This window comes from Enhydra lutris, unplaced genomic scaffold (genome assembly GCF_002288905.1).
Source record: "Enhydra lutris kenyoni isolate GAN:26980312 unplaced genomic scaffold, ASM228890v2 scaffoldscaffold57, whole genome shotgun sequence".
Lineage (NCBI taxonomy): Eukaryota > Metazoa > Chordata > Mammalia > Carnivora > Mustelidae > Enhydra > Enhydra lutris.
The window spans coordinates 11,344,062-11,483,121 of NW_019154141.1; the positions used below are offsets into that span (position 1 = coordinate 11,344,062).

At 52.7% G+C, this 139,060-nt stretch overlaps 5 protein-coding genes across 8 annotated transcripts in view; 3 read left to right on the plus strand and 2 right to left on the minus strand.

The window, feature by feature from the left end:
- The first annotated feature begins 19,716 nt into the window (after positions 1–19,716).
- On the plus strand, positions 19,717–62,713 carry LOC111158123 (mitogen-activated protein kinase kinase kinase 14). 2 transcript variants are annotated; one of them, XM_022519990.1, is made up of 17 exons: positions 38,003–38,024; positions 40,265–40,336; positions 42,839–43,114; positions 44,232–44,301; positions 46,104–46,314; positions 46,447–47,061; positions 48,027–48,164; positions 53,956–54,085; positions 54,322–54,453; positions 54,919–55,023; positions 56,649–56,812; positions 57,215–57,365; positions 58,866–59,249; positions 59,417–59,523; positions 59,659–59,803; positions 60,628–60,728; positions 61,039–61,203. In XM_022519990.1, exons 3-17 carry the CDS (start codon positions 42,859–42,861, stop codon positions 61,201–61,203), a joined length of 2,874 nt encoding a protein of 957 aa, XP_022375698.1. In that variant the 5' UTR covers positions 38,003–38,024; positions 40,265–40,336; positions 42,839–42,858. The 2 variants fall into 2 exon arrangements, with proteins under 2 accessions (XP_022375696.1, XP_022375698.1); XM_022519988.1 differs by lacking the exons at positions 38,003–38,024; positions 40,265–40,336 and adding an exon at positions 19,717–19,808 and having other exon boundaries at positions 61,039–62,713.
- Positions 62,714–63,715: 1,002 nt separating this feature from the next.
- LOC111158058 (spermatogenesis associated 32) lies at positions 63,716–74,922 on the plus strand. Its single transcript, XM_022519852.1, has 5 exons — positions 63,716–63,728; positions 72,037–72,091; positions 72,918–72,966; positions 73,256–74,226; positions 74,838–74,922. The coding sequence occupies exons 1-5, from the start codon at positions 63,716–63,718 to the stop codon at positions 74,920–74,922; spliced, it is 1,173 nt and encodes a 390-aa protein (XP_022375560.1).
- Positions 74,923–76,666: 1,744 nt separating this feature from the next.
- On the plus strand, positions 76,667–80,131 carry LOC111158059 (EF-hand calcium-binding domain-containing protein 3-like). Its single transcript, XM_022519853.1, has 10 exons — positions 76,667–76,712; positions 76,931–76,985; positions 77,190–77,408; positions 77,528–77,574; positions 78,300–78,443; positions 78,813–78,884; positions 78,975–79,095; positions 79,300–79,478; positions 79,586–79,744; positions 80,004–80,131. The coding sequence occupies exons 1-10, from the start codon at positions 76,667–76,669 to the stop codon at positions 80,129–80,131; spliced, it is 1,170 nt and encodes a 389-aa protein (XP_022375561.1).
- Positions 80,132–80,189: 58 nt separating this feature from the next.
- LOC111158063 (formin like 1) lies at positions 80,190–105,064 on the minus strand. Of its 3 annotated transcripts, none has more exons than XM_022519865.1 (26): positions 104,783–105,063; positions 96,372–96,455; positions 94,764–94,847; positions 94,046–94,119; positions 93,778–93,861; positions 93,273–93,410; positions 91,376–91,484; positions 90,696–90,772; positions 90,387–90,480; positions 89,395–89,469; positions 89,019–89,129; positions 87,795–87,944; positions 87,207–87,308; positions 86,786–87,041; positions 86,209–86,520; positions 85,890–86,014; positions 84,637–84,839; positions 83,895–84,129; positions 83,611–83,679; positions 82,584–82,664; positions 82,366–82,495; positions 82,045–82,208; positions 81,754–81,855; positions 81,519–81,614; positions 81,155–81,263; positions 80,190–80,643 (listed from the first exon to the last, which is right to left on the minus strand). In XM_022519865.1, exons 1-26 carry the CDS (start codon positions 104,909–104,911, stop codon positions 80,540–80,542), a joined length of 3,297 nt encoding a protein of 1,098 aa, XP_022375573.1. In that variant the 5' UTR covers positions 104,912–105,063; the 3' UTR covers positions 80,190–80,539. The 3 variants fall into 3 exon arrangements, with proteins under 3 accessions (XP_022375573.1, XP_022375572.1, XP_022375574.1); XM_022519864.1 differs by having other exon boundaries at positions 94,734–94,847; XM_022519866.1 differs by having other exon boundaries at positions 80,576–80,999; positions 81,155–81,276; positions 81,520–81,614; ... (1 more) ...; positions 94,734–94,847; positions 104,783–105,064.
- A 33,809-nt stretch (positions 105,065–138,873) lies between these two features.
- LOC111158060 (hexamethylene bisacetamide inducible 2) overlaps positions 138,874–139,060 on the minus strand; it is a gene marked incomplete at its 5' end in the record, with an annotated part of 3,539 nt that continues 3,352 nt past the window's right edge. Inside the window, one exon of the mRNA XM_022519854.1 lies at positions 138,874–139,060. This exon is cut by the window's right edge and continues 838 nt beyond it.

A 139,060-nucleotide genomic window follows, 5' to 3' on the forward strand; every position in this document is an offset into this window, starting at 1 on the left:
AGTAAATCGTTTTCCAATAAAAAGTTAAAAATGAAAGAGGAGCCTGAACTTGGATATAAAATAATAGTTGTTCCATTAAGCCACCTTCTTTCCTGGGTTCTGTATCCAGTAGGTGCCTAATCTATGTTGCCAGAAAGCAAGGAGTGGGGCTCCCTTGAGGCAGGCCCTGGGCCAGACACTTCTCACAAGATCATCTCATAAGAGCCTCAGGAGGCAGACGCCCTCATGTCCCCTTTTTACAGAGGAGGAAACAGTTTCCATGCCAGAATGAGCAGGCGATCCCCATACGATCTCTAAAAGCTCATCCCTGTGCTTCTTGGCCATGGTGGGAAGACATGGTTTCTGTGGGACAGGAAAGTGCCAGGAGCTTCCCCCATAGGGCTGATTTATCCTGTAGGCCCAGGGCCCACAATACTGTTAGGGTCCCAAGAAAATGTTTTCATTTTCATTTCTTTTAAAACCACAGAATAAGGGGTACCTGGGTGGCTCAGTGGGTTAAAGCCTCCGCTTTCGGCTCAGGTCATGATCCCAGGGTCCTGGGATCGAGCCCTACATCGGGCTCTCTGTGAGGCAGGGAGCCTGCTTCCCCCTCTCTCTCTGCCTGTCTCTCTGCCTGCTTGAGATCTCTGTCAAATAAATAAATAAAATCTTAAAAAAAAAAAAACACAGGATAAAACAATCATGAAAACATAATCATGAGTCCAGCCTGAATCATATTTATCTTTATACCAATATAGCTGTGGAATATACTTTTTAGTATTTTTTTAATAGAAGAAGGGGCTCATGAAGGCGAAAGTCACATGTGACCCCAGTGCCCTATAATTCTGTCCCCATTCAGGAGAGGAAGGCCAAGAGCTCCTGCTCCTGCCTCCCCACCTCCCCACGTCCTCTTGGCCCCTGGGGAGCTCAGCAAGGCCTGGCCAGAGCCCAGCCCATCTGTCCAGGCCCAGGCCACCCTGGCTTGGCCGGCAGAGCCCCTACCCCACACCCTGTCCTGTGACCTGACCCCAGAGCCCCCCAGCGTCCTCGCAGCCCAGGGCTGAGGAAGGGTGTGTTCTGATTCCTGGCAGAGCCCAGCTTCCTGTTTTTCTCCAAGTGAATGAGGTCAGGCTGCTGCTGGACAGGGACATGGGGACTAGTTATGGGCCAATAGATCCTAACGGCGCTGATGGGCTTGGGGGCTGAGAGAGGCGGGGGACAGCAGGCTGGTCACACTGGGCTCCTGGACGCCCTCTCTTCCTGACACCCCTCCCCCCGCAGGTCCCCAGAGACCTTCACAAGGCTTCCTTGTCCTCTCTGGCCTCCTGGGCTTCAATGTGCTCATCTTTGAAACAGACAGGGAGGTTCTGCAGTGTCTGTCCACCCACTAAGAGGATCCAACTCAGGCTGACATGGGAGCGGAAAGAGCTTTGTCTACTGCCAGGAGCTCATCAGTCATCGGCACACTAAAGCCGGCGAGAGGGTGCCGCCATGCCGGCGTCCGTTCATTGCCTCCCTGCCCCGTGTGGGGCTCTACCCCGATATGGTTTTTCGTCTTCACCTTGACATGGAGGATGGACCTATGTTCCTATTTTGTGGCTGAGGAAAGTGAGACTAACTGCCTCCCCTCGGGTGCCAGGGGTAGGAAGGGACTGATGTCAAGCTGTCCCCACACCACAGCCCTCTCCTTCCTTGCAGCTGGTGTGGACGATGCCAACCCAGAACTAGGGAATCCAGCTTCCCTCTGGCTGGTGGACAGCAGGGCCCTGACCAAGGTGGCTGAGGAGTTCCTGAAGCTTCATAACCTGTCTTGGCCTCAGCCCCATCCCCTAGAAAATGGGAATGATCATTGTACTGACCTCACAGGGCTCCTGTTCCGATGGAGGCACTCGTGCATTAATTCATGTCAGATGTCATGATCAGCACCCTCTCACACTTCCATCTTTTCAACCTCTCTTGCCTCCTGGGGCCTCGCTCCTTTCTTCCACTTGCCCTGCCCCTTGCCCTCTCTGCCTTACCCCTCCCTCATCCCTTCCAGACCCTTTCCTGACCTTCAGAGAGGCATCCAAGAAAAGGAGACACAGGCCAGGAGTACACAAGGCCATGGCCAAGGTAAGATGGAGGTGGGGAACGCAACCATGTGAGAGAGTGGGGTTCCAAGCGGCCAAGGTCCTCATCTCCCACCAAGGCTTCTTGGGTCCAGGAGGAAGGGCCATTCACGGGGTCATTCAAGTCATTCATGGTGCTCACTCTCTGCCAGCAGCTGAAGGTCCAGAATGGAGGACAAGAGGTAGTAGCTGGACCACAACGGAAGCTGGTTTTCCATTTGGGTGACTTTGAACATGAACAAGAAATGGCAGGGGACAGGGACTCCCATCTAGGCAAAAGCAAGCCCAAGGCTGCCTGCCCAATAGCTCAAACACTTGTGGGATGTGGAAGAATAAAATAAGAATTTAGTGCCTGATGCATGGGTAGCAACTAAAGAAATATTTGTCGAATGGATAAATGACTCCATGCGGGAGTGGGGGTAGGGTGTGTTGGAAAGAGGAGCCAAAGGGAGATGAGGCCCAGGAAGGGCACCAACAGCCACATCTGCCATGCTGAACGCACACCAAGATGGCAGCTCACAGGGCAATACCAACAGCTCACCCCAGAGGGGCACTTCACATATACCCCAATAGTTCTGTTATCATGATCATCATCCTACAGACAAGGGAACTGAAGCATAGAGAAATCAAGATACTGGCCTGAGGTTATGTAAACCCAGGCACTTGGGCCTCAGGGGCCATGACCTAACCACTGCCTCTCCGCCTCTCAGGTTATTCTGAAGAGGGCTTCTCTTGGGCTTCTTGAGTTCATGTGCTCTGCTGGAGACTCCCTCAGTGGTCTTCTGATTCTTTTCTTCAAATTATCACGGTTCCTCCAGCAGCTCCATGCTGTCGGCCATCTTGGTTCAAAATCAAAACAAGAGCAGCCATCAGGAGAGAGGAGGTGGTTGTTTGCACTAGGGTAGAGGTGCTGAGGATGGAGAAAGTGAACGGTTTGGGGCTCTGTTTTGGAGGTAATGATGAAAAAGCTTTCTGATAGTTTGGATGTGGGGGTGAGAAAAATAATTACAAATTACCTCACCGCAAATTAAATGATAATGATGCTTCTGCAGCGAGCGACAGAATGCATGTGAAATGATATAACGCATGCAAAAGCCACCAACTCTCCCCTAGAGCAGAGGAAACAGGTGAGGCAAGGGAAGAGAGCTGGCAATAAAGAGGTTACAGACTGAATAAGGCCTGAGCTCATGCCTCCCTGCATTGATACAGGGTTCCAGCTGAAACCCCCAGCAGGTGCTCCTACCATGGGCCCCCTGAGACAGCCTATTGCCTGGGCCTGGCTGTCATCTGTGTGCCTTCAGCAGGTCTTTGAGGCTCAAACCCAATCCTGAGTTGTTGGGAAAGTTGCCAAGAGATGCCTTCAGCTCTCAGCCCTCTTTGGGGACGGCCTCCCCCAAGGTCACACCTCCTTCCAGAGGCAACAAGTATCCAATGACAGATCAACGTGATGGTATAAAAGCCAGGCCACACACCTCAACTGGATCTGATGCCAAAGGGTCATCTGAGCTCTGAACTCCCTACGGGGTTGGCTGAAGCCTTCGCCGAGACTGTTGCACATCACAGCTTCTCCTTCTGCCCCGTCTGGCTTTGGCCCTTCCTTTCCACAGGCATTGACCCCACAGCACCTCCAATAAGCTTCCTGCACTCAAATCCCTATCTCAGAACCTGCCTCCCAAAGGATGCCACCCGCGACACTCACCTGTACTGTAGATAGTGTTCCAGGAGGGATATTAAATTACACAGTCACTCTCGCTCTGTGCAACTTCCCAGGTCCCAGCCCTTGTCACAGCTCATTGTAATTACATATTTAGTGACATTGGGCAGGCTTCCTGAAGCAGGCCATGTGTGGGGCTCATTCATTCCCAGTCATGCAGCCCAGGGCTTGTCATGGCAGGTGTTCAGTAAGTATTAGTCCAATGGATGAATGAACCACATTATCTGAGCATTTAGAGAGCAAAGCAGCTAGGGAGTTGAGGGTTGGGAGGGGAAGATTCTCCCAATCTCCAAAGGAAAAGTAACAGCAGGACACATGTACCCCACCCCCCATATGCACCCCAATCAACTGCTTTTGCATTTAGCTCCTCCCAGTGACGTTGCACCCTGACTATGGGCTTCCGTATTTGTGGTTTCACTCACTCATTCATTCACTCCCTCCTTCATTCATTCATGTAATACCTAAATGCCTACTGAGCCATCCCTGCGTGTCAGGTGCAGGGTGGGACTATGGGGTATAGAGGTGAGTACAACCCCGCCCTCCATCCTCCAGAAGCTCCCAAGTTAGAGCAAGGAACAGATGTGTGAACGATTGTGAGGCAGTGTGAGGATACAATGGTACACACCAAGGCTGCCCTTGGTTTTTATTCTAGCGAGACTTCCCCTGCACGAATGTTGGGTGGAGGGAGGAAATGGATCCCTGGGTTTGTACTCATCCTCAGGGGTGGCTCCGATCCCATCTGTACCTTTTCCTAAGAACCCACACCCCCATCCCAACCTCACTGCTCCTCCCACTCCCTCGTCCTCCCCCTCCAACCGAAATCCATCAGTCGAGCTCACAGTGCCTTTTAAGATGACAACCACTGAATCATAAAAGTGGTGGTAGAGTCAGCTGTTCCTTCCTGGATAAGGGTCGCGTTTTAAAGCAGGCCTTCTAGAGATAACAGCCTGTTTGATTGCCTGCTCCAGACCAGGTGGGCAGAGAGCTTGTCCTGGGTGGAAAGAGAACCCAACCCGTAGACTTGCCCCATCTCTTTCACAGCAGGCAGCCAGCCACCCACCTTCATGGGTGAGGTTCTCCGGAGACTCACGTTGGCCCCTGGAGGAAACCTGGAGCCCGTCGGCACAGACGGCAGTGCCCGAGCGAGCTTTCAGGCCAAGCCGCTTCTCCACCCACCCTCTTGCTTCCCAGTCCCATCTCCTGTTAGTCAGAGGGGCCTTGGCAGCTGCGGGAAGCTCACACACAAAGCAGAATTCCAGGAACACCAGGCTGGGCGATCTCCTGGCTGTTTTCTCAGTTCCTTTTTGCTTCTTAAAGGTCTCCAGGGCCGGAGCTTAGTCCCATGACCTTCCAGGCCGAATCCTGGTTGATTGTCTCTGTGCTGCCTGGCCCCTCCCCCCACATTACACTTCTCAGCGGCTTCTGAGAATCCTAGAAGGTCACCGCTGGAAAGGACCGTTATAGATAGTGAAAGAGGAAGCTGAACGGCTCCAGCCCAGGAAGATGGCTTCCATCTAACTGGCCCCACCTGCCAGGCTGCATCTCCTCAGGGTCCCCAGCTTCAGGAAGTGCAGCCATTAATCAGGCGCCAGGGGCATGGGGCACTGGAACAAGACAACTTCACTCTTGCGTGACTGACCCTTCCCGGAGGTGATGACATAAAAAGGTTTAATTGTTCTAGAGACAGGTAGGGGGGTTGCAGATGACATGCAAAACCCAGGCTATGAAGGGAAAAGGCAGAGAGTTCCCCATCCCACCCCCAGCAGCATGGGGCAGAGATGCTAAATTTTCTAGAAGAATGAAGACCATCTGGAGGGACTGCTCAGCTGAGTGTCTGAGTGCCGAGTGATAGGAAGATTGAGTAAGAATTGACTCCAGGCAGAAAGTGGGTGATCTGAACCGCTTTGGAGAATTCAGGAGGTGGCTTTTCTTAGCCTGTGGTCTGACCTGTGATTATGACGATGCCAGAAGCTTGAGTGTATAAGCAGACTACTCCCTTCCCCACTCCTCCTTCCCTTTCTCCCTGGAGCCGCAGGGCAGATCTCTGGGTAAGATGGACTGTAGCCTGCCTTCATGTGAAGTCTCAATGCATTTATTTACTCACTTCTTCCTTTAGCAGATTTTTAAGCACCTATTTCAGATCCTGATGAGACAAGGTAGGCCTGGTGTCTGCCCTCGCGGAGTATACAATCCAATGGGGACCACTACACAATGCCACAATTATGTGGGATAAAGGTTATGTGGACAGAAAAAAAAGAATGCTAAGGAAGCATAGACGAGGGACCCATGAGTAAGAGCTGAGAGTGAGGGAAAGTCAAGTCTAACCCAAACTGGGGATGACAATGGGTTATGGGTGTTAATGGAAACACCTCAGGCTCAGAGAGGCTCATTTTCCCCAAGATCACACATTCATTTAGTAACTGACAGTCACCAACTCAATCCCTTCTCTAGAAACTGACTTTGTTTGAATCCCAACTTTGCCATTTTCTTACTAAGTGCCCTCCGGTAAGTCACGTCACGTCTCTGTGCCTCAGTTTCCTGATCTGTAAAATCAGAATAATAAGAAACCTGCCTCATTGGGATGTTTGGAAAACTTAAATGCATTAGGAAAGCAATTCTCAAAGTGTGGTCCCAGGACCCCTGGAAGACCCCAAGACTCTTTCTGGGGTGGGGGTGTGGTCCAACAGACCAAAACTATTTTCAGAGCAATAGTGAGACATTATTAACCTTTATTGCTCTGCAGTGTTTTCCAGAGACCATACGATGTCTGACATCACAACAGACTGAATACAGAAAATGTATGACTCCAGCCGCCTTTGATTAAACTAGACATTAAAGGGAGTTGCAAAAATATAAAAAAGCAAGGTCACTTTTCTAAATAAAGATTTTTCTTATTTGGGAAAATCCAGCTTTTTCACAAAGAATATTATTTCTATTTGCATGTAATGGGTTTGTTATTCTTATTTTTAGTGAATTGCATATTTCAAAATTTCCTCAGTTTTCATTTCTAACACCTTAAGTAGTGATAAACGTTCTAGTCAACTAGAGTCAGTTATTCTGACTTGAGAGTCACTGTGCACACGTCTTCGCATTTCATGTTCCGTGATGTTAGGCTGGAACCTCGAAGTTGGCCTCAGCGGAAGTCTTTACACCATGGGAATTGGCAAGTGCTACCAATCAGGGTTTTTCCCCTGCAGAGAACCAGTTGTTCAACATCACACCACCGGCTATAATCCACAGAAACAAAAGCTCATTGGGGGTCCTCAAAAATTTTTAAGAGTGAGACAAAAAGTCTGGGAACCGCTGAGTTAGCACTTAGAAAATGTTTCAGTCAGGAGTCACCTCCTCTGTGGTGGGTCCCCACTAATCAATTATTAGCAGTCAAGCTCCACCAGATTCCAAATCTCAAGGATTTAACCATTAACAGATGGTCTTACTTTTCATTGTTTCTTATTTTCCAAGGTCCCAGGTGCCCCTTCCCTCCTCCCCACCCATTTACCCTCCATTAACCTTGGCCCTTCTTATCTCCCACCACAGGGATTCCCGGCCACAGGACCTTGAGGTACTGCCCACCCTCTGACCACAGCTGATAACCACTGGTAGAGACTCACTACCACCTACTTGGCATAAAGGACACATTTAAGAAATGCACTTTTGTTTACCTTCACAACCACCAAGCTAATTGCGTCTTGAGCTAACAAGCTAGTGGGTGATGACAGACCCAGTCGTGGCTGGGGACGTGTTCAGAAGGCTCTGGCTTAGAAATCTCCTCAAAGGCCTACTTGGGTTGGGTTATTTCATCGCAGTGTATTTTAAGAGACTGAGCAAGTCTCAGCCAGATTAGGAATATCTGAGTAAGTGTAGGGCATGAGCATCCCCAGCAGGGGCGTCTCCAAATACCCTGGCCCTGGGCATCTGGGGAATCCAAATGGAAGAGATTTTCTGAAGGAAGGCAAATTGCTCACAGTTCATTAAACCACATGCGCATGCACAAACACACACACAGACCTTTGTGACTGGAAACTCAGTGAAATCGAAGCAAATGATAAATGACAAATAAATAAACTGTCTGGGAAGAAAGAGACAGAGGCAAGACCCTTTCAACACCAAAAATGAGTGAGGACACAAACATAAACATCTAATACAGCCTGAAGAGCCTCACCTTCTCTCTGTGTTCTGTTTACATCAGTGATGTCCTCACGCCGTCATTTGAATATCACCTTCATGGGGTTACCCCTGAATTCCACCTGTGCTATTATTTACTTAATACTCTTCTCAAAGTTGACTCATCTTTTTTTTTTTTTAACTTAGGTTCTTTCGAAAGGTATTTGACTACTTTGAAAGGAACCTTCGTCTTTTGACTGTAGACGGAAAACCAGTATCTTCTGCGATGAAAAATAAATCCAATGAAAACCAAATATGGTTATTAAACTCTAGCTAGGCTCTGTGGTCTGCCAAAAACTCTAATCCTTGGACCACTACTCTGTCTAAAAAGACTAGCAAGTGTTAGAAAAAGGTGTTAAAGATATATTGGCATCAAAGTGAGACTTTCTTCCTGATTTAATTAGAAGGATTGACAAAAAGTGTGACCTGCTCCTGGGGATTTCATCCTATGTCTCTTCTCCGATATGGAATGGCAGCTCCCTGAGGCAAGCACAGAGGTCTTTGTGTTCACTGCTCTACCCCCAGTGTCTAGAGCTGGCCTGGTATAAAGTATGTGGTCAGTAAACATTCATTGAATGCATGGATTAATTAATACGCAAAATGAAATAGGTATAAGGCAACAATTCTTATCATAGGCGATAGTTGGAAACAGGTAAGTCCATCACTAGGGGACCAAGTAAATTACATGCTACACAATGGTATAGGATGTAGTCTTTAAAAAAAGAATAGGAGACTTTTTATGTCCTTCATGGAACTCACTGATATGTACAGTGAAATAAGCAAGGAACAGAGCAGTCATGTATTCCATTAATTTTTTTAAAAGAGGCTATACGGGGGTGGCTGGGTGGCTCAGTTGGTCAAGAGTCCAGCACTTGATTTTGGCTTGGGTTGTGATCTTGGGGTCATGGGATCGAGCCCCGAGTCAGGCTCTGAACTCAGCGTGGAGTCTGCTAGTCCCTCTCCCTCTGCTCCTCTCCCTGATCCCTATCATGGTCTCTCTCAAATAAATAAATAAAATCTTTAAAAAACAAAAGAGGCTTTATGAATTTATGTGTTTGTAGATGCGTAAAACAGGTCCAGAAAAATACCCAAGACCCTGGTAAGAATGGCTGTTTCAAAAAAGGATAACCCGTGGCCAGAGATGGGAGAAACATAGTCTTCTGAAATTTGTACGAAGTGCCCACATCACACATCAACTCTTCAAGGAATAGACAAATCAAACAAAGAATTGAAGGGCTGCTTGGGTGGCTCAGCTGGTCAAGTGTCTGCCTTTGGCCCAGGTCATGATCCCAGGGTCCTGGGATCGAGTTCCGCATCGGGCTCCTTGCTCAGCGGGGAGCCTGCTTCTCCCTCTGCTTGTGCTCTCCTCGCTCTCTCGCTCTCTCTCTCTGACAAATAAATAATTAAAATCTAAAAAAAAAAAAAAAAAAGAATTGGAAGAGAACTTTCTCAGCATGACATCAATGTTACTTAGGGCTCCGAGCCACTATACAGGGTCCCGTGCGCCACTGGGGGACCGGGTACCCCACTTTGGGAAGCTGTGGTTTATAGGAAAGCTCCATCTGGATGGCAGAGATCTGAGAAAATGGTCTCATTTCCACAGGCTGACATCTGCTCTAATCTCTGAATCTCAACGTCTGGGTTTTCCCTCCACCTTATCTGAGCATCTTTGATCTTAATTAAGTAAAACACATCTTGGTCCTGACTGGCCCATTAGCAGCAGAATCACAGAGTCCTCGACTGAAATTTCTGGCATTCTCTCCCTCTTAGCCCATCAAGTTACTTATCTCCTTGCACAGCTTTTGCCAGGAGAGGTTCCCTTTCTCAGAAAATGGGAGTGGCCCTCTCAACTGACCTGGGTTACAGACCCGTCTTCTGTATCCCGTCCGTGGTGCATGATCCCTCGTGAGCACAAGCTTATCACATAGGAGGGTTTTTGATGCTGTGATCTCATTCTCGGACCATCTTTCATGGTTGGGAGTTCTCAAGACGGCTGCATTTTATGAATCTCAGCCTGCGAGTCAGTATCGCATGTAACAGAAACTCCACCGCAGGGGCTTTACCAGGGAGCAGGAGCTAGGCGACAGCAGTCCCGAGGAGGTGGGCAGTCCTGGGTTGCACCCTGGTTCCCGGAGGCCATCGGGGACTCAACCCGTCCCCCTCTTTGCTCTGCCATCTGAGAATGAGGTTTTCATTCTTATGGGCAAACACCGGCTGCTCCAACTCCTGGCAGAGGAGCCACATTCCACACTGAAGAAGGATAATGAGCCAAAAGACAAAAAACGGCATGTGCCCACTGGATTGGCCATTTTTAGCAGGTTTCCCCAGAAGCCCCACCCAGAGACTCGAAGGTACATCTTGCCCGCCAGAGTTGTGTCGCACGGCCCCCTAGCTGCAAGGGAGCCTTTAAAAACAGGTTACCCCATGAGCAAAATTAGAATTCCAATCTTTTTTTTTAAATGATTTTATTTATTTATTTATTTATTTATTTATTTATTTAGAGAGAGCACACAAGCAAGGGGAGGGACGGGGGAGAGGGAAGAGAGAGCATCCTCAAGCTGACTCCCGAGCTGAGCACGCAGCTGGACATGGGGCTCGATCCCACCGCCCCAAGATCATGACCTGAGCCGAAATCAAGAGTCTGAGGTTTAACAGAGCCACCCAGGTGCCCCAGAATTCCAATCTTTAAAAAAAGGAGAGGCAAGATAACCTGCAAGCAAAAGATACCATTTAAAACTACAATTATAGTAACAAAGTATGCACCGCTTAGCCACCCCTGGTAGATTAGGGAAGGCAGAGAGGATGTCTTTTCGTCATTTTTGTGTTTTAATTTTTCACACTTTGAGCAGAGAATGGAAATTGAATGTGGGACATATTTTTGGGGAGCGGGGGTGGCGGAGCGAGGTTAGATCCCTAAAATGGAACCTGGGAAGTCACTAGGAGAAACAGGCTTCTGAAGGGGTTGGCAATAAGGAGCCACAGAAGGTTCTAGATCTGAGGAAAGGTTGTGAGCCAATTCGGTTCAAAATACATTTACTTATGGACATTGGGGAGGGTACGTGCTATGGTGAGTGCTGTGAAGTGTGTAAGCCTGACGATTCACAGACCTGTACCCCTGGGGCAAATAATACATTCTATGTTAATTTAAAAATTAATTAAAAAAAGAAATAAACTGAACAGATGTAATCATGGGGGGAAAAAAACACATTTACTGAATACCAACTCACCAGGTGGTGATGACATGACCAGATGCCTCAAGGCACTCGTTGTCTGTGAAGGAGGTGAGGCAGGCAATCAACTGGGAAATGCCATACTTAGAGAGGAAGCATTTCATGGGGGCCTTGAGGGATGGGTGTGATTCGACAGACAGAAACAGACAGGTACGCCTGCACCACCCATGCGGTGGTTTGGGACAACTGTAAGCAGTACAGAAGGGGCTCTGCAGGGAACTTGTGAAAAGGAAGAGCCAAAAAAGTAAGGGGGGCTGGACTCTGGGGACCTTGAGAGCCAGACAGCGAGCTTATCCTTGATCAGTAAGCAATGGGGAGGCACTGAGAGAGTTTTGAGCAAGGGAGACACAGGACAGAGGAAGAAGGATTGGAATGGAAATGACAGGAAGCAGTGAGACCTCACCAGGGCACTGGCAGAAAGGAGGGGACAGAGGAAGGCCACAGAAACAAAGGGCATTATGGAGACCAAGTCACCCTGGCTTGGGGGGAGCCGCCAAGAGGAGGCAACGGAGGCTCCTGGGGTACAAGGGGAGGTCATTAACAGAGAGAGATGGGCAGGGAGCAGGTTTGAGGCACGTCTGGATGGAGCTGGAGTTGCCAGGTGGCTAGAAGTTGAAATATTTCACGGGCCCCTGGAAATTCCAGTTGGGAGCTCAAGATCAAGGTCAGAGATGAAGGTGTTAATTGGGAAGTCAGATATCTTATGTCCAAAGCTGGCACACCTCTTCTTCCCAGAACCTCTCTCCTATGGCTCCTGAGCAACGGTGGTATCCCAGACTTGGCCCTCCCAGCCTCCAGGCACGCCCAATCATCTGATTTATTTTCTCAGTTCTGAGTCTCTCTGTATTTTGCTAATCTCTCCTGGTTCTCCATCCCCTTGCATTGCCCTAGTCCACCCCTCTCATCTCTCATCTGGTCTACCACAAGGCCCTCCAACTGGCCTTGAATCTATAGACTATCCCCCACCCCACCCCCAAACCTTTCACACTGCAGACAGAGAAATGTCTCCACAGTTTTGTCCTGGAAATGTTCTTTGTCTCTCCTCTGGCCCAGACTACTAAATCTGGCCTACAAGGCCCTCTGCAATCCAGATCACAGCCAGCAGGACTAGCCTGAGAAGCTTGCTCTCCTCGTCCTTGCATCCCACACCCAATCCCTCATTGTCTCTTGACATGTTCCTTGTCTTCATGCTTTATTCCTTTTGCCAGAATGCTCTTTCCACCTCCGTCACCTGGCTTACTGCTCCTATACTTGGTAGCAATAGGTTCAAGTATCACCTCCTCCAGGAAGCCTTCTTTGATCTCTTCTGTGTTCTTGTCTTACCAGGGCTTCCTTCCACCCTCTACATTGTATGGCAACCTTCTCTCTCCTCTAGTGTAGGCTTCATGACTTATTCAACTCTCTCTGTCGCCAGGGCCTAATCAAGGGCCTGGCACATAATAGGTACTCAATTAATGTTTGTTGAATGATTAAATGAAGTCAGGAGTGGAAGAGAACTCCCAGGGAGGAAGTTTAGAGAACTGGGGTGCTTAGGACCAAAACCTGGGGATTGCCTCAGTCTTTAAGAGTGGGAGAAGGAGGGGTGCCTGGGTGGCTCGGTTGGTTAAGCATCAGGTCATGACCTTCAGCTCAGGTCATGATCCTAGAGGCCTGGGATGGAGCCCTGAGCCCCACATCTGGCTCTGTGCTCGCTCAGCAGGGAGCCTGCTTCTCCCTCTCCCTCTCCCTCTCCCCCTCCCCACTCATGCTTTCTCTCTCTTTCTCACTCTCTCTCAAATAAATAAAATCTTTTTTTAAAAAAGAAGAAGGAGAAGAAGAGTGGGAGAAAGAGGGATGCCTGGGTGGCTCGGTCAGTCGAGTGTCCAACTCTTGATTTTAGCTCAGGTGATGATCTCAGGGTCGTGAGATGGAGCCCCCTCCCCTCCACACCATGGAGCCTGCTTGGGATTCTCTCTCTCCTTCTCCCTCTGCCCCTCCCCACCCTCTGTCTCTCCCTGTCTTTAAAAAAAAAAAAAAAAGTGGGGAGGGTGGAGTGGGGGAAGGAAAAGGAGCACGTACAGCATCTCCAAAGTCCGGCAAGAGAATTGGCCCCAAATGCCCGTTATCTCTTCAACTGTTGCCGTCATCTTATCTTGCCTTTTCCAGAACAATATGCAGTTGAAATCCCAAAGTCTGTAGCCTTTTCAGATTGGCTTCCCTCACTTAGTAAGAAGCATTTAAGTTCCCTGCATGTCTTCTCATGGCTTCATAGCTCATTTCTTTTTAGTGCTGAATAATATTTCATTGTCTGGATAGATCACAATGTATTTATTTATTACTATGGAGACGGTACAAAGATCAGTGGTTACCAGGGGCTGAGGCAGAAGGAAGGAAGGAATAGACAGAATGCAGCGGATTTTTAGGGCAGTGAAAATACTCGGTATGATACCATAGTGATAGATACTTGTCATTGCACATTTTTCAAATCCATAGACTATACAGCTACAGGAGTGAACTCTCATGTAAACGACTTACTTTGGGTGATTACAGGTCAATGTAGGTTCATTGGTTGTTTAAAAAATTCCCCTCGTGTGGGGGATGTTGATACTGTGGGAGGCTGTATATGGGGGACATCTCAGTGCCTTCTGCTTAATCTTGCTGTGAATCTAAAACAGCTCTTAAAAATGTTAAGTCTTGGGGGCACCTGCGTGGCTCCGTGGGTTAAGTGTCTGCCTTTGGCTCAGGTCACGGTCTCGGGGTCCCGGTGTCGGGAGGCCGCTTCTCCCTCTCTCTCTGCCACTTTCTTGCTCTATGTCAAATAAATAAATCTTTAAAAAAAAAAAAGGTTAAGTCTTTTTGGGGTACCTTGGTGACTTAATGGGTTAAGTGTCTGCCTTCAGCTCATGTCATGGTCTTGGGGTCCTGGGATTGAGTCCCACATCGGGCTCCCTGCTCAGCAGAGTCTGCTTCTCCTTCTCCTTCTGCCCTACCCCCCCAACACCACCCTCCCACCCCCGTTCATATGCATGTATCCTCTCTCTCTTCCTCTCTCTCAAATAAATAAATAAAATATTCTTTTAAAAATATTGTCTTTAAAAAAAAATTCCAGTGATGTCTGGAAATAGTTTCCCTTGTCACATTTCAGGTCCTAGCTTGGTTCCTCAAGGAAGCCCTCTCTGACCCTCTCTGCTCTGTCAGTAGCCCCCCCACAATTATCCTCTCTCATCCCATACCTGTTCTGGTCCTGGGCTATGTGCCCTCCCATCTGGTCCTCACCTTCTCTTCTCTGCACTGATGACTGATCCCTGCAACCTCCCAGGTTAATGAGAGGCCCTGGTAGAAGGCCATTGGGTAGAATGTGGAAGGAAAGGAGACTCTTCGTCCCTCTTGGTCTTGAGTAATGTCTACGGAAGGAGTTGTGTCTCCTCACTGGTTCCAGCTTCTTCCAAGAGACCCTGGTCCCCAGCCACTGATTACGCTGCTTCCCCCTCAAGAACCTCCAGCCCAGGAGTAGCAGTGGATTCCTGATTACCTTGCCATCTCCTCTGGGCTTCTCAGCAATTCCATCCTTTTTGTAACCAACCCCTTGCATTAATTCCTCGCATGTTTAAAAACTCAGAGTGACTTCTGCCTCTTAGTTGGGCCCTGCCAGATACACTACATCTGTCCTCCTTCTAGTTGCCTTCATCACCTGGAATGATTCAAGTCCTCATCTGGAGTCACTTGGTCAAAGTCAGTAGACCTACTAGACTGGGAAGCTCCCGAAGGGCAGGGACGGGTCTGGAGGTTTTGCACTCCCCAGAACCTGACACAGCAGGTACACAGAGCACCACATTTGTGGTGTCTGCAGGTGGGAGCTGGGACGAGGTCATCTGACCAGGGGGCAACTAGTGGGGGTCCATGGAGATAAGGGGTGGTGGGCCAGAAACCAGATAGCAAGGGGTACATGCAAGTGGGAGCTGAAGCAGACACCCAGAGTGGAAGAAGTTTGGGAGTTGGGAGGGGGAAGAAGACTGGGCCAACAGTGTAGGGGAAAGCCAGGACAGAAAGGTTTTTCAGTTATAATTTGTCTGGTTTTTGGTTGGGGAGACTTGATCGCATTTGGAGTTTGAGAGGAAGAAGCTAAAGGCAGGGAGGTCAAGGGCAGGAGAAGCTGGGACACAGTGGGACGGAACACATGACCACAGTGGTCTCTTAGGAGGATTAAAGCCACCAGAAGGGTTGAGGGTGGTACAGAGGGGAGACTGGAGGCAGGGATGGGAGTTAAGAAGGGATAACCAATTAGGAAGTAAGAAGAATTTGTGTCAAGCCTTAACCCAGGGCTCCCTAAGAGGGCTCCTAAGTTGGGAGGGGTATCAGAAGGGATGCCTGGGACCTACTCTTGGTAAGGTCATTTTTGCCCAGTGCCCCACAGAGAGCCCCCCAACCTTCCTTCCAAACTTTGCGGAGATGGGCACCTCTTCTTACCCACATCACCATGGCTCCTCCTCTTCCCCAATAACTCCATGGTTCGCCATGCCCCTTTCCAGCTCCTGTGTGTGGCAGAATTGGTGGGAGGCAGCCAGGGTCCAGGATTTGCATGCAATGGTGTGCGGATAAGTATTTAACAACCGGCTTAGGGGTGGGTAACACTGGCTTAAACCGTTTGCCAATTCCCACAGTGTAAATACTCTCTTCTCATCCAGTGTTCATCTACCAACATGAGGTCACTGAAGGCAGAGTAGGAACAGAGCTCTAGCACACCCCTGCCTGCATCCATTCCCTCTCCTGCTTCCCTAGTCCCCCATACACCTCTAGACTAGGTGTCCACAATGGTATGTCCAAGCAAGGGAGGGCTGCGATGGCACCACGCTTGTGGCCCTGGGCAGGCTCCGATCAGGAAGATAGAACTGCCCCTCCTCCGGAAACATCCACCCCTGGCCCCCAATCATCTCTGATCTCAGCCTCACATCTGAGTTCTTCTCAAGTATAGCTCCAGGATCTCACAGGAATTTGGGGCCTGAGACCCACAGATACTCAGATGATTCATTAGCCACTCTCTCACCAGACATGGCTGGACACCATGAACCGTGCTGACTAAGGCAATAAAACCCATAATATAATTTCCTTTTTTCCAAAGCAAACAGAAGAGGAGAAATGATCAAAGGAATTCCAAGCATTGTCTCTTTGAGGCACGAAAGGCAGTCTTCTACAGAACTCGTGGGCAAATGGCTGCTTGAAGCCCAAAGGCTCCTTGCTGAGTCCTGAACACAGAGGGGCAGGGCTCTGGGGCTGCACAGGTTTGAATCCCAGCTCACTCTCTCTCTCTCTTTTTTTTAAAGATGTATTTATTTATTTTAGGGAGAGAGAGAGCATGCACATCAGCAGGGAGGATGGGAGAGGAGCAGAGGGAAAAAAATCTCAAGCAGACTCCTTGCTGAGTACAGAGCCCCAAAACAGGGCTCCATCTCCCAACCCCGAGATCACAAACTGAGCCGAAAACCAAGAGTTGGATCCTTAACCAACTGAGGCACCCAGGCGCCCCCAAGCTCATCTGTTACAGCAAAGTGACCTTATGAAAGTCACAACTTTCTGAGCCTCAGTTTGCTCATCTATAAAATGGGGGTGATAATTGTACTTACTCTGTGGGGTTTGACTGTAAGTGTTCTCAACTGGGAAGGGGGCAATTTTGCTTCCTTGGTGACACTTGGCAATGTCTGGAGACATCTTTTGTTGTCTCAACAGGGTGTAGAGGGTGGTATAACTGGAGGCTAGTGAGCAGAGGTGTTCTTTAATATCCTACAACGCAGATGACAGCCCTCCACAACAAACAATTACCTAGCCCCAAACATCCATAGTGCCAGGCTGAGGAGACCCATGCTAGAGTGACTATTCAGGGAAGTCACACACACATGAAGCACTCAGAAGGGTCTGCTAACACTTTTGCAAGGTCTCAAAAAACAGACGCTGCTGTTCGTTTGAGGAAGAGCACAGGTTACCCCTTTTCTAAACCTGAACGATTGGGGCAGGATGTGGAAATCCTTGAACGCTGAGAACCTGGCTCACTGCTCCAGGTGTGAGTCACTCCACAAATGTCAAATTTCTTTTATTTAAAGCAGAGCCGGGGCTGCACAAGTGACTCAAGGCTAGAAGCCTTTCCAGGTTATCGTGACTTAACTAGCTAGACGGGGAGGAAGTAATTTTGCCCTGGAGCTCTCCTTCCAGGAGTGCAGCCATCTCAAGGCTCAGAGATTCCGCAGTGCTCACCGGGGAGTGGGAATTGTATTATTACCTCACCCCACACACATAGGGGCTTGGAAAGGCCTGAGAAAGGTAGCCGAAACCACGAAGCACCCCCTTGTCCCAAATGCCTTCCTCACCCGTAGGGATTTGTCCCTTTGCTGCAACCTGATTCGAAATTCCTTCTTGGGAGTTGCAGTTCTGGGCCAACAAGTAACTCTCTCCCACTAATACACATGAGTGTATTTAAAGATTTAAAGTCAGATCATCTACCTGTACCCTTGGGGCTAATAATACATTACATGTTCGTTTAAAAAAATTTAAAAATATAAGGTCAGATCATCTGGATGGGGTACTGGATACATGCAGGGAACCCGGACCCAAAGAAGTGTCAGGGGAATCTGGGTAAAGTACGTGGGCGTGGGGTGTCTTAAAGGAATGATGGCAAGCCAGGGAGCGTCTGCAGACTGGCTTGTGCCCACGTCTTTCCTGAGAAGTGTTGTGCCCAGAGGCGAACAGGTGGTGGGAGAGGCGAGCTGAGGATCGAGGCTTACTGATACCGACCTGTAAACCACCATCTGCCCAAGCTCCACCTCTCCCGGAGTAACTGATATCAACAACCCTGGGGCTGGAAGGAGTTTTAGGGACCCCCCAGCTTCCCTCTTGCCCACCTGCTCCAGGTCGAGACAGAGCCGGTCAGGCACCAGACACTAACCAGCTCCAAAGCCCGGGCATTTTAAGGACCACCTCAAATGCTTCAGGGGCCAGAAGGATGACATAAGCTAAGTGGTTGGGTATAAGATAACACAGGCAGAGGCTGGGAGGAATTGCAGGCTGTGCTCTAAGGCATTCAAATTAAACACACACACACACACACACACACACACACACAGAAAAAAAAAAACACACAAAAACCAACATTCAGCCAGCCAAACAAAACATATCTGTGGCCTGAGTGTGTGGGTGAGGCCCTTAGGTTGTGAGTTTTCGACCCCTGACTAAATAAATGGTCTTCCCTACCCCCCAATAACTTAGATCTCCAAAAATAAGCTTTGAGCTACCACCGACTGTCTGAAAATGAGAACTCCTAAACAGGTCTTCGCTCTAAAACTTCTAGGAATGGGATGATCCTTACTTCCCAAGACCACCTGGGAATGGGGCCTGCCTACCCCTACCCCTGGAGCCAGTTACCAGACCTACCTGCCATGGACCACCGAAGGGGACAGGGTGCCCAGGTCCCTACAAACTGTTTTTTAAAAGTTTGTAATTGTTTATTACAAATAAAACAGAAGCTCACTGTGGTACAGAGACACAAAAGTTAGAAAAGAAAAACTACCCACAGCTCGCTAACCACTCCCTTACACTACCCACCCCCCACCCGCCCCAGTCAGAAGGAACCCCTGGTGACACCCTGGAACATACTCGAACTCCAAGCCCCTTTTCTCGCATAGATTAAGTTCCAGTCTACTCTCTGGCCCTGTGACAATTAAACCCAGCTGGCAGATGCTTCGTGCTGCGCTCCCACCACGTTGCTCCTCCAGCTGTAGCAAGAGGTTGCACCAAGCCATCCGCAAGCTCTCTCATCAGATCTGGGTTTCAACATACAAATCTGACCCATCAGGCCCTAGGCTCCCCAAAGCTTCTCAGGGAAAAGCACTTGAACCTGTCTTACTCGTCCTCGGGAATTCTACAGAGCCAGGCACACAGTAAGTGCTCAATAAAAGTGTTTCTAACCTTCTAACCCCCGCCCCCCCGCTACCCACCCACCACCACCCACCCCCCTCCCGCAACGCCACACCTTCCTCAGCAGCCCAGGCTAAGTGCAGAGAGGAAGCAGAACCAGACCCAGGAGAGAGCGCCTCGCCATCTCCAAGGTAACCTGAGTCCCTAGCTTGGGGTGCCCACGCATGCGCACACTCGCCCTTCCTTCCCGTAACCTCCAGAAGCACGCAACCCGTAAAAAGACGGCCAGAAGCCCAATGCGCATGTGTGGTTCCACCAACACCCCGGCCGCCTCCGCCTCTGTCAATCCGTCCGCCTAGCAATCTCTCTGCTCTATAAACACTGTCCGGAAATAATGCCCATTTCTGGAAACGAGGCCTTCCTAGCCAATCTTTGCTAGGGGCCGTACGACGGGACCAGCCGGGACGCGCCGGTTCATTGGTCAGACTGGAGGAGTGGGCGGGGCCAAGGGTCGAGGTGAGGCCAAAGCAAGGAGGCGCGAAGAGTGGCAAATCTGCAGCCGCCGGGGGAGGCGTGGCCCCGAGGGCGGCCGGGAAGGCGGTGAGGGGGCGGGGCTCGAGACTGGGGCGGGGCGACCGTAGTCCCGGAGCCCAGCGGTCGGCGGCCGGCGGCGGGAGAAGGCGCGAGGGGAGCGCGAGACACTCGCTGGTTGGGGAGATCGGCGCTCAGCCGGTAGGTGACTGGGCGGGACCCCGGGGTCCGGAGCGGGGCGTCGAGGGAGCGGCTGGGATGAGTCGCCCCTCAGCTTGGGGCCAGGCCGCGGCCTGGCCCGCCGCCCGGAGTGGTGGGGGTCGGCGGCGCGGCCGGTCAGATCCACTGGCGCGGGGGCCCTCGGCGGCGGGCCGCGAGCGCTCGCTTGACACCACGCTGCCAGGGCCAAGGTCGCACGCCGTGCTCGCCTCGCACCCCCGCAGGCCGCACACGCGCCCAGAGCGCGCCAAGGGGCACCCTGCTTCCCCTTCCCCAGCACCCTCTTTAGCCCCGCGCTGTCCTGCCCCATCTCGAAGCCCGCCCCTCCTGCTCCTCTCCCTTGGTGCCTCCAGGGTGGGAACTCGCCTCGGTCGGGGACGGAAGGTGGCCGATGCACAAGCGCTCCTGTCGTGCGCCCTCACACCTGCCCTGGCAGTGAAACCCTCGGCCTTCCCTTGGGAAGTTCTCTGGTCACACCTCGAGGCGGGGAGAAGGAGCAGAGCCTGCCCTTGGCACCAGCGGGCCGGTGCTGGCCACTCTCAGCATCCTCTTTCTTACCCTGACCCTCTGTAATCCTCTCCGCTCCACTCAGGACTTCATCCGTGGGCTCCGGTATAATATTCCCATCTTGGAAGCCCGTGGGGCACCAGGCAGAAAGAGGCCTCTTGTCCAGTGCAGAGTCCCACCTGCCCAGAAGCCTCCCTGGTACTGGGTAACTTGGAAAAAGGAGCTTCCTTCCTAATTGGAGTTTTAAATGTTGCGTCCCGTCTTAAAAGGTGGATGGGGGAAGTACTGTGGGGAGAAGAGGATGAATGGAGAAAATGTGCAGAAATCCGTGGTGTAAATGGCAGAATTATTTTTGTCCACTGGAGACAGTGAACACCAGTGACTTGATTAAGGAATCTAAAAGCAAGTCAAATTAAATGATGAGAAGTGGGGCCCAGTACAAAATAGCAGTCTGAAGTTCATTCCAGGAAAAATGTTGAAAACCCCTTGACTAGAAACATGGTCTGTCTGAAAGATTAGAGGGAGATAATATCTTAACATTAGTGATGTGTTAGTGATGTGTTTTTTTTTTACTCTGTATCTTCCTACCTGTAACCTCCTTTTTCCTTGAGACGTCTGGGTGAAAACATAGACAGTATTGTCCTGTTTTATAGGTGAGGTACCTGAAGCAGATGGGGGGGGGTGCTTGGTATACATCATAGTTAGGACTCAGGGTGAAGAGCCTGGGCCACTGGAGTCTTACCCAGATTCCTTCCCCTGGACCAGGACCACGTGATGGGACTTAGTTGCAAGAAGAAGGGAGACGCTTGGTGTGGTGTTTTTGCCCTCACCATGAGAGGACAGCTGCTTGTCATGTCACGATGTGTTTGAATTTACTCTTGGTGTTTTTAAAGTGATGTCAAAATCGGTTCCTGGGGTGCAGTGATGCCAGACCTCTGACACCTTGAAGACATCCTCATTTATTTTGAAGGGTGTGGTGAACTTCTCAGAAGGTCTCAAAATAAAAGTTAGAGTCTCAGACTTTAATTTTAGAGATACGTACCCAGGTGTGTGTTCCAACACTTTTGTAAAATCAGACAGCAATCAGCTGCTAAGCTTTAGGTCACCTTCTGCCTGTTTCCAGATTATAAGGAGCAGTTCTGAAGGGGGTTTTTTCTGGCCCCTGGTATTGTCTGTTAGGGTTTGTGGGAGCGGCACCACAAGACAGAGACCCTGCCAAATGAGCCTTTATCTATTAAACAAAAATGTCTGGTTGGCCGTTTCGCCTCAACAGATGGAGGTTTGGTTCCTCATTTTGGTTCTCCTGTTGAACACTGACTCCTTTGTGATCTGCTTGGAGTGTTTGTATATCATTTAATGTTGAGAAGCAGGCCTGCCCTGATTGGTTGCCCAACTCTAGGCAACTGTTGTGATTTTTTTTTTTTTGGTTTATGGTAACAGTTCATCGCAGCCAAGGCCTGGTGAGAGATCTGTAGAGATGGGAAAGGCAAAGCCTCATCCAGGGCTGTTTTCTTCGTTGTTGGCACCCTCTTAAGAGCCCTCTATCACTTTGGCCCGTGAAATCACTTTGAATTTCCTATTTTTTTTCCTGTCTCAGTGGACAGTACATGAGCTTTTCTAGCAGGTCTGCCTGCCTTGATGAAGAGCTGACAGATTCATATTGGTTGGCCTGACAGATGCTCTTTCTGGGAGAATAGTTAAGAAAATGATAGAGCCAAACTCAGCCCTAAATTAAAGTATAAGTCAGCCTGATACTCGTCTAGGCAGCGTATTTGTACCGATGGCTTCCATCACCTCAAAGCTGTTTTTTTTTTTTCCTGGCAAAAGGTTAAAATGCAACTAAAATTCTGCTTTCGTGATTAATAAGTCACTACCGCAGTTGTGTCTGATGCTTCCTGTTTGCCCCATTTTAGTATTTCAGTTAAACTGGAAACATCTGAGCCTTATGGGCACTTTTGATGGCACCGGTGTGAAATTGGCGGGAAGGGAGACCATTCCATGTTGGTGGATTTGGGGAACCATATGGATAAGCCAGGCCCTCTGGCCTCTGTGCACAACGGGAGGAAGGGAAAGGAGTGGGGGCTGAGCATTTGAAGTGAGCCTTTGAAGTGATGCACGTGTGAAGGCTTTGCATGCACTTGGTGATGCTGACTGAAATGTTGAAAGCAGTAGATTAGAAATAGAAGGCTAAACTTAGGGCAGTTTGGTTAGTAGAGCATTTCAGTTGAGCTGAGACGTTCCAGTATGTTGGGTATGGAGCCTTTAGTTCTGGGCTTGTCTTATTCACCTGAGTGACACTACAGAGAAAAGTCATTTTTCCTCAGTGGCCAGTGTGCCCTTCTTAGTCTTAAAAGATCCTCTTCCTGGCTTGCTGGTTTGCGTCCTTTAACCCCTTATCATCCTGATAGAAATCCCTTAAGATTACATGGCATCAAGAGTCATGGTACTCTGTAGCCATTTTGGGGAGGTACTGGTGTAAAGGAAGGCAGGACCAAAGATCAGGAGAGGGAACCCTCATTAGGAGGAATAAAGTGGATGAGATTATTCAGGACAGCACTATAATGCCCAGAATCTAAGCCCACATTTCTGGACCTCTAGTTCACTGCTTTGTCTACTAACCCACTCATGAAAGGATAAATTGTTTTGTTTTGTTTTGTTTTGTTTCCCCCAAAACATGTCAATTGTGAATGTAACTAAACCAGGGTGGCCGCCTTATTTATCTATTTATGCTAACAAGTATTAATATTCATAAGTATTGCTGATGATTTTTAAGGGCCATCGGTTACTCATAATTACTTATGAATAAAAGGCTGAAAGGTGAAGAACACATCCCCCGACAAGTCTGCTTCTTTTCGTTTGACAGATGCAGAAATTAACGCGGAGGGGTCAGGTGATCAGGCCAATTGATAGAGCAAGTCCACAGCGTCTCCAATTTCAGATGCGGGGGTTTCGGCTGTCAAGTCAGACAGACCTGGGTCAGGTCCAGGTCTGCCCCTGTCTGCCTGTGTGACTCAGGCAAATCACTTCACTTCCCTCGGCACCGGGTGCCGCATCTGTAAATGGGATCAGAAATACTTCATGGGATTGTTTTGAGTAGAAAATGAGAGAATAGATGTCAAGTGCCTGAGCTCAGTGCCTGGCACCTAATAAGCCCCAGAACATGACGCCTACAAATGGTGGTGGTGGTGGTCGTGGTGGTAATAGCAGTAGTCCTCGTTGCCTTTCCTCTGTAAGACGATGTCAGGAAGGGTCAGACCGCCTGACAGGGGAGAGTCATTCTCTCAGGAGGACCTCCAGAGGACGTTTCTTTGGGGCCGGGGTTTCGCTGTCACGTTCTCCCTGTCGTGTACTAAACACTGCCCTCACCACCCTCCAAAGGAGCCAACAGAGGCCCGGGCTGTGCCCGATCAGAGCTGGTGAACCTACACCCAGAGCACCCTAGGTGTTCCCAGGACTCTGAGCCAGAAGCTGGGCTGGGCCTTCCTAGGACTCCCTTCTGCCCACCTCCCACCCTCATACGGGGAAGCAGGTCCCACGGCTAAAGCTCTGGAGATGAAAAATGGGAAAATACTGTGTAGAATATAAGTCAGCAAGGACTTATTCTTTGTTTGAGGGACTCAGAGGAAGATTTTGGTTCCGTGGGGCGAGGTTCTCGCCACTGCGTGGCACCCCCCAGCTCACCGCCCTTTCCCCCTTATATATACAGCTTTGTCAGCCTATTGCTACTCCCGTATCTGGGGGTCCTGGATCTGTAGTCAGGGGCTTACAGATCTTCCTTTAAATCACCCAAGGAATTGGTGACTTTTTTTTTCCCAAGGGGGAAAAAAAGTCTCGCACTACATTTTAAATTCCTTTTTCCTCTTCTTAATACAAAACAAAAATACCGGCTCCCACCAGGCTGACGTTCCCTTTAAATAACATTTTGTTTTCTCTTGGGGAAGCTGTCTTCATGGCCAGAGAGTCATTTCTAAAGTGAACCTAGTTTTTAGAAAAAATAGATCACCGGATGTCAAGCCTCATGTGGAGGTCGGTTCAGATGAAAATGAAACCAGCAGGCCTGGAGTGGCGGCCCCACACTTGACTTCAGGCTGGAGGTGAGAGGCAGAGCGTCTGGGCCCGGCTCACTAACTGCTTGACCTCATGGAGTGCATTTGATAGGTGCTTTAGTCATTTTCCAGGCAGCTTTGCTTAGGTGAGCAGAGCACTTTCTCTAGAAGGTGAGTCACCCATGCAGGGGTGTAGGTGACAGGCGACTTATTCCCCAGCACAACTGCAGAGGAAGTCTTAACCAGACCTTGTCAAGAAGCCCTCTGCCACAGGGCGCCTGGCTGGCTCAGTTGGAAGAGCATGCAACTCTAGAGCTGGGGGGCGTGAGTTCGAGCCCCGTGGTAGGGTTAGAAATTACTGACAAAATAATAATAAATAAACTTTAAAAAAAAAAAAAAAGCCCTCTACCAAAGATCACTTTCATTTCAGCGGAAGGGCTTTGGAGGCAGGGATAAGGAAACAAATGGGAGGCTCCCAAGGCTTGCCAACCAACAGAGAGATGGATCCCTTGGCTGGGGGAGGGGGTCATGTGGACGAGGCACAGAGCCCAGATCAGCGGTGTCACTGCGCTCCTGAGTCCAGCCACCTTGAGGGTGGAAAATGGCCCCATTCCAGTGACAGTCAGCAAAGAAACAGGAGGGGAGCTTTGGCTCCGGGGAGCTGGGAAACCCCTTGGCAAAGAGCAGAGAGTGCAAACCATGCTTTGGTGTGAAAGACCTTTTAGGGAGCCCTTTTCTACCTGCTGCCTTTCTTTTTGCCACCTGAGTTGGAAGGCTCTGACGAGCTCCAATGATTGAAAAGGCTAGATGAAACCCTGGACTTCAAGAAACTGTCATTTTACTGTCATTCCAAGCCTGCCACCACTTCAGTTGTCTACGCATCCTGCGCTGGTGTTTGGACTCAGAAAGAAGCAGCAGAGGAAAGTCCTGAGCCATCCCTCCCCCCTGAGTTTCTGGTTGCTATGGCTTCTGCTCACCCTCTTCCCACTAAGGCCATGACCAGGCATCCACCAAGACAAAGAGTCTGTTCAAAACTCTCTCTTCTGGACCCGTGTAATTGGTGTTGAACTTGACAGCTAACGGTCAGGGACATCTGTAGGCAATGTCCAGGGTTACCCGCAAAGTGGGCTTGACTTTATTGAAGCCTCAGGAAAAGAACTAGTATTACTAGACCCCCCGCTCAGCCCCAGAGCCACAGCCTGTCAGTCCGAACTAGCCAGCCATCATTTCCAGGCAAGCATGGCTAAGCGACCTTTAGGCTCTAACCACTCTGTCAAGAAAAAGCTGTTAGAATCACAGCCTGGAAATGACCATTACCATTCACATCCTCCACTACTTTACAGAAGAGAAAATGATGGCCCAAGAAGCTGAGTGGGTTGCCCAAGGTCACATGGCTAGTTCATGGCAGAATCTGAACTAAAGTCCGGGCTCTTTTCACCATGCTCTGCCACCACTGAACAAAGGAACTACTCGCGGAGTAGGAATTGGATTTTTTAACTAGTTCCTCCTTTATTCCCCTCCCTTGACCCCATCACTGTCAGTCTTGCTGCAAGCTCTACCAGACCTGGGAAGGGTGGAACCAGAGCAGCTGCTCTAAGCCTAAGAAAAAGTCAACAGAAAGCTATTCACTTGACACTCTCTTATACCATGAGTTTGTGTAAACAAAAGGAGGTCAAGGTTGATAAGAAAAAACAATTCTGGGCAGGGTTACCCGGAAGTCTCAAAGGTGGCCTGCACCTTTAGGGCACCATCCTACCTCCCCAAGCAGTGTCTTACCCAGAGTGGGCATTCAGATCCTATTAATGATTGACCGTGATGGTGCAAACCCACCGGGCACCAAGAAGCTCTTCTGCATCTTTCCACTGTGAAGAAGGGACATGTTGCCCATGGGATGGAGGTGACCAGAAAAGCCAGAGTAGTCAGGGGTCATTCCAACTGGATTCAGCCAGCAACTCTCAGTGAAGAAGCTCTTCCCTGTGGGCAAAGCATGATGTCCCGTCTGGATGATGGCTCCTGTACATGCAAAGAGCTGTTGTATCTGAGATTCACCACCCACTGTCTGCTGTCGTTGACATTTCCTTTCACTGGGCCAGAATTAGTCAATACTGGTCTCCTGGTCAATACTAGGGATGACTGGGAGGTTTAGGAGGAAAGGGGGCCTTAGCCAAACTCAGATGAAGATGCTCTTAAAAGTTAAGATTAGAAATACTTTGGCCCAAGAAGTTAGTTGGATGAACCGGGCTCCTTGAGCCTGTGCCCGGTAGTCCCAGCCTACTGTTGGGACTGTACTGTTGGCAGATGTGCTTTGAGAGGCAGGAATAGCTTTCTAGAGATAAATAGATAAATGTAAAAGCTGGAGATTTGCGTACCACCTCCTGTCGAGGATATAGGTGCACATTGGAGCCCAGATGGATGTTGTCTGGCACAGGAAGGCCATCTTCTCAAAGAATTGGAAGTAATTGGGTCTCAAGGTCAGCATTTAGGAAAGGGGATGAGGGCGGCTCAGTAGCCAGCTTGAGTGACCCCTTCTTGCTGGGGTGCAGTCAGAATACAGCCACCCCTGGTCACCAGGCTCTGCCTGCTTCTGCTCGCCAGGCGAATGGGACAGTCTGGACACTCGGATGCCGGACCAGACAGGCTCTAAGAGCCGGGACACTAGTGTGTTCTTTAGGAGTGTATTAGTCATCCTTTCAGTGAGCCTTTGCTCTGGCAGGTGCTAGAATATGAAAACAAGAATAACGGAGATGCTTCTCTCAGGGAGCTTGCTGTGGCACCAGGGCGCGGGGGAGGGGATAGACATTGAAGGTGTTAAATCATGAACCATGACTGGGGGCTGGAGAGGAGCCAGCAAGGCATCGCGGCCCGGTGGTCCTCCTGGTCCAGCTTGACCCAGCACTGTCACACACAGAGTTCCTTGGAGGGCAGGAGCCCCACCTCCCATTCTGCGGGGACCTGGGTGGGATCTGTCAGCTTGGAAAAGGAGCTTGAGAACAATCAGGAAACTTCAGCAGTCTGGGAGGAAGGGAGTGTATTTGCAGAGGTGAAGCCACTGTCGGGAGAAATGTGTGCTCACATAGTTCAGAGCAGAAGCAGACAACAGGTTGCCAGCTGTTGAAGATAGGGCTGACTTAGCCCACCCTTCCCGGCTGCAGTAGAGAAGGCGGTGACACGATCCCATGTGCTTGGCGCCGCTCTGACACAGGTTCGCAGGCAAATGATTCAAAGCCTGACCCATGACTGTGCTTCTTCGTAACTAAGTTCAGCGTTCCAGAAAAGCCTTTCCAGGGTTATGATGGTGACAGCCTCGTGAGGGCAAGGACCTTGTCTGTCTCGGTCACCGTGGCATCTGGCATCTGCTGGCCAGCACGGCACCTGGAGCGTGGGATCCACTGGCCAAGGATTTGTGGTCCAGGGAAAGTACAAGACTAGCATCCACATTCCTCCTGCTGGGCTCTCCTGGCCCAAAAGAGGCTGAAGGAGCCACAGGCTGTTCATGGTTTCCCCTCCTTGACCAAGGAATATGCTGAGAGCTTCTGAATGCTCCCTGTTATACCACAGGCCCCAGACCTTTCTTCCCTTCCTAAAGGAGGACAGGAGTGTGACCCTGTATTATAAAGGGACATGTCAAAATCACCTTTGTTGCTCACGTCCTCGAGTTGTCACTCAGGCCAATTCTGTCAAAGGTTGTGTAGGGCAGCGTCTGAAATGAAGCCATGGTCAGGGTTCCACTGCCAAAAAGCAGAGCTGGACCGTGTGCTTCCTTCCAATTACCCCTGTGCGTTGGAAGTCTTCTGTGGAAAACCGAGTTGTTTGGGTTTCTTGTTTATTCTGAAGTTCCTCAAACTAGTTCCTCAATTTCAAAACCAGTCACCAGTGACTACAATGAACTTGAAGCCTCCTCCCTCACAGGGAGGCTGAACCTGTCTTTCTCCGTCTGCTCTGAATGCAGGTAAACCCTGCTTGAAGCCAGTTCCACCGGGAAAACAGAGTTCCTTACCAAGCGAGAGAGGAAGGCAGTGGTTGTATTTCAGTGAGATTCACCTTAGCCCAGGGAACTGCTCCTTGCTCAGAATCCAGTTCAGAAGGTTAAATAAGAAGAACTGTTTTTCACAACCAAATGATGCTTGTAATGATGACCTCAAGGCTTGACAAGATCCAGAAGTACATTTTGACTCATCAAAAGAAAGCTGATTGGGTTTGGCATGATTTTAGTGTCTGGGGCAGTTCATGGCGCTGTAATCTTTGGAAATTGATCATTACCAAATGGTATATACTGCAGCCCCGCTTAATCAAGATGTGTAATGACACAAAATACCCCACAGAACACACTTGCAATTTTTTTTGACTTAACATACATTAAAAATTCCCTGCTGCTTATTGTATAAAATGAGACACGCATATGATTGTTTTGGTTTTTTGTTTTCTTTTCTTTTCCTCACTACTACTCCTCCCCCCACCCCATTCTCCTGCATACCAATTCCATAATCGCCTGTGTGGATCAGGGATGCCCCCGTGGCTTGTTCTGTATGCTGTTGGATTCAAAAGTTAAATTGCAAAGGATTCAAAAGTTGAATTGAAAATGCTTTTGTAACACTTTTCTTTTAGAGCTTATGCCATGCCCTTTATCAGGGCCCTAGAGACAAAGTACCGACCATATTTGAGAAGATACTAGCTGATGCTCAAGGCTTTGCTATTAAACAAACAAACAGCAACAAAAATCACAGAAGGCCTGGAGCCAGGCCTTCTAAAATGCCAGGCACATTTGAACTTTGCTGTAGAGTTGGTCCTTGCAATGGGCCTGAGTGTGCCTGACCTGATACCCACGCCGGGCATGGGGAGACTAAGGAATATGGGGCTGCCCCGTGTCCAGCTTGAAGTCTTTGCTTCCCATTGCCATTTTCAAGTTGCTTTGCTGCAGAACATAGGCTGGCTGCGTTTATACTCACTAATGGAGATGCTCCCTCTTGGGTCAGTCCCTGGGTTTCTCACTAACAAACCTTTGACTTGTAGCAGCTTCTGTGTTTGGGTCTCAATTTTTTAAAGCTTTAGATCATGTGAAAACAGAATGTTAATGTTAAGAATCCGTACTTTGACAAAAGAGCCCCTGGGCATAAATCTGGCTTCTACCAATTCCTTGCAGAGTAGCATCAGACTAATTTTTTTTTAGCGTCAGACTAATTTACTTGAGCTCCTGAGCCTCAGTTTCTTCCTCTGTATAAAGGGAACAATATTAGTGCCCTGCTCATGGAGTTCTTGAGAGGGTCCAAGAGACAGTGCATGCATTACCTAATATGTAGCAAACAGTAATAGCTACTGTTATTTCTATTATTATTGACACTGGCACGTAATTAGCATGTATACACATAGTAGCAGACTCTTGCTGTCCACAGGACAAAGATGTCCACGGGACAGCTAATTTCAACTTGATCTGTCGAGGAATTCTGGGTCGTGGTTCCTCATGCACCGGCAGCTCTTTCCTCAGTCCATTGGGAGCTGGGCACTGCCAACAGAGGGAGAAGCTGGACGGCACGCGCAGAATGCACTTCAAAGAACATCCCCCTCGTAGGCTGACCTTGCCTTGCTGACTGCTTCTACCCTTCTGATTTGGGTCTCTCCCTTTCTCCTTTGATGGCATCTATTCCAGACCTTCCTCCTGACGCTAGGGCTGCTGGCTAGAGGCTTTGCAAGGCAGATTTCAGCTCTGCAGAAGCAAGGACTTCCAAGCAACTGGTACTTCCAGTCCCAGAAAGGACCGCTCGTCTTGTATCAGCTTCCTTCTCGTTGGAGGTTTTGCTAACGTTTACCAGAGCACCCACTGTGTTCCAGGCACAGTACTTGGCATTTAAAGATTGCTTCTTGCATTCAGCTGTCCTGTAAAATCCTATTGTTTCCGTTCGAGCATCCCTGTTTTACAAATGGGACAGCTGTGTCTCCAGAGTAAGTCATCTTTACCTGTCATCCCCCAGAGTGTGAGAGACTATAGCTCCAGATCAGACCTTTGGACTCCCAAGGCCATCCTGCTATGCAGCTGGGTGGCCATCCTTGGGATTATTAAGTGATATGTTGGAATAAATGACTTCCAAAGGCCCTTCTGATCCCAAGATCATTTTGTGATTCCTTTATTCATCCAGCCAGCCACTCTCCCCTACTAGATTATTGGCATCTTGAAGGCAAGGATAGCATCTTCCTAGCAAATGACGTATAATGTTTGGGAACCACCTTTCCTGGACTGATCAATGCTTCCCACTTTCCTAACACCTAGAAATGAGAAAAGAGTGACCATGCGAAGGGTCACCCAGAAATTCCGGTTCTAGGTGTTTACCACCTAGAATTTACCTATAAAAGTACACAAAAAAGTGAATAAAGAGCTTTTGGGTTTTGTTTTGTTTTTGCATTAATATTTGTAAGACTGAAAAATTGGGAACAATTTGCAAGAACATCCGTAGGAGAATAGGAGGAGAAATGATTGGACATTTATACCATGGAATCCTTTTTTTTTTTTTTTTAAGATTTGTTTATTTATTTGAGAGAGAGAGAAAAAGAGAGAGAAAGAGCGAGTCGGGGGAGGGTTAGAGAAAGACAAGCAGACTCCACATGGAGCACAAAGCCCATACAGGGCTTGATCCCAGGATCCTGAGGTCATGACCCGAGCCAAAGGCAGATGCTTAACTGACTGAGCCACCCAGGCGCCCCTCTACCATGGAATCTTATGGAGTCATTAAAATAAAATGAAAGAGATCTCCATACATTGAAGTAAGAAAGTGTCCATAATCTACTGTGGGTTTTTTGTTGTTTTTTAGGTTTTTTAAATTTTGTTTCTAGAGAGGGAATGGAGGGGTGGGGCAGAAGGAGAGGGAAAGAGAGAATCCTTAGCAGACTCCAACGCCCAGCATGGAGGCTCCATCTCACAACCATGAAATGACCACCTGAACTGAAATCAACGGCTGGATGCTTAACTGACTGAGCCACCTAGATGCTCTCCGTAATCTATTGTTAAGTCAAAGATATAACTTGTAGAATATTAGCTATCTATAAACCCATGTTTCTTTTAAAAATAGTCCCAAATATATATATACACACACACACACACACACACACACACACACACACACACACACTAATGGAACTAGAAGGATTTACACCAAATTTACATTGTAGGGAGGAGGGAATGAGGCCAAGTTCTCTTTTTTTTTTTTTTTGTCCCTCTAAGTACTTTGTATGGTTGAAATTTTTACAGTGAACAAATACTACTTTTGTAGTTGAGAACAAAATACAAATCAAAAAAAGAAACGGGGGCCGCCTGGGTGGCTCAGTGGGTTAAGCCTCTGCCTTCAGCTCAGGTCATGATCTCAGGGTCCTGGGATGGAGCCCCGCATCGGGCTCTCTGCTCTGATGGGAGCCTGCTTCCTTCTCTCTCTGCCTGCCTCTCTGCCTACTCGTGATCTCTCTCTCTGTCAAATAAATAAATAAAAATTAAAAAAAAAAAAAAAAGAAACGGGGTTCCAGGGTGGCTCAGTCATTAAGCATCTGCCTTCAACTCAGGTCATGATCCCAGGGTTCTGGGATCGAGCCCCGCATCGGGCTCCCTGCTCAGCAGGAACCCTGCTTCTCCCTCTCCCACTCCCCCTGCTTGTATTCCTTCTCTCGCTGCCTCTCTCTCTCTCTCTCTCTCTGTGTGTCAAATAAATAAGCAAAATCTTTTTTTTTTAATTCTCTAATTTAAAGGAAAAAAGAAACAGGGTCAGATATTATATAAAGAAGGTAGGAGAGATTTGCCAGCACAGCTTGCCTTCTTCGGGTTTTCCAGATTCAGACCAACCCTCGGGTCCCACCCTTGACATCAGCAGGGAAGGAGGGGCTGGGGGCTTTGTCTCGGGGCCAGTTCTGCTGTGTGTCCAGCTCTTTATGGAGCCTCTTGTGCCCACGGGCGTTTCTTATATTTAGCACCAGTGCGGGCCTTCACCGCTGTACACACTTGGCCTCGGTGACTATACATAAAAGCAAGGAAGCCATGGCCTTCAGAGTTGAGGATGGCTGACAGGGCCATCTTTGAGCACCTTCCTACTTCTTGAGTCATAACAGCCCCCAGTGGGAAACAAGAAAGAGACAGAAATGAAAACCAAAACCAGGAGGGACGGGCTTGCCCATCTCCAGCCCTCTGTTTCGGTAGCGCTGCCGCCCGAACTCGCTGACCAGCCGTAGCGATTCTGATGAGGCCTCTGTGGGGGCTGTGGGTTGGGAGAGTATTTATTATCTCGTATTTATTAAGACCCACTCACACAGTGAACCAGATGCCTCTTCAATTCCCACACCACGAGACCCTTTTTTGAGTGATCGCTTGTTTTTGTTATAGAAGTAATACTCCCCCGAAGACATCTCTGGGGGGACACACAAGAAACCGGTAACTGAGATCCCCTCAGAGGGATGGGGCAAGGATGAGAAGGACATACACTTTTCACTGTACAGCCTTTCTGTATTTTTTTAAACACTCGGAAACATTATCTGTTACAAAATGAAAACTGGGGAAAATAATATGTGCTGTCTGGAAAAAACGTGGAAAAATTAGAAAAGTATAAAAAAAATTAAAACACCCAAGAGTTAGCCATTGCGTGTCTGTGCTAGGTGTCTGCATTTTTATTTATTTTTATTTTTTAAAATATTTTGAGATTTTATTTATTTGAGCGAGAGAGAGAGAATAAGCAGGGAGAGGGGAGGGACAGAGGGGGAGAGAGACAGACTCCCCACTAAGCAGGGAGCCCAACGTGGGGCTCAATCCCATAACCCTAAGATCGTGACCTGAGCTGAAGACAGATGCTTAACCAGCTGAGCCATGCTAGCGCCCCTTTTAAAATATTTCATTTATTTATTAATTTTGGATGGAGAGCATGCACACTGGGTGGGGGTGGACAGAGGAGGAAGGAGAGGGACAAGCAGACTCGTGCTAATTGCTGAGCCTGACGTGGGCTCACTCCCAGGACCCTGAGATCATGACCCCACCCAAAACCAAGAGTCAGAAGCTCAACAGACTGAGCCACCCAGGTGCCCTGGGTACATTTTTATAAAGGTTGATGTAGTATACAGACACAGGCTAGGTGGGATCATACTCTAGATATACTTCTGAATCTTTTCTCTATTAATACTGTGTCCCATCAGCATTTTTCCATATAGTTAAAAATTATTTGTAAACATCATTAATGGATGTACCATGATTTAATTAATAATTATCCTCCCCCCGTAATCAGACATTTTTATTCCAGCTTTTACTATTATAAAATATACTAAGCATCTCTCATGATGCATCTTTTTCCATAATTCTGTTTGCTCCATTATCTAGACACAATTCTCTGAGCTGTGCACACAAGAAATGGCTCTCTCCTCTTGGTGTAAGACATCTTGTTTCCAGAGTTCTTTCATCTGCGTTATTTCATTTGAGGAGTAAGGGAGGGTGATGGTGTGGGGGCCTGGGTGAAGCTAAGGAGAGTGAGGAGAGCCAGTGCCATAGGCAGTCAGAAAAGGAGGCGACAGTTCGGTGAAGCTATTGGGAGGGACTTCTTTGAGACCTAAGTCCAGCTTGGGGGTGAAGGACAGGCTGGATGTGTAGGGCTGCCCCCACAAGACATGGGACACATAGAGACCTATAGATTTGAGCAGCGAGCGAGTCGGGTGTGGAGATCGCACTGGCCACAGCCAAACCCTGTATTTTTAGGGAAATAGTGGTCAGACAGATTATGGACCACAGAGTTGATACTGGGTCCATAAGTAGTGCAGAGCTACTAGATGTCTTTGAACTTGAGGTTATCTTAAAGACAGGATATTTTCAGATTAGCTTGCGATGGGAGGGGGTCAGGGAGAAGCTGGAAGTGGGTGAGGCCTGTGCTAATAGAATAGACAGAAGTGATTGCCTAGAACATTTGAAGGGGCCTGTAGACACCAGGGTCTCTGCGCGCATGTGGGGCTAGCCAGCGTGGACGGGCGTGTGGTGGCAGCTGGAGGACAGTCAGAAATTTTGTTCTGTACATTTCATTCACCTAGCAGTTTGACCTGTGGAATTGGCAAGACTGAGTTTCTGTGGGCATGACAGTTCTTTATTTTAAAATTGATCGGCAAGATTTTAATGATTGGGGTGCATTCGCGTTTCCTATCCTTAATGATCCTTAATGCGATACACTAAGCCAGAAATTGCTCTCCTGGGATGCAGGCTTCAAGCTGGCATGCCAGGCTGGTTTGGAGATGCCTCCAGCCTCACTCGGCCTCTCCACCTGGGGGGAAAAATTCAGCAAGTCTCCCAGAGCTTGGAGTATTGTTAGCGCAGGCTGGAGATGTGGGGTGAGAGTTCTGTCCCAAGGACATAGTTTACATGTCAGTACCCACATCTACCATCTGCCCCTACCCTTTAGGTTCCTCCCTCTGGAACTCTGCCTCCGAATTCTACCCCTCTTCCTAAGAATTTAACCCCCGAATGACCTGAGCTTTGCCCACCAGCAACTTGGAGCTGTTTGCAACTCTTCTAGACTCACCTCTGTGCCTTAACTTTTGCCATTCCCTCCACCTAGAATACCTTCTCCTTTTTCTTGGGTAGTTTTTGCTCACCCCTTGAGACTTAGTCTGAGGACTTTAGGAAGCCTTTCCTGACACCCACCAGGCTGAGCTAGATGTCCCTCCAAGTGTTCCCATTGCGTCTGCTGCGTGTCTGTGTCTGTTGCTGTGTGACCATACTGTATTGTAATTTTCTAACTCCATGTCTCTCCCTTGGTAGACTATGAGCTCCTTAAGGGACTGGGTCTTCTTCCTCAATATACACCCAGTACTCAGCACAGAGCCCAGTCTCCAGCAGACCCAACCCATGCTCCAAGAAGGCTGTGTTATTAAGATCCTGCAGCTCTGGGCACCTGGGTGGCTCAGTTGGTTAAGCGACTGCCTTCAGCTCAGGTCCCGGGATCAAGTCCCGCATCGGGCTTCCAACTCCACGGGGAGTCTGCTTCTCCCTCTGACCTTCTCCTCACTCATGCTCTCTCTCACTGTCTCTCTCTCAAATAAATAAATAAAATTAAAAAAAAAAAAAAAGATCCTGCAGCTCTGTTTGACAGGACACTCAAAGCAGAGACCTCACTCATCCATAAAGCCTCAACTTGCCTCCAGCCTTTGGATTTTGAGGCTCTTTATTGGTTGCATATAAGTTATAGCCTTTCATCTTAAATATTTTGTCTGCTATGAATATTACATGTCTTTGGTTAGTATTGGTCGGGCATATCTCTTTTCATCCTTTATTTTCAGTCTTTCTATATAATTTTATTTTGTCTCTTTTAGTAAGCATCTAGCTGGATCTTTTAAAATCTTATCTGATTGTCTGTCTTTTAATAGCTGGGCTTAATCTATTTGTGATTAATCCTGCCTTAATACTTCAACTTACTTTTGCCACCTTCATTTCTGTTCTCATTTTATACTTAGTGTCCTTTTCCTGTGCTACTTTTTTCCTTCTTTCCTTGCCTTTTGTTAGAGTGATCAAGGTTTCTGTTTTTCTTTTTTTGCCCTCTGGTTTAGAAACCCTGCATGAGTGCCTTCTATGGGTGGGGGGGAGGTTTGTTGTTGTTTTAAGAAAATGAAATGTTAAACTGTTAAAACTAATCAAGTCAAACATTCTAACATCTCAGGAACATGTGGTGGTGTAACCCACCTAGAAGTCTGACCAGTTTATCACTGATTCGGCTTTTACAGGAGACCCCTCATTTTCAGTTCTTGTGTTTCCTGCCTACACAGGCGAAGCAATTAAATACGAACAGTAGGTAGATCCTGTGGGCAAAATGGGAGTAGTAATAGCCACATGGTAGTAATACTGCTCAGGGCCTTGACGTTCCAGGGGCCTCTGCCAACAAGCTTTTCTTCTAGAATGGAACTGGGAATCCTTGGGTCCCCAAGGAAAGGGCCAGGAAGCTTTAGCTCTAATCCCATGGTAGTTGCTCTAGTTGTATAAATTGGCCCTCATTTTTTTCTGCAGGAAGTTCATCTCCTAGAGCCTTAATTTCTTCATCTGTAAAATGGGAATAATATCACCCACCCTGCAAGGTTTCTGTGAGTTATCGAAATGGATAAAGCAAATTGCGCATACCCAACACACAGATGACATCGAACGAATGATCCCGGTTAGTACAGGCCCTGGTACTTAGGGACCCTCCCTGAACACTTGTGCAGTGAATGCAAGAGCTTCGTTGAGGGGCTAGGTGATAAAGGATGGATATTTTTTTTTTTAAAGATTTTATTTTTATTTATTTGACAGAGATCACAAGTAGGCAGAGAGGCAGGCAGAGAGAGAGAGGAGGAAGCAGGCTCCCCTCTGAGCAGAGAGCCCGATGCGGGGCTCGATCCCAGGACTCTGGGATCATGACCTGAGCCGAAGGCAGAGGCTTTAACCCGCTGAGCCACCCAGGTGCCCCAAGGATGGATATTAATAAAGGAAGAAGGCATTCTCTACCAGAGCAAGAAGGTGACCAAAGGAAAAGAATCCGAGGCTTACCCGTTGCTGCTGTGCTCAGGCAAGTGAGAGGAGCAGACTGGCCAGAACAGAGGCCGGGGGTGGGGGAGTCTGGGGAGAGTAGGCAGGGCAGAAAGGGGAGCCAGCACTGAGCGTGTACGAGGATCTCTGGCTCTGCCGGGCCGGATGGCTGTGTTTGCCAGGCCAGCTCACTCTGCCTGCACTTGACCTTGGTTCCCCTCCTGCACAGCCCCTCATTCTTGATAGGCAGAAGCCAGCCCAGTGTGGCCTAGTGGCCAGGCAAGCTGACGGCTTAAAAGAGGAAGCATCAGAATAAGATTGGTTTTCAACTAATATCTTATTAAGGAAGTTGAGTCATTCTACTTCTGCTATTTGTCCCCTCTGGGCATTCAGAGGAGGACAAGTTTTTACTTCCAGATGAAATAGTCATGAGAGGGATTTGCCCTGGTCCGCCCTAGTCCCTCGGTGGACATTTCCAAGATGAGCCCATAAAACAGAGATTTTTATTTGCCTTTTATATACAGAGACCCGAGGCTGAGTGTGTTGAATGCTTTAGCTATAGCTGAACACCTTGACTCTGTCGCGCCCACACTGCGAAGTCCCATTGTCTCAATAATGGCATTTATGAGGCAGATGAAGGGCAAGAGAATGAGCTTTCATTCGACATCTTCTGTGGGCCAGGCAGACCAACTGGCATCTCACATAATCTGCCTCTTCCAGTCCTCAGAACAAGTCGGAAGCAGCTGAGAGAGGAATTCTCAGCGGCCTGCTCGAGGTCGAGTGTGCGGGCGTGGAGACAGCCGTGTAGGTCCAGCCCCACCTCTGCAACTGGTAACCGTATGGCTGGTCTGGCAGGCCCCTGGCCTTCTCCGAGCCTCAGTCTTCACATCTGAAAATGAGGTCAATAATGGTAGGGGCTTAGTGAATATCAAGAGTGATCGTTCTGAATTGGTCATCCTGCCCTCAAATGATCCTGACAAATCGGTTATATTTGGGGAACTAGAAGAGACCTCAGAAGGTTTCCTAGGCCACTGGTTTTCAAACTCTCTTCCTCGGAAGAGGACCTAGCGTTCCACAGAAATCCTTGGTGGATGAAGGGAAGCTGAGGATGTGAGGCTCCTGCCCACCTTCTCTGGCAGAGCAGCTGGTTCTCACGTGAGTTACATGTCATTTGCGTGCTTCTAGTTCTTTTATATATTGGGCGTTGAAATATGATTTCATTTGACAGAAATGGTCCCACTTGCTTTTTTTTTTTTTTTAAGTTGCCAAGGCTAGAACCCAGATCTTCTGGTTCCTAGTCTGGTGTTTTTGCTGCACTTACTAAAAAAGGGAACTGAAATATGAAGGTTATCATCACTGAAGATCAAAATAAAACGTATTTTTGTAGCTTCCAGTTAATCGGCAATTCATTTAGCCTAAATTCCAGTCTTGTCACAGAATCCTAGGAACAGAAATTTCGCTGTCAGAGAAAACATTACTATCATAGTCTTAAACAAGAACTGTCTCATCGAACTTCTTGCAGTGATGGAAACATTCTCTATCTGCATTAATATGGTAACTAGTGTAATGAAGGAACTGATTTTTAAGTTTTATTTAATTTTAATCGATTTTTTAAAAGATTTTATTTATTTATCTGACAGAGATCACAAGTAGGCAGAGAGACAGGCAGAGAAAGAGGAGGAAGCAGGCTCCCTGCTGAGCAGACAGCCCAATGCAGGGCTCGATCCCAGGACCCTGGGATCATGACCTGAGCCAAAGGCAGAGGCTCAACCCACTGAGCCACCCAGGTGCCCCTAATTTTAATCGATTTAAGTGCAAATAGTCACATGTGGCTAATGGCTGCCATATTGGACAGCACGGCCTTCTAGTATAGACCAGGGATCAGATGGTAGTCTCTGACCCCTTGGCACAGAATCACCCAGAGAACCTGTCAAAAGTACAGATTCTGGGCCTACTGCCCAGCAACTGTTTCAGGAGGTCTAGGGCAAGTGCATTTTAGAATCATCTGGTTATTTTGACTTGCAGTCAGGTGGGAAACTGCTACATTATTGAGCTCTTCTTTGTCATGGAAGAGCAGTGCCAAAATCATGGCCTTGATCTTCTAAAGAGACTGTAGCAACTTTCTGGGGAATGTCGGACCCTTGGAAAATGTGATGGAAGCTGTGGAACTCTTCCCTGTAAAAATACAAACCGTATATAGTTTCTGCGAGTCACAGACCATCCTGAAGCTGTCCTTGAACCCACATGAAGAACTCCCCAACTTGGTGGTGCCCAGATGGCTCAGTTGGTTAAGCATCTGACTCTTGATCTCAGCTCAGGTCTTGATCTCAGGGTTGTGAATTCAAGCCCCACACTGGGCTCCACGCTGGGCATGGAGCCTGCTTTAAAAAAGTTGGGGGGGGGGGCGCCTGGGTGGCTCAGTGGGTTATGCCTCTGCCTTCGGCTCAGGTCATGATCTCAGGGTCCTGGGATCGAGCCCCGTCATGCTCTCTGCTCAGCAGGGAGCCTGCTACCCCCCCCCCCCGCCTGCCTCTCTGCCTACTTGTGATCTTTCTGTCAAATAAATAAATAAAATCTTTAAAAAAAAAAAAAAAAGTCCCAACACAGACAACAGAGCTTTACTAGCTGGTGAGGGAGCCAAGTTTGTCTCAGGGCCCAGGAGCCTTGCCCACAGCAGGCATGTCATACAGATATGCCCAAAGATCACAGATATGCCCAGATTTCTCCAGGGGATCATCGAGGCCCCAGAGAAGACAGACGAACAGTGCACGTGCCCTAAAAGAATACTGAACCAGTAACACGCCTTTCCTTTCCCCTTTGGTTTCCATGGCCTTGTAAGTGAACTCAGTGGGCTTGGCTATTACCAGTGCCCACATCTTCAGCTCGGACAATGAGCAAAGGAGCAGGATGCATTTGAGGCCGGAGTGGAGCCGGGGCAAGCATCCAGACTGAGTAATGGATTGGGATTTGGACTCGCCTTCAAAGGCAGAGACACAACTGGCTCAGTCTTCACGCCCCACAGGCTATAGGAGAACGAAGGGGCAGAGCTGCAGGGAAGTGGTCTGGGGCAACGAGCCCCAGAAAACAAGCCAGGGGCAATGACCAGGCCTAGGAAGGCCGCCTGGCCAGCAGTCCCAGGCTCAATGCAGAATCCTATTTTTTGTAGGCCAGCACCCTTGTAGAATGGGGAAGGAGGGAGGGAGCAAACATGTGTGTATGTGTAGAAGAGCTGCTGTCAGGCCAGAGTATCCTTAGAATAGCTTCTTGAACTTGGAGGCTATCAGGGAGGGTCTGAGTCATGGTCATGTGGCACTGGAGAAGCTGTACAGCTCCCAGGCTGTGATTTTGTGCCCCTGGAAGGTGAGGATCAGCCTGTTTTCCCGTGCCCTTCACAGGTTCAGCTGCCAGCTGCTGGGTTAGCCTCTCAGCGGCCTGCCTGTTCCCCTGTCTGCCTGCCAGCCTCTTGGGTGAGTCATCCGGGCACTGCAGAGGGGGCCTGGGGAGCCCGGCATGCTCTTGGAGACAAGGATCAGGGCCCCTGGCCAGCAGCCCAGCTCACTGCCGAGGCAATGTGATGGCTCCTGGGGGGTGAGGGGCAGCCCCACAGCCTCTCCAGAGGGCCTTAGCTCAGGATGAGCCCTGTCCAACCGAGACAAGCCGTGTGAACCGCACAACAGCTGGATCTCAGACAGCTGGGTGCCCCCGCAGCAAAGCCCTGACGGCTTGGCCTCATTTCTCTCACTCCTCACTTGGGACTTTCTCTTCATCCCTGGTGCTCAGGGTCATCCTGTCCCTGAAGGTCGTCCTCGGATACCCGCATCCAGCCAACATTGATCATCTCATCCGTGCCCTGCTAGGAGGGCACCACCCCCGCCCTCAGGAGCCTTCTGACCAAACAAGGCCATGAGTTCCCCCCTGGGGTTTGCCTGGAGCCCAGGAGACTCTGGGAGGGAGCGCCACAGCCTGGAGCTAGGGCTTCTGGGTCCTGGGCCTGTTCTACGTCCTGGGCCTGCAGTGCCACACAACGCTGGCTGACCTTGGGCAAGTTTCCGCCTAATTAGCTTCAGTTTGTTGGAGTGAAAATGAGATTAAAGCACTCCTGAGGTCCTTTTCGGCCCATCTTTAATAGTGGTAGGTTCTGAGGGCTTGGGGTTTTTTCTTAAGACGCATCTTCCCCCGGCAAAGAGGCTGAGACAGGGCGCCCAAGTGGCACAGTTGGTTATGCGGCCGAGTGTTGATTTCAGTCAGGTCCCGATCTCAGGGTGCTGGGATTGAGCCCCATGTCTGATTCCACACCCAGCCAGGAGTCTGCTTGAGGATTCTCTCTCCCTCTGCCCCACCACCTCTCTCTTTCTCGCTCTTAAATAAATAAATAAATCTTTAAAAGGAAAAAAAATAAGAGGCTGGAGACAACTGGGCACTTGGAAGCCAGAGCACCCCTTAGACTTCTCAAGGTCATCAGGTGACGATGAGGCTGCCCATGCCCCTCCCCAGCATCCAGCATTCAGGGCGGAGCCTGGACATCTGTGCTGAAAGTTGGTGCTGCTCTGAGTTCCGAATCAGCAGACCCTTGAAGGCAGAGCTGGAAGGATCAAATTAGTAGTGACCAACCAGCCCATCCCACCCTCTCCTACCCCCCTACCCACCGCCCCCGAGTCGGGCTGGTTCAGTGCCTCATGGCTGTTGCAGGGCCGTGGACTCCGTAGGAAGAGGGCTTCAGCCTAGCGATGCCCAGCCCCCCACCATCCCAGGTCAGCTCCTCGCCTCCCAGGACAAAGGGCCAGCAGTGGATGGTTTGCCTTCACGCGGCCTGCCTTTCTGCCCTGAGAGCGAATAGAGCTGTGTTCTGGGCTGAGTGCCCGGCCAGCAGGGGACACTCCATCTGTTAGCCACAGCTTTAGACCAGCCTGCCAGCAGAGAGCACTTATTAAAAACCTCTCCGAATGTGGTGCCTTCTCAGGCTTGGCGGAAAGCAAGTCCCAACCTGGAGGGACCTGCACTTCGGGAGCGCGCAAGCCCAGCGTTTCAGAAGGTTCCCACGTGGTAGCGATCCCAGATTGGTGCAGATCTCTTTCATGACAGCTCGAGTCTGCGTGCTGTTTGCACAAGGTTGTCTCAGCCCTGGGCTCACTCTCCCCCAGGGCTTCCGGGGAACGCACAGGACTGCTGGAGATAGAACCCAGGGAGACAGGAAGCCCTGTGCTTTGTCTTCAGAGTCCTAGAGGTCTAGGTTGGCATTGGATGTGCTAATTAATTATTAAGCTCCACTACCAATATGATACCTGGGAGGGGTTTTCAGCAAACGAGTGTGGACGTTACAGAAGGAAGCTTATCAGTTCCTTCTGGAAGGCCACAGACAGATGTGTCCTGGGAGAGGAGCCAAGTGCAGGCACTGCCATTTGCATGATGATTTGTAGACCTCTTAATATGTCATATATATGAAATGTATAAAATGTATATATCCACACGTAAATCTCTATACACACACACATACGTGTATCTACCTCCTGCTACGCAACAAAAACTTGATTTTCCCCATTTGGAGAAAAGCCACCGTGGCCGGTGTAGACATGTCCTCTAGGAAGGCAAGGTCTGTGCAGAGTCCCTGAGGTCACTGGCAGTCTTGGAGTATGGACTCTACCACCGCGTTCCAGGGGAGCAAAACGCAGCATTAAAAAACAACAGAAAGAGATTCGGCCATTATTTATAAAAACAAGAAAGAACAAACCCAGATGTCCGCTCCGTGGCCGTCCTGGAGGAAGTGGGCTGGAACCCACTTCGCTGGGTGGAGTGGAGGAGTCTGCTTGTGGCAATGTGGCTAGTAGGAAGAGGAGCCAGGGTGCAGGCTCATGCCAGGGGTTGATTCCTTGGCCACTTGGGTGTTTGGAAGATCAGTATATGAGGCAGAAAGAGGCCGAAAGCCTCTCCCCTGCTTTTCTCCTCCAACTCAGTCTGTTCTGGTCCCTCAGGGTGAGCGTGAGCCTGGGAGATGGCAGTGATGGAAATGGCCTGCCCGGGCGCCCCTGGTTCGGCTGCCGGGCAGCAGAAGGAGCTCGCCAAAGCCAAGGAGAAGACACAGGCAATGGGGAAGAAGCAAGTCCCCGTCGCCAAGCTCGAGGCTGTAGAAAAGAGCCCCGTGTTCTGCGGGAAGTGGGACATCCTGAACGACGTGATTACCAAAGGCACCGCCAAGGAAGGCTCTGAGGGAGGACTGGCCGCCATCTCCATCATTGCCCAGGCCGAATGTAAGGGCCAGGGCTGGTGACAGAGGGCAGGCAGGCCTGCGGGGGTAGTGGGGGGGGGGGGCAGTCCTTGTGCCAAGGTGGCAGAACACAGGGGCAGGAAGTCAGGGTGACCGCTATCAGAGATTTTCACAAGACACAGCTGGGGTGGGGGGTAAGCTAAGAATGAGTCGAAGTGGGAGCTGTCACCGTGCTGGGGACTGGAACACAGAAGGGAGGGGTGGTGCGTGGAGGCCTTTGTCCATCATGACCATAGCAGGGAAGGAGAGCCGGGAGACCTCACCAGTCCCGGGGCTCTTGGCAGGATCGTCAAGCAGGCCATTGGCCTTGTGCTGTGACCTTGGATAGCCTGAGCATCTCTGGAGAAGCCCCAGACAGGAAAGGCCAGGTCTCCTGGAAAGCCCCTCTGGGGCCTCTAGGCCCTTCACCACCTTCCACGTTGAGGTGGCCCCGCCCCAGAGAATGAACACCTGCTCTTCGGCCTGCGGGGCCCGGCACAGGGACATAGGCCAACGGGGGGTGGGGCCTGCCGGGTCGTCTCTGCTTCCACTCCCAGTACTTCTGCATGACTCGACATGGCGGCTGCCACCAACGCCTGAGACTCCCGGGTGCCTGGCTGAGGCCGGAAGTGCTCCTCGCTACCCCCTGCCCTCCAAGGAGCTTTCTTGGGGTACAGCCTGGGGAGACGGTGGGATTTTCCCACATATCCACATCCTTCCCCTGTCTTCCACTCCCATCTGGCTGGCTTTTGAGGAGAGATGAGAGAATACAAATTAAAACCATGGGGGACGTGATGGCTCTAGTACGCACATACGCATACGTAGATGGACATGACCGCTGACGTTTGTTGAGCTGTTACTATGTGCCGGCCGCCGCGTTGGGTGTGTTCCGTGGATCTCACTTAAGCAGCACAGATAGTGAAGCAAGGAAGGCCCCCCTCAGCACCCTCTCTGCTCCTGTTCAGTGGGAAGGTGGGGTGAGAGAAGCTGGCGCTGGCAGGGGGCGGGCCGGCAGGCAGATGGTCTGAGAAGGTATCCCTGAGACTCATCTTTCCTCAGCGCCCAGTTCCTGTTCTTCCTCTCCTTCCTGCTCATCTAACCTCTTGTCCTTCACTCGCAAGGTGAGAACAGCCAAGAGTTCAGCCCCACCTTTTCAGAGCGGATCTTCATCGCTGGGTCCAAACAGTACAGGTGAGGAGGCCAGCCCGCGTGGGACCCAGGGAACCGAAACCGCGTCCTCCCTCCCCGGCTGCTCACCCGGGCCGCTCCCCAGTGACCTCTGGCTCCCTCCTCCAGCACCTGTGGTTCGGCTCTTGGAACCCGCCCAGGTTTTCCTGGCTAAACTGCTCTGTCAGCCAAAGGAGCTTTTCAAAAGCTTTTCACGGCGTGTGGACGACTGCCTCTAGGTCCTATCAGCTTGACATTTTATTTTTATTTTCCTCAGAGTCCTTGCTGCTCCCCCTTGTTTCCCATCAGCAGGGAGGGTGCTGGGAACAGGAGTGACTTTCCCGCTGGTGCGTGACCGCGAATGCAGGCGCCTAGGGGCCTGCTTCAACGGTGGGAGAAACCTGCTGGGGTCTTTTCTCCTGCGAGACACATCCAAGGAGGGATGAGGGTTTGGAAACAGGAGGGGGGACCAACAGATTCGCAGCTGGGTGGCCCACGGAAAGGAAGCCAGAGTGAGGCTCAGTCTGTTCCCAGGCTCCCCATCCCCAAAGATGATTTTTTTGGCCAGCTGCAGGTTGAACTCGGAGACAGTTCCTGCCTCTACCAACAGCAGACTTTTTTATCATTGGGATTTGGAAAGTGCCAGTGATAGAAAAAGGTTGTGGGGAAGGCTGCTGCCCTTGAACCAAGAATTGCTCAGTGTTTGATGAGAAGCCTTGCACTGTCCCCAGTGCCTTTTGGCCCAGGGTCGGGGGTTTCTGAGGGGCCGGAGCCAAAAGACCAGCTGCCTGAGAGCCCCTAGGCCTTTGGCAGCCCCTTAGGACTGGTGTGACTCTGCCTCCTTTGTGGGGGGCAGCAGTGAGGCCACAGGAGGGCAGCTGAGGCTGTGGTCTGCTGCACGGCCGTTCAGCAGCAGCCTTTTCAGACACTCATCTGTGGCTGGTGCCTTAATACCAAGAGCCAGCTTGCGTCCATGGTGATAGGCAGTCTCTAGCCATCCGAGGAGGGAAGGCTCCCTGGTACCGGCCATCAGCCCAGACTTGTTTTTTGAGTTGTTTTTTTTTTTAAGATTTTATTTATTTCAGAGAGAGGGAGAAAGAGGGGGCACAAGCATGAGAGGGGCATGAGGATGGAGAGAGAAGCAGCCTCCCCACTGAGCAGGGACCCTGGGATCCTGACCTGAGCCGAAGGCAGACGCTTAACCAACTGAGCCACCCAGGTGCCCCCATAGTGTCTGTGTTTATGCAGCAACTTACATTCCCAGAAACCAGGTATCTCCAGGAACCAATGGGGATGGAGGTGCCCAAACTCCCTGTCCCCCACCCAGAGGCTATGGAAACAAGCCCTTGTCAGAGCTGAGAATGCCCGCTGTGGAGTGCAGCCCTCCAAGTCCTATGTGCGCCCCCACAGCCCCCCAGGACCTCTCCAGGGACAGCCCACCCTGGAGAGCAGTGAGGGAACCTTGTATCCACCCATTCCCACCGATGAGTGGTGTGTGCCCCATCACGGCCATGCGCCCCATTACGGTGGTAATAACTGTTGTGTGTTGGAAGCTTGCTTGGGGATTAGATGCTGAGGTAGGCTTTTTAAGTGAGCACTTTCCTTTAAACCCCAGCTTCGTCTGCATGGCAGGAAAACCTATGCCCATTTTACAAATGAGAAAACTGAGGTTCCTTGGGCTTTAGGCACCTTCCCACATTCACACAAGCACTTGCCAAGCAGGGATCTGACCTCTGGGTCTCAAGGACTCTAACTGCAGTTACCTGAGCCGTTCCACCCCCCTGCCTCCTCACACTCTCAACATGCGTACCTGTCCCTTCTGACAGCCAGTCGGAGAGCCTTGATCAGATCCCCAACAATGTGGCCCATGCGACAGAGGGCAAAATGGCCCGTGTGTGTTGGAAGGGGAAGCGCCGCAGCAAAGCCCAGAAGAAACGCAGGAAGAAGAGCTCCAAGTCCCTGGCTCAGGCCGGAGTGGCCTTGGCCAAACCGCTCCCCAGAACCCCAGAGCAAGAGAGCTGCACAGTCCCCGTACAGGTGAGAGCCATCGCCACAGCCCAGATGCCAGGCTCACGGGGCCTTCGGCTTGGTGCCCGGGCCTCGGCTCTGGCCCTGTGTCCTAACACCTGTGTTTTCCCCTGTATCCTAACACCTGTGTTTTCCCCACAGGAGGATGAATCCCCACTAGGCCCTCTGTATGTTAGAAACACCCTCCAGTTCACCAAGCCTCTGAAGGAGCCAGGCCTCGGCCAACTATGCTTTAAGAAACTCGAGGAGGGCCTACGGCCAGCCCTGCCTCGCTCAGAACTCCACAAACTCATCAGCCCCTTGCAATGTCTGAATCATGTGTGGAAACTTCACCACCCCCAGGATCTCGGCCCCTTGCCCCAGCCCACTCACCCCTTCCCCTACAGCAGACTGCCCCATCCCTTCCCGTTCCACCCTCTCCAGCCCTGGAAACCTCACCCCTTAGAGTCCTTCCTAGACAAACTGACCTGTGTAGATAACCAGCAGCCCCTGTCTGGCCCTCACCTGGGCAAACTGGCCCGTGCGGACAGTCAGAAGCCGGTGCCTGGCCCCCGCCTGGAGCCCAGCTGCCCAGCCCGCACCCCGCGGGAGAAGTTTTCCGTGGAAGAGTACCTTGTGCATGCTCTGCAGGGCAGCGTGAGCTCCGGCCGGGCCCACAGCCTGGCCAGCCTGGCCAAGACCTGGTCAGCAGGGGGTTCCAAGCCCCGGAAGCCCAGCCCTGAGACAGAAGACAGCGAGGGGGTCCTGCTGACGGAGGTAAGGGAGCCCCCACACACCTGCCCCGGGGACCACCCACTCTGGGGCCAAGAGCAGCGGCTGGCGGTCAGGTGGGACCTGCCTGGGGGAAGGAGCCTTCCTGGAAACCTCCCAGATCCACTCACCTTGGTGGGGGGAGGGTCTTCACTCTTCGATGGAAGTCACTTGTGCGCGTGACAACACGTCCAACAGTAGGAAAGAGCGAGGCTTTGGCAAGAGGCAGTATCCCCCACGCCACCTCCAGGTTGCTCTCAGGCCTTCTAGATGTTTCTATCTTGAGTTCTTCTGGTTGGTTAGCTCATTGTTGCTATCGCTCTCGTGTATGTGTCCATGAACACACGTGTGCGTGTGTGTGTTGTATCAGTGATGCGTATTCTGAGAAACAGGAATTAGCTCTGTCAACCTCAGACATTCACTCCCCACCCCCACTATGAAAGACAAGGATTTTGCGCATCCGCACTAACCCTGAAACCTGCCTTCTCCCCCCACCCCAGTTCTCTGCTGGAGAGCTTTGTTAATCTTAAGTCATTTCAGCAGACTTAAATTTGGGGGCCTTCTTCCATCCATCTGTGACATGATCATTTGCCCCCTAGCCCTCTTCGCAGTCCTTCTCCCTCCTTTACCTTATGGCTCCTGAGCTATATTTTTTCAATGTCAAGGTTGTTGACGGTTCCGTTTCTGTTCCACAACCACAAAGCCTGGGGAGAAGGATCTTTCGTCACAAGGATCAGCTAGACTTGGGCCACCCACAAAGCTCTCCTTTGCCTTCACCTTATGCCTGTGACCCCCGCTGGTCCTGCCCCTCCAGAGCCCTGCCTCAGACCTGGTGATGTTTTTGGTTATGAGGGCCCCACCCCTGCAGCCTGGCAAGAGGACTGCCACCCAGAGAGCCTTCCTCACTGTAACCCTTCGTCCCTCTGCTGCCCTGGCAAGTAACACGGGTCTCTCTCTCCTGCCAACCCCAGAAACTCAAGCCGGTGGATTATGAGTACCGAGAGGAGGTCCACTGGGCCACGCGCCAGCCCTGCCTGGGCAGAGGCTCCTTTGGAGAAGTGCACAGGATGGAGGACAAGCAGACTGGCTTCCAGTGTGCCGTCAAAAAGGTACGCGGAAAAGAAAAAGCTATGGCCGGGCTCTGGGAGCTGCAGAACAGCCTTTCTTGTGAGGGCAATCCCGGGGCAGCTGTGGTCTGACTTGTTAACGGAGGCTGGCTATCGCTGGGCACCCTGGGGTCAGCTGGCCCCGGAAGGGAGCAGTGTCAGCCACATGTCCCAGCCTGGGAGCTGCATTTGGTATGCGTGCATGTCGGAGTCTGCAAGTGCGCCCATGTCCTGGGCCACTCCTGTTGCCAGGGCCTTCAGGGACAAGTCCAAACCTGGAAGGCAGTTGGCGTCATGGGATTCATGTTGAGCTAAAACCCCTAAACTGCACAATGGGGCGCTCGCACCTGGGCCAGAAGGTAATGACCAGAGCAGTAGCCTGTACCTAACAGGTGCCTCTTGCATTAGGTGAGCACTGGGGAGTCAGGTCTGATTTGGGTCCGGGCTCTGCCTCCCATTGGCAGGAATAAGAGGTCTTGGGAGGTGGACATTATGAGGAAATGCGACTTACATCGAGAGACCCAGGCTTGTCTGTCTCCAGAGTTCAGCTGTGAACTTTAGGAAGGGGCTGGGGGAGAAGGCTCATGGTTCTAGGATTCAATGTAAGCAGCTCCAGCTCCCTCCAGCTCCAGCTCCCTCATTTCCCCAGTGATGGACCTAGAGACCAGAGAGGGTCGTGTGCCTTGCTTCAAGCCACACAGCAAGGCCTGGCACTGAGGCCTCCTTTGGTCAGGGGGCCCTGTCCGGGCCCCGCAGCAGAATGCAGACCTTGCTGTCGGGCCTACTCTCCTTCAGATGTCTTTTCTCCTACCCTGGCTCTCAGCTCCCTTGACCTTGTCCCTGGCCCAAACTCAGCCTCAGAGCTAGTGCCGAGGGCCGCAGGAGGCAGAAATGAGAAACCTTTCCCTGGGACACGTTCTTGGCTCACAATAAAGGGACATAAGCTAGTGTAGTGATGGATCTTGTTTTCAAGTGGGTTTTGTCAGGGACACTCTGCTCTCCAAGAGGAAAGAAGACCAAGTAGCCAGACCAGGCTGGGCCCGCCCACTCAGGCCCCGTGCACAGGGGACACCACTGCTGTGGCTCTTGGCGCTGAGGACACACGTGGGGACGTGAATCACCTGCCTTCCTTGGCTTGTGTGTGGGCCAGGATGTTCAAGTCTGGGGGTTTGGGTCGCCGGGTAACAGGCCGGGAGGGGACTATCCGTAGGTATTACCCCAAACTTCAGACATACCCTGTCAAACCAGCAGGCTCCGCCCTGGGCCAGAGCACAGTCTGGTGGTGCGCGGCGGGTCAGCCTCCTCCCCTGGAAGCCAGGGCTCCGTGCCTGACATCCTCAGCCGCAGGCCCACCCCACACACAGGCCACCAGAGAAGGCTCAGCTGTCCCTCCTGAGGGGCGGGTGGCAGGACAGTGAGAGTGTGAAGCGTCCTGGAAACCCAGGCCCAGTGCTGGGGAGAGCTTAGTCACTGGGCTGCTCAGCTGTTGCCCTGCTGAGGTTCTCAGAGTCCAGGCAACAAGGTAAACAACCCTGATATAGTAGAAGAGGACAGATACTCCGTTTCTCACCTCCCCAAGGCAGGCGGAAAAGCTCCAGCCACACCAAGTGGGATCCCAATGCCGGACTGCTGCCCAGGCCAGCTCAAGCCGGCCGCTCTCAGAATCTGCCCACCGCCCCCTGTCCCCTACCCTGCCCACCACCTTAAGTGGGATGGCTCTTGGATGGCCCGCACAGCTGCCAACAAGGCGGTCAGCGGGGGCTTGGGGGGGAGCAGTGGGGCAGGCACAGGTGTCCTTTAGCATTTTAGCATTTTCAGCTGGAAGATTTGAAAAACAGTTCCCGGCTAAGAGGGTAGGGTTGGGGGAGGGGACAGGGATCGGAGGTCAGGGGGTACAGGGGGTCAGAACAAGTCTGTGCACCCTCCTCCAGTGTTCCCTGAGGAGGACCCAGCACGTGGCACAACAGCACTTCCTTGGTCCTCCTTCTAGAACATCAGTGGCCTCAGGTCGGATGCCAGTTGGCCCTGAGTCCAGAGTTTAATGTAGGGGGTTTTGTTTTTTAAGGTTTTGTTTGATCTTTTAATCACAAATAAACATAGGCCCATTATAAAATAATCCAGAGGATATCCCAAAACACAAAAGTCTCCCTGTTCCCCAATCCATTCGCAGAGGTACCTACCCTTTGACTTTTTAGACTTGATTTTATATATGTATATATATTTATATTTATATGAACATATAATTTATTTTTAAAAGATTTTATTTGAGAGAGAGCAGGGGGGAGGGGGAGACACAGATGGAGAGAGAGAAGCAGACTTCCCGCTGAGCAGGGAGCACAGTGCAGGGCTCGATCCCAGGACCCTGAGACCATGACCTCAGCTGAAGGCAGACGCCCAACCGACTGAGCCACCCAGGCGCCCCATAAACATGTAGTTTCTTTTAGTAAAATGAGATTGTACTCTAGAGGCCGTGCCATGTTTTTCATGTAATAGTAGATCATGGTCACATTTCCTTTTTTGGTACAAAAACAGCTCTCTAGTGCTTTTCCTCAGCCAGTGCAGAAGTCAGTGGGTGAAGTTACAGAACGCATGAGCTCCTGGAACTCTGTTCTGTGGCGTACTTGTATGTGGTGTGTGTGTACACACACATCTGGCTCAAGCGTGGAGTTCTGGAAGCTTCCTTTTGGCTCTGCCACTGATCTGGGTTAGTGTGGCCTTGGCCAGATCCAGCCAGCTGTTACCAAGCCCACCGTGCCAGGGGCTGGACACGGAAGGGCAGAATCCATGCACCTGCCCCAAAGGAGCTGGGGGTGTAATGGGGGAGGGACATTTCCGTGGCCTAAAGGTGGTAGAAGCCGCCATCAGCAAGGTACATGAGTGAGGGCAGCCCGGACACATGTTGAGGAAGCAGACCCAGGACTAAGGGCAGAATAGCTCCATGGTGAGGAATAAGGGGGGAGCCCTCTGTTCATTGGACTCCTATGGGCCCCGTACTGTGTTTTCACCTATTTTATGTTCCTGAGATCTTTAAAAGAATATACAGAATCGTGATTATGGATGAAATAAAATGGATACAAATACTAAAGAGGGGAGACTCTCAAGAAGGAGAAATCAATGCCCAGGGTCAGCATGCAGGCCGCTAAGCTGAGGGAGGTGGCTTGTGGATTTGGCAGCTAGGTAATAGCTGACCACACTTCCCCCCCGGGGTATGATCGCTCCTGAATAGATGTGGGGGAGGAAAAAAAAAAAAAAAAACAGTCTGGATATAAAAGCTTAGACTCCTGGAAAGGGCTTCAGTGGAGCAGGGTAGCTGGCAGGTCTGGAGTCAGGCTTCCCTAACCAAAAATCCCACCTCTGAGACTGCCAGTGACCTTGGGCAAGTCACTTGTCTGGACTTCAGTTTCCTTGCCCCACAGGCTGTTGTAAGATGCAAACACTGATGCTTACAAAGCGCTTAGAACCGGACCCGGCGTGTGTGAAGTGGGCAGTAAATACTAGTTTGGGGGGAGGGGTATTTATTGATTTATTTTAGGGAGAGCACATGTGTGCGCGCGTTCAGACGCACGCGCACACACACACACCACGCAGGGGTTGGGGTGGGGCAGAAGGAGAGGGAGAGAGAATCCCAAGCAGACTTCCCCCTGAGTGCGGGCTCCATCCCAGGACCCCGATGAGGGCACTGAAGTCCAGGGATGAGCAGGAAGGCCAGGTGCATTCTCCCCACCGCCTCAGGGCTGTCCTTTCTGCTTGCTCTCCCTAAGGCACATTATATTTTGAAGTGTCCCCTCTGACCCCCTTGTATCTGGGTTTGTTTGTTTTTTTTTTCAAAGATTTCTATTTTTAAGTAATCTCTACGCCCCACATTGGGACTTGAACTTACAACCCTGAGATTAAGGGTCTCACACTACCCACTGAAGAGAATGTTTTTAACATTGTTTTAACATTACTGGGGCACTCCCAAGGACTTAAGAATGTCTTCCTAGTTAAAGCAGAGGTTCTCAAATGTTCTTCGCAACCCTTAGTGTCAGTCATTTTTCATGGCATCCCAGGTCAAAACAAGTACCTGAAAGTTCTGTGTACTGAGTAATTAGGTCACACAGTAGTGTTTAGCCTGACAACTTGGTGGTCATTTGAATAACAATGTACATAAGTGAAAAGAAAAATTTTTCTTCTGTTCATAACCTTATTTACTTATGGGATGTATGCCTCGGTGGGCACTGCACAATTCTCAAATTTTGAAATCTGATTAGACACCCTCGCCTTCCTTTCCTGCTCCACGTCATCCCCCCCTGAAGTACTTAGATCACAGCAGCCTCCAGAAACCCAGCTCCCTAAAGACTGGAGCACAAGCTGATGCCGAAACCGAACCGTCTGGAACTAGTAGTTTGCATGATGCCCCACAGCCAGCCATCACCACTGTTTCCCTCCACTGCCAAACACTGCAGTGCCCGGCGGAGTCCTCTGGGGTGCCCCAGACTGCCCCCACTCGCGCTGCGGGAGCCAGAGAGTTAAAGACAGCGCCTAACCCAAGTCCTGAAGGGCGAATTCTTTCCAGCTCAGGTTCAGAGCTGGAAACACTGACAAAGAGTCAAAGTTTATGCGAGTTGATGAACCAAACCAGATACTCTGTAACCAGAAGACATTTTCCACTGATAGGCAAAAGTCCAAAAGCTCAAAAGCCCCACCTCGGCAGATCTCCTACCAAGTCAGCAGGTCTCCCAGCCAAGCCCGGCCAGGTCCTGAGTGATTTCTTCCAGGCTGGTTTGGTTGCCACGGGCGCCCCCTGGTGGTGCCTCTCAAGGCTAACACGGAGAACCAGCGCCAGCCAGAAAGGAGGACACGGCTCTGTTAGGAATACTAAGTGTTTAATAAGCTGCTCTTATCTGAGCTGGAGGAAGGGGGTGCCTTACATTTCCTGAGCACCTATGGGTTGTCAGGCCTGGTGCTGAATATCATCCTTCCAAATCCTCACTCTACGCGGGAGCAGATACCACTGTTACCACCGTTTGCCTATGCAGAGAGTTTAAGGGAAGTGATCTACCTTTGGAAATGGCCAAGCCAGAGTATCTCGTCTAGGATGTGTGTGTCCCAGGCCTATTTCTTCCTGCCATACTATGCTGGCCCCTACACAGAGGAGTTTGTGGTCCCTGCAGGAGGGGCCTTGGCCAAGCCCCTCCCCCTGAGAAGCCTCATCTTAGGCCCAGATCCTGGGGAAACAGCTGCAAACAGAATAAACAAGCATTGCTCCGTCTACATGGACATTTTCGTCCTCAGGGGAAAAGACAAATAATTCCGAGCTGAGAAAAATGCTGAGAAGGGTGCTGACAAGAGCCAGGATCTTGGCTACATCGGCTCTGGCTGCAGATACGATGGAAACCCGGCCTCTGGGGAAAATAGATGTGGATGTTGATAAACAAAAGGTCCCATGTCCTAGAAATGGCCCAGCCATTTGGGCTGGTGGGGGGGGGGGAGTTCTGTGTTTGGCAGATTTGAGCGTGGGCAGCATGCCAGGGGCCTGGATAAGGGTTGTAATTTTTTGTGTGATTCTAAGTGTTTCCACACACACCCGCAGTGCAGAACTTTAACCAACTACTAGAAGTTGAACATGACCCCCAGGGTGCACAGTTTAGTCTCTGAGGGTCCAGTGGGCCCACCAGGGCCCTGCCTGGCCTCAGAATCGACACGGGGTGGGGGGGGGATTGGGAGTCTCCCTGCAGGGAGGGTCCTGCCAGGATGCTAGGGAAACAGCCTGGGCGCCCACCCTGACTCACAGCTACCTCTGGGCCCCCCCCAGGTGCGCATCGAAGTGTTTCGAGCAGAGGAGTTAGTGGCATGTGCAGGATTGACTTCCCCCAGAATCGTCCCTTTGTATGGAGCTGTGAAGGAAGGTCCTTGGGTCAACATCTTCATGGAACTGCTGGAAGGTAGGGAGCCAGGCGCCACTCTTTCCCCCTCGCAGCTCAGAGCCAAGACTTGGGGTTTTCCCGGGTCTTGACCAGGTTGACCTTGGTCCCCACTTACTCCATTTTTAACCTCTTGACCCTGTGACGTGGGCAGAAAAGGCCTACTTTCCCACCACCTGCCCTGGGAAGTCCTTTGTCCTTGGCCTGCCTACAGGCCTGGAAATGCCCCATGTAGAGACTGGCTGTTGGTCTCCTAGGTGGCTCGCTGGGCCAGCTCATAAAGCAGAAGGGCTGTCTGCCGGAGGACCGGGCCCTTTACTACCTGGGCCAGGCTCTGGAAGGGCTGGAATACCTCCACACCCGAAGAATTCTACACGGAGATATCAAAGGTGAGGCTCACCCCCCAACCACTCTGGTCCCCAGTGGGCTCCTTCCTTACCTCACCCTTCCCAATCCTTCTGGGCCTGCCTGGCCATCCCCCCTGGCAGGGCCTGAGTCAGGCTGGGAAGGGCAAGTATGTTTCCCAAGGCCTCAGCCTGACACCGTAGTCGCCAGTGGGCAGCGCTGCCCATACAGCTCCTCTGTCTTGGTGACCACTGGGAGAGGGTGGGGACAGCAGAGCTGAGTGGCAGCATCCCAGGAGTAAACTCTATCCCTGTACCCCAGACACCCGCCTGCTGCCTGCCTCTAGCCGGAACCGATAACACTCTTGCCTTCCTCATGAGGAAGGACACTCAGCAGAAGCAGCAGCTGCCACTTGGGGTCAGCCAGCAGCGGCCTCACTGGAGGTCCTGATTGGGCTGGGGCCGGAAGTGACTCACCTGTTCCTCTTCTTCTCTGGGGTGGCCTGGCAGCTGACAATGTGCTCCTGTCTGGCGACGGGAGCCGTGCCGCCCTCTGCGACTTCGGCCATGCTGTGTGCCTTCAACCTGATGGCCTGGGGAAGTCACTGGTCACGGGTAAGCCCCCCCCCCCCCCCTCCCCATCCTTGACTCAGCATTGGCCCTATATCTTCTCCCGTGCTTTCCCTAAGAGCAGTCAGAGACGGGAGCCCATTTTGTCCTCCATTATATTTCAGCCCCTCAACAACAGGTCTTCTTCGTGGAGCCCCCATGGCTCCAACCCACTTGTACCACCTATTTGGGGAGCTGTGCTCCCAGCCTGTGGCCTCAGCCCTCCTGGGCCTCTGAGCAGAGTTTCTGGAAGCACAACAGGATGGCTGACCGAGGGGCCTAGGCTCTGTAGCTGGAGAAATGCTTGTTTTTAACTCACAGTTTTCTGATTTTTTTTAATTTTTATTTATTTATTTGACAGATCACAAGTAGACAGAGAGGCAGGCAGAGAGAGAGGAGGAAGCAGGCTCCCCGCTGAGCAGAGAGCCCGATGCGGGGCTCGATCCCAGGACCCTGGGATCATGACCTGAGCCGAAGGCAGAGGCTTTAACCCACTGAGCCACCCAGGCACCCCCAGTTTTCTGATTATTAAAATAATCCACATCCACTGTAAAATTTTTGGCAATTATAGAGTTACATGCTATAGAAGAGGAGGTGAAAAGGAGCCTCCACACTCCTCTTGCCCAGAGAGACAATCATGAACATTTTAAACAATTCCTTCCAGGTCAACGTTTTTCTTTTTTAACCCTGTACGTAGTTAAGGCCGATATAACCCAGTTTTGTGCCCTGCTTTTTTTCATTTATAGCATTAAGCATAAAATTATTTCTTCCTGGGCGCCTGGGTGGCTCAGTGGGTTAAAGCCTCTGCCTTCGGCTCAGGTCATGTTCTCAGGGTTCTGGGATCGAGCCCCGCATCGGACTCTCTGCTCAACGGGGAGCCTGCTTCCTCCTCTCTCTCTCTGCCTGCCTCTCTGCCTACTTGTGATCTCTGTCTAATAAATAAATAAAATCTTTAAAAAAAAATTATTTCTTCCTGACCAAAAGAAAAAGTCTTTTAGAAGTGATTCAGTTATTAAAGGACTGTGTTGGTAATTCTGAAGAAACAGACTGAAGACGGACCCCCACCTGTCACTTTAAAATAACTAGTGGGGTTTTTTAATTTTATATTTCTATTTTAGAAATTATTACAAGAATAATTTCTATTCTAAAATCTTTTGCAGAAAGTAGAACAAAGCAAAAATAAAAAATACAAATCACCAGAGGGGGAAAGAAAATCTTCACATCTGGTATTGATCCTTCTAGTTTTCTATGCATTAAAGTTTTTTTTTTTTTCTCTTCGCTCACTAAAACTTCAGAAACATCAAACCATTAATTAGTCTCCTACAACCTAATTTTCAATGCCCAGGGCCCTCCCCTTTTTAAAAAAAAAGTATTCTAAGGATGGGGTCCATAGGGTCGAGTCCCTGTTTTGAGTGATACAGCCTTTGTACCAGTTCCCAGCGGGGCCCCTGACTTAGCTTACCCCCTGGCAAGTTTGGTCTAGAAGCTTCCTCTCTATTCAAGGTACTTGAACAGAGACAAATTCCAGGTATTTCAGGAATGGGCTGGGGGCTGGGGGTGGGGGGTCACTGCCAAGGCTGTTACCCGTCCGAGTTCACAGTTGGCTTTCCGGTCTCCCGCCGTCTTCCCAGGGGACTACATCCCCGGCACGGAGACCCACATGGCCCCAGAGGTGGTGATGGGCCAGCCCTGTGACGCCAAGGTGGACGTCTGGAGCAGCTGTTGCATGATGCTGCACATGCTCAACGGCTACCATCCGTGGACCCAGTACTTCAGGGGGCCGCTCTGCCTCAAGGTCAGTGCCACCGCCTGGGAGGGTGAAGACGGAGACCCAGCCTCGGACTTGCGGTGGCCTCGGTCTGGGCTGCTCTTTGGCGGCAGATGGGAACAGGAAGAGGCCTCATCCTAAATGTGGGGTCCTGACTCAAATACTTGCCACCCAAGTCTGCGGGCTCCAGGGGAGAGCCTAAGGGAGGGATCCCCTCAAGTTCATGGCAGGTTGGGCCTTGCCGCCTGACCCTGTCCCGGTCTGCCCGGCCCCCTTCTTCCCTTTCCTTGGCAAAGTCCCAGCCCTCTCCAGGCTTTATGACCAACTCCAGCACCACAGGTTAGGGGAGAGTGGAGAAGAGCCAGAACAGGAAGCTGGGTGCTGGGAGTGAGGGGAGACAGGCCGCACATGTCGCCTTCTGACCCACAGATCGCCAGCGAGCCCCCGCCTGTGAGGGAGATCCCGCCCTCCTGCACCCCGCTCACTGCCCAGGTCATCCAGGAGGGGCTGAGGAAAGAGCCTGGCCGCCGGGCCTCTGCGGTGGAGCTGGGGGGAAAGGTCAGCCAGGCGCTGCACCACGGTAAGAGTCCGCCACTGGCTGCAGCGGGGGGAGAGGTGACAGTGTGGTGTTGTGGTCAGGGCAAGGTACTTGACCTCTGAGCACCTTGGTGGCCTGGGTGTCTCCATCTAAAGCATGGGAATGACACCCACCATGGGCTTGTTGGAAGACCAGTGGTGAAGAGAAGTGCTCTGTGCTGTGCCTCGATGCTCAGCCAGTGGGGGCCAGAGACTACAACATGGAGAGGGGGGCTTGATCTGGTGAGGAATCAGTGACTGTGAGATAAAGCCAGGTGGCACTTCCCAGCCAGTCAGTGAGAAAAGGCAGAAAGTCAGTAGCACCCAGTGGCGGGGAGGGTGTGCGGCAGGGGCCCTTAGCTCTGCTGGAGGACACCTCGCAGCATGCGGGCCGACATCTGCACACGTGACCTGTGAGTCGTTTATGGGAGAGGAGGAGGGTGCAGGGGCACATCCCTTCCCGGGAGCTCAGAGGGGCCAAGGGCAAGGGGTGGCGCACAGGGTGTGTCCCATGGAACTCCGCGGGGCAGTGAAAGAAAGTGTTCTCAGAGCAGCCTGGCGGGATTTTCAAACTGTGGTGCTGGAAAAATGGACAGAACGAGGCCTAGAACACAATCCCTTTTTTGTAAACTAAATATTGATAAATAAAAACAACATACACTTTGCAGAAACATAATTAGGCCCTAAGGGACACATCAAACATAATAGAATGTCACTGGGAGGCTGGCAAGGGAAAGGCAGTGGTTATGGGGATCACGGGAATAAACAAAACAGGAGAGAGACCTCACACACACCCCCCAAACACAGATGAGCTGCCCCCCCGCCCCCCGCACTTTAGAGCAATAGTCCCTCGGAAAGACTGACTGTTGCGGGGGGGGGGGTGGTTAAGAGAGATGAAGGGGGCAGGAGGAGGTCAAGGAGGCCAGTTTACATGGGAACTTGAAGTCGCTCTGACCTCAGGGCTGTTTTTTATTTTGTTTTATTTTATTTTTTAAAGATCTTATTTATTTATTTCACAGAGAGAGATCACAAGTAGGCAGAGAGGCAGACAGAGAGAGAGAGAGAGAGGGAAGCAGGCTCCCCGCTGAGCAGAGAGCCCGATGCGGGACTCGATCCCAGGACCCTGAGATCATGACCTGAGCCAAAGGCAGCGGCTTAACCCACTGAGCCATCCAGGTGCCCTAGGGCTTTTTTTTAAATCTTCTCTTTACTAGTGACAGAGTCCTTCCCTGCAGCCATTGCTGTCATTTTAAATTTATGATTGTTACCTAGAAGGAAGATGGAATAGATAGAAATATTGTCGTATTCCCATTGTGGAAGGCCATCCTATGGAAGGGGCCTCCTCCAAGGCCACACAGCGCCCTCCTAAATTGTGTCCCTTAGTGGGACCAGAGTTCTCCCTCGCTGTTTGCTCCCAGCCCTCTGCTCAGGAAGGGCCACCTGGTCCGGCCCGGAGTCTGGGCTGGCCTGTTTTCCACCTCACCAAGCGTGCTCTGTTTTGCAGTGGGAGGTCTGAGGAGCCCTTGGAGGGGAGAGTGCAAAGAGCCAAGACATCCGCCGCCACACCCAGCCCAGGCACTGCCCAGCCAAGGCCACTCTCCCCGGACCCCGGAGACCCCGCACGCCCAGCCAAGGGAGCTCTCGCCTGGGACTCCGGGGCCCCAGCCAACTGAGGACACAACAGGCGGGGCCCCTCAGCTCCAACCTCCACTACCCCCAGAGCCCCCAGAGCGGAACAAGTCTCCAAGCCTGAACTGGGGCAAGGAGGAGTCTGGGACCTGGGAGCCATTGCCTCTATCCTCCCTGGACCCGGCCCCTGTGAAAAACCCCAGCTCAATGGAGAGGAAGGCAACGCTCCCTGAACAGGAGCTGCAGCAGCTGGAAATGGGTACGGGCAGCCACGGCCGCGGCCCCCGGGTCCCCGGGCACAGGCCCGGACCTCCGCCAGGGCCTGTGCACCTGCCCCCGGAGGTCCGCTCCTGCGGTCCAAGCGGCCAGACACACAGACAAGCCATCCGCTCCCGGTTGACAGCCATCCTCTACGTCTCTCTGCAGAACTATTTCTGAACAGCCTGTCCCAGCCCTTTTCGCTGGAGGAGCAGGAGCAAATTCTCTCGTGCCTCAGCATTGATAGCCTCTCTCTGTCCGACGACAGTGAGAAGGTAAGCTGGCCGCGGACCCTTTGTGTCCCGCTGGTGAGTGGGCTACGTGCGAGCAGTGGTAAAGGGAGGCTGAAGGGAATCACCCCTTCCTTTCAGAAGGGCTCCCCACCAGAGTCGCACCCACTGTCATTTCAGAACCCATCAAAGGCCTCCCAGAGCTCGCGGGACACCCTGAGTTCGGGCGTGCACTCGTGGAACAGCCAGGCCGAGGCTCGCAGCTCCAGCTGGAACATGGTGCTGGCCCGGGGGCGGCCCACTGACACGCCGAGCTATTTCAACGGTACAGCCCAGCTCTCGCCTGCTCAGCCGCTCCACGAGACCTGAGCCACCTGGGGCTGGGGAGTCCAAGGGAGTTTAGGTCTCCCTTCCCCTGGCAGGCGAGGGGGGAGGAAGGCTCCTGGTGCCCAGACTGGAGTGGCCATTAGGTCGGTTTAGAGCAAAGGCCCTCTCCGATTGGCCAACAACCTTTCCTGGTCAGGCAGCGAAGGCCCATTGCCTCCATGGGCTGCTGATGGAGTTCCAGAAGGCCCCTCGCTGGGGGCACAAAGCAGTCTCTCCTGGCCTGGAGTCAAGAAATAATGTCTTCGGAAGGGAAACAAGGAACAAGATAAGAATCAGCATCTCCTCTGGAATTTCAAGTCCTAAGACGAGATATTTCCCAGCGTGGCTGCGTAGGTTACGCTGTGATTTGGATAGAATGAGGGTTTCAGCAGCTCCCTGTTCCCCGGCTCTTCCCAGCACCAGTGTGACATGTAGCCTCAGGCCCCCATGGCCTTGCCGATGGCCTCTCCAACTCAGAGAACGTTACAGCCTGAGTTGACCGCAAGCTAATTTAAGAGTCTGCGTTTCCACTTCCATTCTGCTTTGTGTGCAAGTTGGAATACTAGTTCCCCAAAAGAGCCAACCTTAGCTCTTTGTGTTGTGTAAGCCCAGTTCTAGGGTTGACAGAAAATTACCAGGAGGAGCCAGCAGGTGTGTGACATTAGGGCCACTCCAGCCTAAATGTTACGTCAGCTTCCTCATGGCTGTCCTGTGTCCCTCTGCCTGGGGCTTCATAGGGAGCCACCGGCCACTCCGCTGACTGTCACCTTGCCTGCCTTCTAGGTGTGAAAATCCAGATACAGTCTCTCAACGGCGAGCACCTGCACATCCGGGAGTTTCACCGGGTCAAGGTGGGGGACATCGCAACCGGCATCAGCAGCCAGGTAAGGGGCAGGTACGTGCTGACTTAGAGCCCGTGTACCTGGCCGAGCCCTCTGGGAGGAAGGCTTTTGAATAAGGAGAACTGGCATGTAGGGAGTGGCTGGCTTCAGATCTCCCCCGAGGTCCCAGGGCAGGCTGGGCAGTGGCAATGGAAGGTCCTCAGGACCTACACTTGGGCCGGATGAACCTCTCGGAGTCCTCTAGGCCTTCAGGACTGCCTGCTCAGCTGGCGGGAGACCTCAGCAGGCACCTCTAGGCAGCCTCTGAGCCCCGTGCCACAGTCTCAGACTCACTGATCTGCTCCGCCCCCAGATCCCGGCCGCAGCCTTCAGCTTGGTGACCAAGGACGGGCAGCCCGTGCGCTATGACATGGAGGTGCCGGATTCGGGCATTGACCTGCACTGCACCCTGGCCCCTGACGGCAGCTTTGCCTGGAGCTGGAGGGTCAAGCACGGCCAGCTGGAGAACAGGCCCTGAGCTAGCCTCCCACCGCTGACTCCACTCCGAGGGAGGCAGCCGCCTCATCGGTGCTCGGCTCTGCCCCTGGCACCCGGGCTCAGCCTGCTCCCAGGGACCTGCCACCCCCTGGCTCAGTAGGGGGACAAGGTTGTCCCGTGCCCTGCCTGACCCCACCAGGAGAGCACCCTGTGCCCACATGGGGAGGAGGAGGGCAGCAGGAGACCACTTCCCGTAAGTGGGGAGTGAAAAGGGTCTGTTCTGCCCTGGTCCCCGTGAGCTGGCCTGACCTATTTGAATCAGTGGCCCCTTGCTGACTGTCAGGGGAGCGTAGCTTCCGGCCTGGGTCGGGAAGGAGTGGGCAAGTCCCTCAGCCTCCGAGCAGATGGGAGGCTGTCGAGTGTCTGAGGACCCACACCCAGGTCTGGTACAGGAGCGGACCAGCATCTGTACCTACCGTGGGGTGAACGCGGAGCCCTCTGACCCCCTTGTGTGGCCATCGAAGCCCCTTTTAGATCTAGGAACTTCGCCGACAGGGTCAGGGACTCCTGACGCTGGGAAGTCTTCCTAGGAGACCACGGCACAGCATCAGGGCATAGCAACATAGGTCCGGAGCCGGACTCAGCTTCCGCCAGGACCACAGGTGTCTAAGTGAAATGGTTCTCAGTCCCCAAGCACGTGTCCCGTCGCTGCTAGCCACCAGTCTCTCCCAGAGCAGCAGGCCTTGAGCTGTGGCTACAGACCCGGCATGGCCCCTGGCTCACTGGCCCTCTGCCCTCTCGGTCTGTCCGAGTGAAGGGTGGCAGGAGCCCAGCCCGCTAGGAGCTGGGCCTACAGACGGGCCTACAAGCGGGCTGTGATCCGTGTGCAAGAAAGTGGCAGGCGCTGGCGCTCCTGTCCCCTCCCGGCAGTGGCTTTAGACATCGTGCACCCCAGTTTCCTGAGACACAGCCTGGGCCTCACACTCACTCTGGCCCTGCCGTGCCCCTCTCTTCGGGGGGGCATCGCCAACCGCACTTTGCACTCTGATGACCTCAAAGCACTTTCACGGCTGCCCTCCAGGAGGGCAGGTCGGTGGCTCTGCACGCACATCAGCAGGCTGGGAGATGGGGTAAAGGGATTCGAATCTTGACCTGTCTCCATGCACATGACCCCTCAAACCTCCGGATTTCTTTAAGATGAGCCCCCCCACACCATACCCCATTACCCCAGCCCAGTCTCTTCTTCGATGGGGGGGGGCTGATCAGGACTCATGTAGCATTAATCAACTGTGAATCCTTGTGTGGGGGCTGGCTAGCCTCTGCTCCTGGAGGTGAGGGGTGTCCCCTGGGAGTTCTCCTCGGGGAGAAGCTCATCCCGGTTTCTTGCCAAAGTGGCCTCTGTCCAGCTATCCACATGAAGCCATTCTGCTCCCCAGGGAGAGACCCCCCCCCCCCCACCAGCCCCCAGCACGTGAAGAGCTGCAGCCTTTCCGTACTGCAGAGTTTGGGTGGTACTCTTTGTAAGCAATAAAGTTTGGGGTGATGACAAATGTGTTAGGCCGTGGCTGTCCCCACTCTCGCCTTCCTGCTTTCAGAACCTCAGATCCTAACAGCTGCCTCCCTGTGCCTTCTTGGTAGCATCTTCTCACTTCTGCCATTTATTTTGGGCAAGAACTGTTTACAACCCTTGAATGTGGTCACTTTTCCCACCACCCCTCCCAGTGGGCACTTCCAATCCCACTTTTGACCTATCAATTCAGACCAGTTAGGCAAGATATCCCACCCAGTGGCAGTAGGGAAGTCCCTGGCCAAACACTGCCAGGCTGAGGAGGAAAGGGCGCCAAGACCTGGGCAATGGCTGGCCGTGGAGAGGTGGGGGGTGTACCAGGAGCCTGGAATGAATACGGCCCCATCCTCTCCTGTCCCTGAGGCCTGGCTTCCAAGGAGCAGAACTGGGAGCCAGCTGAGACTCCCACCCCTGAGCTAGCAGAGATGACTTTCCAGGACAGGCGCCCTTCTGAGGATGGAAGCTACTTGGGGGAGGGGGGGGTTCACGTCGGGCTCCACACCCCCTGAAGCCTTGCTCAGGTAGCTGTGTGCACATGGGCACATGCAGACCTTGGGGTGCAGGCTGCAAGTTCGAGGTTCAGCGGCTTCCTGGAGGGGCCCTGCCCCCCAGGAAGGGGCAGGTGCTAAGGCCATCCAAGCTTACCGGTGGCGGCTCCCTCTGGGCCTGAGGGGCAGAAGAGCAGAGCAGCCCAACGTCTGCAGAGAGTGCTCTGGGTGGCTCAGCCTGCTCAGGACACCCCACAGCGGCTGCCCCGCCCACAGGTCCCGAATCCTGAGCGGGTTTGGTTTTTGTTGTTTTTTTTTTTTTACCTCTCCGTCCTTGGGGTCGGGGCAGGGACGTCACAGAGGCGGCGACATCACAGGCGCAGGCGCCCGCAGCATCTCCAGCGCCCCCCACAGCCCCCAACCAAAGAGCGCACTGGAGGCGGAGGGGCAGCAGCCACCAGCCCGCTCCCCGCCTCCCCGACAGAGCCTCGATCAGCATGGGGGTGACAGGTGGGAGCGGGCTGGCGCGTGCCCCGAGGGGCGGGGGCGGGCGGGGCGGGGATAGTGAAAGTCGGGGGTGGGGCGGGGAATCGGCCCGGGGCCCCTCCCCCTGCTCCCAAAGCCCGGGGCGCGGGGAAGGTAGGTCGACCCCAAACGTCCATGCCCTCGTCCCCAGACTGCAGCGCCCAGCCTCCGCCCTGCGCGGTGCACAGGCTTGTGCCCTGCACACGGAGTATGCTTTGGAGTAAAGGCTGCAGATTCAGCCCACTCTTGCAGGGATTCTGGGCAAACGGAAAGAATCGTGGCCTTATGCCCAGGAAACGACTCATAAATTGTCCCAAACGACTGATAACCCCAAAGTCATGTTCAGTTGTTTCTGGTTGATTGGAGCCTTTGCAGAAGGAAGCAGTTGGCTTCCACAAATACTGAGCGCCTCCTTCGTCCCTTACACTCTGCTCTGTAATAATGAGCAAAGCTGTTTGCCCCTTAGATTTCCACTGAAGTGGGGGTTTTCTTCTCGGGACCTTCTCACCCAGGAGGACGTGGGCCAGCATTTAAATTGTGCCAAGAACCAACAACTGGAGAGCAGCTTTTCCCTTTCCCAAACCCGTTGGGTGACCCACTGATGCAGACGCCTTAAATCACCCCTGTCAAATTTGGTGCATCTCTTTCAGCTTTTACTCTTGTGCTGGGCCCTGAGTTTGAGGAGTTAACAAAAAATTAAAATATGGCTAGGACAGCTAGCTGTGTTACACAGATGATGACATTGGAGAGGTGGGTTGGCCTGTCAGGGATGAGTAGGGTTTTGCCAGAGGAAAGACTTCCTAAGTAACTGAAGTGTAGCAGGTGCAAAGGCACTGAGGCACAAAAGGATCTGCTGTGCTCTGAGGGAGCTTGGGCTTGGAGCAAGGAGGGAGCTGGATACCAGGAACTGCAACAAGAGGGCAGAGGTCAGACCATACAGGATCTCTGAAGCCACTCTACAGTCTGGATGCGACCAAAGGCAGGTCACTCTGGGGTCATTAAGCAGCCCAAGTTGGAGGGAAATATGGTTGCAGTGGTCCAGCTAGAAGCCTAAAGAGATTTCAAACAACACAGTGGTTAGCATCATGGGGTTCAGAGCCAGTCATGGCACTGCTCTTAGCCCATGTGTATCCTGGGCAGTTTCCCCTTCTGTGAGAGCAGAGTCGTGACTGTTTGGGCATAAAGTGGTGAAGAGGATAGGATGTATGGGAACCACTCAGCATGGAGTGCCGGCAGGTGATCAGTGCTAGGTTTGTGTTGAGTTTGGTGTTAGGAGATGAGTAGGAGTGGGGATGGAGAAAGGGACCTATGCAAGGTCAACATCAGAGGTAAGGAGGTCAGAAGCTGGGGAAGTGAGAGGGTTCACAAATAACCAGGTTTCTAATTTGGGTGATAGAATGAAGGATTATCGGGGAGGGGGCGATTACCAGAGGGGAGGGGTTAATCATGACGCTAGTGATTAGGAAGGAAGATGGATCAGGCATGCAGGCGAGTTGGCCACACTCGAGTCTAGACACGCAGGGTATGAACTTGAGGTTAAAAATGGAGAACAAGCCACGTGGCTTGGCAGGGTGAGAGGGATGAAGAGTTCATCTCTTTGCACAGGCTTTTGCTGAGAATCCACCTTGCAGACTCTTATTTGCAGGGGATCAGAGATTCAAAGTGGCAGCCCATTGGGGACGCCTGGGTGGCTCAGTCAGTTAAGCCGCTGCCTTCGGCTCAGGTCATGATCCCAGGGTCCTGGGATCGAGTCCCAAATCGGGCTCCTTGCTCAGTGGGGGAAACTGCTTCTCTCTCTGCCTCTGCCTGCCACTCTGCCTGCTTGTGCTCTCTCTCCCTCTCTGACAAATAAATAAAATCTTTAAAAAAAAAAAAAAGTGGGCAGCCCACACAGTCTGCCCCCCCTCTGATTAAGGAATCAACAAGAGTCCTGTGCTCAAAGGTCTGCAGGGACCAGGTCTGGGCGGGGGTAACTGGAGGAGATGCCATGGGGTAGAGTCCTGAAGGTCTTCAGGAAAAAGTGAGCACTGAGTATCTTCCCAATAGAAAACAAGGGACATTTCAGGAATAGGAGACATCCAAGGTTCTGACAAGGGAGAGATCCTCCCCCTTAGGGAGAAATGTGCTATCAATGACTGGAGTTCGATCTAGAGCTCCGGAGAAGTAGGAATAAGAAATCGAGATTGGAAGGGGGCGCCTGGGTGGCTCAGTGGGTTAAACCTCTGCCTTCATCTCAGATCATGATCTCGGGGTCCTGGGATCCAGCCCCGCATTGGGCTCTCTACTCAGCGGGGAGCCTGCTTCCTCCTCTCTCTCTGCCTGCCTCTCTGCCTACTTGTGATCTCTCTCTTTCTCTCTGTCAAATAAATAAATAAAATCTTTTTAAAAAGTCTTAAAAAGAATAAAAAATAGAGATTGGAGGATCTTCTATGGTCCCAGCCATAGGCTTGGAAGTCCCAAGAGGGCACAAACTGTGTGTGTTCATCACTGTGTCCCCTAGCACAGTGTCTGGCCCTTAGTCAGGGGTTCAATATTTAATTTTTTTTTAAGATTTTATTTATTTACTTGACAGAGACAGATCACAAGTAGGCAGAGAGAGAGAGAGGAGGAAGCAGGCTCCCTGCCGAGCAGAGAGCCCAACGTGGGACTTGATCCCATGACCCTGAGATCATGACCTGAGCAGAAGGCAGAGGCTTAACACACTGAGCCACCCAGGTGCCCCAATATTTAATTTTTTTAAAGATTTTTATTTTTTTATTTTGAGAGAGACAGAGTGAGAGAGAGCATGAGAGGGGAGGTCAGAGGGAGAAGCAGACTCCCCATGGAGCTGGGAGCCCGATGTGGGACTCAATCCCAGCACTCTGGGACCATGACCTGAGCCGAAGGCAGTTGCTCAACCAACTGAGCCACTCAGGCGCCCTCAATATTTAATTTTATCAAAGAAATAGATGCATATGATTAAAGAGCCTGAAGAGCTTGATATTCAGTGATGAAAAGCAAGTATCCCCTATAACACACCACCAATCTCACTCCTCAGAGCAGCCACGATTGTTTCATTAGAACCATTTTCTGCCTAATTACCTTCTTATCTTTCTGCAAGCTCATGGACTCTTTCTTGGTTTATCAGTTTTAGATATTATCACCTTCTTGCTCTAATGGAGCCACCCTCCCCCATTCTCCCAACATCATTTTTAGATCTGCTGGTGCCTTTGTAAGTTTAATATACTTATGTCTTTATTTTTCATCACTTTAGATAATATCTTTTCATACCACACATAGTAATATGAAGTTTTTAGTGCCCTTGATTCTTCCCTTCAGCTTCTTCCCTCCCACCTCCCAATGATGCTAACCTGTATTTTTATTTTTTTAAATATCAAGGTTGGTAACATTTACATTGTCCTAAAGCCACAAATATATTTTCCAATTGATATTTATATGTTGATTCTGAAAGTTGAAAACTGGACTTACATTATTGTGACTCCTAACTACTGTTCACGGCAGAACCAGGAAAGGTATCACAGTTACCTTTTCTTTCTCTACAGCTTTTTGTTTTTCCTGGAGTTTCTAGTTGCCTTTTCCTTATGTTCTTTGGTTTTATCATACTCTTAGTTTTCACCACCCTCTACAGCTAATCAACTATTCTGTCAGGTTTTGTTTCAGAAATCTACTCTCCAGAACCCTTCATCTTTTTGCCTCTATACAGTTAAAATCCCGGAACTTAGTTGATTTCCTGGGGTGGACCCCTATTTCCTTCCTGGCTCTCTTGTTTTATACCTTTATTTTGTTTTAGCACATCCTCAAATAACTTCCTTTAAAAAAGAGGAAGTAAATTTCCTGAGTCCATCCATGTCTGAAATGATAGTTTGGCTGGATATAAACCTATAAGTTAAAAACATTTTCCTCAGAATTTTAAAGACAGCCCTTGTTGCTAACATTGCTGCCAGTATAATTGACCCCCCTCCCCTCGTAGATGACTGGTTTTTTCACTTTAGAAACATTTAAGAATTCTTTGTTCCTGGTGCAATGAACTTTGACAGAAGGATCTTTTGACATCTATCGTGCAGGGCTTTTGGTGAACCCTCTTAAGCCAATGACATCATCATTCAGCTCATGAAAATTTTTCTCTTTCCTTTTCCATGTTCTCTATTCTTTCTAGATCCTCTTTCTATAACTCAGAACTGACTGCCTCTTAATCATTTTCTCTCACATTGTCTTGATATTTTGGTTCTACTTCCTGAGAAAATTTTCTGCTATATTTTCCAAGTCTTTTTGCCAAAAGTTCTTTCTTTTCTTAATTTTTTTAAGAGCATCCTATTCTTGCTTTTTGGATGTAATACCTATTGCTAAATATCTACATCTCGGAATCTCAAGATTTTAGAGTATATTTAAAGCTCCTTTCTGTTTCCCAAATAACCTCTGGTATTATAGTCATCTTTTCTCTTGGTCTGTCAATTGCATGTGGGCAGTTTCCTCAAATGTGTCGTCATGCTTAGCTGTTCATATTTAAGAGTGAAATCATAAAAAGCTGATTTGGAGGGCTCCCGGGTGGCTCAGTGAGTTAGGCCTCTGCCTTCAGCTCAGGTCATGATCTCAGAGTCCTGGGATGGAGCCCCGCATCGGGCTCTCTGCTCAGCCGGGAGCCTGCTTCTCCCCCACCTTCTGCCTACCTATCTGCCTACTTGTGATTTCTGTCAAATAAATAAAATCTTTTTAAAAAAGCTGATTTGGAACCTGTAACTACAGGACTGATTCCCTGGCAGATGTCACTTTACGATGATCAGGCAAGAAACAGACATATCTCTGTCTGGTTCAAGAAGATCAACAAAATTGACAAATCTCTAGCCAAACTGAACAGGACAAAAAGAAAGAAGACAGAAATTACCAACATGAGAAATGAAAAAGGAGGCATCATTACAGAATCTACAGATATGAAAAGGATAACAGAATACTATAAACACCTTATGCCAATAAATTCGCCAACTTAGATGACATGGATAAGGAAACTCCAGGCCCAGGTTCACAAGCTTCACCTGTGAATTCTGCCAAACATAAGGAAGAAATTATACCAATTTTATGCAAACTCTTTCAGAAAACTGAAGAGAGAATACTTCCCAACTCATTCTATGAAACCAACATTATTCTGGTATCAAAACCTGATGAAGACAATGTAAGAAAATTATGCACCGATATACTTCATGAACCTCATGTGAGATTTCTTTCAAAAAAGTTAACAAATCAGGGGCACCCGGGTGGCTCAGTTGTTAAGCGTCTGCCTTAGGCCCAGGTCATGATCCCAGGTTCCTGGGATCGAGCCCCACATCAGGCTCCCTGCTCTGTGGGAAGCCTGCTTCTTCCTCTCCCATTCCCTCTGCTTGTGTTCCAGCTCTTGCTATCTCTCCCTCTGTCAAATAAATAAAATCTTTTTAAAGATTTTATTTTTATTTACTTATTTGAGAGAGAGAGAGAGCATGAGAGGAGAAAGGTCAGAGGGAGAAGCAGGCTCCCCACTGAGCAGGGACCCCGACACGGGACTTGATCCTGGGACTCCAGGATCATGGCCTGAGCCAAGGGCAGTCATTTAACCAACTGAGTCACCCAGGCACCCCAAATAAATAAAGTCTTTAAAAAAAATAGTTAGCAAATCAAATTCAACAATGTATAAAATGATAATACATTATGACCAGATGAAATTTATCTCAGGGATGTAAGATTGATTTTAACATTAAAAAAATAATTTATTTCACCATAAACAGAATATAAGAGAATTGTTAACAGAGTAATATATAACATTGTTTGTGTTATAGCATATTATATATATCATATAATATATTAACAGAACATAAAAGAAAAACAGGGGCACCTGCCTGGCTCAGTTGGGAGAGCATACGACTCTTACTCTGAAGGTCATGAGTTCGAGCCCCACAGTGGGTGAAGAGATACTAAAAAACAAAAGAAAAATAAAATAATATAAAAGAAAAAACATATAGTCATCTCAATAAATACAGAAAAAGCATCAGACAAAACCTAACATCTCTTCCTAACTAAAAACTAAGTGAACTAAGGGGCACCGGGTGGCTCAGTTGATTAAGTGTCCAACTCGATTTCAGGTCATGTCATGATCTCAGGGTCTTGGGATCGAGCACCATGTTGGATTCCACGCTGAACGTGGAGTCTGCTTAGGATTCTCTCCTTCCTCTATCCCTCCCTTGCCTTGTTTTCATACACGCTCTCTCTCTTTCTCTCCAAAAAAGAAATCTGTAAAAACTAAGTGAACTAGGAATAGAAGAGAACTATCCTCAATGTCATAAAGGGCATCTTTGAGGGAAAACTACAGCTAACATCATATTTAGTGGTGAAATACTGAATGCTTCTTCCCTAGATTAGGAACAAAACAACACGTCCACTCTCAATTCGATTCAGCATTGTACTGAACACTGTTCTCAGTACACTAAAGCAGAATAAGGAAATAAGAGACATCCAATTTGGAAAGGAAGAAGTAAAACTGTCTCTTGAGTCACACACATACTTTATTTTTAAGTTGTTTAAGTAATCTCTACACCCAACCCGGGGCTTGGACCCACAACCCTGAGATCAACAGTCACGTGCTCTAGCAATTGATTGAGCCAGGCGCCCTGAGTCACACACATTATTGTTTTTGTAGAGAACCTTATGGGATCTACAAAACTAAACCAAAACAAAAAACTAGCACCGATAGGATTTTAGGATGGTTACAGGATATACATTTCTATACACGCATCCAGCGGTTGGAAACAAATCATTTCACATGCTATAGAATGTCACCTGAGTCCCTGACAGAACATTCCCAAGTTGGGCACAGAAATCCCAAGCTGAGTCAACCTCAGACTTTTGCTTCCACCCCTCCAGTGCCACGATGAGGCTCACACCTAATATTTTCTCTTCCTATCCACACCCCATTCTGTTCATGGAAGGGTTTAGGCAATGGGTGTCGATTAGATTGTTGAGGGAAAATTTGCAAGCGAGCAAAGGAAGGCACTGAGGCGAGAGGCCTGGAGAAAAGCAGCACTGGGGGCAGATGGAGCTAGAAATGAAGATAGACGTGAAGGAAGCCAATGGAACATGGCAGTCAAGTTGGTGGAAGGGTCCAGAGACCACTGAGCCAGCTCTTAGGAGCCTGACCGTGGTAGTACGCTCCTAGCCCAGCCATGCAGCTGATCCAAGAGGCCCAGGCCCAGGAGGAACATGGATGTCGCAAATCCCAGACACAGAAACAGCCTCTACATCTCTAGAAGGAGGCCAGGGCACACTGATCCTTTGGATATAATCCTGGGAGCGATTCTTCTCAACCAGAGCCAAGGCCATCATTTCCTGCCACACTCCAGGCTCAGGGAGATCCGGCTTTCCCACTGCCATGACCAATCCACCATCGACCCCCATCTACCACCCTGGGGAGCATGGGAGAATGGGACAGCCTGGTGCCCCACCCCCCCAACCCCAGATAATGAAAAAGAAGCATCTTCAGTAAAAGATACAAGCTCCAGGGAGGCGACTGGGGTGCAGAAACCTTCCCCAAGGCTATGCTCAACCTCTTCTTCAGAGAGGGATGGGAACACTGCAGTCAGCATCCCCACAGATCGAATGCCGGGGGCGAAAATTCCCCAGGTGGGTGACCCCAGGATGAGAAGCCTGGAGGAGAGGAAGGACTTCAGGGCAGAAGGGGCCAGGATTAGGGAGAGTGCCAGATCTGAAGCCTGGCCAGAGAAGAGAGAGGAAAGGGGGCCAAGGACCAGGAATGGATGGGTTCTTAGGGGTCCCCACCCAGTTACAGACGCCTCATAGGGTAGCACGTGGGGCAGGGGAGTGAAGAGTTTTCAAATCTGCATCCAGCTCCTGGTGTTGGCAACCCTCGGCTGAGGGACCTTGGGCAAATGAACTTCTTGTCATTTTTTGTGTTGAATCAATGAGATAAAGCACAGAATGTGCCCAACCCGTTGCCTGGCTAGCAGCCCTCAAGAAACAGCAGTGAAACCTGTTAGCATCCGTCCTCGGGGAGAAGGGTGATGGATTAGGGAGAGTGAAAGGAAAGGCAAATTCTAGCACAGAGGGGAGCAGATGTGGAGGGCAGGGCTGGTGACGCTGGAGAGAGGAGGGAGCAAGGGGCAGGATGGGAGAGGCGGTGGTGAATGGGCTGAGATGCAGGACAGGGAGGGAGGGAGGGGGTAACTAGAGCAGTACCACCTGCCCAGGGTTCCAGAATGCCCCAGAGACATCTCCCCCTGCAGCTCCTCGGCCCTCACCTCCTTCTCCCTGCCAGGTGCCAATGGATTCCCCTGCTGTGGCAAGGAGTCAGTGGACATTGTGGAGACGCAGTGAGAACCAGTCCCTCACCCTCCAGGACCACCAACCCTTACCCCCTGCCACCACTGCCAAGCTTTCATATACCACCCCCCCCAACCCAAGATCTCCCTCCATCTTGCTTCTTTCCAATATCTCCTCAAGGGCAGTGTTGGGGGGGGAGGGGAATCCTACCACCCCCCCTTCTGCTACTGTGTCCAGCCTCTGACATTAATGAAGGACTGAGGGGTGGTGGGGTACACTCGGGGACATGGATGGGAACTGAGCTCTTCTGGTTGCCTTGCTCTGAGTAGAGTGGCCTGAGGTGAGGGGGAACCCGAAGCCTGAGGAAGGAGAGGGAGGCACAGGGGCTGAGCACTGAAGGGAAGGACCGCGCTAGCAGCACATGGCCAACAAGAGCTGAGGGGAGCCTCCACACACACCCCTGCCTTTGAGATCTGCCAGGCTGTGGTTGGGCAGCTCAGGAGGAGGGCGTCACCCTGGGCTTCTCCCTCTGTTGGGAGCCGCCTTCTGGGCACCAGTCCTCCCGGGGGAGCTCACTGGCTCATGGGAATACTTGATCAGAAGGAAGAATCCTGGGCCTCACCTCCAGCTGACTGGATCCCTCTTTGGGGTAGGGGCTCTCCAGGCACCTCCCAAACTCACTAAAGATAGAGAATGTTGCTCCAGAATTCTTGGTGGGTGCAGGGACTGTGAGGGAAATGGATGAGCTGCGGGGGTCTTGCCAGCCTCTGTACAGGAGAGGGAATCTTGAGGGCCCCAGAGACCTCCATTCCCCCCTAAAACCACCCCACCCACCCCCCGGAAGCCTGTCATCCATTCTGTCCCCTTCTTTCGTAGCAGTGACCTAAACCAACAGCAGCCGTTCGAAGAGGAAGAGGAGATCGAGGTAACCGTGGGAAGGAGCGCCTCTTAGGGGGAGGTGGGAGGTAAGAGGCTGGACTCCTTAGGGCCCGTCTTCTCGAAATCCTTGCCAATCGTGGGAGCCTACACCAGGCCATGCTGGTGCCCTCGTTCCCACCTACCCTCACCAGCACCCCACACTGTCTCCCTGCCCCAGGTGGGTCTCTGCAAAAGGGACCAGGAGGGGAGGAAGGCTCAGGAGAGGGGGACAGAGACTTGGTCCCAGAAGGACCTCAGGGCCAGGGGCCTCTTCAGCTTCAGTTGAAACTTTTCAGCTGGAGAAAGAATTGCTGGAACTGGAGTGCACTCACAAAGTGGACCTGGACATAGAGCACGAACTAGAGCAGGAACTAGAGCGGGAACTAGAGCTGGAGACGGAGCTGGAGCCGGAGCTGGAGCTGGAGCTGGAGCCAGAACTGGAGCCAGAGCCGGAGCCGGAGCCGGAGCCGGAGCCAGAGCCGGAGCCTGAGCCGGAGCCTGAGCCCAGGGACCCCGAGCAGCCGGAGTCTAGGACAGAGTCCCTCCAGCCCCACACGCCGCGGCACACCAGCCTCTGGAGTTTGAGGTCGCATTCTAGCTACGTGAGTTTGCCAGAGGAGGACCAGGCGTCCACCAACCATCGCTCTATCCGTGTGCAGACCTCTAACCATCTCTTCTGGGCAGACAAACACATCCAGGCCTCAGAACACAGCCTGCGGCGGGCGATCAGCAATAACACAGGTAAGACCACTAGCTGTCAGGACCAGGAGTCTGACCTCGAGGACGCCTGTGTGTGCTGCACAAAGCAAATCGAAAACCCCAGTGCCCAGCCAGCGCCGCCCGCCGCCGACTCCCAGCAGCCATCAAACCCCCCACCGCCCTCCTCCAGTCCCTCACTGGGCATTGACCTGGCCGATCTGGTCAACTTTGCCTCTTCCTTGGCCGTGGCCTCCTCCAGCAAGATGGACTTGCCCAACTTGGAGCACATGATCAAAGTTCTGCCTCAGAAGGCCGAGGCACCTTCTACAGATCCCGCCCCCCAGCTGGTGACGGACCAGCCAGAGAAGGAAAAGCTCCCTAAGGACTTGCTGGAGAAATCTCTGGAAACTGAGGAGTCACAGAAAGCTTGGAAGCAGGAAGACAAGAACTTCTTCCGCCCTTACCTGGATTTCAGCAAGCCGGGGATCAAGAGGGCCACCATAAAAGGAGAAGTGCAGCTTCTCCAGCAGCCGGCCAGGTCCCCTCCTCCTAAAGGAGCCGTGAAGGGGTAAGTGAGTCTGGCCCCCAGCTTCCCGCAAAGGGGGTGTGCTGGGATGTGTGGGTGGGCCCACTCCTCATGCAGCTGGGTAGGGGTGGGGAAATGGAACGAGGGGCTAGGGAGGGGACGGGGACGGGGTGGGCTGTGATGTCTCAAACTCAGTGACCTCATAAAGGCTGCTGGAAACAAGGTTCCGGTGGACTGAGGGGCAGAGCCAAGGCCAGGGCTGGAGGAGGCCCGGGGACCATGGAGGGTGAGCACTTCTGGGCCCAGGCAAGGACTAGCATTCTAGCATTAGGAAGCTCAGTCCCCCAGAAGGCAGGTGGCCTCACCTTCATGGGCCATGCTCCGGCTAGCCTCTGTCCCACTGAGGACTCGATGGCCCAGGGCCCAGGATGCCTCCTTGGAGCAGAATGTGAGGGGAACAGTGCTCTCCAGCACCCCTGGCTTCCTGGTGATGAATGGACATAACAGAGAGCCAGCCTGCCCAACCGCGTGCTACAGGAAGAGGCTCTCTTACCCCCCCACCCCCAGGCCCTCCTTGCAGAGGCGTCTGGGTTCAGCCCCCTCCCCGACCCTGCCACTGGGGCCCAAGTGACACTCTCTCTTTTGCGTTGCAGCTCGGTGCCAGGAACCAGGAAAGGGAGTCCATTATTGCTGAAAATCCATTTTAAGATGTCGTCCCCCACTTCCCCAATGAAATGACTAGACAAAACCAGTAAAAGCCTCCAGTGCTGGCCCCCCGGCTCAGACTTTTTGTGCAAATGCTCCCGGACTAGTGAGCTCACGTGGCTGCGGCGTCCTGATCTCAATTTCTTAAGGATGCCGCCCTCCATGGGTTTTTTTCTTTCAAGACTTTATTTCAATTCTAGTTAGTTAACCCGTCCTGTAGTACTCGTTTCAACCCACCCCTATTTTTTTAGCTGCCCCAGCCCACCTGCCCACCCTGTCCCTGAGGGCTCTGCCAGCCCTATTTGGCCCCTCCTCACTCCCTTCCAGAACTCTCAGCCAGTGGCAGAGACTCATGACCCTGTCTGAGGCTTCAGGTGTCTTTTCTTTTCTTTTTTTTTTTTTAAGATTTTATTTATTTATTTGACAGACAGAGATCACAAGTAAGCAGAGAAGCAGGCAGAGAGAAAGGGGGACGCAGGCTCCCTGCTGAGCAGAGAGCCCAATGCGGGGCTTGATCCCAGGATCCTGGGATCATGACCTGAGCTGAAAGCAGAGGCTTTAACCCACTGAACCACCCAGGCGCTCCGTCTTTTCTTTCTTTCTTTTTTTTTTTTTTAAGATTTTATTTATTTATTTGACAGACAGAGATCACAAGTAGGCAGAGGCAGGCGGGGGAGGGGTGGGAGCAGGTTCCTTGCTGAGCAGAGAGCCCAATGCTGGGCTCAATCCCAGAACCCTGAGACCATGAACTGAAGGCAGAGGCTTAACTCACTGAGGCCCTTAGGCGCCCCAAGTCTTCCGGTGTCTTAGGTCATGAAGTGGGTCTTCCTCTTGGCCTGAAGCCAGGGACATTTTGGGATCATCTTTGGAGAGGGCCTCTGGGGGGTGGTCTGGCCAGGTGAGGAGGCAAGTCTGAAAGGAATTCTTCCCACTTCTGTCCACAGCGAGGGCCTGGTATGGGGAATGGACAGTGCCCAGGGCCTTAAAGGAGGGGAAGAGATAAGCCAAAGGACTGCCCCTCCAGGGGCCACACAGCCTTGAGCTACAAGTATCTCAAAATGTAGGGGCGAGCCTGAATGTAATGGTGTACTTCCCTGTGCAACCCAGACACACTTACACACGTATACACCTACCCTCTGCTGACTCACGCACCACGCGGGCACGCACAGACACACATTCACTCACAAGACAGTTCCACACTGGCCATGTGCACAAGCACACATCAACACACTTGCCTGTGCGCCAGACACGTGTACTAAACATGCACGTGAATGCACAAGCCTTCCCACGTTGAGGGAGGACAGGCAATGTGGGAGAGCTGGCAGCAAAGGGGGGAAGGGAATTCAGAATGTGGGAAGGGACGCGGGTGTGAAAAGGGAAGAAGGGGAAGGGAGAGCCTCGCTTGGGCCCCGTCAGCCTCCGGACCCACCAGCACTAAGGCTCCAGGTGAAGACCCAGCCTTGCTGATCCTTAGAAGCCTGCCCACCCAGGCCCTAGGAGGGTGGGATTAGGAAGGGATGAACAGCTGGGAATGGGCCAGGGCCAATGGGGGGGGGGGGGGGGTGCGCGTGGGGGGTGCGGAGACTGAAAAGAGGAAGGAGGAGGAGATATGGAGGTGAGTATCTGGGGAGCGGCTGGGCTGTTGGAAGCATCTTCTTGGAGTATTTTGTGAACTGTGGTTTGTAAATTTGCATGGTTTGGAAGAGGAGACCCTTCCCCGCCAGGAGACCTGGGGTAAGGTGGGAGTGGGCCCCAGCCGACTGTACCCCTCCTTCCCATGCCCTCACTTCCGGACTCTAAGGCCTTCTTCTCCCTGGGCCTCTGTCAGCCTATGTTAGCGTCTGGAGTGCAGTAGCAAATTCAGATGCCTTAAGGGGAGCAGAAACTGAAGTGTAAGGCAGCAGGCCCCCACCCCCTGCCAGAAGAATCGGGCCTGTGGCGAGGGACAGAGTGCCCCGCTGCCAACAGCTGCTAAAACAAACCTAGGGGCTGAGGGGCCGGGGCACTGGACCAGCCTCAAGTCTGCGACTCCGCCTTTCAGGCAGCCGAAGGCAGAAGACCAAGAGATCCCCGACGTTGGCACAGGGAACGTACAGGTAACCGGGCTGGCAAAGGGTCTGCTGGGACAAGCTACTGTCCGCAGAATCCCCCTGTGGGCACAGGCTGGTGTGGGGGTCCTGGGAGAAGGTAGAGCTGAGCCTGAGCCCCCACACGCCTGGTCCCAGGGCCCTCCTCCTCCCCTCCTAGTCTGAGCACTCAGGCAGGCCGGCCCCTCACCCCTGTCGTCTTCTGCCTCCAAGGTCCCCACAGCAGCCTCGAAGACTGCCCACACAGGACCCAGGAGGGGAGCAGGGCTGCAGGACACAGAAGGGGAGGCCTCAGCAGCCCGCTCCCCCACTGAGCCCAAGGGAGCCCGCATCCATCAAAGGCGTAGGGGCCGAGCAGTGCTCCCAAAGGCCCAGGGAGTTCAAGCGCCTTGCAGCTGCCAGCTCAGTGCGGTCAGGCTCCGGGTCTCAGCGGTAAGGGCAGGGAACAGAGACCAGGTCCAAGGTGCGGGGTTTGGGGTAAGGCCTGCCAGGCCCCGGCATCTTTCTGCAGCAGGTGCAAAGTCCTTTCCACCCTCTTCCTCCTGAATCAGCTCTGCAGAGGAGAGCCTGCTGCCCCTGACAGCCCGACTGCTGGCAGGTGAGGCCCGGGGACCGGGAGCGGAGGAGAATAGGGGGGTGCTCCCGGCAGAACGACAAGGGGTGTCCTCCCCAGAGACTGGGGTTGTTGTGAGAAGTTGGTGATCATGTAACTCTCCCTCAATGCCAGTCTAACTGGCTAATCTTTACAATTCCAGGGCTCACTGATGTGTGTGTGTGTGTGTGTGTGTGTGTGTGATGGGTGGATGGACTGCACAAATGAAAGATGAAAGAGGGAGGAAGGAAATTGGGAGAGAGGGTGGGGAAAAATAATCTGAGTTCCCTGCTCCCCCCCAGAGTCTGGAGCTGTGGGGTCTACGTTTGGGGGCCCCAAAGCCACGGTACCGCTGGCGGGGGCCCGTTGAAGCAGTCATTTCACCCACCACCAGTGATCTTCAGCTCCTGCTCCCTGCCAGATGCCAGCCGGGCTCCGTGAGCCTCTGAGCACTGAGCCCCAGAGCCGGAGTCCGAAGCCCAGCACTGCCCAGTCTACTGGTGGTGTGACCTTGACATAAATGCTGAATGTCCAGACATGAGTCTTGGACCTGAGACTTTAATGGGGACTTGACAAGGGCCAACACAGCAGCCACTGCTGTTCTTAAATGTTCTCATGCCCCCGCGGTGGGAATGACCCAAGTCCTTAGTCCCGTTACGAGCTGGAGTGGGCGGACGTCCCGGCCCCTGCGTGCCGTCCCCCTTGCTGCCTGCCTCCCTCCCCGCCCACAGCGTTCCAGGAGATCTTCAAACTGTTCAGCTCCGGCCCGACAGGCTCTGTGGACATGCGCAGCATGAAAGCCACCCTGCGCAATGTGGGCATCCAGCTGAGCCCACAGGAGATGTGCGAGGCCCTGCAGCAGGCAGACTTGGATGGTGGGCGCCCCCCATCCCTGGCCTTTTGTCCTCCCTCACTTCTAGCCCCGGACAAGGTCTCCTTTGCCCACAGAATCCCCAGCCCAGTCCTGTTTTAGAGTTTCCTCTTCCAGGAAGCCTGCTCTGATCAACACACCTATCCCATAGCCCTAAGCCTTTCTGCTGTGTTAATCCTCGTGACTGGGGGAATCCCCCAAGGCAAGGGCTATTTCTCCCCCATTCCACCTGGGTTGACATTTGCCTGGAGGTGGGACTGGATTCTCTAGTGTCTGGAAGGAGCTGCAGACACACCCCTAAAGCACATGCAGAGTGAGCCTTCTGCGGGGGGGAAGGCACCGCCAGTGCCCCTTCCTCTCTCTGTCTCCCCAGGTGATGGAACCGTAAGCTTCAAAGACTTCCTGGGTGTCCTCACGGACAGCTACCGCCTGGCTCAGTGCTTGGGTGAGGGGCTAGGCTGGTGGGGGTGGGAAGGGTCCGGACCAGGGGAAGCTCCTCTTCACATGCCCCCCCAACCCCGATCTCTGTCCCCAGGCCACGTGAGGAACAGCCAGTTCTGGGACCCCCAGGGCCTGCAAACCCTGTTCTTAGAGATGCTGTTCAAGCTGATGAACCAGGGCTTCCTGCCTCACAGGGTGGTGCAGGAAGTGATGAGGTAGGCCCATGTCCCCAGCTTCAGGACCCAGGATGGGGGAGCACTTGCTGCCCCCTGCAGGGGTCCCCTGAGGGAGACGGGAGCCCTGAATGCTGGGTCAGTTTCCTGTGGCCTCCTGTCCTGAGCTGGTTTCCCCACCTGTGAGATGGAGAAGACTGGGGGAGGCGGTGTCTGACGAGGCTGCCCCCCACTTGTCCCCTCAAGCTACTACACCAAGAAGCAGCGGGCTCTGCGGCTGAACCCCGGCTGGAAGGGCGGGTCCCGAGGGCGCAGCAGCGCGGGGCGCCCTCACGTGGGCCTCACCTTCTTCTGCCAGGCCGCGCGTCTCAGCGGCCTCTCCAGCGCCGAGCTGGAGCGCTCCCTGCACAGACTACACAAAGCGGGTGCGCCCTGGGCCAGGCGGGGACCCGGCAGAGGGGGGACCCTCCCTCAGGGACCTGCTGTCCGGAATAAGCCTCTCCTTTTCCTCCCACCGGCTTCCCCGGGCCAGGTGCGCACAGCCCCTACTCTCAGATACCTAACTTGGCCGTGTGGACACCCCCAGAAGACGGGATGTGGCACCGAGTCCCGCGCCCCAATGTCCGACTTCCCAAGTCCTGCCACTCCAGCCGCCACAAGCTCGCGCCCACCCAGAGGTCGCTTAGCCCGGGTGAGAGCAGAGCGAGGGGGCGGGGCGGGGCAGACAGGGGAGGGGCAGGCACTGCGTGCGAGCCGACTCCAGGACACCGAGAGGAGGCCGCGGAGTAACCTGGGATCATGCAGGGACGTGACCAAGGCTGGGGCCGAGTCTCAGGAGGCGGAGACGGGGCGGGGCGCGTCGACAGGAGGACTGAGGTGGGGCTAATCCGGAGTCTCAGAAGGGGAGCTGCCGGCTTGATCCTCCCCACAACCCCTCTGCCCTCCCACAGAGTTCGTGGGCCAGCCACTAGACTATCTGCGCCCCTCGAAGATGATTCCTTCCCCCCCAACTCTAGTGCAGAAGCAGCCCTACTCCCCTTCGCCAGCCTGTTTGCAGAAACCTGCTATGAAAAAGTAAAGCATTTGCGGAGCAGAACAGCCTGCGCGTGGTGGGGCGGGCACAGAGCGGACGCGGATCTTTTGCAAACATCTTTATTAATCTTGTATAAAAATAAGGTCCGTGGAGAGTTTCCGGAGCTGGGGATAGAGCGCGAGGTTGCACTTTATAAGTTACAGGCCAGGCTCCGGCTGAGGCTAAGTACGGCTGTTAGGGAGAGGGGGTGCCGCAAGCAGCATTTGGGGGAGGGGCTGGCGATGCTGTCCCCCCCATGCCCCCGCACCCGACCGCCTGAGGTGGGACCATCGCGGAGAATGGCAGCAGCGGCAGAGGGGGCTGCCCGGCCCAGCCGAGCTGAGGACCACCTTCCTTGGGCCCCCCTGCTTGCCATCCCCCATTCGCCACTGAGTCCTTGTGCAGAAACAGAAGTTACAGCGAGAGGTCCGAGGTGACCTGCAGGGGGGGTCCTGGGGGGCGCCGGCGAGCGCTTCTGCGGCCTGTGTCTGAGCGGATGTAGGGCTGGTTCCGCAGATCTGGCAGCCAAGAAGAGAGACACTCACCCTTCCGAAGTCTGCCCCGGGGTTAGGACCCTAACTCCAGGCCACAGGCCTCACCCTTGTAGGGACCCCGGTTGTGTGTATGTGGGAAGGGACCTGTTCATGTTTACCAGACCCTGCTCAAGCACACCCCAGCCACGTGTGGCCCCAGGGAGGGCAGCATGACCCAGTCCCCCGAGGGCCCCCAGGGCTGTGGGCAGCTTCTGGGCTCAGAGGCCAGGCTACCCAGGTACCTGGGGGCTAGAGAGGGATCTCTTCTCCCAGGCTGGCCTCACAGAGGAGCCTGGACGTCCGCTTGCCGGTGCGGGCCGTGAAGGGCACCGTCTTGAGCACTGAGGGTTGGGAGGGAGGAGGGAGGAGAGAAAGGAAAAAAGATAGGAAAAGTAGCAAGAAGCAGTGAGGCAGCCAGACCCCTAGGGTTGGGGTGGGGGGAGAACAGCATTAGAAGGACAGACAGAGGATAGAACAGGCCCAGCCAAAGCCTCACCTGTGATGATATCTTCAATGGCCCCGTCGCGGTCACTCTCGTAGATGAGTGGCTCCTTCTGCTGCTTCCGCTTCAGCTCAGAGATGAGGTCCATCTGCGGCCGCCGGGCCTTGGGTGGTGATGAGGGAGTGGGGGTGGTCACGCAAGGTGTACAGCTGCAGCTCCAGGATCCCCTCTCCCCAGGCCACCAAACCCCAGAACACCTGCCGGCCTGGTGCCCCATAGCAGGCTGGAGCAGAAGGAAGCCATTCCTGTCCCAGGCTGCTGGGGCAGGGTCTGTTCCCAGACATGAGGGTACGAAAGAGGCCTGGGTCTTTGGGATGGGTATCCCTGCAAAGCACCGAGCTCAGGCGCAGCCACCTACCTTCGGTGCTGGGGCTTCCTCTTTGCTGGGGGCGTCAGCGCCTGCCTCCTGGGCTACTGCTTCCTTCTTCCACTGTTCCACCTCCTGCTCGGCTTTCTGAGGGGCAGAGGTAGGTCTCCGTGAGGGGAGTCTTATCCCGCCCCTGGACAGAAGCATCCCTTACCCTTCACGCTGGCCAGGTGGAGAGGCCGGAAGGCCCCACAGGGGTCCCAGCCTGCCCACCAGACACACATACCTTGTAGGCCTTGATGAAGCGGCTAAAGAGGGAGAAGAACATGGAGGGGGACGTGGTCTTGGGGTTCTCTCCGAAGTACTCCACCACGGACTCGTAGGCCTCCTGTGGGCACAGCCCGTCAGGCCTGCCAGCACCAACCCCTAGGAGCTCCGGGCGCCTTTAAGACACTGGCCGCTTCATCTCTGCTCCCCGAGGCAGGTGGGCCCCCTGCCACCTCCCCCCACTGTGTCCCTGACCCAGGCCTTCATCCCCCACCTCCCCACCTCCAGGACCCAGCCAGCCCTGGCCCACCTGAGCGGTCTTGCTGTCTGCCAGCAGCTTGTCCATGGTGGGCGAGTTGGCCCTCAGGAATTCCTTGAGCACCGTGCAGTCATCCTGCCGCACAAACTCTCGCTGGGTCAACTCCAGGCCTCTCTGCAGGGAGCGCACATCCCCCAGGACGCTGTCCAAGGACACTGGGTGGGGGATGGGGCAGCACAGAAGTAGGGAATCAGAGAGGTGGCATTCTTGTCCGATGACACCCTGTGGGCCCCTCACTTCTCCTCAAACCCCGATCAGTCCCCGGGGCTGAGCCCCTCCCCCCACCCGAGGAGGGGGGACCGGCACCCATACCTGAGCCTGCCTTGTCCAAGAAGTGCAGGTCGCTGTGGAAGCCCGTGAGCTGTGGGTACTTCTCGGCAATGACCTTCACCAGGTAGTGCAGCAGCGTCTGCTTGCGGTCAGTCGACTTCATCTCCAGCAGCTGCGTGCAGGCCTGTCATCAGCCACGGGCCACCAGCTGTTCCCCATCCCCACCCCCAGGCCAGGGAACCCCTCCTCGTGCCCCTCACCACATCCAGACTTTGGAGCCGGAAGCCATAGGCTGCCCCACGCTTGCTGCTGTTCATATAGTTGCCAAAGGCCAGGACAATCTGGAGAGGGGGTGGAAAGGGAGATGTTCAGCAGGACGCCGGGGCTGAGGAAACCCCCTCATGTATACACTGCACGAGAAGACGTGCCAAAAAGCCAGCCCCAATGGTGAGTGCTGTGAAGTGTGTAAACCTGGTGATTCACACACCTGTACCCCTGGGGATAAAAATATATTATATGTTTATTAAAAATAAAATTAAAAAAAAAAAAAAAAGCCAGCCCCACACACTCAGCCCACACTGCACTCGTGCATGCACCCCTCAGGCTCATGACCCACGTACAAGCCTGTGCACCTGTCTGTCCTATGTGCCTGGCATACCCAATGTTTTTTAAGATCTGATTTTTAAGTAATCTCTACACTCAACGTGGGGCTCAAACCCACAACCCAACATCAAGAGTCACATGCTTGGGGCGCCTGGCTGGCTCGGTTGGAGGAGTATGTCCCTCTTGACCTTGGGGACATGAGTTCGAGCCCCACATTCAGTGTAGAAATTTCTTCAATAAATAATTATAAATAAACTTAAAAAAAAAATGTCGCATAATACTCAACCGACTGAGCCAGCCAGGTGCCCCTCAGCGTACCCAATTTTGTCCTCTGCTATTCCTACCCGGAACTGCGCTGCTCACATTCCCTCAGTGTGTCACCATCTAACAGCCATTTCTACTGGCTCCCAGAGACTCTGCTAGACTCCACTGAGCAGGTGTGGGTGCTCTGCTAATCACACAGTGATCCCCAGAGGGGACTTGGCCCTCAGGAGAAGTCTAAGGTACGCTGCTGTAGACATGACTGCCACCCCTGCCTTAGTTCTTTCTACATGAGAATTGGGAACATAACTGTTGCATGCTAGGAGTGCAGGGCAAGGCCGGGGTCTCCCTCTCGCAGCACCCGGAACAGGCAAGGAGTCATGGGTGGGCCCCACTTCCCAGGCCCTCGCGCTGGGCACTCACCTCCAGGATCTGGCGGAGCTTGTCAGAGGACTTGATGGACATTGAGGCTGCGATTATGGCATTCAGTTGCTGGCGGTGCAATGGGAGAGTCGAGATAAGTTGGGGCAGGGTGGGGGGCAAGGCCATGGGAAGTTCAAGTACTCCTAAACGCCCCCTGGGGGAGTGGAGGCTGCCAGCTGCCTTGCTTCCACCCAGAACACACCATCCACCCAGAACACATGCCCTGCCAGCCCCGCCCACACCACCCTGCCCCGCCCACACCGCTCTGCCTGCCCCGCCCACACCGGCATGAGCAGCTGGACAGTGTCCGGAAAGTTGCCCAGAAAGGTGAGCGTGGCCATGCGCTCCGGCAGGCGCGGGATGCGGCTGAAGCGTAGCATGAAGCGGTCCTCCTCTGACAGCTCCTCCATGGGTCGCTGCTCCTGCTCAAAGCGGGCGATCAGGCTCCGCTCGTACTCCGTGGGCAGAAAGCGGGTCAGTAGCTCCAGGAAGTCCAGGCCAAGGGCCTGTAGGTCGTACCTGGTGGAAGTGGGGTAGTTATCGCTCTATACCCACCAGTTCTTGAGGACAGGACTAACCACCCCCCCCACTTTCTCGACTGAATAAATGAACTTCAGTATTTGCGATTTGCCAATAACTTCAAGGACCAAGAGGTAGCAGTCAGGTTAGTTGGGAGTTGGGAAGCCACAGGTCCCTATCATACAGTAGGGACAGATGCCCAGCTGTAAATGCCAGGGCCTGAGTGCCCATAGCTGGGTAAGGAGGCAGGGAGGAAACAGGAATGTCTCCGTCTGGGTGTGGACTCGCATTATGGACTGTCTACCAAACTGTCTGCCCCGCCCAGTGGACTCAATTTTCTCTACCTGAAAATAGGAACAAGGTTCCCAACCCTACTTCCTGACCAGGGTTAGCATGAAGCTTGATGGGCTCTGCCCCATGGCTGGGGACTGTTTTACTGATAGCCTGATGGCCCCTGCCTAGTAGAGGGGATGGGTTTACTCACAAGCACAGGGCAGAGGTACTCACGTCTCGATGGCCTGGCAGATGCGGTCAGCCCCCAGGTTGCCCTTGCGCAAGGTGATCGCCAGGTTCTTGGCCCGGTTGGCCTCAATGAGGGTGGCCTTGCTGGGCGCCTTCTGGGCTGCCTTACCCTTGAGAGCACTGAGGTCTAGGCTGGGACCTTGGGACTTAGTCTTGAACTGCTCCTCAAAGTCACTCATGTCTAGCTCCTGAGGACACAGGGAGAGGAGGTGAGGCTGGGCCAGCTGGGGTCTGCTACATTCCTAGCTGAACCAGCCATCCAGCCCTGACCACACCACCAGCAGTGAAACAAACCAGTAACCCAGCTCGACCTGGATGGGGGAGACAGGGGGAGAACAAACAGCATCGAGGAGGAAGAACAGCACCCAACCCTGGGGACCTGCACTCCAAGCCCTTAGAGCTGAAGGAAGAGCTGAACTGGCCAGGGGTAAAAAGGGGAAAGGGAAGGGCATTGCAGGCAGAAGGAACAGCATGAGCAATGGCCTAGAAGCAAGAGAACACAACCCTTCTGGAAAACTAAAAGTAGAATTAGAAGGGCTAGAGGTGCCTGGGTGGTTCCGTTGGTTAAGCATCTAACTCTTGATTTTGGCTCAGTTCATGATCTCAGGGCTATGAGACTGAGGCCCATGTTGAGCTCCTCACTGAGCCTGGAGCCTGCTTGGAACTCTCTCTCTCTCCCCCTCTGCCCCACTCCTGCACTCCACCCTGCTCTCTCTCTTAAAAAAAAAAAAAAATGTTGAAACCCTGGTTGCCTGTGGGGGTGGTGGGAAAGAAGCTTAAAAGGAGAAGCAAGAGGGACACCTCAGTCATTAAGCATCTGCCTTCATCTCAGGCCATGATCCCAGGGTCCTAGGATTAAGCCCCAAGTCAGGTTTCATGCTTGTGGGGAAGCCTGCTTCTCCCTCTTCCCACTCCCCCTGCTTGTGTTCCCTCTCTCACTGTATCTCTCTTTGTCAAATAAATAAGTAAAATCTTTACAAAATAAAATTAAAAAAGGAGGAAAGAGGCCAGACTGTAGAAGCCAGATGTGCCCTCTGTAGTGAAGGAGGGGAAAGCCCCCAAGGGAGTCAGGACACACTGCCTATCAGATGCACTAACCCTGTTTAGCTTAACCCCCATCCCTGGGCCTCCACGCCCTCATCTATACAATGGGGTGCTGGAGATGACGGAGCACAGTCCAGGCCGAGTCCCCTCCTCCCCCGGTGCCCACACTGGAAGCTAGGCAGGGTCACACTTACCTGTAGCACCTTCTCATCATTGAGCTCAGTGAACACAGTGCCCGTGATCTGGTTGGGTTTCAGTGCCACCCAGTTCAAGAGTGGCATTCTGAACTTGGTCTGTATGGGTTTCTTGGTCTTCACTCCTGGGATGGGGAGAGAGTGGTTGAGCACTGGGGAGGTGAGGTGGGGTGGCTGGTGGGACAGAGGGTTCAGAATGACCTGACAGGACAGGCAGAAGGCAATAGGAACCCCCCCCCCCCCCCATACAGCAGGTCCAGGAGGACACTGAGGTCTAGGCAACTCCATATCAAACCCCAGCCCTTGGTGGTCCACTCACCTGAGGCCATCTCAGGACCGGACTCTCCAGAGGGACCTCCTGGAGGCGGGGGAGGTGGCGGAGGCACTGGTCCATCTGTGCCGGGAGGCAGCGGTGGCGGCGGGGGTGGGGGTGGCAAGTCTCCCGGCAGCGGCGGCGGCGGGGGTGGGGGCTCGGAGCCGCCAGGGAGGGGGGAGATCAGTGGGGGTGCCGAAGGCGGGACTTCCTGCTGGTGGGGGAGGCTGGGAAGTGGGGGAGGTGGCGGTGGCGGTGGAGGTGGGGGTGGGGGTGCTCCTCCGGGAACCGGCTCTGCGGCAAGTGGGAGATCTGAGCCTGGAGAGAACCGAGAACCCAAAATGGGGGGTGGGGGGTACGGGGGAACCGGAATCACATTCTGAGCCTAGGTGGTCTCGCCTCCGCCTCCCCTGCCTACGCAGGCGCACTGGGTCCAGGTCTACTATCCCCGCATCCACCTGAGCCACGCCCACAACCCTGAACCCACGTCTCCTACTCTCCCGGCGGGAGATGTCCCCAGGCTCCCCCTCCAGTCCCTGCTTCCCCCCACGCCGACCCCACCCTGCCGGAAGCTCCTGCTTACCTGGGCTGGGCGAGCGGGTGGGCACTCCTGGAGGAGTCGGGCCATCACTGCCGCTGGGAGTTGCCACAGCGACCGGAAGGATCTCGATGGAGACAGCATCCCCGGGCCCCCGCATGATACGGATTAACCCCTTCTCCTCCAGCTCCTCCACCTTCAGCTCTAGGGCGGAGGGCCGCGCCGGGACGGAGGTAGGCACTTTCTCAGGCTCAGGGGGACGCCTGGAGGCGCCCATGGAGATCGCCTGGCTGAAGCGCTCCTGTGAGCCCCGGGGGAGGAGAGGTCAGTGCCTCCGAGCAAGCCTGGCACACAGCCCCTACCCTCTTGCCCCGGGAGAGGAAGTGTCAAACCTAGAAGCCCCAACCGGTGAGTTCTTGGGAGCCCGGCCCGCCCCTGGCCCGGCCCCCTCTGCCCCCAGCCTCACCCGCAGGGTCTCCAACTCCTTTCGAGCCTGGCTTAGCTGCTTTTCCAGCTCGGCAATCTTGGCCATGGATTCGTTCTCCGCGTCCCGAAGCTTCTCTGTCAGCTGTGGCACAGCACATGGTGAGCTCCCACCCGCCGCTGGGCATTGGCACCGCCGGTGAGGGGGCGGCAGCAGGCACGCCTGCCTGCAGGGCTGGGGGAGGCTTCCGGATGTGCTTAGCACCCGGTGCCTGGCGGGTGGGCAGAGCCTGGCACTTGAACCCAAGTAGGTAAGATCCTGAGGGCACTGACGTTCTCTCAGGAGGAAGAACCCAGGCACCACTGAGGAGGGAGGTGGGTGGAGAGGAAACTGGGCTAGGACCACAGACAGGCCCCTAGTTCCACCCAAGCCAGGGTGCGGGCTCTGAGCGCAGGGAGAGGGGTGACCTGCCTACCTCAGAGGTCCCGCAGGGTAGGAACCCAGCGAAGGCTCATTGAGAAAGACACCACAGGATTCAAGATTTGGATTCGGGTCAAAGTCGGGGGCCAGGCAGCCAGCCACCCCCTACTCACACCTAAAACCAAGGCCAAGTTCAGGAGCAGCTCTCACCAGGGCCACCTGCTCCTGCAGCTCCTCCATGTGTTCCAGCACAGCATTCTTGGTCTCCGTGTCCTCCAGCAGCGCACCCACATCAAAAACATTGTCCAAGTACGCTTGGATCTGCACCTGCAGCTTGTCGCTCTCTGTGAGCCGCAGCCTCTGTCCCCGAGACGGAAAGAGCAGGGTGAGGCCCGAGGTGAGAGGTCTTACCCCCATCAGCCCGGGAGCCTGGAGGAAAGGGCCTGAGCCCCAGCCAGCTTTTTTTTTTTTTAATTTCTTATTGAGATATAATTCACATTCCATAAAATTCGGTATTTTAAAGCATGCAATTCAGTGGTTTTTCATATATTCACAGGGTTGTGCCATCATCACCACTGTCTCATTCCAGAACATTTTCATCCCCCCAGAAGAAACCCTGCTGTTAGCAGTCAGTCCTTACTCTCCCCTCCCCCAACCGTTGGCGACTGCCAGCAGACCTTCTGCCTCTTCTGGACATTCACATAAAGGAATCCAGTACTTGGGCTTTTGTGTCTGGCTGTTTTCACTTAGCATAATGCTTTCAAGGTTCATCCATGCAGTGGCGTGTATCAGAACTTCATCCCCTTACACGGCTGAGTAATATTCCCTTGTATGGTTAGATCATCCCCTCCAGCTTTTTGCCTTTTGGCTTTTAGAAAAATCCAAATCCCAATCCAATCCCAAAGGCCTCCCGAAGGAATCAGGGTACCTGCAGCTTCTCTGCACAGGCTGGACCAGGAAGCACCAAGGCCCTCTGCCCACCTTCTCCAGGGCAAGGAACTCCTCTAGGCCCTGGGCCCGTCTGACATGAGCCTGCTCCCACTTCTGCCCAGTATCTCCGTGCTCCCCATTATGCTCTTGAGGCAGAACCTGTCTGAGGCTGATCCTCCCAAAGCCAGACATGCCCAGGGCCACCCGGAGCCTGTTCTGGTGCCTGAGATAACAGCTCCACGGACCGCATGGCTAGAAGGTGGCAGAAAATGTTCTACCTCATTCTATTTAGAGTCATCGTTACCTTTATGATTCTCTCCTTGTACAGATGGAAAAAGTGAGACTCCGAGAGAAGAGACCCGTCCCAAGTCACATGGGCTCGGAAGTGGCAGACTCGGGATTTGAACCAGATCTGCCAACCTCAGCACCCATGCCGCTGAGCCCAGAGCCACACTCCACAGCTGCCTAGTGGTTAAGTCCCAGTGGGGGGGATGCAGGGCTCACCTCCAAGTACAAGTCCAGGCCCAGGTGGGTGAACTCATATTGCAGGAAGACACGGAAGTTCATGTTCTCCACTGAGTGTACCACGATGTTGATGAACTGCATACAGGCCACCTGGGGAGCAGGCCCACAAGCAGTTCTGTGACCCTCCGGATGGGGATGCTCCGAGCCTTCTGTTCCCCATTTACTCCCAAGTCTCTCCTTTTCCCCATTTCTCATTCCACTAACCCAGCTTTGCCCCTACCCACATTTCTTTTCCAGGTCCTCTCCCTCCAGCTTCCCTCTCCCACCAGTCACTCAGGAGCAGAGCCCAGAAGCTGGAGACCCGGGCCCCCTGCTCATCCTTACACGGAGGATAGCCAGACCCTCCCGAGCTCACCATGAAGTCGATGTTGCTGTCCTCTTTCTGGAAATATTCCATCAGCTTTTCAAAGCGGTGCTGCTCTCCACACACCTGCATGGGGAGAATGGCTGTCACGAGGGCCCCAGCAACACACCTCCCAAACCATTTCCAGCCACCACCTCATGCTTCTACAGGCACCTCCCCACTAAATCAAAGTCAGGCCACATCGCTCTTCTGCTCAAAACCTCCCCTCCCTCTCCATCCCCCCCCCAACCCTTCCTTCACATACTGCATTGGCCACACTGCTGTCCTGGCACCTTCCCACCTCAGGGCCTTTGCACCTGCTGTTCCGTCTGCCTGGTGTGCTCTTACTTGAGATCCCCACCACACCAAGCCTCTCACTTCCCTCACAGCTTTGCTCAAACTTCACCATCTCCACGAGGCCTCCCTGCCCACCCTGTGACCCGTTCTTCCTGCCCTTCCAGCGACCTGGACTTATTCCTCAGAGCATCCACCATTCTCAGATACATTATGTGATCTGTTCATTTAGTGTATTGTTCATTATCTGTCCTCCCCTGCCTTCTTTGTTTCTTTTGCTCACTGATGCAACCCAAGGGCCCACTCTGTGCCTGACACACAGTAGGCACTCAACAAATATTATTAAGGGAATGAATGACCATATCCCACCTTATGCATCATATTCTCATGCATCTACTTAACCAGTGTCAGCAGAGGTGTATTCAAAGAACTCTGAGATGCATGGGCCAAGTCCAGTCTGGATCCGGCCAGGCTGAGGGTCAGAGGTTCAGCAGATCCCCATAGTTGTCCCTGTCACCCCAGGCAGTGCCCCTACATGACCTGGTACCTGCCCTTGAAAGCTTCCCCCTTCCAGCTTATCCCCACCCTGCGCTCCCCAAATGCCCACCCAGCACTCCCAGCTGCCCCCAGCAGAGGCCACAACTGCCAGCCACAGGATTCCAAGGGGCCCCAGAGAGCAAGCACCCTTTGGGGGTGGGGGACCTCAGTACCTCCTTGAAGTTGTCAAAGGCCGCCAGGATGATGTCATGCCCTCCTCGCACCAGGCACACGGCCGCCAGCAGCTCCAACACCAGAGCCTTGGTCCTGGGGACAGAGGGGCCAGTTTATCCCTTGAAAGTCAGCCCCACAGCAAGGGGAGGGAGTGGGCCTGACTGGGGGAGGACAGTGAGGGCAGCTGATGGGGAGTAGGGCTGGAATGAGCCTGGCCAGTAGTCCTGAGAACTGGGGAGCAGAGTAAGCAAGGGGTCAAGTGGCAGGAGACTCTAGATGTGGAGAAAGGTGAGGGGCCCAGGCCTCACCTGGGGTTCTTGTTGTTGAGGCTCAGAGCAATCTCATTGACACAGGCCGGGTGGGTCATGACGAGGCTGAAGCCAGACTGGGGAGAGAGGAAAGGTCAGCTCCTCCAGGCAGACCCCCAGGACTGCCAGCACTGTCGCACCCAGCACCTCAGGCACTGGCAGGGCTCCTGCCTTCTGGTCTCACTGCCTCAGGCCTGGGAAGTTCTTTATAGCCTTTTCTGTGGCTGCCAAAGCCTGGTCCCTCTTTTTAAATAACTTTGTTCAAAAGCCAGTGTCAGGATTCAGCACCCCAGAAACAGGGAGCCCTCAAAGGCCTGCTAAGTGAAGGAGGGCAGGCTGCACCAGCCACTCCTCCAGACAAAATCACCCAGAGCGGCTGTCCCTGAGTTCGCTATGCTCAGCCTTCTTTGGTGGCTGTGCCTAGGTCCCTGCCGGAGGCATGTCCATGACCCCAGTCATGTCCAGGGCAGTCCAAAGGGCCCAACTAGGAGGGGGCAGAAATCTGGGCTTCCCCTCAAGCCTCAAGACGCTCAACAGCCCCCATCCCCAGGGCTCTCCAGTGGGGAACAGGGTCGGGGGGGGTGGGACAGTGGGTCCCTGAACTTCGGCGGCTGAGGCAGCCCCAGGTGAGGACAGACCCAGATCCCAGGTACCCCGGTGCCTCATGCCCACTGACCAACCTGGTAGTTCATGATGGCGCGCAAACACATGATACACACGTGGACGTCATCCTTCTGACTAACGATGCGAGAATTCCGCAGGGCCTTCCTGCTGTGGGCAGGGGTCAGCCTGGGTGGGGTAGTGGGGAGGCAGCAGGGGTTGAGTCCTACACCAGGCTTCCCACAACCGCCGGCCCGCCCCAGGCACATCTGGAACATTAGGCAACTGATTCCCATCCACCCAACTAAAGAGGCCACAGGAGGGCACCACTCGGTCCCTAGGACTAGGGCCTGGCATGCTGCAAGGGGGGCAGAGGGAGTGAGGAAGGCAAAGACCCTTAACCGCAACTTGGCATCAATAAGGGTTGCTATGGGGTGCCTGGGTGGCTCAGTGGGTTAAGCCTCTGCCTTTGGCTCAGGTCATGATCCCAGGGTCCTAGGATCAAGCCCCACATTGGGCTCTCTGCTCAGCGGGGAACCTGCTTCCCCCCTCTCTGCCTACTTGTGATCTCTGTCTATCAAATAAATAGATAAAATCTTTAAAAAAAAAAAAAAAAAAGAAAAGAAAAGAAAGAAAGTACAAAAAGTGTTGCTGTGCTGTGGGGGTAGACAGCCTAGAGAGGGAAGACAGCCAACGCTTGGAAACCACCATGGAAGTGCTCTCCACAAGGTGGCGCTCCCAGCATCCTGGGCTTATCTGCCATCTGGAAAGGCCAACTCTGAATTCAGATGGTCTGGGTTCCAATTGCAGGTCACCACTTACACTAGGTGAGCTTACTTGATCACCCTGTGCCTCTGTTTCCTCATTTGTACAATAGGAATGGTAATAATAGTACCTTCCTGATGGGGTTTTTGGACTACGAAATGAGCCTGGAACAGTGCCTGATACATAGTAAGTGCTATGCGTGTCCTCGATTATTCTTCACTAAGAAATATGTGATTCTTTTTCATTGTTGCAGAACTGCCAATCATGACTTCCACATCAGTGCGTCTTGACAATTCTATCACGTTTCCAACAACACCAGGAAGCCCCACCTCCTTCCTCCAACTGCCACATTGTCCTTCTCCTGTCATTATGCTGTTCCTTCCACCTGGAATGCCTCTCCCTGTCCCCACCACTGCCCCTAGAGCCCGTATCCATCTGCAAGACATTATGCCAGAGCTATCTCTCCCAGTAGCCACCTCCCCTCTCAGAACTCCTGCTCACACCTCCATGATAGCCTGTCAAACACCGTCCCATTCTAGACCAAGGGCTCCCAAGGGCAGGGTGATCTGTTTCCTGAGCACCTGCCACCAGGCCTAATACATAGGAAAGGCTAAAAAATATTTGTTGAATGAATGAGCAAACAAAGAAACATATTGTGAGGGTTTGGGGCTTAATGTGAAGTTGGGCCCATAGACCAATGTTGGAAGGATAGAAGCTGGGGGCCCACATGAGGCTCCTGGGCTGTCTCCTTCCTTCTCCCTGCCTCCCAGCAGGATGTCCTGCATTAGGGTGGGGAGGCTAGCCAGAGCAGGTGAACCCAGGGGTGTCCGCTGAACACCCTACCCCACCCCCACCCAGGGAGCCAACCAGGCATGCACCTGCCCCCAGGTGGCTACATACCGGGGAGAGGGGGGGCACCTGGAGGCCGCACAGGAAAGAAGAGGGGGTTAGAAGGGTACAAGACAGGTCTCACCAACCCAGAAACACCTTCCTTATCCCAGACCCACCCAGATTCCAGTTTCTAGGTGCCCACCCCTGGAAGGCTTCATAACACGCCCATCTCTCAAGCCCTACTTGAGGCCCTTACTGGGACCCCCAATGCCAGGCTGCTGCTCCCACCACCCCCAAGAGCCTGGGGTGGGGCCGGCAGGGTGCAGCAGTCTGGGGTGAATCCTCTCTTCCCCCCACCACCCTGCAAGGGGCCCCACATACTTGATGGTCAGGTGGCGGCTCTTGGACTGGGGAGGCAAGGCCGAGGGCGGCCCCTTGCTGAGATCTTCCACAGACTGCTCCAGGGGCTTGCTCCTCTCTGAGGCGGGGACCCCATTGTCTGCGCTCTCCATGTCATACCTGCAGGGGTTGGATGGGGTTGGGCAGCCCGCAGCTCAGGGGCCCTTGAGAGCAGGGTGAGGGATGCTAAGGGGAGAGATGGACGGACATGCAGGGGAGATCAGGGGCTGTTCTCGGTGCTGTGCTGGGCAGAGGAGGGGGCCGAGGAAGTCCCAGGTCCCAGCTGGCCACCCCCAGGCCATGTCCCTCCCTATCCACGCAGGCCCTGAGGAAGTGGCATCACCCACCACGCGGGTGTGGTGCGCGTGAGCCCAGGGTAGGCTCGAGGGCGGCACTGCTTGGACGCAGCCAGAGGCATGGACGAGGGACAGGAAGGCACAGACCTGGGCTCTGAGGAGTCGTATGAGGGCGGGTGCGGGGGGCTTACGTGACGGAGCACTGGGCAAAGGCCAGGTACTCAAGGAGCACATCCAGGCCACGGTTCTCCTCATTGAGGAACTCTTCCACCCACCTGCAGGGCACAGGGCTCCCTGAGCTCCAGCCAGGAGAGAGGTCCTGCCCAGGCTGGGCATGGAACAGGCACGGCCAGGGCCCATCCCCGGTAGCAAGGGGAGCAGCAACGGGAAGCCCCAGGAGCCCACCTGGGGGCAGCGCTGTCCCAGGCCCCGAAGAGGGAAATCTGAGCCCTTGCTTACCCAATATGGTTTGTCCTCAGGGAGATCTCCAGCTCCCGCAGAACCTGTGTGGACTCCTGAACTCGCCTCTTAAACTGGGGACCAAGAACAAGAGAGTCTGGTGGGTGAAGCCCAGGGCCTCCCACAGGCCCATTGAGCGTGGAGGCAGCAGCCAGCAGCCCCTGCCCGCCCCCCACAACTGGCCTTTCACGCTCAGCCTCCCCCACCACCCCCACACACCTGCCTGGCAGATCAAGCATCTCGGGCTACGCATGGCCCCGTACACGGATGAACACGGTACACACACGCACACAAGCACATCCATACACAAGCACCGTGGGTACAGATATGACACCAGTGCCTCCACACATGGACACATGGGGTGCACACACTTCTATATATGGACCCAAGGGTACACACTCACAACCACATGTGGACACAAAAGCATGCACATAGTACACACACACCCACGCACAGCCACATGGTGCGCACACACGCTGGAGTGCACACACGAGTGGACCCACGTAAGCATCCACAGCTTGGCCAAGCAGACTGCCCCGGGCCCCCTCCAGCCCCTAAAAATAAACACCCACACTCACACACATACCCACAAAGTCCACCAAAAAGCTGATTGACACAGTTATTCCAGCTGCCCAGAGCTTGGCAGGTGCAAGGGGAAAGGGACAGAGAAAAAGGGGGAGACATATACCCCCAGGTTAGACATCCAGTCCGTTGCTACCTTGCGGCCGACCCCACCAGTTTCCAGGTAGCTCTTCAGCTTCTGGATATAGGCGGTGGGAGGGTTCTTGACTTGAAACCGCTCCTGGGGAGATGGAGTGGGGTGAACAGGAAACCAGCCACAGCTACCCCAGCCTTCGCCCCAGAATCCCATCCTCAGCTCTGACCCCAGGCCCCGGGCTCTCCAGGCTCTGAAATACCAAAGGTCTAACCAAACCACCCACCAGGGCACGTTAGAAGACCCCAGTCCTAGACCTTCGCTCCCCACAATGGCCTCACAAGCTGCAGCTCTAGCGCAGTCCGAGGGGCGGGGTTTGGAGGTGTCCCTAGTGCCATATGCCCCACCCTGGTGACCAGGGTGGGGGCAGGGAGGGGACATGGACCAGCCAGTAGGTGGTACCTTCCCAGCCCCCTGCCCTCCCCAGGCCACATACCGGTCCAGAGCTGGGAGTCCGGGGAGGAAGAACACACAAAGGGCCCCTTCCCAGCTGTCCCGTTCACCTGTGCTGGTGGGAACCTGCGTGTGCCCACCTTCCATGCTCAAAAAAGCAGCTCCTAACTTCCCTGCCCCACCCAGGGTTCTAAGAGCCACTCACACAAAGAAGCAGGGGCCACAGCAGAGGGCCCCCCAGCGGAGGAGCTCCCATCCTTCCCCACCCAGATCCCCCAGATAACACCCGGCCACCCCCCTCAGCCTCCCACTTCTCCCAGGCCTCTGAGTCCCCAGCCTGAGATGCCAGGCCAAGTGGCAGGGACCCCAAACACAGCCCCCTCTGAAGCAGCTCCCTGCCCTCCCTCCATGGCTCAGCCCTTACCCCCCAGACTCCATCATGGCCTGCTCATCCCATTCCGGTCCATTAGCAGGAGCCGAAGGCCCAGCCCTCGCTCCCAGGGGAGGCTTCTTGCTCCCCAGCTCCCCACCCCCGGCCTCCCTCCCTTGCCAAAGGACTGCAGCGTCCAGGCCCCACCCGGCCCAGCCAAGGGAGAGGGGCCTTCCCTGCTACCACGGACAGCAGCCCTAGAAGCCAGAGAGGCAAGGGCAGCCAGGGAGCCACGGCGGTGGCAAAGCCAGGTGCCTGCCCAAGCACCAGGAGGCCGAGCGTCTAGTTCTCACTCTGCCACTTGGGAACGGTTACCTTTGGCTTGTTGCTTGGTTGCCAGTAGCTCCTCTGGCCCCCAGGAAAGGAGGACAGGGATCCTGCCCCTTCCTCCTCACCTCCCATGGGGTCAAAGAGGCCCAGCCCTGGGGTTGCCCCCTCTCCTCCCCAGCCCTGAGCTGGAGGGTCAACAGAGGCTGCTCCAAGAAGCTCCGCAAGGAGGATGGTGACATGGCCGGGCTGGACAGACTGACGACCCGCACTACCCCTACCAGCCCTTCAGAGGGCAGACCCAGCCCTGCTAGGGACTCATAAGGTCCCTGGAGAGACCCATGTCCGAGGGAAGGAGACCCTAGAGTCTTGAAGACACCCCCAGCACACTCTGCAGACGCTACACAGGCCTCTGGGCAGGGTCTTGGCCCCATGGGCAATGTGGCAGTGCCCCCCTCTCCTGCCAGCCCCAGCCTGGCCAGGGCAGTGTACCCCGCTGCCAGAAGGGGCCTGGGACCCACCTGGTCACAAATGAGCTCCCACTTCTTCTCGTTGTCATACTGGCTCAGCAGCTGCACCTTGTCCGGCGGCAAGTTCATACAGTTCTGGGGTGGGGGGAGAGACAAGGGAATGACCTTGAGCCTGGGCCCCCAGTGGGAGGGACAATGTATGGGCATTTTCAGAGGAGCCGTGAGGGGTCAGGTCCCTAGGACATCTGTCATCCACGTGGATCCCCGTCACCCTCTCTCCCTGGGACATAAACAGCATTAGTCAATGAGAAAACTGAGGCCCAAAGGCAGAGCACCCTCCCCTTGGCCCAAAGCTAGAAAGTGACACTGGGATTTGGCCCTGAGTCTGCCTGACCCCAGAGCCTGGGCTCTGTCATCCATACGCCACCTCCCCGCCATGACACTCGGAGCGTGGGTTCTCAGCCTAACTTCTGGGACCTCCGGCAGCCCCGGACCCACTTCCCCATGTGCCATAAGGGGGTACCATCTCTTCTCCCACTTGGGCAGCTCCGTCTCCAGCCACAGGAGCTGTGGCCCACTCCTGCGTGCCACCAGAAACCATGGGGACTGCGTGCGGTCCTGGCCCAGGGCACCAGTGTCTCACACACACCGGGAAATCTCTTGCCAGGATGGCATTGGACATCTCCTCCTCAACCCTCCTCTCCAGCCCCCTCCGTCCTCATCGCTTCTGGAAGCAGGAGACTGACATGAGCCAAGGGAGCTAGTCAGACAGGTAGGGAATTCCAAGCAGGCCCATCACAGCTGGACGGGCAGGGGGATTCCTGGGGAAGTTCACCCGGCCACAGGACCTGGGGCCAGCAGCCGACACGGTGGGTCTGTGCGGCTGGTAGCCCAGGCTGGGACTCCCCTCAGGAGCTACGAAAGGTCAGCCTTGCTCTGCCTGGTCCTCCTCCCCCAGCCACAGATGTGCCTGGCCAGCTTCTCCCTCCTAGGGCAGACACAGGGTCCTGTCCCATGCCACCAGCTCCAGGGGGTCCCTGGCCCCCTTGAACTTCGTGTGTCTTCCCAATAGACACAGAAGATGGCGCCGGTCGACCCCAATTCCGTAAACCCCAGGCTAAAAGACAGTCTCCTGTGAGTCAGGCCCTAAAGACAGTTCTTGCCCTCAAGGAGTTCTGTCCCACTGGGGCTGTGGGAGTCCCCAGGAATCCCCAGCCCAGAGTCAAGGGGCCCCTGTCACCAGCTCTGGTGGCTCACGACACATCCTCAGTCACGTGGGGCTGAGAGGAAGCCCAGCTGGAGCACAGAGGGGGCCACACCCACCTGAGGCTCCTTAGCCAGCTTCCTCTCTGGGTTGCCAGGCCCAGTTCTGGGGCTCTGGCCAGACCTCATCCCCCAAAACAATCACTGCTTTGGGTCAGTCCCAGACAACAGGAAGCTGGGTGCTCTCAGCCCTCATTGCCCAAGCTTTCCGGTTGAGGCCCCACTTGAGAGGTGAAACTGCCTACCCACCGGGCCCCCCAGGCCAGCTGGGGATGAGGATACGTCATTCTTCTCCCAATTGCGAAAGTGAGCCCCTGGATTAGGGAAACCGCTGCTGTCTCATCTGCTGCCTTCCCCCAAGGCACCAGGGGCCAGAATGGCTCCTGCCACCACGGCACCCACTGTCCACGAAGGGCCCTTGGAGCTGGGGGAAGGCCTCCCTTGGACCACTCTCCATCCCCGTCTCTCTCTCTCCTTGGTCTCTCCTGATCCATCCCCACCCCACGGAGATCCACGGTGGGGCAGGGCAGAGCAGGGCAAAGCTCAGGGGGAAGGAGGCAGCCGGGGGGCCACCAATGTCAGGGAAAATGGAACGGTGGCCGACTTGGAGAGTCGGGTGGCAGGGAAGGGGAGTGAGCAGGAGTGAGAGGGGTGGATAAGCTCCAGTAACAGAGCCTTACAGGGACAGCTGCTTCCCAGCAGGGGTCTTTCCAAGCCATCACCCACCCCAGGGATCTGCCTGGTTCCTGGAATGGCCCCAGTGGCCCTTCTAGAGACCGCAACTAATGCTAATAATGTCCCCAATAAATGTGGTAGCCAGCTCTGCCTGGACGCTTACCATGCCTGGCACTGCTCTGAGCTCCCCTACACAGGGGACACCCTCGCCACCATCGGCACCATCGGTCCCATCTCACAAGTACAAGGACAGATTAGTTTAATGAACTGCCCAAGGTTACAAAGCCAGGAAGCGGGCAGCCAGGCCAGCTTTGAGCCCAGAGCTGACTGAACCAGTGCCCTGGCTCTCTTCCCTAGGGTCTGCCCCGGGGTTATTACTGGGGAGGGGGAGGCCTCGGCGGCAGGGTCCACCTGTCTCAGACCATGGTGGCAGGCAGGCCACTCCTTTGCCCCTTCCCCACCTGGGCATGCTCAAGCCCCTGAGGCTACTTGCCCGCCTGCCAGACGGGCTAAATTTAGGCTCGGAAATCAGAAATAGCCATGACAGCGCGGAGCACTAATGAGCAGCTGTTCCTCACTGAGCCCACCGAAGAGACGGGGACCCCGAGGAGCGTGACAGGAACCAGAGGGTGCCACTCGCTCAGGGGGGAGCAAAACCGTCCTGGAAAATCAGGCCCTAGACCCCAGACTCAGGGCCCTCTGCAGGGAGGCAGTCCCATGGGGTGGGGGGCTAGGAGAGAAGCCGAGGGTTGGCTGACGCGCTCACATGGGACAGGAAAGGACAGGGAAGGCCAGGTGTGGTGGGGGGACACTTGCCTCCTGTGAGGGGACAGGGGGTGGAAGAAGAATCTGGGCCAGATTCCGAAGATCCAGTTTCTGGGCCCACCTAGCCTGCAGACCTCTCTTTCTCCTTGAGCCTCAGCTTCCCCCTCCGTAAAATAGGCACACTTCCCTTCTGCCTCACGGTGCCCAGAGCTCCTGGAAATACTCAGGGAGAAGCTGTGTTTTGATGTAATAATACTTTCCAGTGACGCACACTATGAAGAGGCGTCTCCTAGACTGGGGGATGGGGTGGGTGCCACTGAAGACCCCGAGGGAGGGCCAGTGTGATAAGCAGAAGTCTGTGAACACGTCCAGACCCAACAGACCTGCCTCCAAGGCTTGGCTTGAACTGACCCTTCAGCCCCCCTTTCCCTGCTGCCCTTGAGGCTTTGGGTCAGAGGAAGAGGCAGAAACGACCCATCTCTGAGGGCGTGGCCAAGAAAAGGAGCTGATTCCCCAACCTTTCCGTTAGAATGTGTGGGGCCCGTCTTCCCTCCCCGCCCCTCCGTCCTGAGGGCCAACAGGGGCCTCCAGCCTCACTACTCCAAGACCAGCCCCTGGCAAGCTCTGCCTCGACCCACTGCCCCCCAAGTGCTGACATCTGGAAGGGTCTCCCTGGAGACTGAGCGGCTCTGTCTGCCTCAGGACATAGCCACACCCTCCGGTTTCACTTTCAGCTTGGGCTCAGACTCTGTCCCGGCCCACCTGCCCACCCTCTCCTCATGACGTCTGGCCCTTTGAGTCCCAGAATGCCCTTGAACTTGGTTACCAGGCCCAGTCTCAGACCAGCCCTCGTTGGCTACCAGGCCCAGTCTCAGACCAGCCCTCCAGGGCCTCCATAGCCTGATGGGCCCAGAAGCCAGGAAGTGCCCCTGAGCCCCCACTTCCCCATGCATCTCCCCTCCGCCCACCTCTCCATGGCCTCGATCTTGGTTTTTAGAGCTCTCAGTGCATCTCCAAAAACAATCCATTTTGTCCAAGTTTTTAAATTCCAGTATATAGATTTTCTGGGGCAGTTAGAGGCAATCCCAGACTTAGAGGAGGGCTCTGGGCCGACTGGCCTCAGAATTAGGTGCCGAGAACCCGAAAATATTCACAGCTTCTCCCATCAGGGCTGAAGGGTCCCCATGGCGGGGACAAGGGCAAGCCAGGTGGGAGCCAGGATGGCAGGCACTGCCCAGACGATCCAGGCCCTGGGGGGAGAATTACAGCAACGACAGTAAATATTCCCCAAACGTCCACGCTGGGCTAAGTGCCATTCCAAGTGCTTTCTATCTACCTATCACTTAAACCTCAAAAAGAAGCTTACACAGCAAATACTCTGATGATCCCCATTTCACAAAGGGGAAACTGAGGCACAGAGCGATTAAGTCGCTTGCCCAAGCTGACCTGGTTGGCAAGCTGGTTCAAGAAGACTCAGTTTCCTTCTCACTGAGGGCAGCAAGAAATGTTGAGTCCCAAGCCCCCAGGGTCTCCTGCAGCCAGCCTGGCCCCGGTCCCCCCAGTCTGAGGAACCAAGAACAGCCAGCCCCACTTCCTGCCACCCAGCACCCTACGCTTCCTGTTGTTGCCCACACTGAGCTCTTACTCACTGGGGAACCCCCCCACACACAAGCACACGGTCTCTCAGAGGGAAGTGGAGGCCTCCCCACCCCCTCCCCATGTGCACACAGCTACCGTTAGCACCACCACTGCCCCACCCTTCAGGAGAGGTGGGCCCTCCCTCTCGTGGTTTCCGGCCGCCAGGCAGTTTTCGGTCTAGGCCCCACTGTTGCGGACCTGCGTGATGGCAGCGAGGGCAGCCTGGCCTATGATGGCTAAAGTTGGCAGCCTTGGTGGGTGTCGGTCATGGAGGTGGGAAGAGGGGAAAGGCACAGTCTAGAAGGGCCTAGAAGGCCTCCAGTTTGGAGAGGGCCCTACCCTCTCCCATGTCATCCCCTTCCACACCGTCAGGGAGAGTTTCTGGAGCACCTGCTCTGTGTCAGGCAAACTCCACTTAATCTTTCAACGGTCCGCAGAGGCCAGCCTCTTTCTACCCATGGGGATAACTGAAGCTCAGAGAGGTCAAGTAACTTGCTCAAGGTCACCCAGGTAGTAAGTGGCAAAGAGAAAACCCAACGCCCCAGTGTAATAACTCAAAGCTCAGGAAGTTACTCTGCCTTTCCCTCTAGTGACCCTTGGCCTTCTCAGGGGCGGGAAGGCCTGAGCCACCTTCCAGGGCCCCATGCGCCTGGGAAAAATGCAGAGGTAGCCCCCAGAGCAGCCCCACCTGCTCCTGCCCGTCTCACCCAGCTCTTTGCCAACTGGACCCAGATGTCCCCATGAATCATGCCTACCACATCCCTGGGTTTCCAGGGTCAGCGTGTGCCAGTCTGGCCCGCTAAGAATATCACCCACCAGCGCCTGCCCAGCCCAGCATGTGCCCACTTGCCCACAGCCCCACTGGGGTTCTCCGTGTAAGACACCCCAGAGATGAGAGGTCCAGGGCCTGATCACCCCTATCTACAGCTACATGTCCCCAAACTTCATCTGCCTCGTGCCAGAGAAGTGCACCGACCAACACAATGTAGGCCAGGGAGTTCAGGGAAGGGGTCCCACTAAAAGCAGGACTTCCAGGATCCACACCCTGAGTGGGGCCATCCTGACCTCCCCACACAACCTCCCCAAATGTCTATACCCCTAGGCACATGCTAAGGGCATGTCAGGGGGCTAAGCCCCAGCAGGAAAACTCATCTCTGAATGGTTCAGCCTCCATGTCGGTCAGCATCACCCTCGACCTCCAGCCCAACATCTGGGGCACCTTCCCTTGGTCCCTTGGCCCCAAGGTCACAGGCTCCTCCCTGACCAGACAGATCAGGGGTATCCTATGCCTGGCCAGAAGCATGAACTTCTGGAAGGCCTGGAAAGAGTGCCTTGTCATCCCAAACCCCGACCCTTACAGGGGAAGGTGTGCAAGGAAGACACGAGCCTTGGGCACAGTGTAGGAGAGGCGAGAGCCTGGCGTCTGGCGGGCTGGTTTTCCCACCATTACAGCAGGCCCATGTCTCTGGGCAGCCATCGCTCCTCCACTGTTGCTAAGGCAGCAGCCGGAAAACCCTGGCTCAACCTGCTCTTCCTCCCCACCCCCTTTTTAAGCAGGGGCACCCCTCTCTCTCACAGCCTCCTTAGAAAATTAGCCCGCCCCCCCCCCTGCATGGGAGAAAGGCCATGGCAGGGAAAGGGAGAGAGAGCTCCATCTCCTGTCTGGCGTAGGCCTTGGTGGGAGCACCCTTCACCCACAGCCAGGAGCCAAGGCATGGTTTGGGGTCTCAGGATCCTACTCCCCACCAGGAACCAAAGGGCTGCCATTAAGCTAAAGGAAGAGCTCCCCTGGGGCCATGTGACAATATACAAAGGGGCTATGCTTTTGCTGTCAAGACTCGGGGATTCCTGGCAGGCAGTGGGCCCATCACTCGGCTGTCTGAGGCTCTACTCCTCCTCTCAGACAGTTAGTAAGGACAGGACTCCTCTCTGGCCACGGAGGCAGAGCTCTGATGGAGACGCGCCCTGCAATACTGCTTGCCAGGCTCGTGGTTTTAGCCAAATACTTAGCCCAGGCAGCTGCAGGCAGGGGCCAAGGCCGTCACCCCAGGGCGGGGCTCATGCCCCTGTTGGTGGGGAGTGAGGGGAGCCAGGTTCTTAGCCAAGCGACCTTGGGTGGAGTGTGTTCTGCTCACACAAGACAAGGGACAGACTGATCCCTCCCCAGAAAGAAGGCCAAGTGTAAACAAACTGGGGTTCCTGCAGGCTGGGGTGGAAAGCTGAGCCCCAATGGGTGCTGCTGCTCTAGATTTCTACCCAGCCACCGCTGCTTTCTCGGCCAAGACACCCTCTCAGACCCGGCCCTGGGCCTCCGCCCTCCACGCCCTGGTACTCAGGGACTCCCAAAGGCAGTTAGCATCAGACCCAGCCAATCAGAGCTAAGGCCAAAACAAGAGCAGGGCAATCAAGAACTACACATGCATCAGAAACTCACCATTTGACTTTTGGATTTCCCACTGGTCTGAATTATTCACACCGCTCCTGCCCACTAGTGTGTACCTAACAGAGAGTGGACGGGGGCTGGAACCTCTCTCTGACAGCCTGGCCCACCCCTATCCACAGACACACACTTAAGGGGGAAGGACAGACCTATAACCCCCCCCCCACTGTCAGGCTGGCAGGGGTCCAGGGATCCACCACCAACTCAGGCTCCCCAGATGGTCCCCCAGAGACTGTCTCTCCTCATTCTCCCCCCTCCCCCATCTGCTCAGCTCAGCTCAGCTTTGCCAGGCCATGGGTTTGGGGAAAGGAAAGCGGGTGGAGAGATGGGGTAATCTGGGCCTGACCCAGTGTGAGGTGTCCCTCCGGGTCCCTCCCTCTCCCCAAGCAAGCAAGGTGCCTTCACAAGGATTAACCAAATCCCACTGTACCCGATAGCTCCTCCAAACCCCTCCTAGCCTTCCTTCTGGGAGAGGGGCAGCCAAGATTTCTAGAAACTCTGATGAGGGGCCACGCGGAGAATCTGGCAAGTACTGCCCAGTGACTGGCCAAGGGAGGGGAAATGATGTCAAGGAGGTGGAAGGGACAAAAGACGGAGCACTGCCACACACCAGCTTTGCTCAACTACCTAAGTCTCCCTTGGGCTCCCACGCTCAGACCTGCAATGCCAGCCTGCTTAGGCTGCGAAGTGCCCCTGGGAAAAAGCACGGCCTCATTCGCCTGTCACCCAGAGTCCAGCAAGGGAGCTGACAGCAGACAGGCCACCAGGCAATTAGTTAGAGAAGGGAGCCTGGGCCAGGGCTGAGGTAGGGAGAGGGAAGTGAGAATGAGTGGCCCTTCCCCCTCCCTACTTCTGCCTCCCACCAGGTCTTAGGGAGCCCTGCTTTTGCTCTGAAGCCCCTCCCCAAACACATCCTGACTGCTTCCAGGCTCAGCCCCAGCTGATGGCTCTCTCCCCAGGGGCTTAGTCTCCGAGCCCCCCAATTCCTCCAGTAGGCGATAGTGGAGAAGGTGAGTGGACAGGGGTTTCCAGAATTCTGCACCACCCCAAACCAGAGTGGCCAACCCATCCTGACCCCACCCCTCCTGACCTTAATCCCTTCAGTGGGCTGGAGGAAATGCCCAAGATAAGGACCCACAGGCAATCTCTCCTGCACAGGTCGAGGGTGAGAGAAACACAGACGCTCCCTCTGCGTGATCTGAGGACCCAGCTCCCAGCTGCCCAGGCACGAACGAATCAGGACCGAACACCTGAACTCGGTCTCCAGCTCCCAGCACGTTAAGATGTGACCCGTCCATCTTTAGCCCTGAAACACCAGCAGATGCTCCAGACCTGCGCCCCGTGGCCCCGCCTGCGTGCAGTGCGGAAGGGGATCCCCCGGGGACCCCCTTGCGTGCTAGGCTCCCAACTTCCTCGCAGGACATTTTTGTTTAGACCTTTAGACCCAGGAGTGCCAGAGAAGGGGGTGTCTTGGGGAGGCAGACTGGGCGACTGCAGAAGAAAGTTTTGGGGGGGAGAGTGCTAAGTCACTCTGAAAGCACCCACGGCCACTCCCACCCCCTGTAGGGGCAGCCACTGGGCCAGGGATCTCCAAGCGGTACCTGAGCCCCCCGCGGCGGGGACGCGTGCCGAGCCCCCGTCGCCCCCCGCCCGCGCCCAGCGCGCAGCGGGTCACACTCACCAGAACCCGGTTAAACCTCTCCTCCAGCTCTCGCGCCGCGGGCATCGGCTGCTTGGGCGCCGCGGGCTGCTTGGGGGACGGCGCGGCGGGGCCCGCTGGCTGCTCCGCGCTGCCTGCCGCGTTGCCCATGGTGGTCCCCACCCAGTCGGCCAGGCGCCTCCAGCCTCGGAAATCCAGCTTTCCGGGGGACCGGGGACGCGGCTGAGGGCCTAGGGGTGAGCGGGGTGTGAGCAGGGCAGCGGCGGGCGGCTGCGGCGCGGGCTCGGCTCGGCGGCGCTCGGCTCAGCGGCGCGCGAGGGCCGGGGCGCGGCGTCCCATCGGGGCGGCCCCGTCCGAGGAGCCGGGCGGCGAGCTGCGGGGTGGGGGGAGGAAGTCAGGCTGCAGGCCGCCGGGGCCAGAGGGCTGGGCCGGGGGCAGGAAGCTGCGGCGCGGGCTCCCCCCTCGGCGATCTTCTAACTTCTGCTGTCGCTCCCCGAGCGCGCAAACCGCATTTCGCCGCCGCCGCCGCTACGCACCCGGCCCCCGGGGGGCGGGCTGGAGGGAGGGGGCGGGCGCGGGGCGCGGGCTGGGGGTCCGCCGCAGCCATGGCGCGGTGGGGAGGGGGCGGCCGACCCGCTTCACCTGCCGCAGAGGGGGCGGCGGGCGCCGCTTCACCTGCTGGAGCTGGAGGCGGCCGAGGCCAGGCAGAGGCGGCGGCGCGCGCGGCGGCGCCTCCGGGTCCTAGAACCGCATGCTCCCGCTCGCTCGGAGCCGGGGATCGGCGGGGTCTGGGTGAGGGGAGGAGAGGGGGTCACGGCCTGGGGGTCAGGCGGGGCAGACCTCCTGGTCGAGGATTGCCAGCAGCTGCGAGCGCGGCTTGGAGACCCATGATGGTGCGGCGTTGGGGCGCAAGGGATGGATCCCCCTCTCGGTTCCCGACTGAGAAGGTGGGAACCCCCTCTCGGGCCCCCCACCCCTTGTTTCTGTCCTCCTCTGTTTAGTCCGGAGAGGAGCTGAGGACCGGAGGGAACCATCTGCAAATGACAACCCCAAGGCAGGGCGGGGGCGCGGATTCAGGCCAGCGGAGACCCCCACAACCTGTCTCACCCTGGACCAACTCTGCGCGCATGCCCACACCCCCAGGATCGTAGAACGGGGGCGCCTATGGAAAAAGGCGAGGTGCGAGAGAATCTGGAGACCACCAAGGCGGTCTCAAGGAGAAGCGCGGGGGCTGGGGAACAGAGGATTAAAGCCAGCATCCTGGCTGAGAAAGGAGCAGGCACCGCAGAGGAGGAAAAAAAAAAGAAAAAAATCTCCTGACGCTGTCACCTCCAGGGACCTAAGGTGGCCTCTCACCTTGGAGAATAATAATCCCTGAATTCTAGCAATTACAGAAATGCTTCCAGAGGCCTCCTTTCATTCATGCCGACAATGACCAGGGAAGGTAGGTGTTGATATCTTCATTTAGAGATGGGAAGACTGAGGCTTGTTGTGGTTAAGTGACTTGCCCAAAGGCACACAAGTACTAAGAGAGGAGGACTCTCTCTGCCCATCTTCAAAATCCACACTGCCTTGGGGCTGCTGTCCTAGCCCCCACTGCCTCTCTCATCCAGGGTGGACCAGAAAGGTGAGGGAGTACTGGGGGGGCTGTAGAACCCCACGTCTCAGACATAATCTCCAAGCTCTATTTGAGGTTCTTCTCTCTCAGTTGCTCCTTTTGTTCCCCATCATCCCCAGTTGCCCCTCCCTGCACTTTCAAGACATTAAGGAGGGAGGGCCCACTAAAGGAGCCCTGGATTTCCTCCAGGCCACACCAGAGGCCATAAGTGTCCCTTCCCTTTAGAGCTTCCTCTTCCCTCCCCTCCATCCCCCAACCCATCCAGAACCACTGACAGGAGTTAAGCAGGAGCTAGGAAATTTATCTAATTTTAAGGAAGGCCCTGAGATGAAACAGCCCCTTCTACCAGACCGACCTGATTTAAGCGCTTCTTCTGCCAAGGTCACCGGCACCTCTAGTGGGTGAGAGAGATGTGGTTTCTGATTTCATGTCCCAGCCAGGACCCAGAAGGTAAGACAAAGCAGGATTTTCCTTGGGCATGCCAAGAAGGTGACCCATGCTGTGCCTACGACCCTTATCTTCAGCCAAGGATGGTCCAGTCTTGTCATTGGCTTCTTGCCCTTGAGATTAACTAGGACCTCCTTTTTTTTTTTTTTTTAAAGAATATAGTCTCCGGTCCCCTCGATGGTTGTCTCTTTCCATTTAACAGCAACAAACTTTTAATTTACACCAGCTGTATGCCCAGCACTGTACTCACCCCTGGAGAATCTGGGGCAGATGAAAAGAGTCCCCATTGCTCACCCCTAGCAAGGGACAGACTCCAGACACATCTGGGGAAGTGACTGCCACCAGTCAGACCAGGCGCCCGGTGTTCATGAGTCTTCTTGTCAAAGAGCTACTTCTTTGAATGGGTAGGAGAAGGGTGGGAGTTGGGCCCCACAGCTGAAGATCCGAGCAGGGTGGGAAGCCTCTAATGAAGCAGTTGCCAGCCTGAGTCCCCAGTCCCTGGGGATGCTCTGGCTAACCACCAGCCACCCAAGGCCTGGTGGGAACAAGGCTGGGCTAAGTAGAACCTCTTACAGGGAAAATGATGAGCTCACCAAGGCTACACTCTGTTGTGTGCACCCTGGCCAGAAATGTGGGGGCCAAAAACGGAGAATTTAATCAGTTATTGCCTAATAACTTTGGTTGGTTTGGCAGGAAATATCTTTCTAATCAGGGTCCACAGAGGAGGAAATCCTAGAAGGGATGCTTGGTGAAGTTTGGAACCAATGCTTTTGTGGGTCTGTGCTTCCCCCTGCTGGGCGCAGGAAGTATGACAGCCAAGACAGGGTGAGGCCTCGGGAGGTGATGGAGATGGAGTCACAGCATGGGTGACATTTCTGGACGTCGTGCCCTTGTCACCTCGTATGGAGGAATTGTGCAGTCACTGGGGACACTCAAAGCTCAGGTGACTGATCAGGTCTCCCCAGGAATTTCCCTCCCTCTGCCTGCTCACCATTACTCAGCGGGTACCTCTTAAAATTTAAGAAAAAAATTTTTTTAAAGGTAACACATACATGTCCTCAGTTTATTTATTTTTTTTAAAGATTTTATTTATTTATTTGACAGACAGAGATCACAAGTAGGCAGAGAGGCAGGCAGAGAGAAGGGGGAAGCAGGCTCCCTGCTGAGCAGAGAGCCCAATTCGGGGCTCGATCCCAGGACCCTGGGATCATGACCTGAGCTGAAGGCAGAGGCTTTAACCCACTGAGCCACCCAGGTGCCCCCATGTCCTCAGTTTAAAAGAACAACAGTTTTAATGCATCTTTCCAGAGATGTTTCAGGCATATAGAAGCAGTGGCGGGGGAGGGGGGGGGTGGAGTTTAACACAAATGGTAGCATATGCTCCACAATGTATCACCTTGCTATTTTCACTTAGTAACATATCTGCCTCTACAAAATCTGCATAGTCCTCTGCCACAACCTATTTCACTATTCCCCTCCTAGTGGGTATTCAGGTTGTGTCTGTCTTTTCTTGCAACAGACAACGGTGCCTGCAGGAAATATCTCGATACATATCCTTGTCGGTACTTATTTGTGTATCCATAGGACAAATTTATAAAGATGACAGTGCTGCGTCAAAGGTTATGCACTTTGGGGTAGATTTTTGGTAATCTGGGTAGATTTGGAATTGCCCTCAAAAAGTTTCCACCACGGGGCGCCTGGGTGGTTCAGTGGGTTAAGCCTCTGCCTTCCGCTCAGGTCATGATCTCGGGGTCCTGGGATCGAGCCCCATATCAGGCTCTCTGTTCAGCAGGGGGCCTGCTTCCCCCTCCCCCTCTGCCTGCCTCTTTGCCCACTTGTGATCTCTCTGTCAAATAAATAAATAAAATCTTTAAAAAAAAAAAGTTTGCACCAATTTGCAACCCCAAACCCTCACTCTGCTATATTACAAAGGTATTACAAAGCCTCCTGATGTTTGGTGAGGCCTAGTTGAAAGTGTCACAAGGGGGACGCCTGGGTGGCTGGGTGGGTTAAAGCCTCTGCCTTCAGCTCAGGTCATGATCCCAGGGTCCTGGGATTGAGCCCTGCATCGGGCTCTCTGCTCAGCAGGGAGCCTTCTTCCTGCCTGCCTCTCTGCCTACTTGTGATCTCTCTCTCTTTCTGTCAAACAAACAAAAAAAAAAAAAAAAAAAAAAGTCACAAGGCAGGTGTGTCTGTCTCTTTCTCCAGGGAATAAGCTGTGTCTCTTCTCTTCCTGTATCTGCAGTGCAGGACTTAAACTGTGAATGAAAGGAAACAGGCTTGCCTTTTGGCCGGGACGGAGGGAGGAGGGGGAGGGTTAGAGCTAAGCAGGAAGCCTGTCCTTAGGGCTACTCTCTTTTCCAGGCCCTGGTCAAGACCCTGTCTCAAACCTAAAAGCCCTTCTTTTGTTTTTTCCTAAGATTTTATTTATTTATTTATTTATTTACAGAGAAAGAGAGAGAAATAGCACAAGCAGGCAGAGCAGCTAGGCTCTGGCAGAGGCAGAAGGAGAAGCAGACCCCCTACTGAGCAAGGAGCCCAATGCAGGGCACGATCCCAGGAACCTGGGATCATGAACTGAGCCAAAGGCAGACGCTTAACCAACTGAGCCACCCATGCGCCGCCCCCCCCCCCACATAGCCCCTCTCTTGCAGAAGCCTCCCAGATTTTGAAATCTGAGGTTGAAGTTCCCAGCACTCCCAAAGCAGCTCTCACTCAGCTCTCCTGCATCCCAGGGATGGCCGGCATCACCACTGAACACCACTGAACCGCCTGAAGACGGAATGAGCCAGGTGTCCTGCTACGGGGGATCCGTGAAAGCAGCTAGAACTTTCTGCAACGATGGGTATGCTCCATTCTGTCTGTGCTGTGCAACATGACAGCCGCTGGCCACAGGTAGCTATACTGAGCTCTTGAGATGTTGCTAGGGTCGCCGAGGAAATGAATTTCAAATTTGACTTAATTGAAAATAAGTTTAATGTAAATAGCCACATGTGGCTACTATACTGGACAATGAAGGGCTAAATAAACTATAGTCCGTCTCCACAATGAAAAAATAGGCAGCTGAAAAAAAAAATGAACCTGTCAGTATTGATATGGAAAGATCTCCAGGATATATTTGGAAGCAAAAATGCCGCACAAAACAGTATATATGCTATGTTATCTTTTGTGTAAGAAAGGGAGGTGGATATAAGAATAAATGTATTTGCTTAAATATATGTCAGCAGGGGCGCCTGGGTGGCTCAGTGGGTCAAAGCCTCTGCCTCTGGCTCAGGGCATGATCCCAGGGTCCTGGGATCGAGTCCCTCATCGGGCTCTCTGCTCAGCGGGGAGCCTGCTTCCCTCCCTGCCACCGCCTTCCTCTCTGCCTGTTTGTGATCTCTGTCAAATAAATAAGTAAAATCTTTAAAAATATATATGCATAAATATATGTCAGCAAAGTAACAAAAGTAGTCACCTATAAGGAGCAGGGAAACAGGGTAGACAAGGCAGAAGTGGGAGCAAGTCTTCTCCATGCATTTCTTTCTAAACTGTTCAGATTTTGAACCATATGTATTTATTCACTATTCAGAAAGTGAAGGTAACATAAAGGCAAGTTGCTTGCTAACCAAGGAGAGCTGTCTGTCCCTCTTGCTGGCAACTTGTGGCGGCTAAGGGAAGTAAGCCCACTGTCCTGTCTGTGTGACCTACCAGAGAACAGCCCAGGGGAAGGAGGGGGCGAGCCCTCGTGAGCCATAACCCATGGGACACATGTGCCCACACCCAGGAGTGCATCCGAATCAGAATCTCCACATATGTGCCTTCTCTGGTCCACTAGGGAACTCTCCAGCAGGTGCTGAACTATCCTTGTCCACATCTCCCAGTGAAGAGAGGACAAGCCCCTAGTACCAGACACCTGTCCTTGCCCTATGGACAGCCAGGCCTAGAGACTGGAAAGAAGCCAGGGGATCACAAGTTAAATGGTCACAGATGTCTTCCGAGCATCGATGCCATAGTGGGGGCTTTCCGCGTGTCATTCGGAGCTGGACAGCCACCCTGCAGTCAGGCCCAACCACTGTGCTCTCTGAGCTCGATGTCCTCTGAAATGACTGATTTATATCCAAGGCCACCCAGCTGGTAAATGTCAGAGCTAGGATCTGAACCCAATCCAAAAACCACTGAGCCTCAGTTTTCTCATTACAAAAAAATCGTGATAGGATTTTATGCATAGAATTTTTTTTATAGATTTGATTTATTTATTGACAGAGAGAGAGAGAGATCACACAAGCAGGGGGAGGGGGAGGTAGAGGGAGAAGGAGAAATGGGCTCCACATGGAGCAGGAAGCCTGACAGGAGGCTAGATCCCAGGACCCTGGGATCATGACCTGAGCCAAGGGCAAACACCTCACCAAATGAGCCACTCAGGTGCCCCTCATAGAACTGATTTAAATAGTAAATAAAATTTCAAGTTAAAAGCTAGCAGAGACTTTTATTTCCAGCAATAAGGTTGACTATAGGTCCAGAGAAACCCTTCTGGTACAAAACAACTAGAAATGCTAGATAAATTGTGTGTCTGTGTCTGTGCACATGCATGCACATGATATTTTCAATACAAGGCCAAGCTCGCAAGAAAAGAAAATCCCCAAAATCACAAATCCAAAATGGAACGTGACAAAATCTGGGGCCTGGTAAGGTAGGAGGAGCAGACAGAAATCTGCTCCTCTCCAAAGTCAAGGGACCCAAAAGGTAACATCCTTGGGTAAACATGAAAGAAAAAAACCCACCTTGCTGAGAGAGAGAATGAAATACTTGCTTGCCTCAATTTGTCAAGAATGTATAACTATGCTACAGTTATATGCACCTAATAACATAGCTTCAAAATCATAAAGAGAAATAATGGGAAACACAGACAAGTCCACCAATATAAAAGAAGATTTAAATCACTTCCTTCTGGAATTGGTAGTTCAAGCAGGCAAACAAACAAACAACAAAAAAATCAGTAAGTGTGTAGAAGATTTGAACAATATAACTGACAGGCTTAATTTGATTGAATACTTGGATTTCTCCAGTCAACAACTGGCAAACACACTTTTGCTTTCAGGCATACACTTACCGAAGTGACCACATATTAGATCACAAGGCAAGTTCCAACCAATTCAAAACAATCCAGCAGATCTCATTATCTGACAGCAATATAATTAAATTAGAAATCAATAATCAAGGGGGGCCTGGCTGGCTCAGTCAGAAGAGCATGTGACTCTTAATCTTGATAGTTGTGAGTTTGAGCCCCACGTCGGGTGCAGAGATTACTTAAAAATAAAATCTATTGGGGATGCCTGAGTGGCTCAGTCAATTAAGCGGCTGCTTTCAGGTCATGATCCCAGGGTCCTGGAATTCAGTCCCACAAAGGGCTCCCTGATCAGCAGGGAGCCTGCTTCTCCCTCTCCTTCTGCCTGAGGCCTGCTGCTCCCTCTGCTTGTGGTCTCTCTTCCTCTCTGTCAAATAAATAAATAAATAAAATCTTTTAAAAATAAAAAAATTTTTTAAGATTTTATTTATTTATTTGAGAAAGAGTGATCAAGAGGAGAGAGCACAAGCAGGGGGAGTGGCAGGTAGAGAGAAAGGGAAAGGCAGACTCCCTGTTGAGCAGGCAACCTGATGAGGGGCTCCATCCCAGGACCCTGGGATCATCACCTGAGCCGAAGGCAGACAATGGACTGAGCCACCCGGGTGTCCCTAAAAATAAAATCTTAAAAAGAACTCAATAATCAAAAGACAGCATAAAAAGAGAAGACAACCCCATGCATTTCAAAATGTCAAAATGTACTTCCGAATAATTCATGAGTTGAAGAACTCCTAACAGAAATTAGAAAATATTTGGAATAGAATATCAGAAGTATTATATAGAGGGCACCTCGGTGGCTCAGTGGGTTAAGCCTCTGCCTTTGGCTCAGGTCACGATCTCAGGGTCCTGGGATTGAGCCCCACATCAGGCTCTCTGCTCAGCAGGGAGCCTGCTTCCCCCTCTCTCTCTGCCTGCCTCCCTGCCTACTTGTAATCTCTCTCTCCCTGTCAAATAAATAAATAAAGTCTTAAAAAAAAAAAACATTATGTAGAAAGTTCTTGGCACACAGGGCCCTAAAAATGGAAGGATGATGTTACCATCATTATAGGGCACAGCTGTAGTTTGTGGAGGGAGAGGTGTGTGTAAGAAAAACTTGACAGTAGTTAGTTCTAAGGTCAAAGGAGGCGTGAACACCAAAGGACTGAGTCTGGAGGTAACAAATGAGTCTGGGAAGAGGGGACCCAAAGGACGAGTTACAAACAACAGCCCTGCGAGCGAAAGATTATTCCGGTCCTGTTTTCCTAATGAGGCTCCTGAGGCTGTTTCCAGTGCGACAACTCAAGCTACCCAGTTAGAAAATGGCACAGCCAGGATGCAAATCCACGTTGGCTGGCTCACTTTTCCTGCTGCCCCTGAGGGAGGGAAGTGGGGACAAGCTTTTTGGCTAACACCGAACATTCTGCCAAGAAGCTATTTGGTCCCCTGTCAAGCTTTGGAGTGTGTCTGATCTGAGAGGCCACAAACCACAGCTGTCACCTTCATTGGTCTGTCTGTCTGTCTGTCCCAGCCAGGTCTGCTAGCCCACCCAAAGTAAAAAATGTGGTTTTGGGGGGCGCCTGGGTGGCTCAGTGGGTTAAGCCGCTGCCTTCGGCTCAGGTCATGATCTCAGGGTCCTGAGATCGAGCCCTGCATCGGGCTCTCTGCTCAGCAGGGAGCCTGCTTCCTCCTCTCTCTCTACCTGCCTCTCTGCCTGCTTGTGATCTCTCTCTGTCAAATAAATAAATAAAATCTTTAAAAAAAAAAATGTGGTTTTGGGGGAAATTTCGTTTTTGAAGCCACGCAAACTAAGTCAGATGAGGCCCCAGCCAGCCAGAGGCCACGTGAAAGGTGGCGCCTGGGTGCTCAGAGTTGCTGAGCTAAGACGGAGGGTGGGCTGAGGGAGCCACTGGGAGCACCCAGGCCCATCAGGACTAGGGGGCACTTACAATGGGGAACGGAGCCTGTACCTGGCATACAGTAATTGCTGACTAAGGGCGCATTTATGGGAGACATAATGAATTACCAGGCATTGGGTCTGTGAGAGGGTCTCATTTATTTTGATCCTCTTGGTAACACACTGTAATTGGTGTTATTAGACCCATTTTTTATTTTTATTTCTTTTTTTATGGAAGGGGAGACGGGGGCTCAGAGACTGACTTGTCCAAGGTCAAGAAAATGGCAGAACAAAGACAGGTCTGGGGGCACAGTGCCCCTGGCTGCTCTCGCTGGAGCAGGGACAGCCAGCTCTGGAAGACCCCCACCCCAGCCCCCACTGCCAGCCAGCCAGCTGACCCCCTGGCCACTGTTATGAAAGCCAAGGCCTTGGGCCAGCAGCTGAGACTCTATACTCATTATCCAGTGATGATTTATGGTGGGCCCACAGCGTACCAGGCCCCAGAATTAGTAGAATAGAATTCTCTAATTCGATTAGATTGGAATTAGACCCAGGCCTGCCTCGGTAGAGCTGACAGCCTACAACAGGGTGCATGAGGGGAGGTTCTGTGTGCCAGACAGTTAGTTAGTGAAGAAATGAAGTTTAAACCCATTTCTGAGGGGCATCTGGGTGGCTCAATCATTAAGCATCTGCCTTCAGCTCAGGTCATGATCCCAGGGTCCAGGGATCGAGTTCCGCATCAAGCCCCGCATTGAGCCCCGAGTCAGGCTCCCTGCTCAGCAGCAGGCCTGCTTCTCCCTCTCCCACTCCCCCTGTTTATGTTCCCTCTCTTCCTGTCTCTTTACCAAATAAATAAAATCTTTTTTAAGAAGAAACTAACCTTAGGGGCGCCTGGGTGGCTCAGTGGCTTAAGCCTCTGCCTTCAGGGTCCTGGGATCAAGCCCGGTATCAGGCTCTCTGCTCAGTGGGGAGCCTGCTTCCTCCTCTCTCTCTGCCTGCCTCTCTGCCTACTTGTGATCTCTCTCTCTGTCAAATAAACAAATAAAAAAAAAAGAAAGAAAGAAACTAACCTTAAACCCACTTCTGAAGGGCATCTGGGTGGCCCAGTCGGTTAAGCCACCAACTCTTGATTTCAGCTCTGGTCATGATCTCAGGGTCATGGGATAGAGCCCTCCCCGCCTCCCCCCACCCACCCACCCTCTGGCTCAGCAGGGAGTCTGCTTGTCCCTCTCACTCTGCCCCTCCCACCCACCCCCACGCACATGCTTTCTCTCTCTAAAATAAATAAATAACTCGTTTCTAAAATAAATAAATCTTTTTTAAGAAAAGATTTATTGGGGCGCCTGGGGGCTCAGTGGGTTAAAGCCTCTGCCTTCGGCTCAGGTCATGATCCCAGGGTCCTGGGATCAAGCCCCATATTGGGCTCTCTGTTCAGCGGGGAGCCTGCTTCCCCCTCTCTCTCTGCCTGCCTCTCTGCCTACTTGTGATCTCTGTTTGTCAAATAAATAAATAAAATCTAAAAATATATATATACATATATATATGTATGTTTATATATATAATTTATTTGAAAGAGCACAAGTGGGGGGAAGGAGCAGAGGGAAAGGGAGAAGCAGACTTGCCCTATCACAGGACCCTGGGATCATAACCTGAGCTGAAGGTAGACACTTAATGGACTGGGCCACCCAGGCACTCCAATAAATAAATAAATCTTTAAAAAAACAAAAAAAAAAAAAAACCCCACTCCTGAAATTTGTGGGTCAAGGGCCAGAAGTCCACTAAAGCCCACTTACAATTCATCTAAATATTTAAAAGTTATAAACCAAGCCAACACAAATAAGTAAGTTTTATCTTCTTACCCTGGTAAGAAGAATATGCCCGAGGACTTGAAAACCCAAATTCAAATAAAAAATTCTAGGACTGGGGCACCTGGCTGTTTCAGTCGGTGGAACCTGTGACTCCTGATCTGGGGGTCATGAGTTCAAGTCCCATGGTGGGCATGGGGCCTACTTTAAAAAAAAATTCTATGGTGCCTGGGTGGCTCAGATGGTTAAGCGTCTGCCTTCAGCTCAGGTCATGATCCTAAGGTCCTGGGATCAAGTCCCTCATTGGGCTCCCTGCTCAGTGGGGAGCCTGCTTCTCCCTCTGCCTCTCTCTCTCTCTCTGTGTCTCTCAGGAATAAATAAATAAAATCTTTAAAAAAGAAAAATAATAAAATTTAATATAATTTAATTAAAAAATTAAAAAGCATTCTAGGACTATGCACTGGAACATGACAGTTCCCTTCCCACCCCAGGCTCCGTCCTGCATGAAGAGGAGCCACAATCACACACACACACACACACACACACACACACACACACACACATACACGGCCACATATCCAAGCCCCACCCATACCCCCATAAACAGCACCCTTACCCACATATACACACCAACTCTACAGTCTGTCCTTGGAAGAATAAACCTGGGACATAGTCTGTGCAAGCCCTGGAAACAGGGCTAGGGGCCCTCTGGGCAGGGAACCCCAAGACCCCAGTTACCTAAGGCATGGTCAAGTTCTATGCTCTCCCAAAACAGTAGCCTCTAGCCACATATGACTACGTAAATTTTGACTTAAATTATCTTAAATGAAATAAAATTTAAAAAGTCAGTTCCGGGACGCCTGGGTGGCTCAGTTGGTTAAGCAGCTGCCTTCGGCTCAGGTCATGATCCCAGCGTTCTGGGATCGAGTCCCACATCGGGCTCCTTGCTCATCAGGGAGCCTGCTTCTCCCTCTGCCTCTGCCTGCCATTCTGTCTGCCTGTGCTTGCTCTCTCTCCCTCTCTCTCTCTCTCTGACAAATAAATAAATAAAATCTTTAAAAAAAAAAAAAAAAAAAGTCAGTTCCGAGGCACCTGGGTGGCTCAGTGGGTTAAGCCTCTGCCTTCGGCTCGCGTCATGATCTCAGGGTCCTGGGATCAAGATCCACATCGGGCTCTCTGCTCAACGGGCCTGCTTCCTCCTCTCCTTCTGCCTGCCTCTCTAACTACTTGTGATCACTCTCTCTCTCTCTCTCTCAAATAAATAAAATCTTTTAAAAAATAAACAAATAGTCAGTTCCGGGCCCTCCGGGTGGCTCAGTCAGTTGGGTGTCTGCCTGTGGCTCAGGTCATAATCCCAGGGTCCAGGGATCGAGTCCCACGCCAGGCTTCCTGTTCAGCAGGGAACCTGCTTCTCCCTCTCCCTACTGCTCCCCCTGCTTGTGCTCTCCCTCCATTTTTTCTCTGACAAATAAACAAATATTTAAAAAAATAAAAATAAATTTAAAGTCAGTTCCTAAGTCACAGTGAGCCACATTCCAAGTGCTCAATAGCCACATGTGGCTAGTGGCTACCATACTGCACAGTGCAGACAGAGAACAATTGCATCATCACAGAAAATGCCATTGGACAGTGCTCCCAGTGGGCTCCTCCCCTTCTGCAGAGGGATAGAGCTGGAGGAGGCCAGAGCTGGACCCCTCTTTCCCAGATACAAGTGTAGAACCACCAGAGGATGTCAGGAAGTCAGGAAGTCTTCACAGAGAGAGTGACAGTAGAGCATTTGACCAAATTAGTGGGAGGGGGTAGAAAAGGGTGGTGAATGGCCCTTCAAATAGAGAAACCCTGTGCAAAAGTCCAGTGGCAATGATAGGTTGGGAGAAACACAACAGACTGGGTATGACTGGAATGCAGGGTGTGGACCCAGAAGGGGGAGGATGGGAGTCTGGAAGGATCCACTGCCAAGCCTCTCAAGGTGTGGGAGCCATGCTAACACGATGAGACTGAAGCCTCGTCATTGGTGGGATCAGGCGTAGCTGGAGGGACTGGACCAGCTGGGCACATCAGAAAGAAATGGTAAAACTGAAGACCAGTTACAGACTTAAAACAAGAGACCAGGAGAGAAGCAGAGGGGAGGGAAGGGAGGTATCTTTTAGAGGAAAGATAATGGCTTTGATGTAAGGGTGAAAGCTCGTGCTTGAAGCTTCAAGCTCATGCTTAAAGAGCAGGTGACAGAGAGCGAGGGAGCCACAACCGGCACAAGGACGACACTACGGATTGGAAGAGAAGTAAACAGTTTCACGTGGGATTCTTAGAAGCTGAAAGGCATCCACAGGGCCAGTCCAGACAGGAGAGTGGAGATTCAGGGCTGCACTACTAAGTGGGTGAAGAAGAAAGGGATGTGGAAGCCACTAGAAGCCTGAGCTCTGGGGCACCTGAGTGGTTTGGTGGGTTAGGCGTCTGACTCTCGATTTCAGCTCAGGTCTTGATCTCAGGGTCGTGAGTTCAAGCCCCTCCACGCTGGGTGTGGAGTCTACTTTTTAAAAAAAAGAAGAAGAAGAAGGCTGAGCTCTCCCACGGAGGTAAACAAGCCCCGAGACCCAGCTGTGGATTAAAACTGGGAGGATGCCTCCACTGAGGTTTCAGGAGGCCACAAGAAAAACCAGGACCTGCAGATTTCCCCAGATAAACTGCCTCCCGCAGGACCAACTCCCAGAGCACCCAGCAGCCACAAGCTAGCATTCTGTCATTTGCCGGTCATTTGCTGGTATCATTTGAGGATGGGTGGAGGCTGAGGCAGTTCAGCTCCGGGAGGTTTCAGGGAGGAAGAAGAGTGAGTCCCAGGTGCTGTGAGGCAGTCAAGAGGGTAAGGACTATGAAGACATTGGACAGGGGCGCCTGGGTGGCTCAGCCGGATAAGCGCCTTCCTTCCGGTCAGGTCATGATCCCAGGGTCTTGGAACTGAGCCAAGCATCGGGCTCCCTGCTCAGCAGGAGGCCTGCTTCTCCTTCTCCCACTCCACCTGCTTGTGTTCCGTCTCTCCCTTTATTTAAGATAAATAAAATATCTTAAAAAAAAAAAAAAGACATTGGACAAGTAGGGTGTACCTAGTGGCCTTCAAAAAGAATAATGCTTTCAACAGGAGCTGCTGAATTTCAAAGGCAGTTTGGAGGCAGAAGGGAGAAAAGGAGAGAAAAGGGGGGGCAGAGCCTGAGCCTAAGCCTATCATCAACAGAAAGAAAACACACATATAATTAATAGTGTCATTCTTAACCTGTGTTGAAAATCTGATTGGAGTTTTTACAGATAACTCCGGGGGTTAGTCCTTAGAAATTCAGGATTCAGGGGCACCTGGGTGGCTCAGTGGATTACCTTCGGCTCAGGTCATGGTCTCAGGGTCCTGGCATGGAGCCCCGCATCATTGCATCATCGCATCATCATCGGGCTCTCTGCTGGGCGGGGAGCCTGCTTCCTCCCTCTCTGTGCCTGCCTCTCTGCCTACTTGTGATCTCTCTCTCTCTCTCTCTGTGTCAAATAAATAACTAAATAAAAAAGAAAGAAAGAAATTTGGGATTCAGCGGTTCCAAAAACCTCTTAAGGTGGAGATCCCCATCCCCAAGAACATAATATTGCTTACGCAGTATTTCCAACAAGAGTGTGGGGCCTGACCAGACATACCCAGAGAAGCACTCAATTAAAGGAAAGCGGGGGAGGGGTGGGGGGAGCTCTACTCTGAAAAATTGTGAAAGATGGAAAAAGATAAGGAATTTCTCCCAATTGAAGAGGCTTCAAGAAATGTAATGTGTGATCCTAGTCTGGATTCTACGGGAAATGCTCTAAGGGACCTTTACTCCATCGATTGATAACATTGGAATATGCACGGTCGATCAGTTACAAGTATTGGATCAAGGTTAAATTTCCGCAAAGCTGAAAAGTCTACTGTGGTTATGCAAGGGAATGCTCTCGTTCTTAGGAAATAGTCCCTGAAGTATTTTCGAGCAAAGGACAGTAATGGTGGCCACTTTCAGTTTGGGAGGGAAAAATACACACACACACACACACACACACACACACACACACAGTGAGAGCTGAAGCAAATAGGACAAAATTTTAACAACTGGTGATGGCATACGGGTATTTTGGTATATGGTATATTTTAGCGACTGGGTAAGTGGTATGTGGAGGATTTTTGCACAGTTCTTGCAACTCTCCTGTAAGCTTGAAATTTTTCCAGATAAGAAGTTAAAAAAAAAAAGTTAAAAAACAAAACAAAACAAAACAAAACCCTTCTACCCAAACCGGAGGTTTATCCCGCTCTTCCCCAGCACTGTCCCTGGATCGGCCCCGTGGCAGACCCTCGGTCGGGGTGCTGAATCTATCGGGCAGAATCAGTGGCACAGGTGGTGACTGGAAGGGCCGAGGCCGCCGCTTGGGGACATTCCTCGCCCCCGACATTTTCTGACCTGACAGCTGACGCCGCCGAGGACCTGAGCCCGAGTGACTCACCCGCGGGGCTCCCTGGGCGGACGGGGAGCCCCGCCCCGCAGGGAGGGTCCCGGCCAGCAGGTGCCGCTGTTGAGCCAGCTCTGGCCGACCCTGGCGGAGGCACAGCCGGGACCTGGAGGCGGTCAGCCCACCGAGTGTCTTCCAAATCTTGGCGCCCGGGGTCTGTAAACTGGCTCGCTCATCCTTGCCGGGGTCTAAATTCACACTCCCAAGCCCTCAGCTTCCCCGTACCCTTTCCCCCACCGTGGATGCCCCAAAACTACTTCCTAGGATGACGCCTGGTGGAGGAAGGGAGGGGATAAGCAGGAAGAGGCTTCAGTCCTCGGCCCTAGAGTCTGAGTAGCAAACTAATCCTCTCTTTTCTCTGCCCCATCTTTTCTTCTTCCTACCCCTCCCCGTTCACTCCCTCCTCCTTCTCTTTTCCCTCCTCTCCCTCCTCTTCCCCTCCTCCTCTCTGGACTCGAGCAGCACCAGGCTTTCAAAACAAACACACCCCTCCTCAACCCGTCCCCAGCCCGCCAGGGCCTTTCGCAAGAAGTTGTTGCTCCTAGACTCCAGTTCCTTCTGCTGGTCTGGGAATCCGGATGGAGCTGGGGAGGGGGTATCAGGGTGCCGAGGAGGGCCGGGAGAGGCCGTGTGGTGTTTTTTCTTCCTAGGCAGAAAGGAGTTGCTCTCCCAGGGCCTGGCTGGCTCACTTGATCTCAGGTCTTGAGTTGGAGCCCCACATGGGACATAGAGATTACTAACATAAATTTAAGAAAAACAAGGATGGGGGGCGGGGGAGGAAGGAAGGAAGGACGATGAAAGGAAGGGAGGGAAGAGGGAGAGGGAAGAAAGAAGGAAGGAAGGAAGGAAGGAAGGAAGGAAGGAAGGAAGGAAGGAAGGAAGAAGGGAGGGGAGAGGAAGGAAGGAAAGATTTGCTCTCACACAGCCCCTCCTACAGTAGAGTGGGCTGGGCTGGGGAGGTGGGGTTGTGGGAGTCCTTCCTGCCTCGGATGGTGGTGCGCCGTTTACTCCACTCTCTCCTGTCTTTCCCAGATTCAGGATGAAAGGGGCCTACAGCAGTCGTTTTGTCCATCCCCGTGGTTCCAGGAAGGACCATAACCTTGTGAAACTCTCCCAGTCCTCCATATTCACTGGTTCTTCAACAACCCTCCACCGAACACCAGCTTTGTACAAGGTCCCAGGAGCTTTCCCTGATGCCCGTGAGTAAACCTCACTAGGACCCCTGGAGGTGGCCGCTGTGCGGCTGCACTAACTTGTCCAAGGATCCAGTTCAATGCAGGGCTCTGCTGTGGCTCCTTCTGACTCACCCAGTGGGACCGACCTCCTTTAGCTTTGGGGTCACCACGGTACCTTGAACAATGTACTTCCAGCATGTGTCTCACCACCTCCCAGGGATGTGTTTTTGTGGGTCCCCCACCTCTACCAGACAGGGCTTCAGACCACAGCAGCTAGAGACCACATAGCCTGGGGGCCCTGCTCTAGCCCTCACTGGGCAGCCTTGAGGAAGTTTCTTAAGACCTTCAGGATCAGTTTTCTGATCTGTAAAACAGAGATAACGGCCATACCCTCCTCATGGGTTGGATGTGATGGGAAAATAAGAAGAGGCCATATAAAGTGCCTAGTAGAATTTAACTTTAAAAAGAGAAGCCCTGGAGCGCCTGGGTGGCTCAGTGGGTTAAAGCCTCTGCCTTCGGCTCAGGTCATGATCCCAGCATCCTGGGATGGAGCCCCGCATCGGGCTCTCCGCTCAGCGGGGAGCCTGCTTCTCCCCTCTCTCTCTCTGCCTGCCTCTCTGCCTACTTGGGATCTTTGTCTAATAAATAAATAAAATCTTAAAAAAAAAAAAAAGAGAGAGAGAAGCCCTGGGGTGCCAGGACAGCTCAGTGGGTTGAGCATCTGGCTCTTTTTTTTTTTCTTTAAAGGTTTTATTTAGGGGCGCCTGGGTGGCTCAGTGGGTTAAAGCCTCTGCCTTCGGCTCGGGTCATGATCTCAGGGTCCTGGGATCGAGCCCCGCGTCGGGCTCTCTGCTCGGCAGGGAGCCTGCTTCCCTTCTTCTCTCTCTGCCTGCCTCTCTGCCTGCTTGTGATCTCTGTCAAATAAATAGAATCTTAAAAAAAAAAAAAAATTTAAAGGTTTTATTTATTTATTTAACAGAGAGAGAGAGAGAAAGAGAGAAAGATCACAATTAGAGAGAGAGGGGGGAGCAGGCTCCCCGCTGAGCAGAAAGCCCGATGCAGGGCTTGATCCCAGGATCCTGGGATCATGACTTGACCCGAAGGCAAAGGCTTAACCCACAGAGCCACCCAGGCTCCCAGATCATCTGGCTCTTGATTTCAGCTCAGGTCATGATCTCAGGGTCATGGAATCGAGCCCCACATCAGGCTCTGTGCTCAGCAGGGAGTCCGCTTGCAATTCTCTCCCCTCCTCCCTCTGCCCCCCACTGCACTCTCTCTCTCCCTGTCAAATAATAAATAAATCTTTTATAAATAAATAAATAAGCCCATCCCCACCATGGATGTGGAGCAAAGGAATTCTCACAGTCAACTGGTAGAGAAATTTAGCAGTTCCCCTTCCAGCTGAATAAATGCACTCGCTACCACCTGGCAGTTTCGCTCCCAGATACAGGGCCAAGAGGAACGTATGCATGTGCACACAGAAAGACACGGGAAATAGTCTTCATAGCAGCGCTAATCATAAGAACCCCAAACTGGAAACAATCCAAAGGTCCAATAGCAGCAGCAGAATGAATTAAGGCACGTTAGTACACTCATGTGAGGGAATACTATATAGCAATGAAAAATAATGAGCTACTCCTACCCATAACAACACAGATACATCTTAGAGACATAATGCTGGGGGAAAGAAACCAAGCAAAAGCGAGTTACAGATAGCATGTTTCTTTTCAGACAAAGTGCTGAACAACCAACTAATCTATGTTAGAAGTCAGGATACAGGGTACTCTTGGTGATTAAAAATGAGGCTTAGGGAGTTCTGAAAGCTGAATGTTCTGTTTCTTTATTGGGTATGATTACACTGATGTATCGACTTTGTACTTACGATTTATGCACTTGTCTGTATTAAATGTTATGCTTCCATAAAAGTATACTATTTTTACACTAATGTAAAAAAAGACAAATAAATTGAGCAACTTGTATCACATAAATCTTAAAGTGTTTTTGACTGAAGAGCAAGTGATTAAAGTATTTGGGTTGTATGATTCATAGGAATTTTATTTATTTATTTTTTAAATATTTTTAAGGGAGTGTCCGGGTGCCTCAGTCGGTTAAGCGTCTTCCTTCAGCTCAGGTCGTGATCTTAGGGTCCCGGGATCGAGGCCGGAGCTGGGATCCCTGCTCAGTAATGGCTCTGCCTCTCCCTCTGCCCCTTCCCCCTACTGCTCATGCTCTCTCTCATTCTCTCTCTCTCTCTCTTGCAAATAAACAAGTAAAATCTTTTTTAAAGAATAAATAAATGTTTTTAGATAAACTTTATACCCAACATGGTGAGGAGTTCAAATTCATGACCCCAAGATCAAGAGTCATACACTCCACCAGCTGAGCCAGCTATGTGCCCCTACAGGAATTTTTAAAGTGCCTACCACTCCAGGGGCTCCTGGCTGGCTCAATCTGTAGAGCATGCAACTCTTGATTTCAAGGTTGTGAGTTCGAGCCCCACATTGGGTGTAGAGATTACTAAAAAAAAAAAAAAAAAAAAAAAAAAATTAATGAACTTACCAAACAAAACTACTTAACCACTACATATTATTTACACATACATCCCTAGGGAGTACAAATAGTAAACATACAGGGGGAGATGATAAATACCAAATGCAGAACAGAGGTACCATTTTAGTGGGAGAGAGGGGACTGAGATAGGCACGAGGGATTTCACATGTTTTTCTAGTTTTCTTAAACCAGGTGGTTCTTATCATAGCTCTTCATTTTATTATTCTTATTACTTTATACTTTTCTGATTGCCCGACATATTTCATGTTAAAAATACTTCTCGGGGGGCGCCTGGGTGGTTCAGTGGGTTGGGTCTCTGCCTTCAGCTCAGGTCATGATCTCAGGGTCCTGGGATCGAGCCCCGCATTGGGCTCTCTGCTCAGCAGGGAGCCTGTTTCCCCCTCTCTCTCTGCCTGCCTCTCGGCCTACTTGTGATCTCTGTCAAATAAATAAATAAAATCTTTAAAAAAAAATACTTCTCGGGGCGTCTGGATGGCTGAGTGAGTTAAGTGTTCGAATCTTGGTTTCAGCTCAGGTCATGATCTCAGGGTCATGACATTAAGCCCCACGTTGGGCTCCATGCAGAGCGTGGACCTGCTTTGGATTCTCTCTCTCTCTCTGCCCCTCCCCACCCATCTCTCTCTCTCTTTCTCTCCCTCTAAAAATAAATAAATAATAACAAAACATAAAAATACTCCTCAGTGTCAAATAAAAAGGGGGAGGGGCAGGAGAGGGAAGAAATTGTGTCTGAGTCATTTTTGTCTTTCCAGCGCCAGCATAGTGCTAGGTAGTCCATAAATGTTTGGTGAATGAGGACCACTGGGCCCCTAAAAGCCTCAGAGCCAGGGTTCATGTCCAGTCTTTCCACGCCAAATCCTAAGTCCAGGGCATGCCCCACCACACCCCTCCCCCACCCTGTCACAAGTTGGGGGGCACCTGTGGAGGGGCTGCAACAAAGGAGCCCCTAGTCCTACTCAGCACTCTGCATATCTAAACTGAATTACAGGAAACAGAGAAGCAAGGCACAAAACGACTTCACTAATCCGCATTCTGCAAATTCAGAATCCCATCGACTGAATTTCTACGGATCACACTGCCCAAGTCCTTTCCTAACCTGCTCTTTATCCGAAACCTTTTAAGACTTATCTGTATGACAGCTTGATGCTTTCGTCTTTTTCATATTAGCCCACTTGTCCCTTCCGTGGGACAGAAAAGGGGGCTTTCTAAGCCAAGTTTGGTTAAAACAGGATAGGATGGTGGTGCACACATCCGGCTGGGAAGAGAGAGCAAACAGCCAGCCCCCAGCTCGTGAATTCTTTGCACACAAAGAGATGCCATTAATTGCAGACGCATTCTATCTGTTTGTTAGGCCCTGTGTGGAATGCAGCCTCTGAGAACAGCACTTCTCACCACTCAAAACCCACCCAAGCATGCCCAGCCCTGAGAGGGGCTTCTAGGAATGCAAACGATGGGCTGCCGCGGTACCAGTAAGCAGACTTAACACCATAGCGAGCGCACACACACACACACACACACACACACACACACACACACACACATGGGCGGGGACTCGAAGGCTTGGAGGGTTGTTTTTAAGGAAAAGAAATAGGTCCAATCCTGTGGGAGGCTGATTATCTGCTTCCCTCCAACCAGAGCTAAGAGTTTAAAGGGTTTCAAATGACACTGGTGTGGCTGAAGCTGCTGGAAGCCCGTCCATGCGGTCGTCCACATCATCGAACATCGGTCTACACAGCGAATCTTCACCCTTAACTGGTCTGCGTTAAGAAGCAAGGCCTCTGCTTGGCATGGATGGAGACAGCGGCGTCCTGCACTTGGTGTAGGAAGATGATAATTCTCTACAAAAACACTCCCGCTCAGACTTCCCATTCTGACTGTCCTCCTGCCACCAGCAGCGGCTCCCCACCCCCGCAGGGCAGGCTGAAATCAATTGGACAGCTCTTCATTCGCTCACGTAATCAATTTAATATTTGATTTTTAAAAATTAACCTGTGCCCGCCATTGTGTCAGACGCTAGGACGGCAAGGATGATTAATAGGGTCCCTACCCTCAGGATCTCAGAGTCGTGCTAACAAATGATTAGGATTCCGGGTGATTAGGGCAATGACAGAGGGAAATTCAGAAGGGAAGTCCCCAAGGAGGACAGGGATGGCTGTTTATCTACCTTCCCAAGCTCCCTACCTCTCCTCCCAAAGTTGTCTAACAGCTGCTTCCTGAACTCATTCCTTTGAGTCTCCGCCCTACTGTTCTCTCTGCTAGTGATGTCCTTTCCCACCCACAGATGACTCTAGCCCCCTGCTTCTCCCCCAAGTTTCACTCCAAAGGATAAGCCCCCAATTTAGGTGGGTGGTTCATCGGGAAGGATTCCATCAGGGAGGAAAACCCTGGGGATCATTTTTAATATTTCATTTCCTGAGCGGGGAGGTTCCTTCTCTCATTCTATAGGCTTTTCTGTCTGAAGTATTTTGGCATAATATATTTGCAAAAGAGATCCAGTTCAAGCTACACCTCCGCCTTGATTCCCCACCTCCTGCTATGTTTTCTTGTCAAGAATCAAGCTCACAAATTCCTACTGTCAGTCAAAAGCAACTCTGTGTTTCTACAGATGCATGGAAATGATTGTCACCAATCTAGGATCCTGGGTGCATCCCCCCTAGGGGGCAGAATGCAAGTGGGGTGTGATAAGATGCTAGGGCTTCAACAGTAATAGTAATGTTGCTATTTCTTAAACTGGGTAGTGCGTACATGGGTGTTTGTTTGATGTCTAAAATATTGTATATAGGGACGCCTGGATGACTCGGTCATTAATCGTCTGCCTTCGGCTCAGGTCATGGACCCAGGGTCCTAGGATTGAGCCCTGCATCAGGCTCCCTGCTCAACAGGAACCTTGCTTCTCCCTCTCCCACTCCCCCTGTTTGTGTTCCCTCTCATGCTGTGTGTCTCTCTCTGTCAAATAAACAAACATAAATCTTTTTTTAAAAAAATAAAATATTGGGGAGCCTGGATGGCTCAGAGGGTTAAAGGCTCTGCCTTCAGCTCACGTCGTGATCCCAGGGTCCTGGGATCAAGCCCCTCACCGGGCTCTCTGCTCGGCAGGTAGCCTGCTTCCTCCTCTCTCTCTGCCTGCCTCTCTGCCTACTTGTGATCTCTGTCTGTCAAATAAATAAAATTTTAAAAAAATAAAATTAAAAATTTAAAAAATAAAATATTATGTATAATAAATAAGACATTTGAAAAAGCAACTTTGTCTGGAGTGAGAAGGAATGGGAGGGAAGAAGAGGAAGAGAGAAGGAGCTTCAGAGAACTTGGATAAGGAAGAGCATGGAGGGTACACGAGTAATCAGGCTTGACTTGCTGGCGTAGAGCAGAGAGCAGCAAAAAAGGTATAAGGTCATGTCTCACTGTAGAGAACTATATGGTGGTGGCAGAGAGCATGGAAGCAGGCATTGGACCATCTAGGTTCAAATCCCAGTGCAATCTTCTATTAGCCTCATGGCACTGGGCAACTTACTTCAATTCCCTCACCCCAAAAAATGTCTGTGGCAATCAGATGAGATGAAGTGTGTGAGGTCACACTGGCTGGTCTCTAGCAAGAGCTGAACATGATTGTTAACTTGTGTTATTACTTGTTAGTCATGTGACCCTGAACATGTCACTTCTGTCCTCCAAGATTCGGTCTCTCCATCCGTGAAATGGGAATCTCATCATATCGCCCAAATACACTCGTGAAAGAAAGCAGCTTGAACACTCCAGGGTATTCAGGGTATTTGTGAGCAAGAGTTAGAATTAAGGAGCACCTGGGTGACTCAGTCAGTTAAGGGTCCAACTTGATTTCTGCTCTGGTCATGAACTCAGGGTCATGGGATCCAGCCAGCCCCGTGTGGGACTCCACGCTCAGCTGGGAGTCAGCGGGACACTCTCTCTCCCTCTCCCTCTGCCCATCACCCTGCTCTTTCCCTCTCTTAAATAAATAAATAAATACATACATACATACATTATTTTTTTGAAGAGTTAGAATTAAATAAAGAGCTATAGCTGGAATGATCACCCAGCTCACTCAGTTGGTATAACGCACAGGACTCTTTTTTTCTTCTTTTTAAAGGATTTTTTTTAAATTTTATTTATTTGACAGACAGATCACAAGTAGGCAGAGAGGCAGGCAGAAGAGAGCTAGGAGGAGGCAGGCTCCCCTCTGAGCAAGGAGCCTGATGCGGGGCTCGATCCCAGGACCTTGGGACCATGACCTGAGCCAAAGGCAGAGGCTTTAACCCACCCAGGTGCCCCTTTAAAGGATTTTATTTATTGCAGCACCTGGGTGGCTCAGTCAGTTGGGCATCTGCCTTCAGCTCAGGTCATGATCCTCGAGTCCTGGGATTGAGTCCCACATCGGGCTCTCTGCTCAGCAGGGAGCCCGCTTCTCCCTCTGCCCCTCACCCCACTTGTGCTCTCTCTCTCTCAAATTAAAAAAAAAATGTTAAAAAAAAAAAAAGATTTTATTTATTTGACACAATGAGAGAGCTAGCGAGAGAGAGCACAAGCAGGGGGAGTGGCAGGCAGAGGCAGAGGGAGAAGCAGGCTCCCTGCCCAAAGCAGGACTCAATCCCAGGACTCTGGGATCATGACCTGAGCTGAATGAAGGTAGACACAACTGACTGAACCACCCAGGTGCCCCTGAACAGGACTGTTGATCTCTGGGTTGTGAGTTCAAGCCCCACATTTGGTGTGGAGCCTACTTTTAAAAAAATAAATAATTAATTAACTAGTTAATTAATTAAAAATTCTTTTAAAAAGGAAGAAGCTATAGGTAACACAAGACAGGATAAGGTCCATGAGGACAGTGAGTATGTCCATCAGGCTTCCTGTGACATCCCCAGTGCCTGGCACAGTGCTGGGCACCGCATGGACACCCGGAGTTATGGACTGACTTAAGTCCCCCCACTACCCGCCCACAAAAAAGATATGTTGAAATCATGATCCCCAATACCTTAGAATACAACCTACATAGGTAATCAGGTTGAAAGGAGGTAATTGGGGTGTCCTTCTATTTTACTATATGTGCTGCCAGAGCAAGCACGAGGGTGTTCTCATACAAAGGGGACATTTGGACACAGACAGACACACAGAGATTGGAGAGATACATCCACAAACCAAGGGACACTACAGATGGCCAGGCCAGCAAAGCACCAGAAGCTAAGGAGAGGCAAGGAGCGCTTCTTGCCCTGCAGGTTTTGGAGGGAGCCCAGCCCTCCCCACGCCTTGGTTCCGGACTTCTAGACTCCAGAGCCATGTGAAAACACATTTCCATTGCTCCAAACCACCTCGTTCATGGTGCCTTGTTCCCGAGGCCCTAGAACACCAAACACCCAGTGAGTATCTGTCGGAGGGACGTTACAGCTCCTGGTGTGTCCAGAGAGACATGCCATCTCTTCGCCCGCAGAGGAGGGTGTGGGTGCCCAGACAGGCCATGGAGAAGGCACCTGTCCTTGCTCTGTGTGGGCGGGGAGCCGCTGTGGGCAGAATAAGGTAGGATTTAAACCCGGGGGCGCCTGGGTGGCTCAGTGGGTTAAAGCCTCTGCCTTCGGCTCAGGTCATGATCCCAGGGTCCTGGGATCGAGCCCCTCATTGGGCTCTCTGCTCGGCAGGGAGCCTGCTTCCCCCTCTCTCTGTGCCTGCCTCTCTGCCTACTTGTGATTTCTGTTTGTCAAATAAATAAATAAAATCTTAAAAAAAAAAAAAAAAAGAAAACCGGGGAAGAGTCTGTGCTCTTCATTTCCACCCTGGAGTAGCCCAGGGGCTCTAGAAAACCCTCCAGGCCCAAGCTTCCAAGGGGCCTCCTCCATTCTCCCTCTGCTCTGGGTGAGCATGAAGAAATGGGGTTTAGTTTCCCAGTAAAAATGGAAGCAAGGATAGCATTTGATTCTGAAAGTCCTGGCAAACACACACACACACACACACACACACACACACACACACACAGTCGCGTGCACTCGCGCACACGCGCGCACGCGCACGTGCTCTCTCTCTCTCTCTCTCTCTCTCACTTGTTCACAGCTGGACACCAGTAGCAGGAGGCCTGGGTAAACTCCCAGTCTGGAGGCCCCCCTGCCCAGATGGGGCAGAAGTCATCATCACGCACACACGCCATGGGCGGCTTTGCTGTGGCCTCCGCCGTGAGGCAACAGATCTTTGCCGGGCGAGATTTCAAAATCTGACTGCTGGAGGGGTCTGCAGCATGTTTTCTGCTCTTACCTCATAAGCCCTGGCACATCCATGGAGGCCAGGAGTCTTGGGAGAGATTGATGGAAATACATCCTTCCTCTTTCCCTCCCCCTCCGCAAGATGTAGTTATTTATTTGACAGAGAGAAAGCACATATGGGTGGGACAAAGAGAGGAAGAGAGAATCTCCAGCAGACTTCATGCTGAGCATGGAGCCGAGGCAGGGCTTCATCTCATGACCTTGACCTTGAGATCACGACCTGAGCCAAAACCAAGAGCTGGAGGTTTAACAGACTGTGCTACCCAGGCGCCCTCATACCTCTTTCCTCTTTAATCTGAACTCTGCCCACCCCCATGTCTTCCAGGGCTCCCCAAACATCCCGCCTCCTTGTCTGGCATCTGCAAACTGGAGGTCATGACACCTAGAAGTCCTCCTGGGGATGTGGGCAAGTGAGAGGTACCCCACACATGGGATATGTGGCCACAGACAGCGGGGCATAGAGAATGTTTGGAGTTCTTTAGAACTGTGGTTCTCAGCCCTGGCTGTACAGGAGAATCCCCCTTAAAAACCCTGATGCCTGGACAGCATCACCAGACCAATTATATCAGAATTCCCCAGGGGAGGGCAGCACCCAGACATCGGAGCTTTAAAATGTTTTCCCAGGTGATTCCGATGGGCAGTGAAGTTGAAGAGAAATAATTTGTTGGACAAAGGAGCTGGGCAAGGAGAGGGAAGCTGTACTCCAGCTGGATGGAAAGCAGCAGGGAAGCGATCATCTCAAAAGGCTTCTAGAAAAGAAGAATGGTGGTTGCCAGGGGCTGAGGGCGGGTGGGATAGGGAGTTATTGTTGAGTGGATACAGAGTCCCAGTTTGGGCAGATGAAAAGAAAAAAGTTCTGGAAATGGATGGTGGTGATGGATGCGGAACAACGTGAGCGTACTTAATGCCACTGAACTACACCCTTACAAACAGTTACAGAATGCAAGAGACAGAGTTGCGGATTTAGAAAGGAAACCCAGCCTCAAGATTGATGTTGAATTAGGAGATGTCTAGAAATCTCTTGAAGATACCTACATCTATGTCGATATCTGCTTATCTATCTGTATCTTTGTAGATAGATAGATGATAGGTAAATAGATAAGAGACACGCTTTGGGGGGTAAAAATGATGTGCTTTGGTGAGGGGATCTGGACAAGCTGCTTTTTTTTTTTTTAAGATTTTATTTATTTATTTGACAGATTGAGATCACAAGTAGGCAGAGAGGCAGGCAGAGAGAGAGAGGAGGAAGCAGGCTCCCTGCTGAGCAGAGAGCCCAATGTGGGGCTCGATCCCAGGATCCTGGAATCATGACCCGAGCCGAAGGCAGAGGCTTTAACCCTCTGAGCCACCCAGGGGCCCTGGACAAGCTGCTCTTAAATGTACTTTATTAAAAAAAAAAAAAAAAAAAAAAAAAAAAATCTAAGGATATCCAGGGGTCTTTAGTAAAAAAAAAAAAAAAGTGTAATGAGACAGAATAGAGCTATCAAAGTATATTATGCAGCATAATAAGTTTTTTAAGATTTTATTTATTTATTTAAGAGAGAGAATGAGCTGTGGGGAGGAGCAGAGGGAGAGAAAGCAGCAGACTCCCCACTGAGCAGGGAGCCCAATGGCCTTGATCCCTGCAGTCAGAGATCATGAGCTGAGCTGAGAGCAAATGCTTAACCAACTGAGCCACCCAGGTATCCCGCAGCATAATAATTTTTTTTTAAGATTTTATTTATTTATTTGACAGAATGAGAGAGATCACAAGTAGGCACAGAGGCAGGCAGAGAGAGAGAGGAGGAAGCAGGCTCCCCACGGAGCAGAGAGCCTGATGCGGGGCTTGATCCCAGGACCCTGAAGGCAGAGGCTTAACCCACTGAGCCACCCAAGCGCCCCGCATAATAATTTTTTAAAGTGTGGTTAGTTTGTCACTAAATGAGATGGAGGGGCACATGGGTGGCTCAGTGGGTCCAAAGTCGGACCCCTGATTTTGGATCAGGTCTCGTAATCTCAGGGTCCTGCATGGAGCCTGAACTGGGCTCCCAGCTTAGCAGGGAGTCAACTCGGGATTCTCTCTCTCCTTCTCCTGCTGTCCTTCCCCTCCCAGGGCCCGCACATGCATGCATGCTCATGCTCTCTCTCTCTCTCTCTCTCTCTCTCGCTAACAAATAGATAAATCTTTTAAGAAAATGAGTTAGAGGGGCATCTGGGTGGCTCAGTGGGTTAAAGCCTCTGCCTTTGGCTCGGGTTATGATCCCAGGGTCCTGGGATTGAGCACCTCATCGGGCTCTCTGCTCAGCAGAGAGTCTGCTTCCCTTCCTCTCTCTCTGCCTGCCTCTCTGCCTACTTGTGATCTCTGTCTGTCAAATAAATAAATAAAATCTTAAAAAAAAAAGAAAATAAGTTGGAGAACTAGTAGAATGGAAAACTCACAAACGGACATGTGAAAGTAGTTTATGATAAATGTGGCATTTCAAATGGTGGTGAAAAAAATTTTTCGAGGGTGTTAGGACCACACTTGTGTAGACATTTGTGTGGGAAGGGGCAAGGCCCCCAGCACCTGGAACCTAGGGGAGGGGGGAGGAGAGGCAGCTGAGGAGTGCTGCCCAGGGAGGTCAGGAAGCTAGAGTTGCTCAGCGGGGATTGCGAGTGGGATGAGTCCCAGGAGACATCCCGGGAGATGCCTGTGGCTACAGATACAGCTGATGGGAATTACAAGAGAGGACAGTTGGGCTAGGGGCCCAGAGGAAAAGGATCTTCCTTTTCAAAGGCCCAAGGGGGAACAACTGAGGCTGGGATTGAGAAGCAAAGGAAGGGGGGCATCTAGGCAGGACAGTGGGGCTTGAAGACCCAGTGGGAAGAGAGGGAGCAGGCCAGACCAGCAGCCATAGGGCTCGGTTTCAGGCACAAAGGTGAGGACCTGTGACCAGATCCTCACGCTGTGGTATAGGAGTCTGAGCGGCTGATAGGGTGTGTGCGGACAGAAGGTGAGCCCAAGGGATGGGGGAGGAAGGCGGAAGGGGTAAAAGCCAGGGGAATTATGGGCCCATGGAGACCCCTTTCCCTTCCTTTCCTCTGGAATGACAGGCTGTGGCAGAGGCCGGCTCTGGATGCCCCACGTGGCTCATAATGTGTCCCTCACAACTTAGTCTTTCTCGAACCTTCCTCTCAGAGCCCCTGCAGTAAGGACAAAGCAGGGCAGGGCACCCATGCCAGTCATCATGAGGGCTGATCTGGGCAGCCCATCTTGGATGGGGTCCAGAGAGGATCTCTGGGGCAGGTGGGCTCTGGAATGTCCACACCCACAGGCAGCCGGGACACTGCGGCCAACTGGGAACCAGCTGCTCGCCCTGTCCCACCGCCAGGCAAGGCCTGTGCAGTCCACTCCCTTCCCTGGGTCCACAAAGGCCTTTCTGTTTTGGGTCAGCTGTGGAGACATGAGTGAACTGAGTTCCAGGTGAAGGCAGCAATGGTATCTTGTCTTGGGGAGAGGAAAGCCATGCTTCCCACTCCCACCTGCCCTCAAGGGCTCAAGGTCCAGGAGGCCCCCTCTTAGTCCCCCACAAAAGCTGTCATGGTAGGCAAGCCAGAAGAGAAGGCAAGATGGAAATGATCTCCAAAAGATAAGGGAAGGGGGTGGCCAGAGGAACTCCCAAGAACCATCTTGGAATGGAGCTATTCCCTTCTTGATTACACAATACCCTGCAAGTAGTAAACGTTTATGGCCACTTCCATCTGAGAGCATTCCCACACTACTGGCACTTTGCTAAACCTTAACTTGCTTTATCTTTTAGGAAGACAGGAGAACACAGCAGTCAATGGCTCGAACACGGTCAGGCAGGACTGGCTGTGAGCTTCTCAACCTCTCTGAGCCAAAGAGGCCTCGTCTCATGCATCTGACCACAAACCCCCCAGTATGAATCACACTGTGCCCCAGACCCACCGGCCCTGCTTGGACCCAGCAGGGAGGAGCCAAGAGGATCAAGGAGGTATTCTGTTTTTCAGGCCAGGCTGCTACTCCCAGACACAAGCCCGCTGGCCATGGAGAGGCCCTGGAGGGCCAGGATCCTTGACTGGCCTGAAGCATTCCACCCACCCATCCCCACTATGCCCTTGAACAAAGGAAAGGAGGCCCCTGAGTTAAAAGCAGAACTGGGATGGATCACAGGTCTGAGCCTCCCAGTACAGTGCTCCCTCTACAACATGCCCTCAGGTCCTCTCAGGTCATTTCAAATCCAAGCCCCAGGAGACCAGTCTTTCCCTCTTGACTTTACCACCAGCATATCCAGAATAAGTAAATCCATAGAAAGAGAAGGCAGATTGGTGGTGCCCAGGCTAGAGAAAGGTGGGAGCAGGGAGTAACTAACCGCTTCATGGGGGACAGGGGTTTCCTTTTAGGGTGATAAAGTCGCAACTAGACAGAGGCAGCAGGTGCACACGTTGTGAACGCACTAAATGCCACTGAATCGTTCACTTTAAAACAGTTAGTTTTCTATGGGATGCCTGGGTGGCTCAGTGGGTTAAGCCGCTGCCTTCGGCTCAGGTCATGATCTCAGGGTCCTGGGATCGAGTCCCACGTCGGGCTCTCTGCTCGGCAAGAAGCCTGCTTCCTCCTCTCTCTCTCTCTCTGCCTGCCTCTCCGTCTACTTGTGATCTCTCTCTGTCAAATAAATAAATAAAATCTTTAAAAAAAAAAAAATAAATAAATAAAACAGTTAGTTTTCTATTATGTGAATTTTACCTCAATTACAAATAAAGATACCCAGGGGCCCCTGGGTGGCTCAGCTGGTTAAGCATCTGCCATCAGCTCAGGTCATGATCCCAGGGTCCTGGGATGGAGGCCAGCATCGGGCTCCCTGCTCAACGGGGAGTCTGTTTCTCCCTCACACTCTCCCGCTGTGCTCCCTCTCTCTCTCAAATAAATAAATAAGATCTTTGAAAAAATAAAATAAAAAGAAATAAGGGAATCTGGAGCTAAGAGATTAAAGGAGAAAGAGAACAAGTGCCAAGGGGGGCAGGGAGGTGAAGAAGGGCTGAGGTATGGGGGGGCATTGCAGGAACAGGGTGGCTTGAGGTGGGAGAACAGTAAGAGGGAAGGTGGTCTAGGTGAGGCAGCTGGTTGAAGCAGCAGAGCCTTGGACTTGGGAAGCCAATGGCCTGTAGGGGAAAGGCAAGAACCAGGGAGGGAGGCGGACAGGCACTAACAGACCTCAAGCTATTTGCTTCCTCTGAGTGTGGACTGCAAGCTCCAGGGTGGGTGTGGGCAGGGACCTCATCTTTTTGGCTGTTTCTAATTTTCAGAGCAGTTTCATCACAGGTAGATGGTTCTTTTAAAAACGCTGGTGCCAAGGGAATGATATCAAACACATTAAGCACCAGGAAGATTATCTGCCACCCACGCCAGAGAAGTGGGGATGGCACTGGGCTGAGTGTGTGTGTCACTCAGGGCGGCAGGGGGGCTGCCCGACTTCCCAGGGCCCAGAGGGCCTGCCCAGAGTCCCAAGGGGGTAGCACCCACCCGGGCCTGAGGTGGGGGAAAGGATTGGGTGAGCACCATGGGCTCCTTTGTCAGACCCAGGAAGGATAGTGGGGGCAGCTACAGGAAGTGGGGGGGGGTGTGAGGAGTTCCCTCCGGAATCTCTCCCCCCACTTCCCTCCCCTGCGCTTGCACAGCTCCTGCACATGCTCAGTGTGCCCACTAATTGGGTTGGCTGGGGGAGGGCATCGGCTGGCACCCCCACTTAAAGGGCCAGTGCCATCCTTGCTTACACCCAGCAGGAGCGGTGGGAACTGGCCCCCCTCTTCCCTCATCCTGATCACCTCAGACCCCCCTCTTCACTTCCTGCAGACGCCTCCTGCCCCCTCTCTGGACACAGGAGTATCCACCTGAGCTGGAAGGAGTCTCTGATGGGGAAGAGAGGAGGAGGTGGGCGACGGTATGCAGGGGTGGTGGGAAGCTTCGCTCCCGTGGAATGTATCTGCCTCTGTGGGCTTCCCTCTCCTGGCCCAGGTGACCAAGGAGATCCTGGAAAGCAAATGGGCATGAGGGAGGCAGACACTGAACATTTGTTCTAAAAGGCCTGGAGAGGGAATGGGAATGTGTCTAAGCCCCAATTTCCCCAGCTGAGGAGGTGTGTCTATTGTGGCAGAGGTGGGGTGGGGTGGGGGTTGCTGTAAAGTTGGAGCTTCTGTCACTGCTGTGGGGTAGAAAGAAGCCCAGGCCTCAGGACCAGGCAGCCAGAGAGGGGAAAAGGTGAGAGAAGCAAGGTGAGGTGGGGCCCACACTTGGCCACCACCTGTGGCAGAGCCACCCCCCAACCCCAGTGCTGCTCAGCCCTGGGGCTCCTGGGCACTGAGGTCAGGGATCCAGATCCGGGGAGGAGGGGACACTTAGTCTCCTTCACCGACCCCTCTCAGTAAAGACACTTTCCTTGCTCACACTCTTCTTTTCGCGCCCCAGCCTTTGGTAATATTAACCCAGGTTGAGAGAGAGAGAGAGAGACTGTCTCTCTCTCTCTCTCTCTCTATTTCTCTCTCTCGGGGGTGGGGCTGGCCGGCAGGAGCTTTCCCATCTCCAGGCTCCTCAGCTTCTGAGCCAACAAGAGCGGATCTCCTCACCTGTCCCCGCCCAGCAGCTCTTGCCTACTCAGGGACGGCAAGAGTACACCCCCAGCACTTCTCCCTCCCGTCACACCCCTCCCCCAACTCTCCTGCAGCCCCCTCAGCAATCTCCTCACCCCTCCTAATCACCGCACACCACCGGGTAAACAACCTTGTCGAACCAGGCCCAACCTCTGCCTCTGGGCTCCCAGGCTCCTTGCTGAGGAATGCGGCAGCTGGGAGGCTGCCTGGGGCTGCCAGTGCCTTGCGGGGCGGGGGTGGGGGGGGTGGGGGAGGGTGTCGGCCTTCGGATCCCCAGCTGGCACTCCAAGGAGGATGGCAGGCTAGGAATTCAGAAAGCCTCTCCCACCTGCTCTGCGCCTTGGATTTCCCATCTGCAAAGTGGGGACAGTCATTCCTCTGGTCTTTCCTGAGCTGCTTGGGGATCAAAGAGAAGGGGGCTAAAATCTGCGGCAGAACCCCACCCCCACCCCACCCCACCCCCACCAGGGAGAGGAGAGTCTGCCCTTTTCTTGAAAACTGTCCCTTCCTAGAAACTGTTCTCGCCTCGCTTCCCTTGCTGAAGGCGCTGGCAAGGCCTGGGTGTGGCAGGGCAGAAATGAAAGTTGTCCAGACAACACACAGGGTTCGTCAACATTTCCATCCCAGCAGCTCAGAGGCCCGAGCCCTTCTCTTGCCCAATGTGGCCTGTCAAGATGAGCCTTCCTGGAATGGAAGCTAGGTTGGGCTGGCCAGGTTTCCGCCCCTCCCCGTGCACGGGGTGTGTGGCCGAGGGACACAGGCTCATGGGTAAGTTGGCTAACTTCCCTCTCCACCACCCCAGCCTGAACTTGGCAACCAATATGGACGCAGGCACAGTGATGAAGTGACACTGGTGTCTGGGGAAGGGTGGTCTTCGGGGGCAGGGGAGTGGTGGTGGTGCTGGATGAGCTCAATTCAGAGCCCAGTTCTACCTGGCGCGTGGCTGGGACCTGCATTGTTCCAGCTAACTCAGCTGTAGATATCACAGACAGGTGAGGGGCTCACCTCAGAGCGAACGAGGGAAGTCACACAGGTGACTAGGCTAAGAGAAGCAGGAGGCACAGAGCGGAAGTGAGCAGTGGGAAAGCCAGGCCACCAGCTCTGCTAAGAACTGATTTACGCCCTCACCCCAGCCCGCCCAGGGCTTTTTTTCCATTAGGAAAAAACCTCCCTTGGGGGGCCTGGGTGGCTCAGCTGGCTAAGGGTCCCACTCTTGATTTCGGCTCAGGTCACGGTCTCAGGGTCGTGGGAGCCAACCCTGCATCCAGGTCCCCATTCAGAGAGGAGTGTACTTAGTCCTCTCCCTCTGCCCCTCCTACTTATGCATGCGTGTGCATTCTCTCTCTCAAATCAATAAAATATTTTTTTAAAAGATTTTATTTATTTATTTGACAGAGATCACAAGTAGGCAGAGAAGCAGGCAGAGAGAGAGGGAAGCAGGCTCCCTGCTGAGCAGAGAGCACGATTTGGGGCTCGATCCCAGGACCCTGGGACCATGACCTGAGCTGAAGGCAGAGGCTTAACCCACTGAGCCACCAGGTGCCCCTCAAATCAATAAAATCTTAAAAAAAAAAAAAAAGTAGAAAACGTCCCTTGAGGGCATACTTGTAAGTGCCCTTCCAGGAGGTAAGTGGGGCAAAAGTGATGGTTAACATCCTGCCCAGCCACTGGCTTCGAGGTATGGGGCCAGGGGGCTGCCAAGGACAAGGAGACACAAGCCATCCAGCTTGGCCCTCCACGCTATGGGGACGACAGGGAGAATGCAGGGAGCCTGGGAACAAAGCCTGACCGAAGCCCTCCTAAGTCCCAGCCCTCTCCCCTCCAGGGACACCCGCAGCTCCTCACAGCAATCTGGCATCTTAAGTCAAGTTCTGGCCCAACCCGGTGGTTCCTGAGCGCCCCCTCCCCTTGCCTCATCCTCTGTAATACCTTCAGAGCAGCCTGATTGTTCCCGGACACACAGAGCAGAATTCAGGCATCCTGGAGGTCTCAGTGGTTCCCCAGTACAGAGGCCTCCCAGGCTTGGGGAAAGGCAGGGATTGGGACCACAGGCCCAAACCTCTCTGGGACACAGTATACTCTGATTCTCAGAGCAGCCCCAGTGAAATCAATCTTAGCCACTTCCATTTGGGCTCGTGAAAATCCTTTAATTTCTTTGTGAAAAATAAGAAGACATCAAAGACCAAATTACAGAAATGACCAGGTGGAAGGCTGAACCTACTTTCGCTGTTCTCAGGGGCCACAGAGGGGCCGGAAGTGGTTTTCATCTGTCACCTGCCTCCCGGAGCCCCAGCTGCCCCAGCATGTATTGAAACAGGA

Bases quoted from the DNA above. Each gene is read 5' to 3' on its own strand.
- LOC111158123 (XM_022519988.1), top strand. From the start codon at position 42,859: ATGGCAGTGATGGAAATGGCCTGCCCGGGCGCCCCTGGTTCGGCTGCC. The intron at 56,813-57,214 runs GTCAGTGCCACC...TCTGACCCACAG, and splicing joins GGGGGCCGCTCTGCCTCAAG to ATCGCCAGCGAGCCCCCGCC. The intron at 59,524-59,658 runs GTAAGCTGGCCG...CTGTCATTTCAG, and splicing joins TGTCCGACGACAGTGAGAAG to AACCCATCAAAGGCCTCCCA.
- LOC111158058 (XM_022519852.1), top strand. The intron at 72,092-72,917 runs GTGAGAACCAGT...CTTCTTTCGTAG, and splicing joins GTGGACATTGTGGAGACGCA to CAGTGACCTAAACCAACAGC. The intron at 72,967-73,255 runs GTAACCGTGGGA...GAAACTTTTCAG, and splicing joins AAGAGGAAGAGGAGATCGAG to CTGGAGAAAGAATTGCTGGA.
- LOC111158059 (XM_022519853.1), top strand. From the start codon at position 76,667: ATGCCCTCACTTCCGGACTCTAAGGCCTTCTTCTCCCTGGGCCTCT. The intron at 76,713-76,930 runs GTCAGCCTATGT...TCCGCCTTTCAG, and splicing joins CTTCTTCTCCCTGGGCCTCT to GCAGCCGAAGGCAGAAGACC. The intron at 78,885-78,974 runs GTGAGGGGCTAG...CTCTGTCCCCAG, and splicing joins CCGCCTGGCTCAGTGCTTGG to GCCACGTGAGGAACAGCCAG.
- LOC111158063 (XM_022519864.1), bottom strand. From the start codon at position 104,911: ATGGGCAACGCGGCAGGCAGCGCGGAGCAGCCAGCGGGCCCCGCCGCG. The intron at 93,862-94,045 runs GTAAGCAAGGGC...TGTGCCCTGCAG, and splicing joins CTGAGGACAAACCATATTGG to GTGGGTGGAAGAGTTCCTCA. The intron at 87,945-89,018 runs GTGAGCCCTGCA...TCTCGGGGACAG, and splicing joins GCCTGGACTTGTACTTGGAG to AGGCTGCGGCTCACAGAGAG.